General features: G+C 50.2%; 17 protein-coding genes and 2 non-coding genes across 19 annotated transcripts; 10 read left to right on the top strand and 9 right to left on the bottom strand.

Moving 5' to 3' along the window:
* Window positions 1–1,432: 1,432 nt before the first annotated feature.
* Window positions 1,433–2,420, top strand: N0V96_003025 (uncharacterized protein; the record flags this gene model as incomplete). The annotated part of the gene is made up of 2 exons (XM_053189821.2): window positions 1,433–1,825; window positions 1,881–2,420. 2 exons carry the CDS (start codon window positions 1,433–1,435, stop codon window positions 2,418–2,420), a joined length of 933 nt encoding a protein of 310 aa, XP_053052744.2.
* A 2,291-nt stretch (window positions 2,421–4,711) lies between these two features.
* Window positions 4,712–6,651, bottom strand: N0V96_003024 (uncharacterized protein; the record flags this gene model as incomplete). Its single annotated transcript, XM_053189822.2, has 2 exons — window positions 4,712–4,864; window positions 5,260–6,651. 2 exons carry the CDS (start codon window positions 6,649–6,651, stop codon window positions 4,712–4,714), a joined length of 1,545 nt encoding a protein of 514 aa, XP_053052745.2.
* A 2,454-nt stretch (window positions 6,652–9,105) lies between these two features.
* On the bottom strand, window positions 9,106–9,888 carry N0V96_003023 (uncharacterized protein; the record flags this gene model as incomplete). Its single annotated transcript, XM_053189823.1, has 2 exons — window positions 9,106–9,366; window positions 9,430–9,888. 2 exons carry the CDS (start codon window positions 9,886–9,888, stop codon window positions 9,106–9,108), a joined length of 720 nt encoding a protein of 239 aa, XP_053052746.1.
* Window positions 9,889–16,578: 6,690 nt separating this feature from the next.
* Window positions 16,579–17,430, bottom strand: N0V96_003022 (uncharacterized protein; the record flags this gene model as incomplete). The annotated part of the gene is made up of 1 exon (XM_053189825.1): window positions 16,579–17,430. One exon carries the CDS (start codon window positions 17,428–17,430, stop codon window positions 16,579–16,581), a length of 852 nt encoding a protein of 283 aa, XP_053052748.1.
* Window positions 17,431–19,731: 2,301 nt separating this feature from the next.
* On the top strand, window positions 19,732–20,619 carry N0V96_003021 (uncharacterized protein; the record flags this gene model as incomplete). The annotated part of the gene is made up of 2 exons (XM_065756711.1): window positions 19,732–20,029; window positions 20,174–20,619. The coding sequence occupies 2 exons, from the start codon at window positions 19,732–19,734 to the stop codon at window positions 20,617–20,619; spliced, it is 744 nt and encodes a 247-aa protein (XP_065614478.1).
* Window positions 20,620–20,971: 352 nt separating this feature from the next.
* N0V96_003020 lies at window positions 20,972–21,044 on the top strand. Its single transcript has one exon. It is a non-coding gene; the product is annotated as a tRNA-Lys (tRNA).
* Window positions 21,045–27,501: 6,457 nt separating this feature from the next.
* On the top strand, window positions 27,502–28,291 carry N0V96_003019 (uncharacterized protein; the record flags this gene model as incomplete). Its single annotated transcript, XM_065756710.1, has 3 exons — window positions 27,502–27,857; window positions 28,068–28,083; window positions 28,172–28,291. 3 exons carry the CDS (start codon window positions 27,502–27,504, stop codon window positions 28,289–28,291), a joined length of 492 nt encoding a protein of 163 aa, XP_065614477.1.
* A 1,130-nt stretch (window positions 28,292–29,421) lies between these two features.
* N0V96_003018 (uncharacterized protein) lies at window positions 29,422–34,513 on the bottom strand (the record flags this gene model as incomplete). The annotated part of the gene is made up of 3 exons (XM_065756709.1): window positions 29,422–31,686; window positions 33,091–33,269; window positions 33,439–34,513. 3 exons carry the CDS (start codon window positions 34,511–34,513, stop codon window positions 29,422–29,424), a joined length of 3,519 nt encoding a protein of 1,172 aa, XP_065614476.1.
* Window positions 34,514–36,165: 1,652 nt separating this feature from the next.
* Window positions 36,166–38,389, bottom strand: N0V96_003017 (uncharacterized protein; the record flags this gene model as incomplete). Its single annotated transcript, XM_053189830.1, has 3 exons — window positions 36,166–37,464; window positions 37,538–38,064; window positions 38,128–38,389. The coding sequence occupies 3 exons, from the start codon at window positions 38,387–38,389 to the stop codon at window positions 36,166–36,168; spliced, it is 2,088 nt and encodes a 695-aa protein (XP_053052753.1).
* A 2,138-nt stretch (window positions 38,390–40,527) lies between these two features.
* On the top strand, window positions 40,528–42,093 carry N0V96_003016 (uncharacterized protein; the record flags this gene model as incomplete). Its single annotated transcript, XM_053189831.1, has 1 exon — window positions 40,528–42,093. The coding sequence occupies one exon, from the start codon at window positions 40,528–40,530 to the stop codon at window positions 42,091–42,093; it is 1,566 nt and encodes a 521-aa protein (XP_053052754.1).
* A 4,372-nt stretch (window positions 42,094–46,465) lies between these two features.
* On the top strand, window positions 46,466–47,535 carry N0V96_003015 (uncharacterized protein; the record flags this gene model as incomplete). The annotated part of the gene is made up of 2 exons (XM_053189832.1): window positions 46,466–47,100; window positions 47,157–47,535. 2 exons carry the CDS (start codon window positions 46,466–46,468, stop codon window positions 47,533–47,535), a joined length of 1,014 nt encoding a protein of 337 aa, XP_053052755.1.
* A 15,560-nt stretch (window positions 47,536–63,095) lies between these two features.
* Window positions 63,096–72,917, top strand: N0V96_003014 (uncharacterized protein; the record flags this gene model as incomplete). The annotated part of the gene is made up of 4 exons (XM_065756708.1): window positions 63,096–63,542; window positions 63,607–69,392; window positions 69,452–72,448; window positions 72,485–72,917. 4 exons carry the CDS (start codon window positions 63,096–63,098, stop codon window positions 72,915–72,917), a joined length of 9,663 nt encoding a protein of 3,220 aa, XP_065614475.1.
* Window positions 72,918–74,057: 1,140 nt separating this feature from the next.
* Window positions 74,058–76,355, top strand: N0V96_003013 (uncharacterized protein; the record flags this gene model as incomplete). The annotated part of the gene is made up of 6 exons (XM_065756707.1): window positions 74,058–74,487; window positions 74,569–74,873; window positions 74,935–75,015; window positions 75,071–75,672; window positions 75,782–75,916; window positions 75,986–76,355. The coding sequence occupies 6 exons, from the start codon at window positions 74,058–74,060 to the stop codon at window positions 76,353–76,355; spliced, it is 1,923 nt and encodes a 640-aa protein (XP_065614474.1).
* A 5,743-nt stretch (window positions 76,356–82,098) lies between these two features.
* Window positions 82,099–85,536, top strand: N0V96_003012 (uncharacterized protein; the record flags this gene model as incomplete). Its single annotated transcript, XM_053189837.1, has 4 exons — window positions 82,099–82,213; window positions 82,301–82,419; window positions 82,505–84,610; window positions 84,664–85,536. The coding sequence occupies 4 exons, from the start codon at window positions 82,099–82,101 to the stop codon at window positions 85,534–85,536; spliced, it is 3,213 nt and encodes a 1,070-aa protein (XP_053052760.1).
* A 2,202-nt stretch (window positions 85,537–87,738) lies between these two features.
* N0V96_003011 (uncharacterized protein) lies at window positions 87,739–91,005 on the top strand (the record flags this gene model as incomplete). The annotated part of the gene is made up of 6 exons (XM_053189838.2): window positions 87,739–87,771; window positions 87,832–88,228; window positions 88,282–88,518; window positions 88,575–88,650; window positions 88,717–89,201; window positions 89,291–91,005. 6 exons carry the CDS (start codon window positions 87,739–87,741, stop codon window positions 91,003–91,005), a joined length of 2,943 nt encoding a protein of 980 aa, XP_053052761.2.
* Window positions 91,006–91,396: 391 nt separating this feature from the next.
* Window positions 91,397–93,464, bottom strand: N0V96_003010 (uncharacterized protein; the record flags this gene model as incomplete). Its single annotated transcript, XM_053189839.1, has 5 exons — window positions 91,397–91,831; window positions 91,887–92,871; window positions 92,936–93,017; window positions 93,082–93,160; window positions 93,213–93,464. 5 exons carry the CDS (start codon window positions 93,462–93,464, stop codon window positions 91,397–91,399), a joined length of 1,833 nt encoding a protein of 610 aa, XP_053052762.1.
* Window positions 93,465–95,868: 2,404 nt separating this feature from the next.
* N0V96_003009 lies at window positions 95,869–95,940 on the bottom strand. Its single transcript has one exon. It is a non-coding gene; the product is annotated as a tRNA-Met (tRNA).
* Window positions 95,941–97,240: 1,300 nt separating this feature from the next.
* On the bottom strand, window positions 97,241–98,249 carry N0V96_003008 (uncharacterized protein; the record flags this gene model as incomplete). Its single annotated transcript, XM_053189840.1, has 2 exons — window positions 97,241–97,297; window positions 97,356–98,249. 2 exons carry the CDS (start codon window positions 98,247–98,249, stop codon window positions 97,241–97,243), a joined length of 951 nt encoding a protein of 316 aa, XP_053052763.1.
* Window positions 98,250–100,456: 2,207 nt separating this feature from the next.
* On the bottom strand, window positions 100,457–102,849 carry N0V96_003007 (uncharacterized protein; the record flags this gene model as incomplete). The annotated part of the gene is made up of 5 exons (XM_065756706.1): window positions 100,457–100,611; window positions 100,727–100,933; window positions 101,087–101,777; window positions 101,853–102,445; window positions 102,600–102,849. 5 exons carry the CDS (start codon window positions 102,847–102,849, stop codon window positions 100,457–100,459), a joined length of 1,896 nt encoding a protein of 631 aa, XP_065614473.1.
* Between the last annotated feature and the right edge of the window lie 1,449 nt (window positions 102,850–104,298).

Genomic DNA, 104,298 nt, shown 5'->3' with positions numbered 1-104,298 from the left:
AGTCGAAAAACACACCATCTTTATGAGGACGCTCAAGGGAGAAAAAATTTACTTGAAAACTCAGATGATGGAATGCATGCTTTAGGCCCAACCATTCCAAAGCCTTCTAAAGGCAACCTGCTCGCTCATCTGGATAAGATTTGTCGTTTACTTGTATCATCAAATCTGTCGGAACTTGCATTGCTTCATTTCTTCCTTGGCCAGTCGCTACACAGGGGTAGATGTGGCTGAGTTTGTGGCTAAATACTCATAGTGGTCATCAGGTCCCAGGTCTCTCCAGGAATGGTCTATATTGATATATATGCAATTAGGAGACAAAGAGATGGACAATGCTGAGGCCTACCCGTTCCGAAGCAGTAAACATGGTTGAAAAGATGAATTAAGGCTTTCCTCACAGCCAAGTCTACTGCTTACCGAGCCCCTACTTACACCAAGAGACATAGAGGTCATCGGAAACTGTTCTGACACACTATGCTCTAGGCGCTTGGGCTGTATAAGAAAACCGATTCGCTGGAGAGGTCGTCCAAGTTCGCTCCAGTCCACATTGGCAAAATTTCTCAGGGGACAGGAGCTCCAAGAAGGCATACGGACAGACGGAGGCTCAGCGATGAGAGACATAATGAGAACGGAAGGTTGGATCAGATAGATACCCCTATACGAGTTGCAAATACTCGCCAGGAGACTCGACGAGCCAGTTGTAGATGCGTAGCAATCTGTTTAGTGGACTATCCCGCACGGCATGTAACTCTCTGTAATTTGAACAATTTCCAGAAACCGTCTACGTGTTGTGGCTGGCGCACCATGGTCGGAAGTATACAATACCGCAAGGAGATTTGGGAAGGTGTTTACATGGTTGCCTCTCTAGCTGACACTACGCAGATCCAAGCCCCTCAGCAAAATCCTACGCCCCTAATTGAACGAGAGTATGCGAATGTCAAAGACAAGCGGGCCTTGATACCTCCGCTATATGCCCGTGTCACGCGAGCTGACTTAGCACCATACTTTGTAGACAATCAAACCGAGGTGGTAGCTCGAACAGAAGATGAACTAGGCGTGAACTCCCCTCCATGGTTTCCACTCTCTGCTCCTTGGCGAACTCATGGCCGACGTCTTCGGAACTTTAAAAAGCTTCGGAGCTCAAAAGTTTCTTCCTTCTCGAGCTAAGTACTCAACCCTAAGTTTTAGCTTAACCTTTTCAATTGGATCTGAATTTCGAAATGAAGCTTTCCACAGTCATACCGGCTTTGTTCCATTTGTCCCTCTCAGCCACTTGCTATGCAGCCAAGTCATTCTCCGCCTCGAATCTCTATTATGCTGCTGGTCTAAATACCCAGCAACAGACCACCCTTTTCCAGGGCCTCCAGAGCGCTGGCGTCAAAGTCCTTCGAGTATGGCTTGACGGTAGGAAAGCTCCAGCCTAACCACAAAAGCTATGCCTACTGATTTGTTCTCTGTTGTAGGCCAATCGGGAAGCGAAAAGGGCACAACTCTGGACAACTTCAACAGCCTCCAGGGTGACGGTCCTGATGCGTGGGACGACACTGTGCTCAACCGCCTTGATAACTTCATGGTTCATGCCCACGATTACGGCATCAAATTACTTGTTTCCATCCATAGTTACAACGCTCTCGAAGCAAACTCTGACTTTTATGGGAAGTGGTATGGCACTGGCGACTTCTACACCAATAACGAGGCAATCGGACACTTCAAGACTCGCATCGCTCATGTTCTTGGACATGTGAACCCCAGAAATGGCAAGACCTGGGCCCAAAGCCCAGAGTACATCTTTGCCTTTGAGGCGCAAAACGAAGCTATGCATCCACAAGTGAGACACAATCCATCAAACACGGGCGACGTGATCAAACTGACGACGCATCCAGGGGAACCCGTCCGCCCTAGCGTCATGGCAGTGCACGATGGCACAGGCAATTAAGCAAGGCCTCAACGGGAGTACCGATATTCTGGTTACTACCGGAGGCGGTGCCTACGTCGACAACTCTCTGTTAGACCCCTACTTCAGCTGCAGCGCCCTGGACGTCCTTGCCATCCACGCATACGGAGTCGACGATTTCGCCACGTCCAAGCTTCAGCCCTACGTCACCAAGGCAAAGAATGCCGGGAAGAAGCTCATCATGCAAGAATGGGGCGCTTGCTATACGGATGCTCCGAACCACAACTGCAACGGCGGCAGTCCCATTGGTACAGGAACCAGAGACTCTAACATTCGCACTTGGGCTGCGAGTATCGACGCTGCCGGGATTCCGTGGTTCTACTGGCAGATCTTGCCCAACCCTGACCCTCACCACGGGTGGGATTATGAAGTGGGTATTAATGATGTGAACTGGAGTGCGCTCAAGGTAGCTGGTCTCGCCGCCGGCCAGGCCGAATCGGCATTTGACTTTGACCGTTACATACTTTGATGGCTATCCGTGAATGTTCACAAAAGGTTTAACCTGTGGAAGGTTTGACAACAATACAATGAATGGCCAGGCTTGTTGAACTATAAGAAGCCGGTTCTCGAAGGCTATTGTCAGATGAGCATCGATATGTTGCGGAAAATGGAGACAATCCGGTAGAAATGTAGTGGTTATAAATTGGCCTGTGTCCAGGCTAATCCATGCCAATTTGGCTAGGGTAGGCAGCAACATCTTAGCGTATGTTGTATCCTTCCTGACATCATGTACACATTCACGTATTTCGCAGATGGATGGTCGGCAATTTGATGTTTCCGCATGGAAGCCTGATTCCTTGTATCTTCCCAATATCTAAAATATAAAAGCTCGCACTGATGTCGTCATTACACATCAGCATTGAAACCGTCTCCTGACACCACCCAAAATGGATTTCACCCGCCAAAAAAGCCTCCTCCTGGAGAGACTCAGCCCAGGTGATCGCTCGTCAAGGAAGTTTCAGGAAACTGCTGGTCGACGTGTAGGGATCATTGGAGAATGGTTTTTACAAAACCCACAAGTACAACATTGGGCGAGGTCTCAGAGCCCGCAGTTTCTTTGGGTTCATGGTGCCGGTACGCAAGACTTAATTCCACATTGATGGGAATACGCAATCAGCACTATTGTTCAGTGGCTAATTGCACTCCAGCATCGACCGGAAAGAGTTGCATAAGGTATGTCGCTCAGACTCTTGCCTCTGGCGGACCTGACGATTCATTTCCCACAGTTCGCTCCTCGTCGAACACCTTTCGGCCACCCAGCTCGATTCCAGCATGAAGTTGGCCGTCGCTTGTGTACAATTCGAAAACAAAGGGCTCTATCACTCATTGGTAGACTTCGGGGCTGCGATCACTTCCATTGCCAGACAGATTGTATGCCAACTGCCCGAGTCGTCCGAGACCCTCAAACGGCTCATCTCTGCACCAGTAAATGTGTTCACGTGGTGGTTAGACAACTTCCAGGTAATCTGGGCCGAACTCGAAGCATATTTTGAAAAGATCTACATCGTCTTAGACGGTCTAGACGATCCAAATCCCGCAGCGTTTCACGACTTTGTGGCCAAGCTTCGTCTCTCGGACAAAGAGTCGCCCATCAAGATTGTTCTGTTGAGCCGCTCAAAGCCCTTTGAGGAGGTCCTTCAAAGGTTTCAAGGAGCAAGCCTAGAGGTACGTGCAAGTCAGGAGGATCTGATTCAATACCTCCATCAGTCTTTTCAGAGCAACCACGATGTACAGGCTGGAGCGCTATCCAAATCTGAGCTGGCACAGACGTTGACGCAATGGGCTGGGCTTTTCGACCACCGGTACGTCCGCGCACATATTCATGACCGCAACCTGTCTGGCATTTGCTGATGATTAACGCTATCAAGTTTCATGCCCATATCTAGTCAAGACTTACACCATTCAGCAACTCCAACGGGTCTCGGCGTTTTGAAGGCCGTTTCTCAGGAACTCTCTCAGGCGAATACTTTGCTGAGGGGCATCGCTTTTTGCGAGCTCGCCGTAACTAGCATCACTCAGTCTGCACACGGGGACCTAATCATGACGATTCTCTATCTCCTCATCGCGGCCGAGAAGACTAGACACCATTTGAATGGCGAGGCTATCTTGGATGCATTGCGTATGAGCGATCAGTCGCTTGCAGGTGCCTTGCCAGTAACGACGGAGGATCTTGCCCGCATGTGCTCAGACTTTGTCTTTGTCAGTGAGCAAACACAGGTATGGGGCATCAAGTCTCCTCTTCTAGCAGAGCATCTCGATGAAAGACGTGCGACACACTGCCCAACGGACACAATTGCCAGCATACTCCTGCGATATTTGTCGAAACAAGAGTTCACAGCCGGCGCGTGTGGATCATCTCCAGCACTTGAACGCCGCTTCAAAGAACATCCGCTGCTATCGTTCACCGCACGAAACTTGAGCCTATTGATGGCTGATGTTGACGTGGAAAGCATTTCTACGGCTTTCTTACAATTCTCTTCCAAGGCTGCTCCAATCGATTCCTATTTGCAAGCAGCCGAAGCCTGGGAGTTTAACGAGGAATCAAGCTACGACGAGCTTGAAGCTGTTGAGGAGCGCTGGAATGTCTACCCGAAAGGATATTCGGCGCTTCATCTCGCCGCCCATTTGGGAGCAGGGAAGACTGTTGTGGATGAACTTGTTCGGCTCGGTGCGGATGTGGAGGGGCTAGACAGGATGATGCAAACGCCCTTGCATGTTGCAGCCTACGGAGCACAGTTTGAAGAAACGATCCGAGCCCTTTTACAACACGGAAGTGACGTGTCTGCCTTGGAAAATGGGGGGCAGGGACCTTTGTCGATTGCTTTGGTTCACGGGAGCGTTGGTACGGTCCGAATACTCATTGACCACGGTGCCACATTTGATAGGAGCGATGAGGATCTTCTGGGAGAATGTCTAGAGGAACAACCGCAAGTCTATGCATATTTGATTGAACGAGGCCTGATCTCTACTCAGAGCTAGGTATATAGTAGAGCACTGCCCATCTTGCGACGGAGACAAGTCTTGCAATAAATTCTGTTCATCCTGGCTGGGAGTTCCACTTCTCGACTCCTATCTCTTGTACGATGAGAATCGTCGACATTTGCCATCTGATCTTCACAAGGCGGTCAATCTGAGGCGTCGTGAGGGCCGAGGCCTCTTCTGTACGACTGTTTCCCCCGCGACCATTTGCGGTTCCACTTGCGTAAAGACCATGATCGCCGTTTTTCAATGATCTTCTCGAGATTCCAAGCTTCGCCTGGATTGAAGTTACAGGTGGTGAGCGAGCTTCCATTGAGAAGTTCATGTACCGCCCGCGGAAAGTCTTCGAATAGAAAGCAACGACTAAGGGGGTTCGAGCCTGTGAATGCATCATCATCGTAAGACCCTCCCCAGGCTCCAGCCCTCCTCTCCGCCCAAGAGAGCGGTGGTAGAATACCTCGTTTGAAGCATTCGTCCCTTGCCTCCTGCCACGCGGCGTCTCGTAGGACGACCTTGCGGAAGATTTGCTCACACTCCCAGTCTCCCTCTGAACCTCCAACGAACATCAACTTGTACGCATCCTGAGGCATACCAGCTGCAGGTAAAGCCAAGGCCTCTACCATCCAGGTGGCTAGAGAATAAGATATCTCGTCTGTCTTCTTCTCCCTCCGGGGCAGCTCCTCCTCTCCAGGTTCCATACTCATGGGATCGCCCTGGAATATAGTATCCCATAAGGAGACGTGACGCTCGATGCGTAATAGCGGATTCTCTTGGCAGAACCGTATCAACCCCAAACCGTGGCATTCCGGGTAAGATAGTGACGGTCGATCTTCTATGAGGTTGATGCGGCGAATATCGGCGCGAGACGATGGGGGCATCGAATCTAGAAACTGAATGGCGCCGACAACTGCTGAGTAACAAAATCTGGTTAGATCCACGGGCGGCTCGGGCTTATCGTAAAGATCGTCGCAAAATACGGCGCAAGTCTCGAGCCCGTCAGAGAGGATAGTCATGTCATTGACATCTTTTTGGGTAGGAATTGTCCAGTTCTGAGGTCTGAGCCCAAAAAGTTGGCTCAGTGGAATATTTCCCCGCTCGAGATAACGTCCATCCTCAAGACACTGCCGACGCCGATCGATGATCTGTTCATATTTGCGGTTGTCAAATAGGCATCGGTGGGATTTGATCGTATTTAGAGTGAAGCGGACAAAGTTGCGAAAAGTCGACGGAGTCATGCCGTAAGGAGGATGAATATCCAAACTTTGCCACTCTTCTCCCTTCATCGCGTGTAAAAGGGGGGCGAAAGCTGGATACGCGTCTGAAACTTCGTTAACCACTTGACGGGGGAAGAAGCTGGGATCAAGACTGTAGTGGAAGAGTGCCCGTAGTTCGCATTCCATCATGCGCGTCATGTTGCTGAAGTGACCAGCATTGAAGCGACCTTGTTGCGACTGAGGGCAGAACGCGGAGAAGGTGATGATATTATCCTGAAAGGGTAACCCTCGCATCTCCAAGGCAGCGCGCTTGCAGGTGTAGATCAAGTCGAGAGAGATAGGTTTGTCGTTGCCGGTTCGAAGCTTATTGGTTTGCGGATTAAGCTTGTAGCCCTCGTCGAGCTGAAGATAGTGTTTGTAGATTAAGTTGCGCAACTCATTCGGAAATTTGAAGAAAACCAAACCGCCCTGCGTATCGCAAATGCGTGGATTGGCAAATAAAGCCATTGTGTGCGTGAGCGAATGTGTGCGAGTGAGTGTGTCAGTGGGGGTGACTGTGCAAAATAATGAGGTATGTAGAAGAACAGAAGTTGAAGGCAGTTTGGTCTTGATAGAAGTCTTTGATGTGCAGGCAGGCTAAGTAGATATAGAACTGAGTGAGCAGGTTGGTCAAGGTGTCCGCATCTGCAGCTTTCTCCGATACGTGATGTGGCTGAACTGTGACTAGATCGACGAGGTGGCACAGCACGGGTGGCTGAAAGTCAAGAACGGATGTACGGACTGAACGGAAAGGAAACGCAGACTCACCATTTCATGTGTCAGAGAGGCCTGGAAAAGCGGCATGATTGTATTACATCACGCATGAGAGACGGTCAGAACAAGTTTTTTAAGGACGGAGTATCGCCCAGTTTTATTTGTTTTGGTTATTCTGCCTTTACTCATCGCTCGGGCGGTTCTCGATATCCTTTACACAGTATTAATACACAGTATCAGTGGACACTCCCACTGTCTCAATAGACTATTTTTTTTTTTTTTTTTTTTTTTTTTTTTTGGATTTTCCACCTATTCAACTTTCCCTCCTGCAAAGTTCACAACCACGGCTGGATGTCGAGTGGGTTTTAGCATTTGATTCATGAAGGATTACCGGAGTTACACGTGAAAAATTCCATGTCAAATGAGATGGATATACAGGACACTTACGTCAATCGACGGCGATGTTGGGCGCGCGACGCCACCACCTTGTGAGCCTGCTTGTCATGTGTTAGCATCTTGGGCTACTGAGACTCCTCACATCCAGACGTTGACATACCCGCGCACCTGGCTGAGTTCGCTGCCCTCTATTAGAAGATGTCAGCTTTCTCTACAAAATATAGAACTTCTTAAGAACCACAGGCTGTGAGGATAAACGTACTCCAGGTGACGGCAGCTCACAATGGTGTGGCATCGGAGATGCCCTCGTCGCCGTCGTCAAGAATGATGCCGACCTCTGCAAGCCATGGCGGTGTTAGCTACGGGCCGTCAATGACGCTGTCGGGTCGTGATCTCGCTCTCACCACTGATGTCTGCCCTAATAACGGAGCCCGTCAACACAAGTAATGGTCAAAGACTGTTTGGATGGCTTCGACGACAAACTTACACACGTCAACTCACACACACACACCACACATTCGTTACCTCGTTTCTTTTGTTGAAGTCGAAAAACGCTGCTGGAATAAGTCAGTAACCAACTTGCCATGGCACGTGCTCATGTATGTGTGTAACACACCTTCCCTCGCCGTCTGTCGCTGTCGCTGTCGCTGTCGCTGTCGAATCGTCTACCTACTCTGAAGTGATCAGTTCGCGGCCAAAAGCTCAAATCAATCTATTCATTGCTTTCCAATACAGAATACTCGCTCGCATAGCACCCGATACATCGCCCCCTGATCAAGCTTGGAGCGGTTCATCAAGGCCATTGAACAAGAGCACAAACATAAGAAAACGGCATGTCAGGTGTGTTCCTACCTCAAGCACACTTTGTCGAAATGCCGAGACGCCAACAACTCGTCGGCCCTTGGGGCTTCCTCGATGGCTAAAGAGATACAGTCAGAGAATGCATGTGCGTCTTCCCCAGAACACGTACCCAGAAGTTCGATCCCACGAGCATCATACTAGACGACCCCGAGCTGTGGAGAGACCGCCTCAACAGATACCACATCCGCAATGTCGACTTGCGGAAGACGGACAGATACATCATGATAGCTGGTGATTTGGCATTAGTTAAAATCCTACAGCACCCTGAGCAGAAATTTACATACGCGTCGCACTCATTGGCGCCCTGCTGATGCAGCAGAGTGGTGTGAATAAGCCTAGACTTGATGGTATGATTGGGAGCTTAGAAAGAGCGCAGTTGAGCGTGTTAAATGGGAATATTAGGGAGAGGTTGTTGTTAGATAAGATAAAGGGAGAAAGTAAGGGGTGGTATTCGGCTGTTAGGAAGGCGATTAATGTGTTGCGGCGGGGTCATTCTGATAAACTTGTCAGCTCCCTGTCCTGTAACGTGTAACGAGAGTAAATTGTATGATTGCATACAGCATCTTGACAGCTGCTTGCCGCATTAGCATAACCATGTGGTATGTGGTTCCCGGCGGTGAATCTGACCTACTCGGTGACGGCTGCGGCCGGCTGTAGTCAGTTATGAAGTTTGTTACTCAGTAATACACGATATTCACCCTAGTAGACCAATTTGCCCGTGAAGGCGAAGATGGCCCCCGATGAGGCGGGCTGGACCCCAAAGGGTAGATGATAAAGTGTGTATTCATCACTATCTAGGCTAACAAGGATTTCTGTAGTGATGATGGATGGGCAAACTATGCATTGTAGTACCCGAGGACCAAGCAAACCATGACCTGCAGTTCCACTGAAGGCTGTCCTCCCCTGGTCTCCCCCGTCCCAGTCTCCGAGGCAGAGGCACTAGGCACTCCATCACGCTCCATCTCTGTTTTGGAAGATCTTGTCGGGTGTTTGCCTCCCAGTCCAGCCAAATTGTTCAATGGATAGGTAGCGGATGGCCCACGCGGCAGCGGCCTTGGAATCACACGTGAGCAACTTCTTCAAATTATGGTGATCGACTTGCAGATAGAGCCGTGTCCGCTCAGCTAACAAAGCAGGACAGTGGATGAAGACATGCTCAACGGTGTGCTTGCCCTGCTTGCACGGGCAGAGGTCGTCGACGATGTCGCGAACCTGGTGGAGACAGAAGGGTCAGCCAAGGGCGGAGACCGGCAAAGGCGAAGGGAATGAACGAACCTTGATGGAGAAAAGGTAAGACTTGAGTCCCACGACACCGGTTCTACAGTGGAACAGGATGGTGCTCTCAGCACGCGTGAGCTCGGCATAGTATTTCAAGCTGGCTGGGCCCCATTTTTCCGAGAGGGAAAGAGGACGGTGGTTGGCGATGCGAAAGTTTGGGTCGGTCTGATTCTTCCTTCGGTCTTCGCGATCGTCGAGGTAATTCTGCCAGTACCGCGTGCATGCCTCCTGAAGTTTGTCGTTGATGACTTTGCTCCGCACTTGCTGTCGGTCAAGGAAGTTCCGCCACCTTAACTTCGGTAGCGGAAAACCGCGCCGTTCTGTTTTCGTAGCTCGCTCCTCGTTGATTTCGATGAGTTGCTTCCGGGCCGCGAAATCAATAGAAGCGGCCGTGACTTTGTAGAGGATGCGGTATGGGTGTGCTATGTTGTTCGCTGCGCTTAGGGCCTTCGGCATGTTATCAGTTGCCCACACGGTAGTGAGACGAGCGTATTCCCGGGTGTCAAGATTGCGAGTGCGATGTTTTTGGCCGAGCTTCTCAAGGAACAGAGAAAGCGGCGGGACATCAAGCTCCTAGTGGACGACCGGGGTCGCTGTGGTCTGGTAAGCGCCGGCAACCTGTCGGAGACACGCCGCCTGTGCCTTGTCAAGCTTCATGACCAAATTGGCGCTGATCTGCCAGCGAACCCTGCGTTCATTGTCTCGATAAAGGAACCAGACGGGAGCGGCGTATGCGGCGATCGGGCGGACACTTGTGATGTACAGGCGTCTGATGCTGGCGAGAGAGGGCCCCCATGTCGAACCGGAAATACGATAGATGGTGCGCATCTTGGCTTCCATCTTCTCGGTAATCTGTCCCCCACGTTGTCAGCGGCGTACCCAGCTGCATTGAGCTTGTCAGCATGTACTCACTTTCTTTACATGCGTGGCCCATGTCAAAGATTGGCCCAAGTAAACCCCAAGAAGCTTGATCACCTCCTCCTTCTTTGCCTCTTCCACACCAACGTCTGGTAGATCTGCCAATGGTATGATTCTGGGTGGTTCAGGTTCATTGGCAGTTCTCGAGTTTGTCCCCTGAGTCTCCTTGTGCGGGTTCTGAAAATGCATGATATGTGTCTTGGAAGGGCCAAAGGAAATGCCATAAGGAGCGGTAGCGGCAATCAGGTCGGTAAAGGCCGTTGTCAAAATCTTGCAGTTTTCCTCGTAGGAGTGTGAGGTTACCACCATGCAAGTGTCGTCAACATACGACATGGCTTGGAAAAATGGACTCGACGGCCAGATCTTGTTGAGTTCGTCCAGTATAAGAGAGGAGAACAAGGCGAAGAGGACAGGCGAAAGAGGACTACCTTGGGGAATGCCAATGTTGACCCAGAACTCCTCTGATGTGTATCCTGGAATAGACAGGGCAACGCGTCGATCAGAGAGAAATGAAGAGATGTACAGAACCATCCAGTCAGGGACACCTTTCCGAACCAAGATCTTCAGGAGAACCTCGCGATCGACATGATCGAACGCGCCAGTCATGTCAATGGTCATGAGCGTTACAAACATGCGTGGGCTGGCGTTCCAGCATCGGTAGACGCGATTCAGAATCAACTCGAGCGCTTCTGTCGTAGACCGTCGTGCGAATCCGAACTGATTGTAAGGGACAAGGCTGTGCTCAAGGGAAAGTATCGTCAGGCGATTCGACATGGCCTTCTCTACAACCTTGCCCATGCAAGATAACAAGGCGAGAGGACGCCAGCTCTTCGGTGTGTCGTACGTCGGTTTGTCCGCTTTTTCGACTATGACGGTCCTAGATCGTTTGAACTGGGCTGGATGATGCGATAAGAGAAAACAGGCGTTGATGATATGTTCAAGAATCGGGGCGATGATGCTTTCCTTCTCGCTCTCGGTTTCTTTCTCATCTCTTGAAACATGCAGCATCTTGAGAGCCTCACCAGCAATCCCGTCCGGTCCTTCGGCCTTTCCGCTAGGGATACCGGAGATCAGCTCACAAATCTCTCCCATGTCGAGTTGCTGTGGAGAGGAATATTGTATTCGAGTGGGATCGAGTCGTGGACAGTTTTGTGCTGGTGCCGTTGGTCCGGTGCTGGTCTTGGGCCAGATCGAATTGGTGAGACAACGGACCTTGTCCTGGGGGGTGCTGCAGACTTCGTGGGTCACTGGGTCCTTGAGATCAGGCATGTGAACCCGTGGTTGTGCCAAGTCCCAACGGGCGCCTACCTGAGCCAAGCTGTAGGTTCCTGCCATAATCTTTGTGCTGGATTCAACGAAATCGCGGTAAGACATTTTCGAGATTTGCTTGACGAGTCTGTCCGTTTGTCGCCGAAGGAATTGCCACTTGTTATAGAGCTTGTCGTCGTTGTTTTGTAGGGTGCAGTTGCGCCGAGCTGCTTCTTCAAGTTTGAGACTGGCGTGGATACTCTCCTCGAACTTGCGGACAGGACCGGTGATACTTGGCGGCGTAAGGATCGGAACGAATTTCGCGATGCTCGCCTGCATCGCTTCCGTGACGGCGTCGATAAACTCCTCGAGGGCTGCGGGCGAGTGGAGAGGCGGCAAGCCGAGAGCGCCGAGCCTCTCTCTAGCATCTTGACGAAACTTTCTGGTTTGGACGTTTTTCCAGAGCTTGCGGGTGCCGTCTTCTGGGTGTAGCTGCGAGTTGATCACCGTTCGTAGCACGCGGTGGTCGGACTCGAAACCTCGGACCTCAACTACATCGCAGCTGATCACCCGAAGAATGAGCGCTCTCCCTGCGAAAACCAAGTCGATTGTGGAACTGGGTGTGTTGGGGACAGCGGCCGGGTCCCCCCGAGTGTACGTGATGGTTCCAGGCGTGAGCATGCACCTCATTCCCGCCGCCTCGGTGCCTTCGCACAACTGTCTTGCCTTTGTATTGGGACTTACACATCGAACACCGCTCCTGCGTGGGTGAGTGAGATTGAAATCGCCGCAGAGCAGGACTTCCTTGTTCAAAGTCACAAGCTTGAGCAAGTCGTCGATATTGAGGCCAGGGTCAGGAGGATTGGGATTGTAGGCGTTGACTATTCGCACATCACCGGTGGACATTGAAGGCCTTGAACTTCCATGGGACTGGTACAGGACGTCTATTAGGCCCCATTTAGTTCCATTGTGTGTTGGTTTTGCATGTACTACCCAAGAAGTGCACAGTGACGAAGGTACTGTACCCGGATAGCCCACCGCTATAAACATAGGTAACTTGAAAAACTGACCAGCACAGGCGCCTGTAGCGGAGATACGGGCAGACCTACCTGCCCACCCAGGCCATAGAGTCCAACTTTAACTGAAAGGTACCTGACCGATCACCCGGCTTACGGCTCCACAGGCAATACGGAGTACCTGTTCGTGAAAGACTTTAGCCACTAATCCAATCGGTGGCCCACTCTCCAGATTGCCTTGCCTTAGTTCCGGTCGGCACTGCGGGGCCGGAACCACTTTCCCCACACCCGCGCGGCCGGCCTTCAAACCGTCTTAGGAGTCAAGGGCCTGGGTAGGCGAGTGGGTGCCTTTCGATCGACGAAATCTAGAAGGGGGTTTCGAGAGCCACGAGTGCGGAAATCAAGTCAAGCAATGTGCTGGCGGTAGTGCCCACCTAGTAGTTGAACCGATATATGTTCATAGAGGTGTTCCATGAGGGAGAGTTGGCTGGCATGCTGATGTTCCTATCGAGGTTCGTAAAATGGATGGCTGGAACCGTGATGGCGAGATTGCAGCCACAACGGTGTTTTTGATTTAAGTGAGGCCAACGTGGCTTTGGTATAAAAATGTGACTCCTGCCCATCCCCCAAATTAATTCTTGATTTTGTCACTAAGTGGAACTCATTCAATACCTTAGACCACGAGCACGCCAGAGCTTTCACTGATAATACAGACGTTTCTAAACAACAATGAAGCTCCAGGTTCTCTCCCTAGTTCTCCTCAAGTAAGTCTCCAACCTCATCTACATAGCTCACAGATATCGATGCTCATTCTCTACAAGCACCTGGATCGCCTCCGTCAACGCAGACTTTTTCCACTGCATCTGCGAGTCATGGTCATTCCATACTATCCGATCCAAAGAGGCCTGTATTTGGATGAAGAACAAATCCCTTCCCAAAGACAAAGTCACCATAAGTCTGGTGGGTGAAAGCGGCCCGTGGGCGGGTGAGCTTACGGTATGAATCTCCTTGCACCCCCTTCAACTCCCTCGTGGGAAACCGGGATTGCTGCTGATCTGTGTCTATCCGCAGTGTCGTATGCTGGATCCCGCCAAGTTTTGGGGTGCTCCCATTTGTTGGGGACAGTATGGCTACGACTGGCATGAAATCTGCAAGCCCGAGTGTAAGAACGATGGAAAGGACGCCGAGGACTGTATAAGGACCTACCGGTCAATCGCCTGATAAGATGGTGTTTGACGCAACACGAATTCAAAAAAAGTGTACTTTAGTATTAGTGAACGTCAACATTATCGAGTTTTCAATACTGCTCAAAAGCACTTTCCCTTTGAATGCAGGGGGAGTGGGGGGGGGTGGATTCCGTGTAATGTCATCGCCTTGATGTGATCTTCGTCCTCAGTAATACATAGCGCCTCGTTCTCGTGAGGTGAGCTCGTCGAGCACTTATTGGTAAACACGTAGCATTCGTATCCAATGATGAGCCAATAGCCCAAAGGCGATTGAGCAAAGGGGCGCGCAGAGGGACAACCATATCAGTCCGTTATTGTGAAGTCTCCTCTAAACATGTGTATGTATCTGAGTCCTAAAGTCTAACGGCGATACCGAACCCTTCCCCCAACCACGACTGGGATACCTTAGCAGCACTATGCTATATATCAAGGCATTTCAACCCGTTCATTGATGGCCGGCATCTCGTGGATAGCCCTCGGCTGATCCGCCAACTCAGAAGGGGCTTGGCCGACGCCGTGGTAGTAATACGGCGAGCCTGGAGTTCTCGGCGTACTGAGCGGACTGGGAGAAATCATGCTCAGAGTCATGTCCGAGACTGGCCGGCCCTGTCCTGCGTCCGAGGCTGTGGACGGGGTGTGAGGATTTATAAGGTTGTGTTTCTCGTCGGGCAATTCTGCAGGACCAGTCTGTTCGTGGTCATAAGTCTCAGTCCCATGGGTGTTGAGCACCGGACCAAGTCGGGAGCGACGGCGTCGGAGTAGTATGAAGGCGACGAACAAGGCTAATCCTGTGATAAAGGCGGAGGAGACAGCAATGCCAGCAATAGCCCCGGTGCCTAGGGTTGAGCTGCTCGTCTCGGAGTCCACGGATGCAGTGGTGGCAGCTGTGGGTGATGTGGCGTCGATGGCGGGACTTGTGGTATCGGAAACAGATGGACGTATGGATGAGGAAGCCAAAGACGTCGTTGTATCGCTGCTTTGCAATGGCGGCATTGTTGGAGTCGGTTTGTTTGCTGGGGCCGTGTACACTGTTGGAACACCACCGGTCGAGCCAAGTGGATCGGGGGCATACATTGCCAAAACTCGCCTTCCTAGGTCTTTGCAGTCTTTATTGGGTGGTAAGGACTGGGGTTCCCACGGCCAAATAGACTGAGTCACTTGTGGTCGCTCTGGTTCAGTCGGACAGTTTTCGCCGCAGGTATCTGGATGGTTGCATGCCCAGTATTTCAGTAGGCCTTCATTCTTGGTGTCGCATAGAACGAGGCCTACCCACGGAGATCTGGCTGTAAGATTGTTTAGTTCAAAACCCTTCTATGGATTTTGAGCCTGGAGCATACCTCGATCTAAATCACCTTTGAGCGGGCAGCTCTCGTCTTTGTAGGTCGGGTCATTGCAGCCATACTGATAAGTCACGCCAGATGGTCGATCCCAACAAGCTTGATTGACACAGAAGTCGCCCGCTAGGCAGCACCAACTGAAGCCATTTTTTGTTTCATTCGCCGGTAAGCAAGGGAGAAGGTCGGGTGGACCGACGTAACCGGCATCGAAGTAGCACTGGTCGTAGTCGCCCTTTTCGCTTGCAATAGACGTAGCTAGAAGACCAAGGGCCAGATAGAGAAGAACGACGGATAGACTTCGATACGCCATAATTCCCCGTAGTCGCAAGTTGTAAGTGTATTGGGCGAACTTCGACACACTATCGAAGCGATGGTCGTCTCGAAGGTGCCCAGAGACACGGTAAAATCGCCGTCGAGTATGAAGAAGGTGCACAGCCTGCGGGTGAATTTGTAGCCAAATGGGAGGGCGAATCGGCTCGATGATTGAGTTTTAAAAGGGCAGAGGAGAGAAAAATGAGCGTAGAACAGTGGTGACAAAAGAAACAAGGAAACAGAAGACTAAGAGGTAAGTACCTTAAGGTAGTGGACGATGTCAGGTTAGGAAGGAAGGTGAAGTGTGTTAAAAAGAAGGAGCTCCTACCTGAGGTAGATATTTGACTAAGGTACTGACATGGCAGTAGCAGCTTCCCTCCTCCTTCTCTGTTGATTCAACCCAATCAAGACAATCCCACTTACGTTACGAATTCTACCTTACCTTACGGAACCTCGGACGTTTTCTGCCGTCTTCACCTCCTTCCATCTGTCACCTATGTATTACCGGCCAACATGTTCCGACTTTTCACTCTTTTGACCTTGCTCTCAACCGGGAGTCCCAATCTTGGCTTGATGCGAGATTCCTTGTCTTTCGCCGAAATTTAGTTCCATCTTCTTCACGCTTTACAATGTTACACAATGGCAAGGCGGTGGTAGTGTTTGTTTCTGGCAGGCGACCTGCCGGTGTGCTACGCCAATGCCGCCAATCAGTCCGCGGGAGCCACGTCTGAGGATCGACAGACCTGCCATGAGGTGGGACTGATACCAGGCAGGGTTTCTTTCTTTCACCCTCCGCCACGCGGATGCGCACATGAAGGCACCAGGATCATTGAAGCACGGCCAGACGCAGCGGTTGAAAAACGAAACGGTCTGGAAAAGGAGCTGAGCATACCCGTGGGAGTTTTAATCATGAAAAAATGCTGACACCGTGTGTGTACGACCTAACTCCAAGCAAGGTACAGAAGATTCAACCGCGGCGATACATGTATAACTCGTTTGGAACTGGCAGCCAGCAATCAAACGTCCAAACGCCAATCCAAAGGCTGCCTAACACCCCCCGTCGAATGCGCGACCCTCACAAGTGACTACTCACAAGTGCTCGAGATAGGCACCAGTACCCAGTTCAGAAACGACCATCTGTGATGGCTTGATAAGCTCCCATTCACCCTGGTTGAAGGTGCTGGGCTCGCTGGCTACCACAACGTGCTCTCCATGCTTCTTCTTTTCTAGCCGCCCGTCATCCTCGGCATCCCCGTCACCACCATCGGCCGAGTCACTCACGTCGCTCGGAAATCCCTTGTACTTGCGGTTGAGCGTTGCACCAGCTGTCGTCGAGTAATACAAACTCGGTGGTTCTAGTCCTTCCGGGCTGGCATATCGCACAGCGACCAGCGAGCTTCCAGACATGACAACAAGGTTGAGCGTGTTGGCCTCTCGGCTTGGCGGCCCAAACTCGGTCTGTAGTTTCTCGAGGATGATGATAGTCTCCCGCATCGCCGTCGCCATCTCTCCAGCATCATAAACAGACTCCCAGTCGCCATCCTTACCGCATAATATGAAAAAGTACACGGCCGCAATGTGCTCAGCATCTGTTGTCCCGACAATGGCCTGCTGGTATCTCAACGGAAGATATTGCAGAATCGCCGTACGGATACGAGGAAAAGACCCGAGAATGCCGTTGTGGGCGAACAAGTGACGACCAAACACAAAGGGATGGCAGTTGGTCTCTACGACTGGCGTCAGGCCCGGGGCTGCGCGGATGTGAGCGAGGACGGCATTGCTGCTGGTGCCTCGAACGATGCTCTTGAGGACCAAATCGTTGAGCGGAGGTCGAGTGTTTTTGTACACGACTGGACGAAGGGACTCAGGCCACTTTGGATCGATATACGGATTGAACTCGCACTCTGTCGACGTATACCAGCCGAGGCCGAAACCGTCCATGTTGGTTAATGGATTCGGCGAGCCTGCGTCGTTGGCCGCCAAAGGGGCGACCTGAAGCTCCCCAAGAAACGGTCCAACCGTTGAATGGCCAGCCGGTAGGAAGTGGTCGTCCACTACCGATATTATCATGAAAAGCCCCTCTGAGACGTCGTGGCAGATCACTCACCTTGCTTCACTATGGCATGGCGCGGCCGAATAACCAAATCTTCAAGAAGCTGGGCTTCATCGCCCAGGTAAGCAAACCAGCGACACATGACCAAGGGCGATTTCTTATTCGTGTCAATTGATCCCGGGGGACTTTCTCGATTCTTCGTTTTCTCGTGGAGATGAGCAACTGAGGTTGAGATGGCAAGAAGGTAGTTGGCAGCAAAACGGGATTATCCTCATTCCTCACGCTCGGTCATGACGGACGTCTGATCTGGAGCACAAGCCCCGACATTGACCAGAGGCCTAACTGACGTCACGGCCTTTAGAGTTCCATCGCACTTGAACAGACCTCGAATTGGCGCTTGTACGGATATAGCGTGCCGTGTCGTCAAGCGCTTGTTGAAAGCACGACAGCTTCTACCAGTGCACCCCAAGGCTCGCCTATTGCGTCGGGAAAGGATACATGGAATCGCCGACGAATCATATTGATAGTCCCTTCCGGCGATTGCCCTTCCGGCGATTCTCTCGGAAGAAGCAATACAAACCCGCAGGTAAAAGGGCGAGGGAGAAGGCGAAAGTAACTTAGAACATGCCTTATTACCGCCTAAGCGCCAGCCCGTGTCAAACCCCAATATTGAAGGACCCTTTAGCTAAAGACGTTCAGCGCGGCGTGTTTGGCGGGAGGAGCCGCTAGGTGCGCCACGTTCTGATGGGATCTTGGCTCGAAGCTTGTCTCCGAGCTTGATTCCGGCCTGGGCCTGGGGACTGCCAGCGTCACCGATTTGGCTACCACAAATTGTCAGGCATGGCAGACATCAAATGTTTTGTAACTTTTAGAGGTGGTGGTGGCATGTGTGACGAGCAGCATTCGAGGCAATCTCCGTGGGAGTAGTCTCCAACCGAATGGAAAATGGAAAAGCCAAGATGCCGGACAGACCCGCCCGGCCGGCTGTCACTCGGGGGCGACACCGGATTCCCCACCCATACTTTGACCGTCAGCACTTGGCCATATTAGGATGCGAAGCTCGCGAAGCTGCCAGCGTGAAGCATAGCCCAGTGTGCTGGATGGACTCGAGCTTCTTTCGCGGAAAAATTCCCAAGAGCGAAGCGCGGCTACACCTCACCCCAGCGTCATACTGCCATGGGCCATGGGGGCTGAAAGGGGACGATTTTCAAGCAAAACCCCAAGGAAAACGGAAGACGACAGAACTTTCTCAACGCTCCCAATTGCTGACAATCGCAATGCCGGGAAAACCAGGGGTGTCTCAATTCCGAATCCTGTGGTGACCGCTTAGAAATTGGGTGGCTTTCGGAGGGCGTCTTCATCTTTTGGGCTTACTTCCGAGTCCCCTTGCCTGCTCGAACAGCTGGCCGCTGTTTTGGCGCGCTGCCTTGGCACAAAGGTACTCTGAAAAAGGGTTCGATGACCCAAGTATGCATCAGAGTTGGTCGGAGGGTCGAATCCTTCGCGCGCCAAAGATCCCAAGTGTGAACCCGTTTGGCGCTGATCGCTGCCGCGCCTGTTCCCTCATTGGACAAAGCTGGGAATACCACCGTGACGGCCACCACCCTCCCTCAGCCTCTGGGCTGAGTCTCCTTGGGTAAAGTCAGGGGGCGATGCTCCCTTGAGACTCTTCTGCCTTGACTACCCACGTCTAGATCCAGGCTACAGGAGCAAGCTTATTGTACCGGCGGGCCAGTACCCCGTACAGACAGGTACTATTCTCGCGCCAGCCCTACCGCTGTGACGGCCGTGGGACGGATGGTGTCCTAAATTGTCTTGGACCAGCGAGCCAGCCGGTACAAGTGCTGATGACGCCCCGCCCCTTGTTGCGTGCGCGCGGTGTGGCACAAGGGCACAAGACGGTCAATCCTGCATGTCGCTCCCCGTCAACAACTGTATCTCGAGAGTCCTCGACCAGTCTTCGCCGCCCACCTTGTCTCGCATTTCATACGTTCGGTCAGATTACCCCTACCTGATGCTTGACAGCCTCATTTAAAGTCCTTCCCCTCCTCCTTCACTCCGTCGTCCCAAAGCGTGGCTTGTCTCGGTTTCCCCTCCGCGCGATGGCATCGCTACATCCGCACGACCACTTCTACTCCAACAGGCACAGTCACTATAGCAGTCACTCCCCGTCACCTGAAGCCGAAAAGATGCTCAAGCACCCAAACGGTGGGCCCGGCCCCGAAGGCGATGCCATCCCGGATGGGTTGGAGGTCAACACCGGAGCAAACTACAGCACGGCGCCGCAGTCGTATGAGCCGGCACAGGCGCAACCGTACTATGATCAGCAACAGCATCAGCACCAACACCAACCTCACACGCCACAGACGAATTACACCGAGACAACGTACGCTCAAAATCAGCACTCGCCGATGCCGGAAAAGCAGCTGGCGGAGGGGAAGGGAAGCAAGGACGACGGGACAATATGCGGACTACGCAAGGCAACATGTTGGTTGTTAATTCTCTCCAGTCTGATGTTCTGCGCCTTGGTCGGCGTGGCGGGCGGATTAGGTGCTTTGGTAGCAAGCAAAAACAATGAAATCGCAAAGTAGGTTCCTCGCCTGCAACACACGAGCAGCCGCATTCTCACAGCACAACTAACACATCTCCTCAGCCTCCAATCGCCATCCTCCTCTTCATCAACCGCCACACCCACCTCGGCATCATCGTCAGCCGCCTTCGACCTAAGCAAACCTGCCGCCACAGACACGCCCATCGCGCTCAACAAGTGTCCCGGGTCCAGCTCCGTGTTGACGTACCAGGTGCCCGGGACGAACCTGACGTTTAGCAAGGACTGTGGGACGGATTACCTCTACAACGACATCGCGCAGGTGCCGGCCAAGAATTTTGAAGAGTGCGTGCGGTACTGCGCGGCGTTTAACCTGCAGCAGCAATCGAGAAAAGGCCCATGCAAGGGTGTTGTGTACATTTACGAGGGCGAGCAGGGGGAGGATAGTAATTGGTGCTGGATGAAGTATACCAAGAATATGGTGCAGAACGGGGCAAAGGACTACACCGAGTCGGCTTGGATTTTATGAGTGTGTTTTGGAGGATTTTTGAATGGAGAAGCGCGTTTGGAAACTTGGTTTCGGAGTCCTTGGTGTGTGCTGTGGATGGATACCCAGTTGTCACCCCGTTAATGAGAGACGTGTTCCACAACGGCGTGAGGTTTCTTCCTTCTGACTCCTGCAGGAGTAGGTGCATGCATCGCCATCCATCGTTCCAGAGGAGGCCGGGGAGCAACAGGCAGCCTTCACAGCTCGCCGGGAGGCAGTGGGTCAGGTCTCTGCGAACCGAGGGAATGGAAACCGGCCGGCTCGCAAGGCCGTCCATGAAACTCAGGCGCAGACCTGGCCGAAAACTGTCACCAATCATATACGGCCCCCAGCCGCCTTGCTAGCTCAATCGGTAGAGCGTGAGACTCTTAATCTCAAGGTTGCGGGTTCGACCCCCGCGTGAGGCTCAAATCCTCGCAGCGATTGTGTGCAAATCTTTTTTAGCATTTTTTTGATGGTTCTCTGGACATTTCATCATCCCATGTGCCAATAGAGGTTGCGGTTTAAGCTTGTTGTTTTTTGTTAAAGCTTGTTTGCCCTGCGTTGGGGTCAGTCAGGCTTGAACTCAATTCGGTTGGGGTACTAGAGGAATAATGCGATGTCGTCCGGAGGCGTGCGCGCATTCCAACGCCGTCCCGAAAGGCTCGGCATTTTAGTTCAGGAAGCCAGGGCGGGTTGACCCTTTCTTCAACGGTCCGGAGAAGGGTCTCGGAACCAGACCTTGGCGGACGTTGCCGTTCAACGGCCGCTGATCTTTGTCTGGATTCTAGACATTGCATTGAGGTATTCTCAGCAGAAATTTTCAGTGTGTCTTTGATGATGTATCACAGCTGGGAAGGCCCTGAGTAATGCTGTCAGGCAGACGCGGAAACTCATCTCGCCGTCAGCAGAGCTTATTGTTGCAAACACAACAAAAGAGTCATTAGACCCATGTCCGGATCCTCGAAACTATTCCGTAAATGGCAACCAATCTCACGATTCAACAGTATTAGTCACACTCTCAATCAGTAACAATACTTCATATGCTCAACCAACGTTCAGCAAACATCTCACAACAAACTCAGTCCATTATCACCAGCCTACAATTTTTAGCCCTCAGACTTTAAAAAGAACACGAAAATGGCCTCCACACAAAGCCTCCCACCCGCAATCCTCACCCTCCCAAAAGCAACAATACGACCCTACCACAAAACAGACGCCGCCGCCCTCTCCACCGCAGCAAACTCTTCCTCCGTATCCCGCTACCTTCGCGACTCCTTTCCCCGCCCTTACACCCTCGCTGACGCAGAGTCCTGGATCGCATTGAACTCCAGCGACGGCGGCGCGCCGGTGTACAACTGGGTCATCGCCTGTCCGCAAACGGGAAGGCCTATGGGGAGTATCGGGCTCGTGCCGGGGAAGGATGTGTATGCGAGGGGTATGAGTTGGGGTATTGGCTTGGGGAGGGGATTGGGGGAAGGGGGTTATGGGGTGTGTTGTGCCTGCTTTTGTGAGGTGGGTATTCGAGGGGATGGGTGGTGGTGAGGAGGATGAGGATGGGAGGAGGAGGGTTGAGAGGGTTTGGGCTGGTGTTTTTGAGGCGAATAAGGGGAGTCAGAAGGTTCTTGAGAAGAGCGGGTTTGTGTTTGAGGGGAGAGCGAGGAGGGCTGTTGTTAGGGATGAGGTTGTTATGGACGAGCTTTTGTATTCTGTTATCAGGGACGACTTGAAAAAGTGGTCATGATCGGAAAGATTCTTGACCCAATGCCGGTAGGTCCCGGTTGGTGAAGAGCGCCTGTGTGGAACAGCTTGAACTATGTAGCTGGACAACAGAGTCGGGTTTGGGGATGTAGGCTCCGAACATGAGGAAATCGACGGCACTCCCCGCAGGCCTCAATTAACTATACGTGAGGTCAAGAAATCCCTCTCTCTGACAATAATTAGGTTCCTGTGGACGAGATCACAAATTGAGCGGATTTGTCGCGAGACTGTCGAGGAGAATATCGTGGCAGTCCTTCGAGACAACCTCCCCCAGGACCTTGACCTTCTTTACTTAGACTCCTTTGATTACATTTCCCACTCTGGGGAGGTAGCTCAAGGCATTGCCACAATAGTCCTGTCTTGTGTTCTACACATGATAGAACCGCGGAGACCACAGGCCCTTCTAACGGCCATAGCTGCTGGAAAAGCCTTGAACTTGGACTTGATACTGTCGTTGGTGATTTGCGCCAATATTGTCGTCCTAGACGCCAAGTGCGATGTACTACGTACGGTCTTCTTATCAGTCAGTTCGCGATTTCTTGAGTCGCCTCCGGGCTTTTCCACCTGCCACGGCCCATCACACTCTAGCATCTCTCTGTATTGGAGTCTGCTCGCGAGGACTAGATCCTGTGTCCATTGACGGAGTGCAGATTCCAAGTGACGACTTTGACATCTCCGCATCGATGTGCTGGCCGGTCCAATCCAAGTCGGCATTGAAGTTTGGCAAAGACACGCTTACTACGAAACGAGTCGAAATGGATATAGCGGCATTCATCTGTGACGAGGATTGGGATACCACACTTTCTTACAAGAGCTGGACGGTGAACGCCCAAAAGATCGCTCTACCCCTTCCGGGAGACCATGCTCTGAAAGGTGAAATGAGTGCGATTGACTCGTCAAACTCTGAGTTCCTATTTACGCTGAGCATATATGGACTCAACTGCATTCTGCACCATGCGTGGTGAACATCGACAACGTGAATGTTAACCTACAAAACCCTTTGGGCCGGACTTACATTCAGTTAGCCGTGGCATGTGACTTACCAACATTGACTCTACTAGCTTATCGCGGCGCCATCGTGAACTCTCAGTTTGGAAGGCATAGAAGTACTTTGCACGCATCATGCTTTTCTGGCCATTTGCTGCTTCAACATTGACCATAGCTGCAAGAGCACGAACCGAAATCATGATCAAAAAGGCGATGCAAGGCGGACAAAGCGGCGTCTTACATCAGTTTCTAAGCCAAACCCCCAGAAACCAAAGCCTTCTTCCTTTGGACGCGTCTGATTGCGTAGGCTTGATGTGACAAGTGACGCCTCGGAAGTGAGTCTATGCTAGAAATGTTAGACTAGGTCGGACCCGGCCTTAGGTAAATGTGTACCTATGATGATTAGACGCGCCTCTATACCCTATCAACACAATTTTATCCTACTGAGATTCCGCTTCGAATGCTCTCTCCCTTTCCCTGAAATCTTGAAATCTGCGGGATGTTGTCGAAATCTATTACTCATATATACTTAATTCCTAGATAATATCACTCTTACGTGATAGATCTCGCTCTGGGCAGCCCCGAGATTCTCATTTTCCCTGGCCCTCCCACATGTTCTGGGTAATGATATATTTGGCATATCTTCTACTAGACTTGTAACTAAATGAACCTTCACTTGATAGTAAGTAGTCTCTCATCACTCAATTCGTTACCGCAATCACAAAACAGACGCCCCCTCACTTGTGATTTGACCCTGTCAACACAGCCTTACCGAGACGGGATGCCGACATTCACCCGCACGCTGTGACCTAATAAGTAGCTAACTTATGATTCATGCAACATCACGTCAGAGTATCGGATAGTTTACAGGGCCTTTGTAGGGAGCCGAAGGCTGTATCAAACCCCCAATCAGTCGTGGTCGCCAAGACAGCTTGCGGGGAGGAGATGCCGTCAGTCCCTGGGCAGCACAGGACCGAGCCACTAAATATCACTACTCAGTAAAGCTAAACCAATTCCATTAGCATAATTCCCAGCCGATAATGGTGTAGGGAGACCCCGAGGCCTTTGGCAAGTTGCCACTTGGTAACTAGAGCATCGTCTGATCGTCGAGGTACCGGGTACATGGCCAACGGAACCAGATCAAAGTGCAAATTGGTATCTGCCGTGTTCTTTGGCCTCTTGGCATGGAAGAGAGCTTGATTCAAACGAGTGGTATGAGGATAACGTGATCATTTATCGTATTGTTTGTTGGGCTACCTAATGAAGGCTTGTTTAAATAGCCTTGAACGTCCCGATTATCGAAGAAAGAAGTGGCTAAAATCTGCTAATCTGTGAGAAACTGACCAGAGACTAAGAAGCAACACACGTAAAAGGAACGGGAGGGTCTGTAGAGGAAACCCCATCGGGTTTTCCATTTCAATTGGCCCCTGAATGCTTATAATTCAGAATCGGTTTCCCGGCAGCCCTCCCATGAGTAGCGACCATACAAATACACTAATCCTCTTTCTTGGAGTTTTCCTGCAGTAATAAAAGTCACTGTTGGCTATCATGGAAGAAACATGAGCGAGCAATCAAGTTCCTGTTTTATAGAGTCGAATAATTTGTCCACCCCTTGCGACATCTGCGGAGATGATGACAATATCTTGTCAATCGAACGAGTTGAAGTTTCATTAAACGATGTTCTTCCTGAGTCATGGTAAAGGCATCGCCACAAGGGTCTCGACTACCTAGACCATTTCGAGAAGCATCGACAACGTACCGCAGACATTCATCGAGACCGGGGCACGTTGCAAACATCCAAGAGAGGCAATTGATGATTGCAAGCTGATGCAGCCGTTCCCCAAAAACAGGTTGGAGATAATTCTGGCAAACTTGCCAGATGCAACTCGAAACTCTACCCGACTTAGACAAGTGACTTGAACAAGGTCCCCCAGTCCATCAGTGGGACTAATGACAGCTTTCAGGAGCCAGTCGCAATGCAAACCATCCGCATGATCCAATAACGGAGCAGCCGTTAAGTGCAACGTCCGGGCTTCCAGGCCCCCCGGAGACCGGATCTGCGAGGCCGTGGCCGAATATCGGACGAGAAATCGCAACTGCCGATGTCTACGGAAGCAAGCAGGCGGAACCGCCGTTCGCAAGAGTCATCACAAATTTGTCGTCAAACTGCGTACATGTTCGAGAACTGCTTATCAGGTCCGTCCCAACATTTTGTGGGGTTCCACGGATTCCGCGAACTTGAGGCCGGCCTGTAGTTCGCTCTCGCGTCAAAGAGACTCATTTTTCTTCTGGACGAATTTCCGCACAAATTTTGTCACTGAGCAATACTGGCATAGTATGCTCCCATATGAAAAAAGGGTAAAGATTACGACTAGCGTGTCGGCATTTCTTGGGCAACTGTCGAGCCCATGCAGGCCATTGCTGGTACTGTGGATCAACAGAGAGGAGGGGGAATGGCTCTCTGCCGATCATACTCATGGATACCAGGGGGACGATGTAGGCCGTGGGAATTGTACTACTGAATGGTCTAAGATCATACGTCGGTCTGGCTTAAAGGAGCCCTACTAACAAAGTATTCATTCAAATCTCGTGGGCTTTAATCCGGAGTACTACCCATGTATTGCTCATGAACTTCACGTATACCTCCTTGCTCTATTTGTTGCAGGAATGTTCTCTTGAAATCGTCGAAAAAGTGCAACGAAATCATATGAATATTGCACGCAATGGTCAGCGAGACAAAAATGCGAAACCGAGTTTCTGATCAATCTGGAATTCAGACCCCCGAGGTACTACCTCTAATCCGCAATATTATTGCTTGAACTCCTCCATATTTACTCATTTATAGATTCAAATGGAGGGAACCCTAGCTTGAGGGGTCTCAATCTAGCCAATGTACCCGCTGCCTACCTTACTTTATCTATGTTGGTTGACGTCGGGAGGGCATATCTATGCTGCATTGCTGGCTCCTGGTTTGCCTTCTCCTGAATTCCAATTGACTGCCAAGAATATCTTGAGATGGAGTAAACTGCACAAGAATAGACTGTCCGGAAGTAAAATGTCCTCGCTCGATCTTCATGGAATTGGTTTAGTGCAAAGACGGTTTATTTGCACCAGACACAATTAATTCCGGTATCTCGATGATTGGAAGTTAATTCGCCTGCTTGGTCGGAAGAGATGGATCAAACTCCGTTACTAATTTCGTTGGCAGAACTCAACAGCTTGTACTTTCTGTAAGTGAGCATGATGACGTAGCAATAGCACGTTAACCCAATCACTTCTAGTAGTAGACCAATGTTATTGGCACCAATGAGTTCCCAGCAAAATCGCCAGTATTACTGCATGTGATGCGACATGATTCAAAATTATCAGGACATAGATATCTCTAATTTCTTAAGCGACTTACGAGCTCGAGTGTGTCACTGTGATGCTACGGTGATACTGCCCTCGGACTCGAACCCATCCAGTCGGGGGAGTTGGATTCGAGCCCTATGTGAACACACTGACATTGACAGGGGATTTAGCCTACATAGTCCGTCAAGTCGTGGTACTGGGGAATCCAAGCGTCATTTCACGGGGGAGATCCCGGACCGGGGGAACCGGGCCAGCCCATTCATGGGCACACCACTTAGTAATAATACAATGAGACCAAAGGAATACTTGCCGAGTGGCTGTATCCACACTTTGCTGCCGATAACTTTGCCCAGGCGTCACCGGGGCCGAACATGTCGGCGGCCAAAAGCTGGGTGCCGAGAGTTGTGAGAGTTGGGTAGATCCAGTACGTACTGCTGAAACAGCAACCCCAAAATACTATACCGGCGCGATAATATTGACAAGGGCTCTACAATAGAGTTTATCACCACCAGATATATATCACGGCTGACGATTCCGCCGCTTTCGTCCGGTAGGCAAATCTTTTCAACTCGGAGCTATCAGCCTCTTTTCGACATTCATCCGTTGCGGCCATACTTGTGCGAATCATTCATCACCGTCAGTTTCGAGATTGTCCACTGGATGGCAACTTTTGCTGCAACAGACAACAAGACCCCAAGCACCATGGAGCAGCCATATCTGCAGTACGGTCATAGCCATATCAGCCATAATGAACTGAGCACCTACCCCGAAGCTGAGCCGCAAAGCATGGAGTGCTCATACACCATTGGGCCTTCTTCTACCTACACCGGAGAATGGTTTCAGCCCACGTTGCATCCAGATTCCGTCGCCTCCATCTATCAGCCTTTGCCGTATCTAGGCACGACCTCCGGCGCCATGTCACACTACGATCCCAACCATCTGGTCGAAGCCAGCAATACGCAGATTCTCGCGCACTCAACACCGCCGATGATGCAGCCAGCCGTGCCGTCACCCAACTGGGACATTCTGAGCTCCAGTGAGGGCTCTCAGAGCCCTGCTGAGGAACGCGAGGAGGAGGTCTGGGAGCCGGAAGACCTCCGCCGGATGGGTTATCTCGACGCCAGCGGCAACTGGCGTTGCAAGTTTGAGGGGTGTCGATCCTCACGCGTATTCTTGCGTGCGTGCGACCTAAGGAAACACTTTCGTGGACACGACAAGTACTTTTTCTGCACGGAGAAGCCTTGTGCGAATGCTGGTGTGGGATTTGCGACTCGAAAAGACTATCAACGGCATATGGGCTCCCACAGGCCGACGATCAAGTGTCCTCATCAAGATTGTGGGAGAATCTTTAGTCGGAAAGATAATATGGTACGTTACGCCCGCATTCGCTTTACGTTGCATATTCAGTTTACGAAAGTAAACCTTGTTTGGGAACTTGGGCTAACACTACTTCCAGAGAGAGCACTTTAAGAAGATTCACTTGCGGCTGCGAAATAATTTGTTTCCTCGACCTTGCCGCCGGCCTCGTCGTGGTGAACGCTCAAAGTCTCCAGTCCTGAAGGTCGAGACCGAGTAGCTTTGGAATTCGTTTAGGTGGCGTCAAGAATTATCATTGTATGAGACACATGAAACTTAATTACCAGCAGGCCGCATGGTGTTTGGAGAATAAGGGTATAGCTAGTTGCTTAGTCGGTTTCGTGGTCTATGTTGGGAACCGAGCACAGAGTTGCGGAAACAAATCATATGAATAGAAAGATCCAAAATAAAAGCGTTTGATTGACAGATTCATGCGACCATTGAGATTGTAGCGTACAGCCCTGCGTTGAAGGTCCTTGCGCCAAGGCGTCAGCCCTCGCCCCCCTTTCCGTCCCCTTCTATTCTGGTACTACCCAAGGTAAAGGAGGTCATCGCCTGATCTCGTAGACTCAACTTACAATCACGCCTCTTCAATGACCTCTCGTTGATTTCACGCCCGACAATTGCAAAGTACCAGAATCGTCAACGATGCGAGGCATAAGTTGCGTGCTCTGGGACTCGGACCCTCTGGGCCTGGAAGGCCTGGTCTGATGATTGGCGGCGAATTGTTTACCACGAAATGCCAGAATCGGAAATGTCGAAACATTAGGTAAGAGCTGATTAACTTTTCATCGATCGCAATTCCGTCCGAAGTCAATATCTGGTTCGTATCAAATGCCCACCCTTCTTTTGGTTCCGCTCGAAATCTCCGACTTGTTTGACATTGTCGGCGATAATTAAGCGAGCATTGTCAGAAGGGTGGCTGAGGAGGCAAAGGCTAGTAGTCCGCCGGATAACGTCTAATCCGAATAAAGCTGTTTCTTTTCTTCTAAAAGACCTTCTAGGCCCCTTCTCCGGCTTAAGTTTCCGGCGGCTGAGTTCGGCGGCGTGCCGATGAAGCTCTGTCGTATGTTGGAACTGTACTCGGGGTGCTTCTATGTAGGCAACTATGTCCGCCACTTCGACCTCGCCGCTACAATGATCTTACAATTTGGAACGTAATCATGAACGGTTCATATAATTCTTTATGGAATCAGTCTTCCTCTGAAAGTAAAGCACGTACATTGCCCAGAAAAGGCTCCAACTCTCGGCCCAAAATACTTCCACATTACACGGATCAAACCAAGGAGATGGCATTTCCATCCTACAAACCTCGTCGATCAGTCTTCTGAAACTATCGCCAAGTGACGGCTATGAACATTCCATTGCCGAGTCTCCTGAAGGGAGAGCAACGACATACTCCAAGCCAAGCTTCACAGCCTTGCCAGCATTGAGCTTCACTTGCCACTCCACTTGGCCTTGACGTCCCTTTAACGTCGCCGTCGACTGGCCCCAGTCGACATCCTGCTTACTTTCGCGAGCGGGCTGCCCGGTTGAGACCCCTGAACCGTCAACAATAAGCCCCTTGGGTGCCAAGATATCGACTTTGAGACGCTCGTCTTCCGACACGGGAACCTGGTCAAGCACAAGAAGCGAGACGGGTTTTCCCGCCGAAGCACGGGAGTTGGAAACGGTGATGCTGCGGCTGTACACAGAGCTGTTCTCCTTGGAGAAGAGCCCTGTCGTCGTTCGTCGGACATCAACCTTGGGGTAGTTGACCTTAATCGCCGGGTCGATGCCGAGACCCAGGGAAAAGACGTCGCCGGCGCTACAGCGCGGCAAGTGGGTGCGGCCCATGAAGGTACCGTCGAGAGTGAGACCTGCTTCGGCCCGGAGCAAAGTGAGGCGGCTGCTATTGCGGATTCGTGCTTTTAGGTACGCAACGGGTTTGTACTTTGCAATGATGGTATGACTGAAGGCAATATTGGAGAAGTTGAGGCGAGCGACACGCTGCTTGGATGCCGTAGGGCAAGGCGGCAGGGTTTTGGTGCCTGGAAGGTCGTAGGTCGTAGTGAATCCCGTCTCTTCGATAGTAGACTCTTGAAAATCGAGGTTCTCGTCTTCCTCGGACGCTTCGGATCCCATGGGCTCTTGAATTGACTCCTGGGGTCTCGATACATGAGCTGACCCACCAAGTTGTATTCGCTGCATCTGGGCCTGTTGCTGCATTTGTGGCATTTGCTGCATCTGCTGCATCTGTTGCACCTGCTGTTGTTGCACCTGCATCACATGCATCTGTTGTGCCTGCATTTGAGCCTGCAATTGCGCTTGTATCTGATCCTGGTGCTGTGCCTGTCCTTGCCCATGTGCTGGGTACATCATTCGTCGTTGCTTTGAATCTTGGTTAAGTACCATCAGGCCCTTCTGGTAGTCCGCCAGATTCGCGTTGCTGTTGCCGGCATTATTGTGGTCCACGCCGAACAAATCGTTGCGAGGTTTTTGGGGCTGTGCTTTGGTCTGTTGAGCACGCCACCATTCACTTCGTTGCTGGCGTTCCTCCCTGCTGGATAGGATGTCCGTCCCGTTCGTGTTGCCTTCTTTTGGTGCCAACTTGATGTTCCAAGGCTTCAGCGTGGGTATGGCGTTCTCTAGTCCGGCAAATGTGGCTTGAGAAGTCGAAAGGACAACTTTACAGTTGCTCCACGTCTCGGAAGTCTTGTTGGTGATGCGGGCATCGTAGCACAATATGCCCGTGTTGTTTGTGGTGAACAATTGCAAATCATAAGTCGGAGCCCAAGAGGCGGAAGAGGTCACATATGACAGTGATAAGTCGCACTTGATGTCTTTTCCCTCGTCGGTCTTCTCAGGAGCCGATGGCCAGGCCTGGGCTGTGTCACTCGACACCGATGTACGACGTGAGGATGACGGGGTGAAAGCCATCGCCTCGAGTGACACCCGAACAGAGTAACACAGCTTGGGCCAGAACCGCTCCCGCTCTGCCTGAACCCGAGCTTTCTCCTTCTGCAGCTTCGCTCTCTCCCTGGCATCCTTTTGTGCCTGCCTGTCCCGCTCTTTCCGGGCTTTCTTCATTGCACGAGTCGCGTCCGCTGCCTCTCTCTTTTGTCTCTTAACGAGCCGAGTCTCTTGCTTGAGAGCGATGCTGAGGCGCTTCATGTTGTCTTGTCCGCGGGTGACGCCGGCTACGTGGTCTTGGAAAATCCGTTCTCGCTCGGTCCGATAGGTTTCGATGCTGTCGGCGATGTTAATGCCTTCTTTGCTCTCAAGTGAAGCTCCGTGAGCATCAAGGATTTTGAGACGATTGGCTGCGCTTTCGACTACTTCTTTGGCGCTGCGCTCCTCGTCTCTCAGTTGCCTGATCCGGGCTCGCACTTTGTCGAGGGGCGAAGGTTCCTTCTCCTCGGATTCTTCTCCTTCTTCCTCGTCTTCTTCGTGAGGGACATCGGCATCCGAAATTTCGTCATCAGAGTCAGGGTAGACATCTTGGAAGCTCTCGCGGTTGGGAACAAGCTCAATGGCGATGTCGGTGATGATGGCTGAACCGGCCCCATCTACCTTGATTGTAGACTCATCAATCGTGGGTGTAAGGCCAAAGATGGTGATTTCGTTAGCGCCGGGCTAATTTCCAGTCAGTTGTGGGACGAGACACTGTAGGGGACTCAAGTGGTTATCACCTTCAGTTGTAGGTTGCGCAAGTCCCTCACGACTTGAGCACTGTTGGGATATAGTGTGACAGATCGAGTGGCCAAGTCTCGCACATGATACTCCTTGTTGTGAGCCATGTCTGACATTTCTGATGGTTCTCGTGGTCTCGCTGATATGAGTGTACTACAACTTGGTTACAGGGGGGGAATCAAAAAACCTGAAGTAGAAGAATTGGTGAGATCGAAAATTAAGGTGGAAAAAAACAGGAGAGGGGACTATATTAAGAAGCGATTGAGTTGAATCGATGCCAGTGAGCAAGACCAAATTTTGGAGGGCATTCGTGTGATACTTATAGTTTTGGTGGGAGGCGGAAACGAGGCAATGCAAACCAGCGACCAACAGAAGGGAGGGCGCATCCTGTTGCCTGATCAGCAAGACGAGTGCTGCGGAATTCCATCGTCTCCCCCGCTCAAACTTTCATCCGAGAACTAAGGAGCCGATAAGTGCCAGATATTTATTTTCTACGTTTGCATGGCCGTTTCGACCTGGATTGAAGTCTGCAAGTCTTGGACCCTTTGTTGCCTTTGATTGTGGTAGTCCCTCTCAGTTGACGGAATGTCCTCAGGGAAGAAATGAGTCGCTGCACAAGATGTTCACGGTGCATTAAATACGGTAGAAACAGGCTTCCACATTAGAAACTAGGATGGCGACTGGTCAGTATATCCTAGTGATACATTCATTTGGACCTTCTTTTTCATGATAAACATTCTTTGCCCAGTTTATGGGCGTTCTTTGGGCACTTGCTTCGGGTGTAGCATCTCTGGGTCAAGTATTAAGCTCGCCAATTAGCGCCTTCGTTTACTTGTGCGCACCAGCATAAAGTCTTCGTCGCTTCATCTCTGCAAATACGTCTAGGCTGAGTGAAACAACATGGAGATAAGACGGATTATTTATCAAAGTGCCGACGGTTTAAAAAATTCAACTGCCATCCAAATATGAGGATGACAGAAAACAGATTAGCACACAGATTGTGGCGAAATGCCGGGTGTTGCTTTGCGACACTATAATTGCTTTCGTGTTTAAATGATAGCCTAGTAGTAACAGCTTGCGCAGACATAAACCTTAGTTCATAAGCCTGCGACACAGCGCAGGATCCCTTTCTCATTATTGGCCTACTAATGTAAGTCGTGACGACTAGATAAGTCTAAGTCTTCTCTTTTTCTTTTCCAACCTGGACAAATCACAACCAGCGAGACCGTACTCAAGGCCATCAAGCAGATCCACCCAGGATATTTATCATTTGAACTCCATTCCACTCCAGAAAAGTTACGCGACGACGCTCTAGAGAAGCATCGCCATCCCAGCCACAAGACTAACAGCCACCGCCATGGCAGCAGCACACCCAGCCCCTACTCTACCAGCATCAGCCATGACGTTTCCGCTGGACGTCAAAAACGGCTTCTCTGCGACGACGCGAATATTATCGACGAGTCGATCTTTATCAGGCGTATACGTCGATTCCATAAAGTTGCACTCCTTCATGATGAAGTCCAGGTCTGTCCCCCGTTAGTCCGCGTTTCAAACCCAGCCAAACCCCTCTCTGAATGGTAAGGACCAGTAGAAGAATGTTGCACTCACTGTTTGCCCGGTTTCCAGTCTTCCGGATACAACTCTGGCACAACCCAGCCAGCAACTGCACGTCGAAGCTCTTATTTGAACAAGTACACTGCTTCTCAGCTTCTTCACGGTCGTTGGGCGATTTGTTATCCGGCTGCTTCTCCGGTCCCGGTCCCATGATGGGTATCGCGGCCGGATTGCTCATAGACGCCTGAGGAGGCTGAAGCTGTTGTGGCGGTGTCGGCTGGAGCATCGGGGGCGTGGTCTCCTGAGACGATGAAAGAGCGGGTTGCTGTTGTGGTGGTGGACGCTGAGGTTGCTGCTGTGGAGGCGGTTGCTGGGCTGGAGGTTGCTGAGGTGTGGGCCTTGATGTTGATGATGGTGGAAGTGGTGGTGGTGGTTGTTGAGGTCGAGGGGCTGTGATCACCGGGGCGGCTGGACCGGAGGCGGGGCTTGAATTGGGGCCGGAGCTTGTACCGGAGGTGGGGCCTGGACGGGTGGGGAGCCTGTACCGGGGAGGCGGCGGCGGCGCCACCGGAGTGGGCATCGGCGGCGCCGACACAGTCAGGAACACAGTCGATGTGATCAAGACAGGCACAGGCGGCGGTATCTGAGGCGGAGGATCTATCGATGGCGTCGCCTGTGGCGGAGGAGGAGGCGGCGCCGAGGGTGTAGGTGTGTTCTGGGCATCCGGCGTATTCGTGCTCAGCGGAATCTCTGGTGCGGGGGCAGAAAAGGGTAGCGTGGCAATGAAGCCTGGTGTAGCATCTACTGCCGGCTGCTGCGCGTCCTGGGCGGGTTGCTGCGCATCTTGAGGAGGCTGTTGTGCAACGTTCGTGGCTTGAGGCTCGTCTAAGCCGGGCGTCGATACCTCGACCGCATCATTCTGGTTCGGTCTGCGGTGGTGGTGGCGGCGAACGACTCCGTGTGCGCCTGCTGGGGATGGTCTTTTCGCGTGCCGTCTCTCTGGCGGCGGTCTGTGTTGCGGTGCGTCGACTTTCCTCCTCTTTAGTCTCTTGAGCTCGTCGAAAGTGTTATCGACGTCGCATTTGAAGGTAAGTTCGACGATAGGCCCGCATATTGTTGCACATTCGACGGGGACGTCGTCGACCTGGACTTCTCTGGCGCTCGCTAGCACCGCGAGTCCCGAAAAGAACAAAACTGATGCCTCTGTTCCCCTCATCCTGTCAGATCCTGGAAATTCTGGGCGAAGCACGAAATCAAAACCGTTGAGGTCGGTAATTAGGTATCGTAGGACGCGTAGGAGAATCAACTCCTTACGCTCGCTGGTCGCAAAATTATGGGAAAGTCACAATACAAGCACACGCAAATCAGTAGAAAGAAGATCATCCGCACATCATCCAAAGGAGAGAGAGGTACTCCAAGCCCCAACACCTATATCAGACAGTCACATCTCTCCCTCCACGCAGTCCCTCACACACCAAATTCTCAGACTCAGGACGCAGCCGCTTCCCGCACACAGCAGACATGGATGAAACGGCAGCTCAAGCTTCAGAAGGGAAAAGGGAAAAAGGTTGGACGGAAGGAAAACCAAACATCCCAGTGCTTACTACCCCGGACCTGACGACATTGGCCACCCGGCGCGCGCCGGTAAGCCTATCAAGCTTCAACACGGCGCAGAATACTCTAAAAGAAAGTTGTGGCCAGGGAGGGGGGGCAAGATGAGGCACAAGGGGCACAAGGGGTAGTGTGCGTGTGAAAATGTGAGCTGGTGAGGAACTCAAGACGGCTTCATACCGAAACTGGCAAAATCTGGGTTCGAACGACTCGTCTTACATGTCTCGGAAACAAAACCATCGCATGGGGGGAGGTTGGGAGGAGGGGAACAAGGGGAGGCACAAACCCTACTCAGATCCTTCCTCTCCCTCTCCATGGATCTTCACTACCCCAACTGCCCAAGTACTGGACTCCTGACTGAGACTCGAGACTCGTGCGCGCCCAGTGGAAAGAGTGCAACGTGAAACGCGAACAGACCGCGCCGACTCGCCAATCGCAATGCATCACGATGGCCGCGGACATGGTCCATCCCCCCAATGCCTCCCAGGAAATGGGGACACTGGCGATCAGAAACAGCCCACTGTGGTGGAATAAGGAGAGTCAGTCGATGCACGTAGCAGGTGGTATCTGAGGCTCTGCGTTGATGACGAGCTTATTGATGTTTATTTTACTAGCGCCCCGCGAGGTTTTGAAACAGTCCTCGTTAGCCAGCACTAATGGCTTTGACTATCATACATAGGAACGAATTCGAAGTGACTCCTGGCTGGCGAGATAAAAACAGCCAGTAGAGAAATGGAAACATGGAAGTAGTTAAAATGCCATGCAACGCAGCTCATGTTGGAATTCTGAGGTCTAGAACCTGCAATTCCCCTCCTGTACAATCCTCAGACGAACTCGCGAGCCGGATGTGAGGAGTTCCTTTTGGATGGTGAGAAAGAAATATCTCAAGTTTTCAACTTGAAACGGCGACTCAAGCATCGGACGAAAAGAAGAGCACACGCATCATATGTGCATTGAGGTAAGCAAAGGAAGCTTCTGGGACGCATCTGCTCGTGCTTGCGGGCTTGATTCCGTTCATGTCGGCACTGGTTCTGCCCTTTTCATTTTGACTCGGTTCCTAATTTGCCATAGCTAACTTAGATGATGGGTCCATGAATGGTGGTGGCTGGTTGTTGAGACTCTTGTAAATTGGGCTCATCGATTCTCACGATAACTTCTGTTGACGGTGGCTTTCTTTACACCACTCATTCATCTTGTAGCATATTAGGTAAGATATAGTCTATACTTCTTCTACCGTTTCTCTAAGATGAGGAAGGCTCAACTCCTCCCCCGTCTCCCAACACTCTCTACTCGAACCCCCAGCTTGGCCATCTCATCAGCATCAATCACCCCCCTCCCATCAAACACCCACCTCGGAGCCTGCATATCTCCCGCCACACTCTCCCAATCAACCCTCTCCTTGACCGTCTTCCCCGCTTCCACTCCCGGGCCGTTAGTAGCAAACCCCGAGACCTTGCAATCCTCCTCCTCCGCCCGACAATCCGGGCAATCTCCCGCACAAGCAGGCTCAGCAAAGTATCGCCCAAGCGGATCATCCAAAGTCGCCGCGCCCATCCCCCCCTTATCCAGCGCTAGTCTCACATCCGGCTGCCGAAGCTCTTGGCCCACCGCCTCCGCCGCCCGCGATGTCGTGCTTCCGTGGGGAGAAGCAGAAGAAGAAGCCGCAGAACCCGGCGTATCCCTGACGCCGAGCTCACCCGTGTTCCGAAACTCGTCAAACTCGGTTGTGATGAGGACCGCGTTACTACCACGACAAGCGTCGTACGCGTTCCCGTACACGACCAAGGGTCCAGCATCACCGCCGTCTTGCCCCGATGTCATCGTCTGCGACCCGCAGAGCTGCCGGATCTCCGCTTGAATGACCAGAGGATTACAGCACGGATCAAACACAGCAATCTCCCTAGGTCCCTCCTCCAACAATGCCCGAATAATCTCCAGCGCAGGTGACTCTCTCGTATCCGACGTATCCTTCTTGAAAGCGTACCCAAGCACCGTAATCTTCTTCCCAGCCAGGGTATTGTTCAAACACTTGACCACGCGCCTCGTGAACCTCTCGCGGGCGTACTCGTTCATCTTGACCACCTGGCGCCAATACTCCCCGACCTCGTCGAGATCAAGTGACTCGGCAAGGTACACCAGACTCAAGATATCCTTCTTGAAACAACTACCCCCGAATCCGATGCCCGCTTTCAGGAATCTATCCCCGATGCGCGGGTCCCGGCCGATGGAGGCAGCAACTTCATCCACGTCTGCGCCCGTCCGCTCGCAGATTGCGCTGATGGAGTTTATACTGCTTATCCGCTGCGCGAGCATCGCGTTGGCGACTAGCTTCGCGAGCTCAGAGGACCAGACGTTTGTCGTTAGGATGCGTGCGCGGGGGACCCAGGCGGCGTATACCCTCGCCAGCGCCTCGGCTGCGCGATGGCCCGAGGGCGTCGTGTTTGCGCCGATGAGGACGCGGTCTGGGTGCAGGAGGTCATTTACGGCTGTCCCGGCCGCGAGGAACTCTGGGTTGGAGAGGATTTCAAAGTGTACGCCTGGTCGGTGGGCGGCGAGCTGCGGGAGATGCCCAGTTAGCTAACCTTCTTGACGTACTTTGGGAGCTTATTTGTGGGTAGTCTGGACTCACTGTTTCTCGCACAAGCTCTGCGGTCCGGCATGGGACGGTAGACTTTTCTACAATGATAGCCCCCGGTCTCGCGTGCCTGGCCACCTCGGCGGTGACGGCCTCAAATGCCGCCATGTCCGTTGCGCTGCCGGCGCCGTGACCCCGCGTTTTTGTCGGAGTGTTGACTGCGATGAGGACCACGTCCGCTTCTGAGATGCATCTTGAGACATCTGTGGAGAAGATGAGGTTCGGCTGCCTGGGCGGGACTGAGATGTTGCTGCTCTCGCCACATTGACTTCCGCACTCAGAGGTGACTGATGATGATGGTGAGAAAGTCTCGCAGCGGTCCAATCTGGCGGGATCGCTGGGAATTGGTGCTGAACATCCCTTGGTGCCGTCCCTCGCAACTCGGACAATGTCTCGCAGGCCAGGCTCGTAGATGGGGGGATGCTTTGAGTTCCATCTCCTGATCCGGCGCTCATCTCTATCTACGATCGTGACGCGGATGTGAGGGTTCTTGAAGGCGATGACCGACGCCGTGGGCCCTCCTAATTCGAAAAGTCAGCTCTCCGCATCTCAGTAAACTTGTACCTCTCCAAAGTGCAACTTACCCACATAGCCAGCCCCTACACAGCAGATGTTGCGAACCGTATTTCTGTCACCGTTGCCAGTAAATCTCACCTCCTCGGCCTTCGTATCGAGCTGAGGAAAGACATCCTCGCCCGCGTCGTCAGCGTCAATCACCAGCCGACTCGCCGCTCTGACGACAGGGCTGAAAGTGCAGCTCCCCTCAGGCGTCGTAGGAACTGTAGACGCTCTCTCATATACATCCTCATCCCCAAGGACAACATTGATATCGTAAACATCCGCCATTGTCGCGCCCGTGATCAAGCACCTCAAGACCTTGGGTTCAGCTCTCTATCTCCCAGATTTTCCAGAATGCGACGTGTATATACCACTAAGCGCTTCAATCCAAAAAAGCGCAATACCCAAACCGGCCCTCGCTATCCACTAGCAAGCTGGTGATTTCGTCCGATGGTAAAAAAGGGCGTTCGTTTCACTATCGTCAATTAGGCAAGGTCCCCCAAACGGTGGCGGCCGTGCGGGAACGAACCGGTCTGGCTGTAGATCTGACGTGGCTTTTCAAGGCGTCGGCCGTTCGAATTTAGCAACCGCCCGTCTGATGATCAAGCTTCTTGCTGTACCAAGAAACGCGTGCCGGGCGACGAGCGATGAGCCTTCATCAGCTTCAAGAGCTTGACGCGCGTCAGTTCCGGACAATGGTGTATGAGGAGACGCGGCGCGGCGGTCAATCTGCCGTTTTCCGAGATTGGGTGCGATTGTGTAAGTTGGGGGGGAGATGGAGGTTATAGCTAGACGTGGGATGGATCGTATGTAGATTCGAGGTATAATATGGCATAAAGAGGTTCAGGGCAAAGAGTTCATGCGACGTCTGAACATGAGGAATGGCAGCGTCGATAAGACCCTTGTAGTGTCGGGTGGACAAAAATGCTGGCTCGTACTTTGATCCCGATAGCGGCCGAGCGTATAGCAAGTCACCAATGACTAAACGGCTACAAGTTGACACCGGCACGGCTTATCGTCGAGTATTGACGCAGGTGGCCATGAGATCTCCATCACGAACATCACGATGCCCCTCCCCGGCTGCGATGACCCCTCCAACTGATAGCACTTCGTCAAGGCATGGGTGATGGCAAACAGCGAATTGCATCCTCGCAAAGATCCAATCATGCTTGAGGCAGACCACGATTCGTCAGGCTTGGAGAGGGTAGCCGGTAAATCTACACCAGAATGTGTAAATCGTGGAAAAGAGGTCGTCGATAACCCTCACCCAACCGGAGGAGCCACGGGCATCTGGATACAGCCCGCGATTCGCTTTTTGGATGACATTTTGCCATGTGTATGAATCAGGAACTTGTCATGTGGTCAATCGTCGGCCGACAATTAGAAAATGTGACCTTTTGATCGTGTTTGTGACTTAGGAAAATTGGCACAGTTTCGCTGATTGGTTCTCATCCACCGAAGCGGAAATGTGCCGCGTTCAAGGCTTCTGATTGGCTGTTGACCTGATGTCTTGAGATTGTGATTTCTGTACCACCTCAGCTTTGTACGAAAACAGATATGCCAAAAGAAAAAAAGGACGAGAAGGTTGAATGCTTGGCGTGGGGATTCTCTGGAACCATGTAAGCTTGACGGGATGTGTAAGCTTGCTTGATCCCGTCGTTGACCGTCATCGAGGACTCTATATCAACGTTTGTTCCTCAACTATGCGGCTTCAGATGTCGATGTTAGCCTTGCGACATACAGCAAGGACCGGACTTTCATGGTCATTAAGAGAACAAAAAGATAAATTACCAAACATCTGATAGCTTTAGGGAAATGCTGGTTACTTCATAGTTCCCATGATACAGTCTCACCAGTCTCAGCCACAGAGCACCATCATCAAAGAAGAATCATTCGGGAACAATTCGACGCGCAGCCGGAGTCGGGTTCTGGACCCTGCAGCGATGCACCCGACAGTCTTTAATGAGTTGCCCCGCCCCCACCACGTTTGCGGTCGGCCAGAGAAGCTTGCCATGTGGTCCATCGCGACACACCGACAGGCTCTTTCATTCGAGTCTCTTCTGCCCCTCCCCCGCCACACATCATTTCAGGTACCTGCGTGATAGTGCGCTTAGCATAATGAGACATGTAGGCCGCTTGACCTGTACGCTTCTTCTCCAGTCCGAACATCGCAGCTATGCGTGAGGTAGATATCAGAAGGCCAAGTGCCGCCTATGGCGCAGTTCCCTCCCGCTCGGCGAACGCCATCATCTTCCTTACACTGCACCCAAGACCTGCGGTCCATCAACACCCCAACGATTAGTGACAGCCCACATTTACCGTCTCTGCAATACGTTTGAGTGATTCTTCGGTAAGACGCAGAAGCTCCGATGAGAGTGTAAACCCAGCCTACATGGCAACTGGCTAAGGCATCGCAGACACCGGCAATGGCAGAACCTCTTCTACCAAAGAGCTACGGCACCATGCCACGGTACCCAGCTCACGACAACTCCATATTCCCATCTTCATTACGAGGGAAGCGCATCCTGCTCTGCACAGAGTCCTTTGGACCCGTCAACGGCGTCAGCCGGACGACATTGATGCTCGTCGAACACCTGCGATCCCACGGCGCGCTCGTCGCCGTCGTGGCGCCTCACAACCACACTCAGCACAACACTTTTTCTCCCGCAACAGAGGATGACAGCCAGGTCGAAGTGCGCCTTCAGGGATACCCGTTGCCCTTCAACCCTGAGCTCTCTGTCGTCTACCCCGTGCGGGTATCGGCCCTCTTCGCGAGAACCTTTGGGTCGGACAGCCCGCCTGACCTGATCTACCTGGCCTCGCCAGCATCGCTGGGCTTCCAGGTGATGCTGCAGCTCCAACAACAGCCAAAAGAGAGACGAGTGCCGGTGATATGCAACTTTCAGACCGACCTGGCCGGATACTGCGCCATCCTCTTCCCTCACCCGTTCAGCACCATGGCGGTCTTCGCTTTCGCCATGGTCCAGAGCTTTCTGTTCCAACACGAATCGGTCAAGACCATTTTCTACCCCTCACGCTTCGTGCGCAAGTATCTCGAGGCCCAAGGGGTTCAGGGCTCCAAGCTCGAGGTACTCCGACGAGGTGTCAAGACGGAGCTGTTCCGGCCGGAGATGCGCAGCGAGGCGTTGAGGAAGCAGGTTGCGCCGAACGGAGAGGTCATTCTCATATGTGTATCCAGGGTAGCGGGTGAGAAGGGGTTCGATTTCCTCGCCAAGGCAGTAAAGGAACTCGATGCAAGAGGTCTTCATTTCAGGCTCTATGTCGTGGGAGGGAACCGTAATGCAGAAGTCGAAAGAGAGGTTCACGAGATGTTTGACCCTCTGAGGGAGCAAGGCAAAGTCATATTCGCCGGGTTCAAGACCGGAGACGACCTGGCGACGGCGTACGCATCGGGCGACATTTTCCTTCACTGCTCCGTTACGGAAACCTTTGGCTTGGTCGTCCTGGAGTCCATGGCAAGCGGTGTTCCGGTGGTCGCTCGCGATGAGGGCGGGCCAAGCGATATCATCGATGATGGCGGCTCGGGATACCTTGTACCGCCCAACGACCTGGACACATTTGTCGACAAGGTCATGTACCTCTCCAAAGACAGAGACTGTCGGGAGGCAATGGCCGCGCAGGCTCGAGCGATGGCGTGTGAGGCTACTTGGGAAAAGATCAACAACCAAGTCGCCTGGAGGATGATTGACACCATTGAAGAACGAGAGCGAGAAAAGGCCCAGATTACACATCAGCGTTCGTCCATCGCCATGCAAGCTAGCCAGCTTGTACCAGTGTACAGCTGGTTGCTCATGAACAACGCCATGCGTGACGTTGTGGTGGGCAGAATAGTAGATGCCAAGCTCGTTGGCGGATTCGGCGTCGTCATGACTTTCTGGTTCTTTACGGGGATGTATCTGGCGTTTACTGAGGCGGCCCTATGGGCCAAGGGCAAGTTGCCACGGTATTGGGGCCAGCGAGTGACGGAATGATGGCGCGAAGTGGTTGGTTTGACTTTCATTCAAGGGCGCCGATACGATACTCCCAGACGCGAGACAGGTTCATTGGTGTTTTGTGGCTTGGTATTGGCGTTTGGCGATGTCTTGGTAATTTGGTAGTATTTGCGATGGGGGCACTACCAGCGATTAACTCCTTAGTCGTCATTGACGATGTTTGAACTGTAAGCCTTATCGTGTCAATCCAGTAATGGACCGTTGATTTTGAGATGAACCGGTAATGCTTGCCGCGGTAGCCGAGTATTTCACCGCGGCCGCGTCATTAAAGGCCCGTGAGGCACCGGGTTGATGAGTCTATCGCCGGTGGTCCGTAGAGTAATCCCATCGATACCAAAGAGATGGCCCTTGTTCTCAATGCCGTTCTCACCTTATTACAACGACTATGGGCTATCGTCAAGGGGCCCGGAAGGTGGGCGGGCGCGATAAGCCGTGCCTGGGCTAGCTGGGTCCCGAAACCGGTCGCACCAGGAGCGACCAGGAGATGGAGGAGGCGTTTCGGGCTTCGGCCACGCTGTGGTTCTCGCGGTCGGATGGAACGTCGTTGCTTTTCCTCGGCAGCTCAGAACCGAATCTTGAAGTGACCCGGCCTGTACTCCGTGCTGTAATAGCCTGTAGGCATTCGTAGGTAATGGTGCGGGTATGCGTAGTGTGTGGTCGGGGCTTAATGTAGAGATGTTGACAGATCGCGGGGATGTTTCTGATAGAGGCGACGATCAATCTTATTCAACTATTGACATCTGTTGCCCTCCCACAGGCTGACCGCACCAGAACTCCATATCCTCAAATTGAGGGCAAGCCAGCCTCTCCCGGTAGATGGGCCATTGGGCAGGGCATTGTGCCAATAGGGTACGCCTCAGGGGCGATCAATTTGATTAGCAATGGTAGGCCAGGGTTCAGACGAGAGGGAAGAAGCCAAGCTTTTTGGTGACAGGAGGTTAAAAACCTGCAGGGGGGGCAGCGACAAGAGGATGAAACGTTGTTGTGAGGAGGATGAGGGTCGATGGAGGAAGACCAAACTTGCGAGATGTGGCTGGAGTCAGCCACTTCTCCTATTGTGGCTTGCGGCTGATGAATAATGTGGCATGTGCACCTTCGCTGGCTGTGGTACAGTAGGTACCTTTTTCGAGCCCCAAAGAGCTGCCCAGTTCGAGAATACCAAATTTCCTCCCCAATGTCATTACCATTCATTTCAACGAACTGGTGGTGAGAACAAGCTGGAACATGGGCGTCGAGCGTATGCCGCTTAGCCGTGCTGCCCATTCCCCATTTCCTTTCAGAGCGGTGTCCATCGAATTGGGCGAGGTGCGCAGCGGTGTCTGCAGGGATGCCATGGAAATGCTCAGCGCTCGACCTGGTCGTGCTGGGCCCACGCGTTTCACCTGAGACAAGGGCCGCTGCCTGCAGTCTGCACTCTGCAGACGCCGCGCGCGGTAATGCAGGCCTGCTTGCTCGGTGTGAGGACGGATATTGACTATTGAGGGCGCTGAAAGAGTTGAACTCTGTGGTGGTCTTTTCCAATGTCAGAGCCGGGCTTGGCCCTCTTGGTCTCTTGGTGTCCGATGAGAGCGTGATGATGCGGCCATTCCTAGATTGAATGGCTCGATGGCCGCGATATCAAGTCTCTTGATGGTCTCGACGTCCGTCCTCCTTTTGCTCATTGTCACGGCTCATCCTTGCGATGCGTACCACAGTCATCACATCCGAGCGAAGAGGCGCAAAGACCATTCGATCACGACACGTCCCATCCTTTGCTTCTCTAGCACCTTATTGTAGACGTTGGAATAGACGGATAGGTGCTCGTGGTACGTGCCGTGTCCAGTAATGTAAGGTATTCGAACATCGGATTGTGCAGCGTGCAGCTTCAAAGTCTAAAACCGGTGGTTGCTGTCGCCGATGGGATCCAAGCCCCTAATGTGTGGACTTTGTCTGCTGACTGTGCCTCTCAGAATCTTCACTAGCAATTTGGATGGGTGGTGGATTGGTCCAGTGGCTGATGGATCATGGAGCATCGTACTTTGTGCCCCTGACCAAACAATCTTCACAGAAGACCCCTGGCGCCTCCCGCCCTAGGCAAGGTCGCACCAATCAAAGGCGGGCTGTGGCCCAAAAACTGCTTCAGCCCCCGACCAGTCCTCGAACGACGCTTGTTCCATCTCCAGTCGATCCGACAATGCCATGGGCTGGGTGCTGGTGCGAGGTAGGGATATGCTCAGCAGATCCAGGCACAAGTGGCACATCTGAGCTTCCCCTTTGAGGGGATGGTCGAACCTTGCAGACACAAACTTGGAAGAATAAGACGGTTTGGGGATGTGGTTTACATACGGAATAGCGGTACCGTTTTGGCGACGGCGTTTACGGTTTGAGCCATGGCCACCACTCCGTCAGTGTGACAACTGGCTGGTCCATAATGCATCTTGCCGAGTCCCGTATTACTCGGGCTTAGCAAAGTGCAGACTTGGTGGCTGGCAAGGGGGAGAAGAAGAAGAAGAAGAAGAAGAAGAAAAGAAGCCGAGGCGGTAAAGCGAGAGAAATGTGTAGGTAGTGGAAATGGTGTATCCGTACGGATGCTCCGTAAGTTCGTTCGTATGGCGGGGAGTGGCAAAAAAGGGAGAGAGAAACGGCGGCTACCAATGGAATGCGACCGAGGGATACGTATCGAAACGGATACGGATACTCAGGTACCCAAGGTAGGTAGGTACCTTACTTGAGGTAGGTACGTACTCCAAGAGGGCCCCATCACTCGCGTCACGTGGACCAGTCTTTGCTTAATCTTTCCCTACAAACCGGTACGCTACACCCAAAGAGGACTAAAGGAAGGTCCCCTCGGCTAACCTTACCTCAACTTACCTCGCAGCCGCCTCCAGTCTTCCCGTCCCTCCACCGCCCCAGCAGCCAATCACAGCCCTCAGATCCAAACTTGGCACCATCCCGCTACAGCCTCGGACCCTCTCAGCCTCTGCAGTGCTGCACAGTTCGCCCACCTTCCCATCCCCTCCATCTTCTCTCTACATCCCTCCATTCCCTCCAGCCCACCTCCGTTATTCACTTCAACCTCCCCTTTCCACACCTTTTTCGTGTGCGTCCCGTTTCCACGTTTCCAGGCCTGCCAACATCCTACAACCCAGGTCCTTGCGCGCCTCTCGTTGCATTTGCCGTCTCACAAAGTCACAGACCACACACACAGTCTTATCCATCGTCCACATTCGCAACCACAACTCGCTCTTTCCAGTCCATACCTAGACTCTATACATAGTAGTTGTCGATTCTACTACACTCCAGTTGTACCACCGTATCCGTACTCTTCGTACAGTCGGCTGAAGCACGCCTCTGGCCTCAGATCCTCCTAGGACCATCATCATCCCTATCTGGACACCACCCCCCTCCCGATACTCGTCTCCGTCTCTTCCTCGATTCGCCAGAGTACACCTTGACACTCGCACCCGACAACCACATTCACGTTGTGGCTCCTGACTACCTCCGACCACCAGCACCAAACTCGCCGTTTCCACCTCCCAGAATCAGTGAACCAACCCTCGTCTTCGCGCCCGCCAGACTATCAATCCCATCTCCATCCTACCTTACCATATACCACTCCTTACGGACCGCACCCAAGAAAGGCTCAAACCACCCCTCAGCCCTGCTGTGGATCACAACGTGTCAGGCCATTGCTCGTCTTGCCAGGCACCACGATGGTCGCTGCATGACACAATTCCTCCCACACGTCTCCTGTTGTCAAAGGCCCAGCCCTGCTGTGCCCTGCCCGTTTGTCGACGTTTAATCTCCGTCCTTATTGATTCCTCGCCACCCCATCCTTCTCTCGCACTCTTCCTTCCTGGCTCTCTCTCGTTCGTTCTGCGCCATTCCGAGTCGAGTCGACAAGACATCTCGCGACCAACCCGACCCGAGTCCAGCCAAGCCAGCACTAACCAGTATCCTTCCCTCTGACGGGCAGGTCCCTTTTTTTTAACCCTTATACTTTCCCTCTTCACAGCGACTCTACTCTCTCCCTCTCTCTCATCCTCTGGATCCCATTCGAATCGATCTGTCTCGCTTCGATCCCGTCGTTAACGAATCTTCGACGACAAGTCAGTCAATCAACCACGCTATTCCGGGCACTCGACGAGGTGGACACGATTTACGCTCTTTCTTTGGCTTCGTCTTATTTCAATTCGCTTCGCTTCGCCGCCGGCCGGGACCCGACTTTTGTAATTAGACCTTGGCGACGCCAAACCATCATCAGCAATTCGCTCCACCTTTTCTCTCGGCCCCGAGCCCATTAATACGATAGCCGCCCGATCTCCCCGGCTACAACGCTACTCTCCGCTTTCTCTCAACTTTATCGACGACAATGTATTGGAAGGTGGTTGTCACCACGGCGGCGCTGGCCTCGCGCGCTTGCGCCGAGATTCGCCCGCTATCGATGGATTCCGCAATTGAAGTTCGCGCGGTCGACGTGTTGGAACGAAGCTACGAGGATGTTGCAAACCGATACATCGAGAAGCGACAAAGCTCCATGGTGGACGCAGAGTGGGTTTCGAGAGCGACCGAGGTTACTCTGAACAACGACGGCACCATCAACATGACAGCTTGGGAGCAAGAGACGTCGGCAAAATGCACCGACGCCCTTTCACACCTCGACCAGGCCTCGAACCCGTCCGGAACCTGCATCTGCTACAACTTGCCGAGTCTGAACGCCCAAACGGGTGTCTTTGAAGCCGACCTACGGTTGTTCAAGGTCTCTGAGCCAAACAATGCGTTTGCCGGCATCCCGCCACAGAACATCCAGGTCGGACTTTCGTTTAACGGAGCTTCCGTCTCGCCAGTTAGCGCCAGCAAAATCGGCAGCTCCACCGCTAAACGGGATCTCAGCTTTGAGGTTCCGTGGACCGGCCTGCAAAAACGAGTCGTCACGCCACAGGCCCTGCAAACATATTTGTTCGTCGGACAGATTGACCAGAGCAGAATGGTGGCACCAATGTCCATGTACGAATCCCATTTATACTAGCATAGTTGAAGTACTGAAGCTAATATTTTCTCAGGTCCCAATTTGAAGCACTCGTCATGCCGACCCTCACGCTGACCGGCGTCAACGCCGCCGGCCAGACCGTTAGCACGAACGTCTCCTCGAACGAGGCTGCCTTCCTCACGGGTGTCTTCTCCAAAGAAATCATTAAATCCGACCTCGCCGTTGCACAAGCTGCCGTTGACGAAGTTGTGGCTCAACTGAAGAACGGCACTGTCGCTTTCGTTCTCCCTGGCGTTCAGTTGATGATTTTCCCCGTCGGTCTGGTTGTTACCAGCACTTGGCTCCTCATCGGACTGGCCTTCTACGGATTCGGTACCTACGAGCGCATCGGTTACGCAGAGAGCTACAGGAGAAGACGGGCTATCGCAGGCGACACCGCCAAGCGTATATAAATCAACGACATCACGCGACCGGATACGAGACAATTTGTTCGGGGGCAATCTTTTTTTGAAAACCGAGGGGCTATCTCACGAGCCGAGAAGGTTCTAGGAGTGGACTACTTATTCTGCCCGTGGTGGCGGAATCATCAGCATCAAGCAGCAGCGTGACATCTATATCTTTTTTTTATTTTGGCCCACTTCTCTTCATCCTCCACGTCTCTGAGGAGTCCCCTATCTGTCGTAAATAGTTGGATGTCAGTTTTGCTCTCTCTTTCATAGAAAAGAATATCCACAACACTATAGTGAAGGCTGATTTTGCCTGTTCCCTTGTCCCTCTTTGGCCCGTCGATTTCGCGATAATTCGGTGACGAACCGCTCCTGGTTCGGGAATGGTACACCGTTACTTTTGCTGGAGGGATGTTGTTCGAACCTGCGGCTGTTGTGCGACATGTCACAGTTTGGGGTCCGTTTCAGCTTGGATGTGTCGAGGAAATGCGACGTCACGACGATCCGACGGTGTGGGTGGATGCGACGGGTTCTTGGGGATTACTTCAGCCACACGTGGCTTAACAGGGGCACTTGGTGGTCCGCCTATTATGCTTGGTATGATGGTGCAGCAGCTTGCATGCCATCAAAGACAGTAGATTGGAGATCAAAGATGGTGGTGTGTCATTTCATTGGAAGCCGTTGTGCTCGTTTTTAATTTACTCCTCGAGTCGCCTAAGATAAGATACCTGACGGCGCAGATAATGTAAGTACCTTAGACGGGCGGTAATCTCGATGCAGTTGATCGCCAAGGCCGGCGGGAGATGCGGGAAATTCGGCAACGGAAGCCCGTTTTGAGGTCTCGGCGGTTCAAGTATTTGGCTTCGACGGAGGGACTAGGTTAGCAGTACATTGAAGAATCATGGTACGAGGGTTGTATTTGTTACCTTGGGGAAACTTGACACTTGAATTGGCGTGAGGTTTACGGAGTACGGGTACGTACCTATCTTACGAAGCCCGGTTGGCATCTGTATATCAACACCCATTCTGAATGTAAGATGCGCGCAATGTGCTTGGCCAGCGAGAGTATGAAAAAGGCCATGAGTGTGGCGAAGAATCATCAGCAACGGGCGTGCTACTGGAGCTAAATGAACTATTACTTGATAGGTGTTGAAGCTTATGATGCATCTACCCACCCATCTACCTGGGTTGGGACGATAGACTTCCCACCTGCATCAAGGTTAGCTACTTTTGCTATTTCGAAATAAAGGTAAGCTTTCTGGAGCGTCTGGACAGTGAAGTGGGGAGAAGCTTCGCTAGTCAGGTGTTTATGAGAGTTCTTGAGTCCGATGAAGTTATATCAATCTGGACTTTTTTGGTTTTCATACACGTAATATTGTTGGCTTTGCAGTAAGGTACACTGGAATCGTCAGTACCTTTGTCTGTTTGTCGCGCTTCTGTGGTTGAAGCTTTGGGGTATTCGAGTTGATTTGATATGTATCCATAAGGGTTGACTGTTCGGGAAAGGAGGAGATGATATATTGCCATTTTTTTCAACTAGAACTTCCAGAGATGGCACCCACGTGGTACAGACGGTCCTTAATACATTTGAGACGCATTTATGAAGCCATTTATTGTCGTCGAGGTTATATAAGCCGATAAAGACAGACAGATGATGAGACAACGGCACTCATCCAGCTAATTTACGTACTCGAGAGTCACGGGGGTTTTTCACATCAGTCATGTATCTGGACACCCAAAAACGTGACCCGTCGAGTCTCCCTCCTTTTCAATCACTGTAGGAAGGAAGAATCATATCACCTCGGGAGGAAGTGAACGACCATTAGGGGGTTCCTGTCGGAGAAATCACGGGACAATTCTGGTTAGTCTTCCGGGGTCTAGTGGTGGGCTGTAGGCGACAGGCCGACAGCCTTACGGGATTGTATGGTGAAGGTCACTTGGAAGGTCATGTGACATGTACCCGACATCGACAATAAGTTCATGTGAAGTGCGTTGTTGTTTGAATGGCGGAGTACAGTTGTAGAGTGCTGCGCGTGTCAATAAGTTCAATCTTCGGGCCTCTCTATGGCTTATGGCAATTGAGTGCATGGCAGCTTCCCCTAATCTAGCCACAGACTTCTTGTTGTTGGTTTGGCTGCGTTTTCTTCTTACAGACTGTGTTTCATTCTTCTCGAATCAATGATGATATGTCAATGATGCTGATTTGCCTGCGGCCTAGAAATCTTGGAATTGCGTTCAGTCTTCTATTTGAATTGGCGCGTAGCTCCCTTCTGCAACATAGAGATGCTCTCATAGACTCGACCCATGGCCTCGATTGCATGTATTTCCACGTAAATCTACCTGATAGGTCTTTCCTAGTCCTCTTGGCAAAAGGATGGCTGGACCATTGTTATTAACTTATTGTGCCCATCCACACCCCTTGAGACAACATAAGGAATGTTGCCGGCCCTGGTCATAAGTTTCGTCTCTTCAGTACATGATTTTTCTTGTCAAGTACGGCTACACATGTTGCTCTGATCAATATTTAGATATCTTCTATTGTCTCGTTGTTTCTGGTTATCTCTGCGCAAAATTTTCCATGACTGAAGTTGTTGGTATCGGCCATTCCTCATGGACATCCTTTAAGGCGAATATATCAATAGGACTTTTAGTGTGGGTTGCCGGTGTCTCTCTTCGATCAAGTGGTAATAGTCATTTAGTTTGTTGCAAGCATTCGTCTCCTCTTTCTCTCAGCCTAGAAGATCTGTTGGTAAGACTACCAGTCAAGCTCACGTCGTCTTAAACGTCAGACCGACCCACGGCAACATAGGTCGACTTGGAAAGGCGGACAATTAAGCTGAGAAAGGAGTTAGATGGGTCTTCTGATTCTTCAGAGCCCATTGCCGCACCATGATTGCTTCTCGTGTCACTTGCGAGGTCCCAATCGTATTCTTTAGCGTTTGGTATCAACGATGGCCATTGCATGCGCGTACCTGGGGGGCTTTGGTACGCGCATTGCTTCGTGACACCTGAAGAGGACTCACCATGTTTGATGCTGCGCTTTTCTGTGTTTACACGCTGGATAGACTGATCACACATTCGCGAAAAAGCACGTCTGGTTCTAAACCATGATTTCGAGTTGTTTTCAGTCTCGTTATCTCGTAATACCTTGACTCGTTATGTGTCCTAGGTAATTACCTACCTTAGTTCAAGAAAAATCAGCGGATATCTTCAAACCTGTAATTTTGCAACAGCTGGTCATGTTGTCCACGACCCATGCTACCAAGTCTTGAACTCAAACCATGTCTTCAAGCATTGCTTGAGATCGGGTTCATCATTCGAGGCACTCGCGCTTGTGTTATAAAGCTTCATGGTCAACTTCGTGATCAGTCAACCCCATGAGTACTCTTTCAAAGCTCCGGATAGAATGGCTCTAGGTGTAAATGGCCTTGGGAAGTGGAGGTGACTCAACTCTAGCAGAGCTCGCACGGTGTATTCCACGTGCTACCTACTGAGCCTGCTTGAACCGGGTTTCGAGCATAGAAGGAGAACCAGTCTCTTACAGTCTAGATTTGGCGACCATGTCCAAGGCTGGAATATCTGCATTTGTGTGACTTGCCCATGGGACCTTTCGAGGTATCTCATTCTCGGTAGGGCTTGGCTTAGCCGGCTTTTGTCAAGTTACATGTGGGTCCAGTTAAGTGATTGAGGTCACGATGCTGGCAGTATGAGGGCTCAGTCAATCAAAAGCCATCGTCTACAGATGTCAATGCCTTAGATGTAAAAAAATGCCGATTATCGGATGTAGATACAGACGCACTATCTGCAAGAGCATTGAGGGTGGTGAATTAGAGGGAATAACATGTGCAATAGTCCTGACCCCATGCCGTACGACCATTGAAGACATCGAAGATTCATTGAGCCTTCAATTTCAATATAGCATCAATAAGGCGTCGACTTTGATCTTCATAGGCATCCAAGACATGTAAATAATATCTTAACGATGATTGTCCATTGAATTCATACCCGTTCTCAATTTTTGTAACCATTCCTAAAGTCATGATCCATGAATCCAGGACGAGAACAAAGTAAGTAGCCATGCTCGGTCGACAACAAGAGCAGACTGAGCATATTCAATCAATCCTCTGCCAGAGTCCCGAGCGAGCAATCAACAGACATGTGACTTTACCAACGAGGCCATCTTGCCCCTCCCCATGACTCTGGAATGCGATAGGCCCAATTAATCCCCGTATCTTCCACTCTATATCTGCCGGCAGCTACCCTGCAGGATTTTGGAGGCGCATCATACCATAAGTCAAAGCACCCACTTATGGCCCCCTTTTAGGCCCCCCAAAATCCCGCCTAGCTACCATATTAAAATCTTACCCTTAATATATAAACTACTATAATAATTATAAAAAATTATTTAAATGTATTTCTTTTTTTATATAATTATTAATTAATATATAATAATCTCGTATATTAAAAAATAAGCTCTAACGGGCTCTTAATATTATTAAAAACGGTCTTTTTATTAAAAGGGCCTTAATTAAATTTAAAGTTTTTAAAATAATACTTTAAAATTAAAAAAAAAGGTTATTAAATAAGAATAAGGGTATTTATAAAGTTTTAAAAGCTTTTTTTATAATAAAAAAAACTAGTTAATATTATAAGTTCGAATTTAATATTACCTAGGTATCGTACTAATTTATAAATAAGTTAAGGAATTTACTAAGTAAGTTCTAAGATCTTAAGGGGATAATAAACTACTTAATAAGAGATAAATCGACGCTTTTATTAAAAAAAATTTATTAATAAGGGTCTAAAAAAGTTATTTAATTAATTCGTAACGTATTAATAAAGCTACTATTAATATAATTAAATTATAATTTAAATTACTTAATATACTAAAAATTAGAAATATTTAATAAGTTAATAAGTATAATATAAATAAAACTAGTATTATAAAAAATAAGGGAGCTAATAATCTAATTTTAAGTATAATAAAGGTTATAATAATATAAAAAAAAGCTTAGTTTGTATACCTAAGTATTAATTATTAAATATATTTTTATTAATAATAAAGCTATTAAATTACTAATTATATATAAAAAAAAATTAGTTTAATAGTAATAATTTCTATTTAAATTTAATCTATATATTAATTAAGAGTTTATAATAATAAATAATAACTAAATAACTTATAATATTACTTTTTAATAATTAAAAATAGTATTCTTATTATAAACTAAGACCCCCTTATTAAGGGGCTTAATAAACTAAACTATTACGGCTAGTTAGTTATAATAAGTATATTAACAAAAGTTAAGGCTACGATAGCTAAATAAACAATATCGTAGTTATAAATAGCTTCTATAAAACTATATCTATAAGTCGTAAAATAAGTAAGGCTTTAGTAATTAATCGTAGTTTTATTAAGAGGAGTTCTTAGTAAAAAAATAACTAAAAAATAATTATAAGATTTAATACTAAGTTAATTATTAAAAAAGCTATAGAAGTTCTATCCTTAAGCCTAGCTCGAGGCTATATTATATATAAATCCCGTATACTATCTAAATAGTTCTTTTAAAATTAAAACCGATATCGTAATATTGGTCCTATAGGGGTAAACCGCTTTTATTTTATTAGTCCTATTTATAAACCGCTTATTATCCATTAATCTTTTTTATTATCATATAACTTTATCTATAGTTCTTCCGTTCTATAAGAATAACTCCTATATTAACATTTTTTATATATATATAACGTATTATAGCCGCCACGAGCCTATAGGGCAGGCCCTAGTCTTAATTATATATATTAAGTCATAATATTAGGTCTCCCTTCTAAAGGTCTAGTCCTATAGACCTATAAATAAATATCTATAACCCAGGTTAGGGCCTATTAAGTTTATTTATCCATTTATCTTTCACAATACTAACACTATATTAGGTCGCATAAAAAAATCAAATTCAAAAACAAAATCTAAAAAAATAAAAATAAAAAATCATAAGCGCCTCGCGCTTTTAGAGTTTATTAAGTCCCGTTCAGTAATTACCAATATACCTTATACTCATTATTTTCGTACAAAAGTTTCGTATTAATTTAGCAAAAGTTCTTCTCGCTATCAAACCTATATCGAAGCAAAAAAGCTTTATAATAGAATATTAATAGCTTCGACTCGTAAATTTATTTCTTTCCTTTTTATTTTTATATTTTTAACTAATACTTTTTAGTAGTTCAAAAACTTAATACCTAATAAAAAGAGTAAGATAAAAAGGAGGAGAAGGTAAGTAAGGAGCTTCTTAAGCTTTATAAAAAACTAGCCCGTCTCTAGTCGCTAATAACTACTACTACTAGTCGTTTATCCCGTATCTAGAAAACCCAGAAGCTAGTACATAACTACTAGGCCAAGACTTTTCGTTAGGGAATATAAAAAATAAACGAGTCCGACGCCCTAAAATCTACGCTAAATACCTATAAGCGTAGCATAATTAAAGAGTTATAGTTTATACAGGTTCCTAATAATATAAACTAGTCTACCTTTAGGATTGGCAATAAGTTCGCTTTTTTAAGTCCGTTAGTACCGTCCTCTAATAATCTTTAAAAAAATTACTAAGAGTTCTAGAGGTTCGTAATAAGTTCCTATATATTTTCTTTATATCCATAGTTTTTTCTATTTAATTAAGAATTCTCATATTTCGTTCCTAACTCTATAATCAATAATTCGTTTAACTTTATATTTTAATTTATTTAGTTCTATAATAATATAATCCTCTATATATAAACCTTTTAATACTAATTCGAGAAACAAAATATAAAAAAACCGGATAATATTTTATTATATCTAGGAGTCTTAGTTTATAATTAATATTTAAGATTTTTTTAAATAATTTCAAAAGGTCTAAGTTTTTTATAATCTAATTTATCACTTAGTCGTTTTATTTTAATATTGTAGTAAAGGAGATAAGTACTATCCCCTTTTTTAAAATTAGTCCTCTAATCCTTAATTTATCCGCGTTCTTTTTTATATATTAGTATACGAACTCGAGATCTAAAAATACTTCTTTTTAAATTTCTTAAAGTTTTATTATATTTATTATTATTTTAATAGCTTATAGTTTTTATTATAATTCTCTGTATATTATTAGCTAGTATCCGTAGTTTAAATAGAACAGGGATTTTTTTTATATTTTTACTAATTATATTATTATATACGAATTAGGCTATTAATAATAATATTACCTAGTTATTTTAATCGTAGTTTATATAATATTGGAGGTATATCTCGAGAATTTAATTAATTTTTTTTTATTTAACTATTAGTTTATAGATAGAAAGCGGTTAATAATTTATAATTTATATTAAGTTACGAGATTAAGGATCTCTAGAACTTTAAAATAAATAAAAAGCTTTTATTAGAAATAATTTCTTTTAGTATACCATAAGTAGTAATAATATTCTTAAAAAACGTATATACTAATTCCTTTATGTTATTAACTTTTTTATAAAGTATAAAGTAAGCGAACTTAGTAAGTCGATTGATTATAACTAGGATACTATTATATTATATATTCGTAAGTAATTTTTTAAACTTTAATAATTTAATAATAAAGTCTTATAAAATCGATTATTATACTTCCGTAAGTAATTATAATGGTTATAGCTTGCTATAGGGTTTATATAGGCTGTTTTTACTTTTTTTATAAATTACATAATCCTTAATTACGTTAGTAATTTTTAGTACGTATAGCGGATTTATTATAATACTAGTAAATCCGTTTTTACGTTTTAATAACTCCTTAGTAACCGTGTGTAAGTATATTATAAATTTCTATAATAAGCTTAGGGGTTATTTTTCTAATCGGGCTAGTATTAATCCTTCTAGCTATTATAAAAAAGCTTCGTAATTAGTATAAAGCTACTATCTTTTTCTTTTTTTAAAAATAACTTACGTTTCCTTAAGGACTATAACTTCGTAGTTAAGTCTTTTACTAAGAGCGTTTACTTTACTATTTTTTAAACTTTTTTAATAGATAATTTAGAAATTATATTTAAATAGAAATTCGCTCTATTTAACTTATCGTTTATTTAAATTCTTATTTATTATAAAGTTTATAAGGTTCTTATAGTTTATATAGACTATAACCTTATATTTAGTTCTAAATAGCTATAGTCTCTATTCTTAAAATACTTTAATAATAGCTATTAGTTCCTTATTATAAATTTACTAATTTAATTCTATTCTATAGAATATTTTAGAATAAAAAATAATATAAATAAAGTTTTTTTTACTTATCTCGTTATCCTAAAACCGCTCTTATAATAAAATCCGAGGCATTAGTCTCGACTTCGAAAGGTTTTTAGGGGTCTAGAATTATAATAACTAGTTTAGAAATAACTATATTTTTAACTTTAGTAAATACTTCTTCGTATTTAAAGTCCTAAATAAATAAGTTATCCTTTTATATTAAGTTATTAAGAGGTTTAATAATATTAGCATAGTCCTTAAGGAATCGTTAATAAAAATTAACGAATCCTAAAAATCCTATATATCCTTAACGTTCTATAATATAAGCTAGTCCCTAACTATTTCTACCTTAAATACTTATATATAAATTTATCCTAATATAATAGTATATCTAAAAAAAGTCTACTTTCTAAATATAAAATTCGTACTTAGAGGGTTCGGTATATAGTTTAGCATCTTAGAGTTTCTAAAATATTATATAAATATATTTTTCGTATATTTTAAGGTCAGGGGAGAAAATAAGAATATTATTAATATAAATAATAATAAAGATATTAACGAACTCCCGGAGTATATAATTAATTATTATTTAAAAAGTTACCGGAGTATTAGTAAGTCCGAAGGGTATAACGAGATATTCGAAAAGTCCTCTATAAGTTCGAAATACTATCTTCTATTCGTCTTTTTTCCTTAATTCGGATTTAATTAAATATTTCTTTAAGGTCTATTATAATAAATTAGTTAGCTTTATATAATAAATCTCTAAGTTCGGTAATAAGTAATAAAGGATAACAATTCTTTTTTATAATTTCGTTAAGTTTCTTATAGTTAATAATAAGTCTTAGTTTTTTTCTTTTTTTTTAGTATAAAAAATAGGAGTAATCTTATAGGAGATTTTAAGGGTTAAATATATCCTTTTTTGAGTTTTTTATTAATATATTTATTAAAATAATCTTATTCTTTTTTAGTTTATAAGGTATATAAAAAAGAACCTAAATTATATTCCTTTTTTAAGTTTAATCTCTATATCCTAACTACTATATTTTAGTAATCCTATCTTTTTAAGTTCTATAAATAATCTTATATATTTCTAATACTCCTTAAGTATAATCTAGAGTCGTTTTAATCCCTAATCGTTTATACCGGATATAAACTTCTTAGAGCTTTTTACTATTCTAGCGAAAGTTATATATCGTATTTTTTTTTCTTTTTTAAGAGTTATAATAAATTCGTTTAAACCCTTTTTTTTAGGTTATTTAGTAACTAAATTTGCCTATTAGACCTAGCTAGTAGTCTAATCTATCTATAAATTATGTTTTCGTAACTACAAGATTCTTAAAATAATATCAATATCTTTAATTTTTATAATATCGTACTATAATTAATCTTTATAATCGTTAATATATATTAAGAAGTATACGGTCTCTCGATTAATATATCTATTATCGTAATTAACTCTTTTTCTTTCTACCATTTATAATTAGTATAGGTTATCTTTCTATATCTATAATAAGTTAAGTTTATTTACTATTTTTTAATAATATAAAACTTCTTTATACGCCGCTATTAATTATAATATATAATAATCGTTCGTATATAACGAGTTTAATTAATAAGTATACGTTATATTATTATTTAGTTATATATAAGAACTTATTTTTAGTATTTACTTTTTATTATTCTTTTATAATTAGCTTTCTTAGTTTTTTTAATATTTTATTCTTTAGTCGCTCTTCTTATTTTATTTATTTTTTATTATTCTTTTTTAAGCTCGTGCCTTAAGAATATAGTAAATCTAATACTAATCGTACTTATAATTAGTCTATATTATATTATTATTATTCTAATATTATATAGGGAAGTCTAGAGCTTAGTCCGAATATCGCTTTATAAATCTTATTAAAATATATAATCGTCTAATTTAGTAACTAGTTATCGATATAAATATCCTTAATAAGTTAGTTATTATATCTTCATAAGTAAAAGTAGCTATCCTTCTTAAATAAGAAGTACTAAAAATATTTATTATCTAGGTACTCTACCTAAAATAATTCTTTATAAAATATATCCTTAATATTAAGTAAGGAACTATCTTTTTTTTACTTAGGGTATTATAAAAACTTTTTTAGGTTTTATTATTCTATAGAATTATAATATTTATTCATTATTAAATAAGTTAATACTTTCGTATTAGTTTTTATTAAAATCTTTTTTAGAGCTAGTATTATTAATATTAAAATAGGATCCGTAATTAATTTCTATCTAAGTACGTCGTCGGGTAACGTTACGAGGTTCGTTTAAATCGTATAGTAATTTTTTTACTAAAAAATAAGTTTATTAAGGCCCGCGTAAAGTTCTTTATTAAGTCGGAAGTTAATTCTTCCTTTAATTTCTTCAAAATTAAGGTCTAGTTTTTTTAATTGTTTTAATCCTATTTTCGTATAATAAGTCTCTAAGCTATTTTTTTAACTTTATAAATAAATTTTTTTATTACTATCTTTTTATCTTATTATATAAATAGACTTAGTTAGGATTTTTTTTTAAGTCAGGGTCCTCTAAGCTTAAGGGGTCGTTTCTATTTACTATTTTACTATATTATATAAATAAGGTTACCTATAATTTCTTCTTTAATTATAACAGCTAGTATTTTAATTAGTAAAGTAGTACCGTATCCTAGTCGTCCGTTATTCTTAGGTTTTTTTAAATACTATCCGGTTTATTCCTTACTATCTTAATAAGTAAAATAGCTATTATCGTAGTAAGCTATCCACGAGAGTTGTCTATAAGGGACTTCCTTACTCGTAATATTAACTCGTTTCTTTAGAATAAGTTAGTATTAAATATACTTAGGTTATCGGTAGTCTCTAGCTATATATCCTAGCTTATTATAATTATAATACTTAAAGTCTTTTTTTAAGCGGTTATCTTCTTTTTTTAGTAATACTAAAATCTATAAGACTATCATATTATCTATAAGTAATACTCTAGTAGTTACTATTCTAATTATTACGAGGTTTTTTAATTTATTTAGAAGCTGCGCTAGGGTTACTATTAATACTTACGTCCTATATTAAATCGTTCTTATATTTATAAAGTTAGTTATCGATTTTAATAATAAGCTCGCTATATTAAAAGAAGTTGTCTAGTTTATTAAGCTTAATTAGTTCGTCCTTAACTTCGTCCTTTAGTCCTTAATAAAATATAAATATCTTAGTATCGTTAGTAAGATCTAATTAAGTATTAAAATATTAAAAATTTAGTAAAGTATTCCTTTATTAATTTAGTTTATTATAACTACGCTAAGTCGCGCTTAGCTTATCGTTTTTATTAAAATCTTAGAATAGGGACTTAAAAGCTTTTTTAAATTTACTAAAACTATAATAAATATTACATACTTTAATAAAATACTTATTAAGAATCTCTTTATTAAGGTATTCTTTTTAAATAAGTTTAAACTATTTAAAAGCTTATTCCCTAAAAAAAGCTAGTAATATATATAACCTTTTTTAATTTTGCTAGTAAAATCTCCGTAATAGAAGTTCTAATAGTTCTTAACTTAAATTAGAAATCCTTTAAAAGTACTTAGGGTACTATTATAAGTAATAAGTATACTAAGCTTAAGCTTTTATTATCCTCCTTAGAGGGGGTATTAATAATATTAGTAATAGCTTAGAAAGTACTAACTTCTTTTTAAAAAGCCTAAACGTTATTACTTACTTCTTACTCTCTAAGTTAAATAACTTCGTTTTTTAAAAACTTAGATATATTAAGGTCTATTTCCGAACTACTAGAACATAATCTTAAGGTTCTAGAGCTTATTTATAATTTTGTTATATATAATCTATACCTTAGTAATATTTACGTCTCCTTTTTTTAACTTTTTTCTTAGAATCGTTTATAAGTTTCTTTTTTAAAAATAACCTCGTTATTAAAGTCGACGTTTATCGGGGCTATCTCTATTTCTTTAACTAAGCTTTAAATAGGTTACTTAAAAAAAAAGCAAAAGAGCCCGGAATAAGTAATTTAGCTAAGATATAAAAAAAATATCGTTCGTACTATTTAATTAGTTTTTTATAAAGTAAACTTACTAAATAAAAATAATTAAAATATTATAGCTAGCTAGTCATAATAAGTATATTAATAAAAGTTAAGGCTATAATAACTAAATAAATAATATCGTAATTATAAATAGCTTTTATAAAGCTATATTTATAAATTATAAAATAAGTAAAGCTTTAGTAATTAATCGTAGTCTTATTAAGAAAAGTTCTTAATAAAAAATAGCTAAAAGTAATTATAAGATCTAATACTAAGTTAATTATTAAAAAAAGCTATAGAAATTCTATCCTCGAGCCTAGCTCGAGGCTATATTATATATAAGTCCTATATACTATTTAAATAGTTCTTTTAAAATTAAGACTAACATCGTAATATTAGTCCTATAGGGGTAGACCGCCTTTATTTTATCGGTCCTATTTATAAACTACTTATCGTTTATCGGTCCTTCTTATTATTACGTAACTTTATCTATAGTTCTTCCGTTCTATAAAGGTAACTCCTATATTAGCGTCCTTTATATATATATAGTGTATTATAGCCGCTACGAGCCTGCGGGACAGGCCCTAGTCTTAGTTATGCATGTTAGGTCGTAACATAAACTAGCCTCGATTATTAATATTAAATAAGTATAAGAGTTATATAATAATAAAATTTATATAAAAGTACTATAAAAATAATATTTACTTACTATTTTTTATTACTATATACTTCTTATATCCTTTAATTATTAAATATAACTATTTTTAAACTTATTAAATCCTATTATAAAAAAGAGCTTAGTAAAGAAAATATAATAAATAATTTTATTATTATTAAAAAAGTGATTAAATTATAGCTATTTAATATATCTAAACTATTTATTAACTTAATAATCCTACCTACCTAAATTATACTATTTAAAAAAAAGTATAAATACTAAGTAAATAACTAAAAAAGCTAAAAAAGTACTTAACTAAGTATTAATAACGTTTATTATTAATTAATTAATTCTTAAAAAGGTTAATAAGCTTTATAATTACTTAAAGCTATTTATAAAGCTTAATTTAAATAATAATATTTAATAACTACTATTTAAAAAAAATAAAAAAGGTTTTTTAAAAAAATAAACTTATTACTTAACTATATTTCGGTATTAAATTTAAGTTTTAAAAAATAAAAATAGAGTATATAAAGCTTAAAAAAAAACTATTTTAATAAACCTAAATACTAAGTTTACTAATATTTAAAATATTTAAAAAAGCTTAAAAAGACTTTAGTAACTATATAATTAATTCTAATCAATTCGTAGGGGTCGAATTACTTAAAAATAATAATAACTATATTATTATAATAATAGAAAATAATTAATTAATTAAGTATAATTAGTAGCGATGTTTTGATACTATGTTTGTTAGGGGGGCCCAAAAGGGGGGGGCCATAAGTAGGTGCTTTGACTTAATACATAAGAGAGACCTACTGCGCCTGTGGTTGGTCAATGTGCGTGGTGGTGTGCAGGTGATGGACCATGAGAAGTTGTTATATTGATGAATTGGCTTTCGCATGCAATGGGATTGTTGCCATAAGTGTAGCTCTTATACACCCGGGAGGCCTCAATATCGTCACAATTTGATGGGAGCTGAAGTTAAATGATATTGCATCCCTCTCTATTTCGATGAGAGATACATTTAGCTGTGAAGCGTCGGCTTCCAGTACGCTCCAGGACTCAGGAGGGTCAGTGCGATGCCACGCCAGCTCCCCTCTCGATCAATGAATCAGAGGACAACGCAGAGATGGAGCTCAGTTACGTGCTAGCCAGCCTCGTGGTCTGGGTAGATGGGGGCACGTTGGGCAGAGAAAGTTTGCGATATATCAAATCAAGGAAAACAAAAACAACACGAGGATAAACATCCACAGACTCACTCACATGTTTTGACACATCCTAGCCATTAAGACATGACGTCATGCTATTTCGTTCTTTTGTGTCTATGTATTCTGATGCATGGCTGTTGAAGCCACAATGTGGCTCGAGTCCTTCTAACCCTCGTTGGATTTCACGCTTCAACCACGTAGGCCTACAATCCTCAAATGGACTCTTATGGCCGGCAGTATCCGACTTCATCCTTCAATTTGACAACTTGTCCTCCTGTTCCGAACCCGGTACGAGTCCTGAAACCGCCCAAATGCATCACAATACCGGCCATTTCCAGTGTATTCATGCGGCCAAGCGGTTTGCTAGACGCCGGGCTCCACGCCAGTGGTAATGATGGAGCGACGCTCAGAACTCTCAATGCCCCTTCGCTGCCGGGCGCATGAATGATGCTCGTTTCTAACAGGGAACGCCTGTCCACCAAAACCGACTCCGTCGCCAACGCACACCACGTCGATTTCTCTCAACGACCAAAGCACCAGAGCCCAATATGGGTCCTTATTTTTTTCCATGCCCCCAATGGCCAAGTTGTCGTGGTACAACATCAGACGCAAGAACACGGAGACCCTTGGATGAAGCCCCCCGAAAACTCTCGCCCGAGGCAAGGAGGATGCTGTCGATATTTGACAGCTGTCACCAGGTTGCCCAGCGACAAGTCGAAAGTTGCCCACAAGACGAGTTGTCTAGTTCTGGTTCCCAATTCACTCTTCGATTGCGGTGCGATTTCGCGATGATCGGTTGCTGGGCTGCGGCCCCGTTGAGAAGTCTTGACTCGGCCATGGCACCCTCGCATCACCCCTAGTTGACATCGCCATCTGTACCATAGTATATCGATGTCATGCGTTGTGAGGCGGACGGGGTCCACCTCAGCAAGTCCAGGGACATCGGATGGGAGTCCGCCGCGATGTCTCACCAATCACGGAACGGAGGGACGCGGATGCACAGAGCATTTCCTCTCAATATCGGGTCGGGGGTTCGGCCGACTAAGGGGGTACAAGGCCAGGCCCTGGACGAATGCACTTGCATGATCGCTGGTAGGAACATCACACAGGGCCGGGTTTTCCTGCCTTGTCGCTTGGCTGGAACCGTATCGTCTGCTTGTTGTTCTTTGGTGGTCAAGTTGAGGGGTGGGTGATATATATCGTAAACTGGCTGGCCACCCCGCAAGAGCCGAGGATGTTTCGAACGTTCAGTTCAACGTCAGAGTAAAGTCAAATTCACAAAACCTCACGATACTTGCTTTCCCACGCAAGATTCCCGGGACTATCCAAATCCCACGAAACATCAATTAATCACAGCACCCTTACTCATCATCTTGTCACAGAGGGAACCGACTCTCTTTCGAACCCCCCCAATTCGATGACAGCCAAGATGGACGTTGCCACGCTCGTGGCGCAGATGAACGAGGCCCTCGCGTCGATTCACTCGACGATTGAGGGTCTTTCGACATCTGCAGCCGAGAGCGATACTAAGCTCGACGAGCTCGAGCAGAAGCGTGATATGACGCTCGCAGAGCTCAAAGCGGCCTACGAAAAAGAGCGAGAAGAGCTCGCGGCCGTACACCAGAAGGAGCTGGAAGACATCGCCGAGCAAAGGCGAAAAGAAGACGAAGAGCGGGAAGCCCGTCGCCGGCGAGAAGACGAGGAACTTGCGGCCCGCAAGGCCAAGGAGGACGAAGAGAAGCAAGGCACTTTTGATACCACTACCCGTAATATCGAAGACGAAATGGACGATCTCATGGACAGCATTGAAGAAGAGACGGCCAAGACGATATCAGAGGGCGAAGCAAAGTTGGCAGAACTCGAGGCGAAGAGAACGGTAAGCGGGGCGGATAAACATTCCGGAAATCTGGCAGCATCGTCTAACATTATTCATTTTCCAGGAACTCAACCGCATGATCGAGGAGCAGATGAAGGCCGCGGTGCCTCCCGTCCCGACGCGAAAACGTGCGAGAACAGGGCGACGATCCGGCGCCGTCCCTTCCGCGGAACCGTCTCCGTTACCTCCGCCCGAAACCCCAGCCGAACCGGTTGCAGGGGACAAGAGCGTAGACGAGGAGAAGCCCGCCGAGAATGGTGTCGCGCCCGAAGAGAAGGCCGAGGATACCGCTCCCGCGCCACCGGCCGATGCGCCGGGCGAGGAAGACAAGACCCCCGAAGGTGATAACTCCCAGCCACAACCCGAAGAACCTGTGGCTGAAAAGAGCTTGGAGGAGGCCACTAGCACCGAGGAGGCACAGCCTGCCGGGGAGGAGGCGGCATCGGCTCCCGAAGCTGAGGCTGAGGCCGAGAAGGCTCCCGAGGATGAGCCTGTCGCAGAGGCGGCCGCACCAGAAGAGGCTCCCGAGCCCGCCCCTACGGAAGATGACAAGGAGGAGCCCGCTGAGAGCGCAGTTGTCCCCGAAGACAGCCAAGAGAGCGCCCCGGCTGATAGCGAGGAAGCCCCTATAGAGCCTCCTGCTGAAGCCGAAGATGCCGCTGGCGACGACGAGAAGCATGATGCGATTGAAGTCAGGGGTCTGGCTGTAGAGACCCCGGAAACAGCGCCTGTCGAGGGGGCTTCTGCTGCCGAGGAGCCCGCTCCCAAAGAGCCCGCTACTGAAGAACCGGCAGCAGAGGAGCCTGCGGCAGCTGCAGAGCCTACGACGGCAGATCAAAGTGATGATACACCTCCACCAGAAGATCCTTTGGACGAGCCCTCCACCAGAGAAGTTCCAGCTGCTGGTGAAGAAGCCCCCACTGCTGATGAAGCCCCCTCTGCCGAGGACACTCCGGCCGCTGAAGAGCCAGCAACAGAGGAGCCGGCTGTGAAGGAAGACACCGTTGCGGATCAGGCGCCTGCTGTTGAAGAGACACCTGCTGTGGAAGAAGCCCCCGCTGCCGTGGATGCTCCCGCAGAAGACACTCCTGCCACAACAGAAGAGCCTGCCGAAGAGCCATCTACCAAAGAGCCGACCAAAGAGGACCCCGCAGTGGAAGAGACCCCCGTCGAAGACGCTCCGGCGGAGGATAAGGAAGCTCTCGAAGAGGCGGCTGCGGAGGAAGGCACTGTCGTAGATGAGGCTCCCGTCGCCGAAGAGTCAGCAGTAGAAGCTGCTTCGACTAAGGAGGCTCCGATAGATGGAGCCCCGACAGAAGCAACTCCGGCAGAAGAAACCCAGGCAGAGGAAGCCCCAGTAGAAGACGCTCCGACAGAGGAAGTACCGGCAGAAGAAGCTCTAGGGGAAGAGGCTGCAGCCACGAAGGCTCTGGCAGCTGAGGAGCCTCCTGCGGATGATCTACCTCTAGATGATGCACCAGCTCCCGAGGAGGCTTCGACAGAGGGAACCCCAGCTGCTGAAGCAGCCTCAGAGGAACCAGCTGCCGACGAGGAGGCCCCAGCCGTAGAGGCTTCAGCCGAGGAATCTGCAAAGGAAGATGTCGCCGCTGACGAGGCATCCCCCGAAGAGTCTCCCATTGAGGAAGTCTCCGATGAAGCCCAAGCAGCGCCGAACGCCCCGGAAGATGATGGCTCCAAGGTGTTGCCTCTCGCCGAGGATGTACCTACTGAAGAGGCAACCGCTGAAGAAGCTGCGCCAGGTGCCGAACCTGAGGACTCCGCCACGGCGGAGAAAGCCAAGGCATCCGAAGACAGTATCTCTGCGGAGGAACCTGCGGCAACTAAGGCCGATGTTCCGAGCCAAGACGATGCGCCCACCGAGCCCGTTGAATCCACGGAGGAAGCGAACAAGAGCCCTGAGGAGGAGACAACACCTGCTGAAGCTGCTTCTCACGAGTCAGCACCTGACGCAAGTGAAGATGCGGCTGACCCAGAAGAGGTCGTGGCAAAGGATGCCCCAGCCGACGAAACTGCACCGGAGTCGAGCCCAGAAAGTGTGGAAGATGATACCCCAAAGCAAGCAGACGGAGAGGCTGAAGATACTGGTGCCGACGAGGGACCTGGGGATAGGTCACTGCCCGAGTTCTCGATGAAGGCTGTCGAGGATGACTCGGTCGTGGAGGAAGCTCCGGTTGTAGACAGCAGCAATCCCGTCGAAGAGGAGGCTGCACCAGAGGCGGATCAGGCGGAGGAAGATGCGTCTCCGGAGATCGATTCTAAGGCTGTTGATGCAGAGCCAAGTCAAGAAGAGCCCACATCTCAGGAGAAGGATGCGCCGCCTCAAACTGAGAAGGCGGCTTCTAACGAAGACTCTGCTGCCGAGGAGCCAGCTCAAGAGAAAGCCATCTCACCAGAGGATGCTGACCCTGTGGAGGCTGCGACCACATCAGCAGAAGATGTAGCGGCCGAAACCGCAGATCCGATTGAGGAACTACTCAAGGATACCTCTGTGACCGAGGACGCGAAGGATCCGGAAACCCCTCTTGACGCAGCACCTGCAGAAGAAGAGAAAGAAGCCCATGCTCAGGATGCTACCATTGCTGCCATAGGCGAGACTTCCACCACTGAGAAGTCTGCCCTTGAGGGAGAGGCACCAGCGGCAGACGACGCTCCTAGCCACGACGAGATGCCTGGCTCAGAGGAGATTGAGTCAGGGCAGACACCGCCTATCGAGGAGACTTCTGCCGATGGGGCTTCGACTGAACCAGCCCCCATCGTAGAAGCGGATTCAGCAGAAGACAAGCCCGAGCCAGAAGCTGATGCACCTGCGCCAGAGCAGGTTGCCGACGAGGTGACGTCCAATACAGCGACTGTACAACCGGCTGTTGACGAGCAAGTTGCCGAAGAGGACCCTGTTGAGGCAGCTGCGGTGGATGACTCGGAGATCGCAAAGGATGCAGCTCCCACCGAGGCAGCGGATGAGCCTACTGATTCAGATCACGCCGTGCCCGAAGCAGCTGCCGCTGAAGATCAACCAACCGCCGAGTCTGAACAGCCTGCAGCTCAAGATACAACAGCTGGTCACGATGAAGCTTCAGTTGAGGAAGATGGGGAAACCGCTCGCGCCTCTCTGGAAGACGAACCTACCAAGGAGAATATCACAGACGAAGAGGAGGCACCTGATGAAGAGCCAAGCAGCGAAGCACCGGCCACTGGGGAGGTCGAGATCCAGGACGCCAACGAGGATCAAGCCCAAGAAGTAACTGCCCCAGTCACGGATGCCGATACAGTGGTAGCCAAGGAGATTGACGAACCTGCGGCATCCCCCGAGGAAGACCTTGCTACAGCTCAGCCCGACCCTGAAGAGATACAAGCCGAAGTCAGTGAAGCACCCCCGACAACCCACGAGGAGGAAGAGCCTGAGCCAACCACTGCCAGCAAAGATCTTGACGATGGAGATTCCGAACACCGGGACGCTCCAAATACGCCAGAAGAACAACTCGCTGGTGGTGTCGTTGACGCAGCTGAGAACGATTCCACTGCTGGACCTTCTGACGCCACCGCCGACGCCCCTGCCGACTCTGAGTTGACGGAGGCCGTTGCTGTCGACGTAGTTGAGGCGCAAGCTCCTGAGTCTGAAGGCCATGTTGAGAGTGAGAAGGTTGAGGTTGACTCGACTCCAGCTGAGCATGGTGCAGAGGGAGAGGCCCCTGCAGCTCCTGTAGATGAGTCTGTCGCCATCGAAGCAGATGAGTCTGTCGGCGATGCCCTTGCCGATACCGAGGAAACTCAGCCCTCTGCTGCCGACGCTGACAAGGCATGGTCCGAACACGCCGAGGCTAGTCTTTTATCGGCGAAGGAGGCAGCTCCTCTAGCAGATAGCCCCGAACCTATTGAAGAAGAGGCAACGTCGACGGCAGGCGACGAAGCACCCACTGCAGACATATCGGGTCAGCATGACTCTGTGGAAGAGACCCCAGCCGTTTCGGGCGATGTCAAGCAAGATGAGCAAGACAAGGATCTTGAGGACTCGCAAATCGTCGTTAGCCAGACAACCGCCGCCCCAGAGACAATTGCCCACGGAGATGAAGGCGATGTAGACGTTCAAGAGCGTAGCGTTTCTCTCGAGGAACCTAGATCAGCGCCGGCCGAGGTCCATGATGTCAGTCAATCCCAAGATCACCATGGGCAAGACGACGACGACGACGAACACGACGCGGCAATGATGGCTTCACCTGGTCATGAAGTTGACGTGGAAAACGATGCCATTCAGCATGACTCCGATCACGGCGAATTCGAAGTTGTCGAGGCGCCTCATGATGAGGCCGGTTCTGATGAGGCTGACCAGTCTCGTGGGCCCGACCTTTCCATGATCACTGAGCACACTGAGCCTGCTGCGTCCGCAGCCGGTGATAGCTCTGGTCTAGCTACGAAGACAGATGATGGCTTCCATCCTGAGTCTCTCAGCAGGAATGTCTCTGAAGCCCCGGACGCAGCTATTGAGAGTTCTCACATGACTGAGCCCACGGGCATGGCTACGGACGATAGCCACGTGCAGGATCAACAACAGGAGAGTTCCGCACCCAGTACTCGCTTCTTTGACGGTCACTTTGGCACCAGGCAAGTTCACTTTAATGAAGATGAAGAAGATAACGACGACTCTTCTCCAGTTCTCAGCGTCAGAGACGAGGATAGCGACGCCGATGAGCCTGCAGAGACATCTTACAACCCGTTCACCAGGGCCAGAGCCGGTTCCACAGCTCACGCGCAGCCGACGTTCCATTCGCAAGACATACCGTACAATCCTTTTGCATTGCAGACAGTCGTCGAGGAGGAGCCTCCCCGGGAGACGACTAACCCGTTCGCGAGGAGTCCGAGCAGAGGGCCTCAAGAGGACTTGACCAACCCATTCGCGCGCAACACCCCCGCCAGTGGTGCAGATTTCCTCCGATCCGCCAGCGCTTTAAGCAACCATCAGCCTTCTTCTCCCGAAGAGACATTCGCTCGGTCTCCTAGTGCTCAAGGACTCCGCCGTGATAGCGTGAGCTCCAATAACCCATTCGCTCGAAGCACGACTCCAGTCGATCGAAGCTTTTCACCAGCTCTGAGCACTCCTGGGCGACAACGCGCACCAAGCAACCCGTTCGCTCGGAGCACAACACCGCAGCAGAGCTACGCACTGGCAGAAGACAGCGACTCCGAGGATGAGGAGGCCATGATGGCGGCAGAGTCCACGTACAAAAACCTCTTCCCTGTCAATCAATCACCCGAGGCTGCCAATGATGGCTTCGCCTCCGCGGCCCAGTCGATCGAGCGCCGCCAGCCCACGCCGCAGGTACCGGAGTCGATGTACACCAATCCCTTCGCCCGAAATACTACATCTGATCAGAGCTTCCTGCCTACCGCGAGCGCTTTGGGACAAGCTCAGCCTGATACCCCGTACAACCCGTTCGGGGCCAGGAGTAGCACTGTCGGTGGTGACGTTGATGAGTCCATGTTCGACCAAGGCTATCCTTCCGCAGCTGGAGGGCAGGACTTTGTGGGTGAAGGTGTCATGGACCCTTCCCAGCAGTTTGTCCAAGAGAACAGTCCGTTATCGGCCAGGCACCTTGCTCCAGTCACTCTGGACAGCATCCAAGAGCGATACAATAGTGAACTCGAGGATATGGATTCCGACTCGGAGGAGCCAGAGAGTCTGACCACCTCCCAGCAGCTGCCAGCTTCGCAACACCGAGCTCCTCCTCCTCTGCCGAGCATCGCAGAGCGTTCCCGTCAAGGGTTCGACGACTCTTCTGAAGAAGAGGAGGACTGGGATGCTCGTGCTCCTCAACCCAGTCAGATCAATACCTTGTTGACATCTTCCCCTTACAGAACGAGCCCCCTCCCCCTCCACCTCCGCGTATTTCTAGCTCCCAGGGCCACTATGCGCAAGAAGTTGAAGACTCATCTGAGGACGACGGCGACATCTTCCACGCGCAATCTCCAGCACGGCTAAATCCTCTCTCATCATCGCAGCATAGGGCAACCCCGCCACCTCCTCCACCGCCGCGCGCGCCAAGTTCACAGGGTCACTACGCCCAGCAACAATTAGAGGACTCATCGGAAGAGGAACAGGCCGACTGGGATGACGCCTTCGAGCCCGCGCAGCCCAGCACATTCCCGGCCTCGCAGTTTGGATCTACTCCCCCTCGTCCACCTCCGATTCCACCACCCGGTGCCCCCAGTTCCCTGTCACAGAGCCGCTACAACGTTGAAGACTCAGACGAAGAAGATCAAGGTGTCTTGCCCTCTGCCGCTACCCAGTCCAATCTTCTTCCCAGTGCGCTGTCACCGTCTGGTTATCGGGCGACTCCGCCGCCACCACCGCCGCCGCGTGCTCCCAGCTCTCAAGGCTTCTATCATCAAGAGCAAGCGGACTCAAGTGAGGACGAACACCCTTTCAGCCACGACATTGCTCGACCTGGTCAGTTCCCCATTTCATCATCATCTCAGTTCAGGGCTACACCGCCCCCACCCCCGCCTCCGCGGGTAGCAAGCTCGCAGGGTCAATACCGCCAGGAGATTGAGGAGGATTCCAGTGACGAACAGGACGAGGATGCCTGGGATTCGAATGCCGCTCGGCCCGGTCAGATACCAAATCTATCGACGTCGCAGTTCAAGGCGACCCCGCCGCCGCCTCCGCCTCCGCGCACGTCCAGCGCACTGGGTCGTTACCGTCAAGAACTCGAGGACTCCGACAGCGAGGAAAATGAGGAGGCATGGGAAGCTAATCGATATGGCCAGACAACGAGCATGATGGGAGCAAGCAACCTGATGGGGACCAACCAGATGGGAGTCGACTCGATGAGATCAGCAAGCCCGCTGGGAGCGAGTCCGATGAGAGCCGCCAGCCCACTGCAATCGACAAGCCCGTTGGCGACCAACCCGATGAGGGCGTCCAGTCCCCTGGCATCGACAAGTCCAATAAGGTCAGCCAGCCCGGTGGCACAGAGCAACCCGATGGAGTCAGCATTCAGGGACTCGGTACCGGCAACAAGCAGTCAGGGCCTACCAAGTCATCAAAGAGAAGAAGGCGGGGAAGAAAGCGATGATTCATGGGAGAATATTGGGAAGCGCGGCGGTGATGAGATTAGTCCAGTCGACGAGAGGTTCAGCACCGCCATGCCAACACCACAGCTGCGCATCGATAGTTACGAACAGCAGTGGCCGAACGCGAGCAACGATCAGATTTCCACGACGTCAACATACCTCCAGCCAGCAGGACCAGGTGACTTTACGGATTCTGATTCACAAGAGTACGCTACTCCGTTGGCATCGGCCGGGTTCAGCGCGTCTTCGCAGTATACGCAAGGAGCCATGGGCTCGCCCCGTCACCCGGATTCAACCGGCAATAAGGACATCTACGATCAGACATACAATCGAGGAGGAGCAATGTCTCCGTATGGTCAAACTCACGAGACTTCACTCGCCGACGAGCTCGCCCAAGAAGACGACTCGGACGATGACAGCGAGTATGAACACTCGGAAGCCCCGGCCTTCCTCACCCAGATCGGCACTGCACAACAACTGCAGCAGCAGCAGCAGCAAACGTCAAACGAACCTGTGTTGACGCAAGTCATCGACTCCTTCGACAGCGATGAAGATGATGGCCCAAGGACTGCAGTCATGCAGCCGGCTGAGCACCCCACACAATATGCCTCTTCCCGTTTCGGAGCTTCGACTTGGCGGGATGAGCTTCGTTCGCCTACCATGTTCGGTGCTACCAGGCACAGCCGCTCTGGGTCTTTGTTGAGGGAGGAGGTGCAGAAATCAGTCCACCAAGAAGCCACTGCTGGCTACTCATCTCCTCTGCGGTCCGCTTACGAGCCTGATACCCAGGTAGAAGGTTCTTATGGCGGGCAGCAAGCTCAGATGCATGGCCAGGACGTCTATGGACAACAGTCAGCCGAGTATCACGCGCAAGACGCCCTTGCCCAGCAGCAATATGGTCAAGCTCAGTTTGATCATGACCAATTCGAGACCCAGCCCTACGGACAAGCACAACTCCAGCCACAATACGGACAAGCGACTTCGTGGCAGCCCGGGGTCCAGGTCCCTGAGATACAGGCGGAAGAGGAGCATGAGCAGACAACTCCGCAGTTGGCACCACAGCAAAGTGAGCAAGCACCGGACATCAGCCCCTTAGCGTTGCGTCAGGAAGAGTCCCCGGCGACGCCCTCGTCGTCGCAGGGGACACCCTCTCGTGGACTCGCGTTCAGCAGGCACAATCCTGACCGGCCGCAGACTCCGCCTACAATGCAAGCCGAAGGGGATTTTGATCCCGAGCTCATGGTCCCGCGCGATGTGACCAACGTCCCCTGGCACGCGCGCAACGACTCGGTCCCTCACTCGATGCGAAGCCAGAGCACCCTCGACTCTGTTGCGTCGTCCCCGATTCATTCGGCGTTGCACGCTGACAAGCACGAGCCGGTGATTCGGGACTCGTGGCCTGCCTCCGTTCATCACTTGACCAGGCCGCGCAACGACTCTTCACTCACCGACCGTGAGGAATATGATCCATTCAGAGATAGCGAGGAGGCGGCAAAGGCAGCTCGCGGACCGTCGGGTTCCGTGGGCTCCAGTTCAGACAGCCCTCCGCGGAACGCGGCGACCACGAACAACAACTCACCTGGAAGCCTCATCAGCAGAATGCGAGGCATCTTTGAGAACAACCAAGCTAAGCAAGAGCCGGCCAGTCCGGTCCGATCGCGACCGGTGTCGGGTGTTTTTCACCCCGTCCGGCGCAGCAAGCCCGGCGGCGGCGATGACTTTGAGGACCGCGGATACGAGCGCAAAGCAGGGTTTCTCAACGAAGCCGAAGACGAGGTTGACGAGCAGAGCGCACTCCTACGAAGCTCTGCTGGCGGGTTGGAGGCAAATTGACCACGCTCGGGCGGAGCGAGGCTCAGAGTCGTGAGGGTGAAGCGGGACGCCGAGTACGATGAGTGGGGAGAGGACATGGACAGAGATGAGCCGGGGAACCGGCATCGTCCGAAGCGCCGCAAGTATCGCAGAGACCCGAGCGGCTTGCGAGTGCCGGTCCCCTGGAACTCGGAAGAGAAGGAAAGCGGCGGTGGCTCCGTGGAGCCCTCTGGCGAGAGCGTGTTTCGTCTGGCGTGGTTGTTTGTCGAGGGGTGGAGGCAGAAGCTCCGGAAGGCCGGGGATATGGTTGAGAAGACACGGTGGGAGTGGGAGCTTGACGGGACTGCTACTGTCTGTACGCATAGTCGCGCGTCGAGCTTGACGTTTGGTATGGTGATTGCGGACGCTCGTTTACGCGTGCCGGAGGAGTTGGGCAATGAGAAGAAGCAGAGAAAGTCGGTGCATTGGGCGTAGGACACACACACACACACACACACACACACACACACACACACACACACACACACACACACACATACACACGATGGGAACATGATGTTACGACTAATGGGTTACGGATATGGTTACGGATATGGTTATGGATATGGTTATGGATACGGTTATGGACATGGCTTACGGGTATAGAGGATAATGAAATAATGATTTGACGTTCTGGAACATTTCAATATCACTATGCACGACAATGGCGACTTCATGTTCTCTTTGTGACTGTGCAACTCAACTTGACTTCTCTAGAAAACGCGTTGGCACTAAGAGCGTGAGCGTGAGAACGCGTCAAGGATGAATGCTCTAACCGTTCCCGTCAAAATCTTTGCCAAGGTCGCAACCGGCAGTTCAAAGTTGTCCTCGGACAATCTTAAATCCCCGCATTCTGCATGGCCAAATCGACAACGAGGGAGCGCATGAACACTGTGTGTATTGTGAGACTGAACGAACACAAAGTGGACAGCTCCGTCAACCCCGATTCTTCTCACATGCTACCTGCAATATTACCTAAGCCACATCCTCGGTCGACCGACTAGCACAAGCATATTTGTTCACTTACAGATGTTGAGCTGCTGTTGACCTCCCACCCATCAACAAGCTCGCATTCGTCCCCCCACAGATGCTTACTACCTTGCACAGTAGACAAGTGACTGGTCCCATTGGAAATAGGGACAAACCTAACCTTTATGAATTAGCATGCGTGAAGGCCAAAGGGCAAAGGACTTTCTCACCTGATGATAACGATAACCATTCTCACTTTAACTCCACCGAAGGCCGCAAGCAAGGTACACAACATGTCTCTACAGCACAATGACTCTTCTGTCGTGGCCGCCACTACGGGTTCCTCCCCTCCTTCTGTAGCAGCAGTGCGAACCTTCAAGCGTGCCGCCGTAGCGTGCAAGGCTTGTAACCTGCGCAAGGTGAGATGCACAGTCACCTTATCTGGCCCTCCCTGCGCCAATTGCTCAGTGGATGGAGTTACATGCGAGGTCCTGAGTCGTAAACGACGTCGGTGAGTTTTCTTTGTCGCCGCCCTCTATGGTTTGCGGTTCTATAGGTTATGCTAGTGAGCTATCCTGACGAAGCAGCAACTCGGATCAACTCCCCATGAACCCATCCCCCGGAGGAGGTGGGGAGAACACGTTGATCATCATCCCGCAAAGGGCACAACCCAGAAGACGGCTCGTGGAACCCCAGACCCCGGGGCCATCTTCGGGTACTCTAGAGAATGAGGAGGCCGTCGAGTCGAGGGACGACCGGGTCACATCCGCGCCGCCCGAAGATCACCGGCGCACCACACCCCAGGTCAACGGCGGCCCGAGGTCGTCAACGTCCCCACGCGCAGCCGAGACACGATCGGTCGGTGGCAGGCCATCCGCGCCAACCACTCGGCCTTACGACGCCGTGCGGGCTCTGCTTCCTACCAAGGGTCATCGGCCTCCGGATCCATCCGATGCCACTGAGGACAGCTCCGCGTATGCAGAGACGTTGGAGGGTGGTAAGAGTCGCGAGGATGGATGTGTCCCGTTCTACCCAGGTAAGATTTCCTCTGTTTCGGAACCATGATGCATAAAGCATTGCTTCGAGATGAGTTTCTCTTGACACTCATTCTATCTAGGAGATCAACGTGGCCCTGCCTTCTTGATCGACATCTGTGAACCTAATAGGTCATCCAAAGACAACCATTTCCTAGTGCCGATGCCATCCATTAAGGCCCTTTCGCCCGAAGATGTCAATTATCTCAGGATGAAAGGCGCTTTCACGCTTCCTCCGCCCCATGTTCGCGAGGCGATGATCCGATGCTACTTTCACTATGTACACCCATTTGCACCAATCCTGGATGCCAGCGAGTTCATCACCGAGTATGAGAAGGGAAGGAAAAGTCTATTGCTGCTCTGGAGCATGTTCATCGCGGCCGCGAGCGTAGGTCAACGACACAAATAATCTATCATTCGTTGCTAGACGTCGCTGACATTTACCACAGTTTGTTGACGACAGTCTCTTGACGGAAGATTTCTTCCCTTCGCGAAGGTCTCTGAAACGAGCCATGTATCAGAGAGCTAAAGTCGGCTCCCCTTCCAGTGTTTTGTCACCACAAACAAGAGCTAATCGTGTTGCAGGCTCTATACGATGCAGATTATGAAAAGGACAAGGTGACACTCATCCAGTCAGTCTTCCTGATGGGTCACTGGTACACCAGCACAGACGACAGAGCCGGGCCCTGGCACTGGAACGGCATCGCCATCAGCCTCTCCCACACGATTGGTCTTCACCGCCTGCACATGCCCGCGAACCAACAGGCATCGCAAGGGACTAAACCGTTCTGGAGACGTCTCTGGTGGTCTCTATACTCGCGAGAGGTGTGGCTTTCTCTGGGACTCGGCAGGCCGATGCGGATAGCCCTCGATGACTTTGATACGTCTATGCCGGCCGCCGGCGATGCTGACGTCCTGGCACCCGAGGTCAAGGGTCAACTTGGTCGGAAGTATCTTCCTGAAGAGATGCAGTTCCTCTTTGAAACCTGGCTGGCGTTTATCGGGTTGAGTGTCGCCCTTAGTAATGTTCTTGCAACGAATTATCGCGCCAAAGGGGTCAAGCCGTCGAGGATGGAGATTGAGCAAAGCGAAAACCAGATTAGAAGTTTCCAGTACAGAGTGCCTGAAGCCGGAAATCACAGTCGAGTTGTCGCATCTCATATCTACCAGTTCAAGCTATACTTTGAGTAAGTGCACACTGAACTGAGCCTCGAGATCAAACGAGGGTAAAGATCTAACACAAGTCAGAACCTCAATAATTGTTCTCTATCGGCCCTTCATACTTGATACTCCAAGAGAGATCCCGGCAGCAGACCAGGGAAGCTGGAGGACTTTTGCCTGCCAAAAGACGAGGACGGCCGCGTCCAACGCAAGCGCAGCGATGAACTCCATGATGGCAGAAGACCTCATCAGACTCTGCCACACCATCACGTACGAACCCCAACCTTTGCAATGATGTAAGCCAAATCCGACTCTCGGGTTCACTAACCAGCTGCTCAGAGTCATCGCCCTCGTCCCACCAATGCAAATTCACCTCTTCGAATCAACTTCATCAAAACAAATGGCACGCCAGATGGGCAGACACAATCTTGCCCTCTGCATGGTCGCCATGGACGAGATGCGCAAGTCCTACATCTCGGCGGATGCGTCGTATAAGCTCTTCGAGACGGCGATGAACAAGGTAGATAACGCGCCGCCCCACCAGCAGCATCAGCCGTCTCCAGCTGCTGCTGCCTTGACGCCAGATACGAGCGCGTTCGCGAGCTGGCCTGATGGGTATGGGCTGGGCACCGCGGGCATCATATCGGATATGTGGAGTCCACTGCCGAATGCATACGCTGACAATGCTTCGATATCGGGAACCCAGTGAGTCTTTTGGTTTTTGTTCTTGCTTGAAAACTCTACATGGTCTGATACTTTCGCAGTACCGATTCTTGGCTGGATATCCAGACTATGGATAGATTATGGACGCTTGACGACTTCAGTCTGCCATGATTCAGTTCCGTCCCTCATTACAAGAGAGATTCTTACAATGTCATCCGTGAACATGAGCCGAAGTTGCATCATATCCACGACGAATGGCACATTGCAGCATCAACTCAGCCTCTCGGGCCAAGAGCTTCTCGAACAGACCGAAACTTAGAATCAGCTTCGTACGCCCTGGCTTGGCCCTCTCATCCCGCCGGGCCAACGTCACCCAAGGCACTCGAAACGCACGACCGGCTTTCGGTCAGATTCCACGGATTCTTTTATCGAAGGACCGATAAGCTCCCGGGCTGTGGGGCGAGAATTGTTGAGGTGTCCGTAGGAAATCCGTGTCCCCGGGTAACGCGTCCGCCCCCCGAGCGGCGAGTCGCGATGAAATGTGCCCCACATCTTGCCGAGCCGAGGTACCTCGGTACTTGGGCCGCTTTGGTAGAAGCACATGCAAGACGGCTCTCAACAATCTTGCGTGCCTTAACTACGGAGATGAGAGATAGCACATATTGCGTGCTGGTATTAGTTCTCAACGCTCACAGTTACCTGCCGAAAGAGTTGGCTAGAATACAGCGATAGTAAAATGAGACCAAGTATTGTATAACAATCATTAATGAAGTCCGACCTTGACTCAAGGGGTTCATGTAGGATTTAATGGCTGTGCCCTGATCGCATTGCGCGTTGCCATGTTATCATGGCTGCTATGAAGACGCCTGAACGAATCATACCTATAGATAGATAGCGTATCATATCATAGGTCTTCAAAGTCTCTTAGACCGCGGGGCAAGCTGCAAACTGCCAAATCGGGATTTCCGAATGAAATTGCGAGCGTATCCCATTACATGCTAAACTACATAGAAGCTACAACCTTCTAATCTGTGCTTGTAGAAAGTTGAACTAGGTCAGCATGCTATGTGTCAAATCTTTGACTTCAACATCTTCGATTCCCACCAAGGATAGAACGGGAAAGCGCTCCTATCAAATCCCCCAGAAAACTCTGCTTTTCTCTTCTCCATGAAACTTGTCAGCCCTTCCACGTTGTCCTTGGACCCGAATGATGTGATAAAGACCTTGGAGTCCAAATCATGAGTTTCCTCCGGCGTCTCAGGGCAATACAGCATCATGTCCCTCATCAATTTGGTACTCATGATGGAGGTATTCTCCGCAATATCGGTAGCAAGCTCGATAGCATACCTCACAGTTTCCTCAGGGGTAGGGAGCAGTTTGGAAAATAGCCCGCTGACGAGGGGGTCGGAGGCCGTATAAGTGCTTCCCGTTGTGACTATGTGGTTTGCCTTGGAGAGACCGATAAGTTTGGAGAGGTAAAAGGCGCTGACGGACTCCATCGTCAATCCACGTCGTGCAAAAGGCATGTTTATCTTGGCGCCCTTCCAGGCAACTCGGATCGCGGCGGATAAGATGGACGTGGCTCCGAACCCTGCCGCGCCTCCATTTACGGCGACGATGGTTGGCTTTGTGCATCTGGAAATGGCCAGAGCTACACGTCCACCACTATCATGAGATTGTTAATTGACATCTTGAGTCGAAGGTTGCGGGAGACTCACGGGTCTTTCCACTTCATCGCATCTGGACTCTGTTTGATCTTCATTAACCCCGCGGGGCCCTCTGAAAGGTCCATTCATGAACAGAAGGATTTGCCGGCGCCGGTCAGGACGACCGCTCTGACGCGTTCATCCCCGTCAATCATGTTGAACACAGAGACTAACTCCTCGAGGATGTTTCCGTTGACGGCATTGTGTCTCTCCGGGCGGTTTAGAGTCACGACTATGACTTTGGTGACGGACGGAGCATCGTGGGGTACGTGGCTGATGATGATGTCTTTGTAGTTCAGGGACGAGTATAAGTCCGGAACCTGAGGAAGAGTTGTTTTAGACATTCTGAGATGAAACGTCGTTGCTATTTCAGTGATTCGAAAGGCTCAAAATTGAATTTTGCTATACGAAGGATCTTTTCCGATATCGACAATAACTTCGTGCCTTAATACTCCAGCAACACGGAAGCATGGCCACTAATATAACAAATACACAAGCTTTGTGTAGCCGGCACGATCTATATCCAAAATCAGGACGTGGCACTGGAATGCCTCGGTACATGCAGGTAACGAGAATGTTGTTAAGAAAGATTCAGATTCAGTTCCTCCTGTGCTCCATCTGGGCCAGTCTGCAGGCATGTGGCTGTTTTAAAACTGTATTCATTCGTAATGCGCCTTCATTTGACGCAATAAATGCTGAAAGATCAATGTCACTCTACTGACAATCTAGCTGAGCCAAGTTGAACTTACCAGTCGGGCCACTCCGTCTGATGCAAGTCAATCCGGGGCTCAAAGGCCCACATTCAGCCGAGGGCCGTTTGTCTCTTACCTCGAACGAGGCATCTCTCCGTCACAATAACATTCTGAAAAAGCTAAAAATCTTCAATCTGCAATGCGTAATTGACATCTATCTTGAGGCCGTGACTCGCTCTTGCTGTGCCTCGAGCCTCTCAGGCGGGGAGCTCGGTTACGCCGCTGTTCTGGTTATGGGTGGACGAAGCCCCCAACAACTAGCTTGAGGATATCCCAATAAACGTGGGCCATTGAAAAATCTCTGATAATAGTGAAGAGATGGAGATGCCCAAGATGGAGATGTCCAAGACGGATTCTCACATCGAGATTATTCAACTAACTTCTTCCAACGATGCGAGGGCGGACGATTGGACTTTGCTGCTAATCGAAATGAACAATACTTGAAACCCACTCGAACAAAGAAATATATCGAAGAAAATATCTCCTCAAGTACCTGCAACTCAGTCAGGTCTAGTTGTAGGCTATGGCGGCTCTTTGGGACCATTTGTTCTCTTACGGACAAATGGCCTTCTCGGTTCTCAGTGTCAAATCAGTTTTGGTAGGATTCGCCCTCGCTAACATCAAAAACTGGCACTTTATGTAGACCGAAAGTGCAAACTTTAGCTATTTCTAACCGGGATTTTACCATAGTTCTTGCAACTAAAACCCACCTCGCAGATCCGATTCCTACGCGCCTTCATCCGACGTCTTATAGACACCGCGCCTCCAAAGCACCTAAGTCCACGATGCCTCTTCCTCCCAGCCATCTCCGCGACGCGATCGCCGCTGCTGGAGTGTGACTACAACATGCACAAGTCTAAGTCGACCTACTTCACGGACCTCGACATGTCACGCGGCAACATTAGCCTAGTGCTCTTTCGGGAACCCATCAACCCGTTCTCGGGACCCAAACAATTCATCATGATCCTCGGCGGCGCGCAGTGCGTCTGGCGCAAGGAGATTGCGCGCTACGAAAAGTACGAACTGTGGACGAGGGTGTTGTCATGGGATGAGAAGTGGATATATCTCGTGACGCACTTTGTCAAAGCAGATGTATTTGTGCCGGGGGAGTACGCGATGCAACCGACCCGAGGGCAAAGAAGAACAAGAGACGTGGGATTGAAAATAAAGACCCTCAGAAGGCTGTCTTTGCTTCGTCAATTGCTAGATACGTTTTCAAGAATGGCAGGAGGACAGTGCCTCCGGAGCAGGTCTTGTCTACGTGTGGCTTGCTGCCGGACGACAAAGCCGGTTCGGCCGAAGTGGAACGGCTTAGAATGAAATGACTGCCCGTAGCCCAGCCCAAATCCGGCTGGGATTTGGTGCATGGTCTCTTCGAGCCTGGCGAGCTCGCTCTCGGCAGATACACCGACCTCTGGTGGCGATGAGGCAGATTTTCTGAGCTTCGCAGTCAGATTAATAGTTTTAAACTTCATGGAAGCCTTAATTTCATTTGGGCGGGAAAATGATTGCCTGCGAAAGCTCACTCTAGAGTTGCAATTGCGAACTCTCACGGATACATCCATAGTTTGGGTTGTGGCTAATTGTCGATCGAGGAGTTTAATTCATGCAAAGTTTGCCCTATGAACGAACGTCTTAATAGCTCATGCATAACCCCTCAAAAGTGCGGAGAAAGCTTCAACTTTCAATTTACAGGATACAAATCACATTTTCAGCCGTATTGTCGCACTTGAAATACAAGAAGTTGGATTGGTCCAACCGTGATCTAACCAATTCGCCTGGTAATAAGATACTCAACGTCCAAAACTCCCTCTCTCAGTCCCGCAGGAGTTGGGAGCTTGGGTCCAAAGGCCGGCGGTGAATTTCTGCTTACATCCCACTTCCTGGCTGCATGGAACTAGCTTCGCGTACGTGTCAGCGCACCGGATCCTTTCCTGATCTGCGCCGCTGCAGTCCTAAACTCTCGTGCTCCAAGTTCGTACACTGACACGCCAAGAAGGCGTCTCCCTGCGTCATGGTGTCTCTGTTCCCCGCAAACAGGCAAGCGAGAACGAACGTACGAGAGGGATTTCAAGGTTGCGCGGGGTTACGTTGGCAGTTGTGGAATTGACGATGAGTCGCTAACGGACGAGCACTTCTCTAGTGTTCCGTACAACGGGCGGCCGCTTTCAACGGAGACCTCACTGGACTCCGAGAGGACTCCATCATCAACGGCAGGCGCACGGCATCATGGTCGCCGGACGAGTCCGTTGTATATCTTGATCCGGAGCGGGAGGGCAAAGAAACATCGGTTTGGCCGACGGAGCGGGATGGGGCAACTCGACGGCCGGCAGCTGAGCCATGAAAATTGGCCGCAATGACGGCGGCAGCTGTCCATCGCTGCGCCGTAGATGCACGCAGGCGACGGATCTCGGGACTAACCCCCCCCTGGCGGCCTTAGTTTTGGGATCCAACGGGTTGGGAGGCCTGGGTGGCGCCGTGGTAGCACACGGGTGGGTGCCGGTGGGCGGGCATGTTGGTTTCTGATCAGATTCGCACTGGGAATGGTCTCATGAGTCGGCCTCTTCGGCACTGATTCTATGAGATTCATCTAATCATCAAACGAAGTGCCTTCGCGTTATTAGACAGCAGAGTATTATGGACCAAGATCGCGGGATGAGGATGCCAAATCCGACTCATTGCATGGGGGAAACGGGAGTGAGAAGAACCCCTGGCTTCACCGCCCACCAACCAATGCAACACTCCAAGAGTCCATAGAGCCCCCCCGACTCGTTGGCCAAGTGTCACTGCTTACTTTGCTGGCATTCCATAGGGCAGAGAACGCTTAAAGCAAGTCGGCGCGGAATTGGACTGGCGCCGAATGCCATGTTTCACTAGAGACGGGGACGGACGGGATGGCCGAGCTGGGCTACGAAGCTGGCTCGAATCCGCACGATTGCGTTCATCTCGACCATTGAGATGACCGGGATTGGCCCACCTGTCGCTCAACTCGTCGTGAGGGAAAAAAGTGGGAAAATGGGAAATCTTTTTTCGGCCATGATATCAGCGTTTATCCTCGTGCTCCACGCATGATGATGGGACCGAGGCATAACGCTTGACAAGCTCGAGAGATTAGCCACATACATGAATTGGAGGGGCTCAGGCGATTCTCGAATTTGAATATTATCAGGCCGATATCCCCTCCTGTTGCTGGATTTTGTCTCACCACATAGAAGCATTCAAATCTCTCAGTTAGCTGACTGACCAACAACGCTCGAGGACCAAGATCATACCCTCGACACATACAATACACGCATACGAATAGACAAACACACACACACACACACTCAACATGTCGGAAACAGTACCGATCCCAGAGCCCGGCGGACTGCCGTTTCTCGGCAACCTCAACGAGATCGATTCTGAATTCCCCTTGGGATCCATGATGTCTCTTGCGGACCAGTATGGTGAGAGATGACCCCCCTGACTCATGCGAGCCAGACCCTCTTATCTTATCCATGACAAGCAGCTGACAGTGACATGCGCCCCTGAAGGTGAGATTTACCGATTGAGATTCCCAGGTCGTTCAATTGTCCTGGTCTCGACACAGCAGCTCGTGAATGAAACTTGCGATGAGAAGCGGTTCAAGAAGTCCGTAAACTCAGCATTAAATGTGAGTTTATCAAGCTGAAATGCGCTCATTTAATTAGCCTATACATTCATGCGTGTACATGGAAGCCATACTCATACCTGAATAGCAAGTCAGAGCAGGCGTCCACGATGGACTCTTCACAGCGAAAATGGGCGAGGAGAACTGGGGCATCGCTCACCGCGTTCTCATGCCCGCCTTCGGTCCCCTTTCGATCCGCGGCATGTACGATGAGATGCACGACATCGCTACCCAGCTGGCATTGAAATGGGCGCGATACGGCCCCGAATCGGCGATCATGGTGACGGACGATTTCACGCGACTGACGCTCGACACATTGGCCCTGTGCTCAATGGGATACCGATTCAACAGCTACTACTCACCCGTTCTTCATCCCTTTATTGAGGCCATGGGCGACTTTTTGACCGAGGCTGGTAACAAATCGCGTCGTCTCCCGCTCCCTGCCATGTTCTACAGCGCAAAGGACCAGAAGTTCCAGCAGGACATTGACACCCTCAGAACCACAGCCAGAGAAGTTCTCGAGTCAAGAAAGGAAGGGAAGAGCGATCGCCGAGATTTGCTCACGGCCATGCTCGAGGGAGTCGACCCGAAGACCGGGAAGAAGATGACGGACGAGAGTATCATGGATAACTTGATCACATTCCTCATCGCCGGTCACGAAACGACGTCAGGACTCTTGTCATTCGCTTTCTACCAGCTGCTGAAGCACCCCGAGGCCTACCGCAAGGCCCAGCAGGAGGTCGACGATGTTGTTGGAAAGGGACAGATCAAGGTCGACCACATGTCCAAGCTGCCCTACATCAACGGTGTTCTCCGCGAGACCCTGCGTGTCAACGCCACGATCCCCGTCTTCTCAGTTGAGGCCTTTGAAGATACCGTGCTTGGTGGCAAGTACCCCGTGGCCGCAGGCGAGACCATCGTCAACCTCCTTGCCAAATCCCAGCTCGATCCCCTAGTCTTTGGCGAGGACGCCAACGAATTCAAGCCCGAGCGCATGATGGACGAGAACTTTAACCGCATCACTAAGGAGTTCCCCAACTGCTGGAAGCCGTTCGGCAACGGCATGAGAGGATGCATCGGTCGCCCTTTTGCCTGGCAAGAGGCCCTTTTGGTCATGGTCATGCTTCTTCAAAACTTCAACTTTGTGCTGGACCCCAACTACCACTTTGGCGTCAAGCAGACCCTCACCATCAAGCCCAAGGACATGCACATGCGCGCCATCCTTCGCGACAATCTCACCCCGACGACTCTGGAGCGCCGTCTGGCCGGTCTGGCCGAGCCCGAGAAGCCCGCCGAGCAGGCCAAGGCCAACGGAGCTGCCGCCGGAGGCGAGACTGGAATGCCTCTGACGATCCTTTACGGATCCAACAGCGGAACCTGCGAGGCTTTGGCGCAGCGTGTTGCCTCCGATGCCGCATCCCACGGTTTCCGCGCCACCAAGATCGACTGCCTGGACAGCGCCAATGGTAGCCTTCCTACTGATCAGCCCGTCGTCATCATCACGGCGTCGTACGAGGGCCAGCCTCCCGACAATGCTGGCCACTTCGTGGCCTGGATCGAGGGACAGGACAAGGCCAAGTCCCCCCTCAAGGACGTCTCCTACGCCGTCTTTGGTTGCGGCCACAAGGATTGGGTCCAGACTTTCCACCGTGTTCCCAAGCTGGTCGACACCACCCTCGAGCAGCTCGGTGCAACTCGCCTGGCCGAAGTTGGTCTGACGGATGTATCTAGCGGCGAGGTCTTCACCAACTTCGAGTCATGGGAGGATGACACGCTCTGGCCCTCATTGACCAACAAGTACAAGACAACCTCCTCTGCCGAGGACAATAAGACCAAGGGTCTGGGTGTTGTCATCAGCAACCCCAGAACCTCGACTCTGCGCCAGGACGTCAAGGAGGCTACCGTCACCAAGACCGCGACGCTCACCAAGGGCAGCGACCCCAAGAGCATCAAGAAGCACGTCGAGATCAAGCTCCCCGAGGACATGACCTACACTGCTGGCGACTACCTTGCCGTTCTGCCCATCAACCCCAAGGAGACTGTCTACCGCGCAATGCGTCGTTTCCATATCGCCCGTGATGCTCATCTTAGCATCAAAACCGACGGACCTACGTCGCTTCCGGTCGATACCTCCGTGCCCGCCAACGACCTCTTGAGCTCTTACATTGAGCTTTCGCAGCCTGCTACGAGAAGAGTAAGAAGCAATTTTTCTACTTACCTTGACCATCGATACTAATATTCTTACAGAACATCCTTGCTCTCGCAGAGCACGCAAGTGACGAGAAGACCAAGGCTGAGCTGAACCGCCTCTCAGGCGATGCCTATGCAGATGAGATCAGCGGCAAGCGCGCATCCGTCCTCGACCTCCTCGAACGCCACCCCTCGATCGACCTGCCCATCGGCGTCTTCCTATCCATGATGCCCCCGATGCGCGTCAGACAGTACTCCATCTCTTCCTCCCCGATGGCGTACCCCAACAACGTCACCCTGACTTTCTCCGTCCTCAATGAGCCATCCCTCTCAGGCCAGGGCCCCTACATCGGCGTCGCCTCCTCCTACCTCGACTCCCTCGCTGAGGGCGATAGCCTCCACGTCGCCATCCGCCCCTCTCACGCCGCCTTCAGCCTCCCCACCGATGCCGAGAACACGCCCATGGTCTGCGTCGCCGCCGGCACCGGTCTCGCTCCCTTCCGCGGCTTCATCCAGGAGCGCGCCACCATGCTCGCAGCGGGCCGCACCCTCGCGCCCGCGCTGCTCTTCTTCGGATGCCGTTCCCCCGAGCAGGACGATCTGTACCGCGACGAGTTTGACAAGTGGGAAGAGATGGGTGCCGTCTCTGTGCGACGCGCTTACAGTCGCGATTGCGATAAGAGCGAGGGCTGCAAGCACGTGCAGGACCGCATGTGGCAGGATCGTGAGGAGCTCGTCGACTTGTGGAAGAAGGGCGCCAAGGCGTACGTTTGTGGCTCGCGCGGTGTGGCTGAGTCTGCCAAGGAGACTATGCTCAAGATCAAGGTTGAGATGGAGAAGGCCAGGGGTGAGGAGACGGATGAGGAGAGCGTCAAGGAATGGTTCGAGGCGCTGAGGAACATCCGCTACGTGACGGATGTGTTTGATTAGACGGTGGAAAAGTCAAAGGCTTATCGGATTTCATTACATCGTCATACTATAGAAGGGGATAGGAGTTGGAGGGCATTGGTTACAAGCATGTAATACCAGGTGGAACAAGCAAATTGATTACCTTGAATTCGTGGTTCAGCATTCCCTTGACCAACGTGAGTCTCCACTGCACCAACAAGATCCGAAACCGAGATATCTACGTAAGCTTTCAATGATCTACCGCTTGCTGAAGGTAGTAGATGAACGCACAAGTACGTTCGGCTCATTCATTAAAAGCGAAAGCTAACATTCTCATCAAGTAATTGGGTACCGGCGCCTCCCCGTTCACGGCGAGACGGAGCTCGCGCTCCACTGCCTCCGACGGACAGTCCAATGGGAAGGAATTGACTTCGGCCACTGAAACTCAAAACAGATGCCGGAAGTCCGGGCGCGGGAGGAAGACAAGCATTGCCGATGCGATTCGGCGCGACTGAAGAACGTTAACATGTGGACCGTGGGGGGCCTTAACAAGTGCCGATGCCGTCCCGCAGGTTTCCCCGGGTTCCTGGACTAGGAGGTCCCTTTTCCTACGTATCATAAACGGCGTCTTGGCGTCAGATTTGCTGCTCTACTCGGGATCCTGGGCCGAGTTTGGTATCTGGTTCCGGCACTACATTTGACGTCACTCGAGTTCGTACCAAATGAGTGAGATCTTTGCATGTTGCACTGCAGATCTAGTGCTTTGGAAGCTTCGCAAGCTTCTATGAAGGTTTGTTTTCTCGTTTATCTACTTTGCGAGCTGCTGGACATACTTAGCCGGCAATATTCTCTGACCAACCTCTATAGGTACTTACCCAAATGAATCGAAACCTTCCCTCTGCATTGTCTGGCATGAAGCTATGGCCAATATCTAGAGCTTCCCCGCACGAGAAAGACTTGATTACCGAGGTATCGGGGAGATCTCGAACGAGTCAGTAGCTCAGACGAAACGTTGTTGTCTCTCATATTGCAAGGTAGAGGTACATCGTTATTTCCCCTCGAAGCTCTTAAGGTGAGCCTCGAATTAATCGTATCAGAGCGCTTTGGTGTCTTCCTCGAGCTATAGAAGCTGCCATTCTGTGTCAAATGGTTGTTGAAATGGCGAGCAGTTCTCAAGGTCAGCATCAAGCTGGCCTTTGTATGGAATCATCTCACCGTCGGCTATGGTAGCCAGGATCGGCCAGAAGTTGGCCCGGGGAAAAGCCTAGGCAGGGAGGCCATAAGGAAGATGGTCCCCATCGTACTCATTCGAAGTATAGATACCGCTCAGTCATATGATTTATCGGGAATAATGTCCATCTTGTTGTTCATCGTCTCATATCCGGACAGCCACGCACTTGAGAAGAGCCGTGGGCTGTCATCTCCTCGTTGTCTCGTCCAACATCTGAAGACGTCACATCTCGGCGCCGAATGATTGAAGCTTTATGCGAAGACGGTCCCGAAAATATCATTCCTATCGGCTGCTTGACCCTGCCATTGACGCCCTCCACGCAGGTAAGCGGCCGAAACGGAAAGTTTGACCTAACCTCCGACCGAGGCTGCCGCTGGTGGAACTCTGTAACAACCAGAAATACCTGGTGTCCAGAACCCTGGAGAGGTCATCCCAACAGATAGACTCTTGCGGGTTTAAAGTCTCTTTGTTATCTCCCCCTCATAATGCTTAGAAATACCACGATTCGTCACGTGTCGTCTTAACTTCCAGACTGCAACCGAGGGATTGGAAACAGTATATGAACGCGCTTTGGTCTCGTCGATTTCTAGAATTTCGGGAGTTGGCATGGTGCGTCTATGAAGCCATGCTATACCCTTACCTATCATCATCGACAAAAATAACAATGGCCACAACTACCGTTCAAGTCACGGAGCCGAGGACTCTCTCCGTCTGTGGACAGCGGACTTTCCCGTCAATTATTGACGAGAGGGCTGCTTACGAGCCTAACTTGACGTGTTTCTCAACGCCATACACGTCGGAGCCCCGGGATGGGTGGAGAGTTGTCACCTACAGAGATTTTGCGAATGCTATCAACTACATTGCGCACTTCCTTCTAGATAATTGCGGAGTTCCTGCGCCAAACACGTTTCCGACCATTGCCTACATTGGCCCAAACGATGCTAGATACTGTGTGCGTCTACGATGAAGAACGTGATTCTGACGTGAAGCTCTCGCTGACGCGATGATAGATCATGACTGTTGCCTGCATCAAGGCTGGATACAAGGTAAGCTTCTCATTTCACTGTTTTCATCTGCATACAATCCCACTCACATCCATATAACAGGCCCTATTCGTGTCTCCCAGAAACCCTCTCGAAGCACAGCTCAACCTTTTCAAGCTGTCTGGCTGTCGGCTGGTCGTGCGTCCGCCATCACACCAGTCTGTTGTCGACTTCTGGGTAAAACACTGGGACATGAAGCAAATAGAGATCGAGCCCCTGCACGACATTCTCTCCAAGCCTCAAGTATCCAACGTACCATACACAAAAACTGCCGCAGAGGCAGAGTGGGATCCTTTCCTTGTCCTCCACACCAGTGGTAGCACCGGTCTTCCTAAGCCGATCGTCACCAAGCATGGCTCTATCGCCTTAACGGATGCGCAGCACCAGTTTCCTGAATGGAATGGCACAATCCCCATCGCACGGGCAATGGAGTCACTGGCGGACGTACACTTTAGTCCCAGTGAGTGCCATGAGTTCATCATCAATTCTTATGACAGAAGCTTACATGCATAGTGCCGTTGTTTCATGCCGGAGGCGTCTATGGGTTCATTGGGACTGCGATTCTTAGCAACAAGCCCATCATCTTCCCGTTCCCTGACCGCCCGCTTACTCCTGATCTTACTATTGAGATTCTTCAAGCCACGGGTGCGAAGAGCGCGGCATTACCTCCATCTCTACTCGAGGAGATGGTCCACCGTCCCGATCAAATTGAGGTATTGAAGAAGCTGAACTTTGTTGGCTTCGGTGGTGGTGGGTTTTCCTCCAAGAAAAAAATCGCTGGAGGATGGGAACTCACAAGTCTCTAGGTCCCCTCAATAAGGAGGCCGGTGACACTCTCTACAGGAACGGAGTCAAGCTGCTCAACATCATTGGTGCCACTGAGTAGGTCTTTTCAAAAATTTGGACTTGAGATTTGAAGCTAAGAAAACTGCATGCTAATAATCCCAGGACTCTGCCGTTTTGCATCTATTATCAGAAGAACTCGGCGCTGTGGCAATACTTTATCTACAACGAGGAGCTTTCCGGTGTCGAATTCCGAAAGGCCACGTCCGACGAGGACGTTTACGAGATGGTGATCACCAGAAAGTCGAAGCAGATTCCGATACAAGGCATCTTCTACACGTTCCCCGATAGAGAGGAGTACGCCACGAGCGACTTATACAAGCCTCACCCGACACTGCCACATCATTGGAAGTTTCATGGCCGAGCCGACAACATCATCAATCTTTCCAACGGAGAGAAGCTCAACCCCGTGAGAATGGAAGACATCATTGCCGGAAACCCCGTGGTAAAGGCTGCCCTTATTGTGGGAGCACAGAAATTCCAGCCAGCTCTGATCATAGAGCCCTTTGTGCAGCCAAAGACAGACGAGGAGATTGATGACCTGATTGACCGTATCATGCCGCAAGTTGCCGAGGCTAACGAGACCATTGGTAAGTCTCTCCACTGCACCCAGACTAACGTCACTTACATCCATCCTATCCTTGGAGAGAAAGTGTAGCGCTGACACGGGAATAAAAAGCTACGCACGGTCGGATTGTTCGGCACTTAATCACAGTGTCCAATCCGGAGAAGCCATTCCTGATGGCGGACAAGGGCACCCTCAAGAGATCGGCGACAATCAAGCTTTATGCCGATGAGATCGAGGAGCTCTACGCTAATCCGAGAGAGGTGCCCCTCTCCAAGGTGCCGCGCCTCGACCTGAGCTCCCAGGCCGCGCTTAGCAGGTCCATCGAGAAGCTCCTCCGCGAGCACCTCGGCGTCCCTCACTTGGAGTCCGACACTGATTTCTTCGCGGCGGGCATGGACTCGTTGCAAATCATTGCTGCTGCACGTTTCATCACTGCTAGTCTGCGCGCTACGAATAAGCACTACAGTGACACGACTATCGAGGCTCGCGATATGTATACTCACGTTAGCCCTCACCAGCTTGCTGGTCACATCTTGCAATCCGGCCAGGGCAAGGCCAATGGCGGTGCTGCCAGCGAGAGTGAGAACCACCAAGCGATGGACAGGCTGTATCAGAAGATTCGACAGAACCTGATCCACGCCAAACCCGGACGCCCGGAGCCAGCGAAAGAGGAGCAAACTGTCATTCTCACCGGATCCACCGGAAACATGGGCTGCTACCTGCTCGACGAGCTTATCCGCAACCCGCACGTCAAGAGAGTCATTTGCTTCAACAGGTCAACCGATGGTGGTGCTGGAAAGCAGGCCAACGCCATGAAAGAGCGCGGCCTAGTCGGCCCAGAAGAGAGCGGCAAGGTCGAATTCCTCCACACAAACTTGTCGCAACCCAACATGGGCTTGTCGCAAGAGGTCTACTCTCGCCTCCTCAAAGAGGCGGACCGCATCGTTCACAACGCCTGGGCCGTCAACTTCAACATGCCTCTCGATGCGTTTGAGCCGCACATCAAGGGATGTCGTCACTTGGCTGACTTTGCTGCCACGGCGGAGAAGCGTGTCGTGCTGGTATTCGTTTCAACCATCGGAACCACTAGCAAGTGGGATGCAAGCCGTGGGCCGGTGCCGGAGAAGTCCCTGCGGGAATATGGTATCTCGGGTCTTGGATATGGTCAGAGTAAGCTGATCTCCAGCATGGTCCTCGAGGACGCCGCCCAAGTCGGAAACTTCCCCCTGGCTATTGTTCGTGTGGGTCAGATTGCTGGGCCTCTTGCTGATGGCGGCGCTTGGAGCCGCCAAGAGTGGCTGCCCTCCATCATTGCCAGCAGTCTTGTTCTCAAGGCGTTGCCGAGGCACCTATCCGGTATGAACACAACCGCCTGGGTCCCGGTCGAGACAATGTCGAGAATGATTCTGGACATCGGCGGCCTGACTGAGGAATCGAAAGACTACCACGAGGGCTACTTCCACGGCAGCAACCCCTCCATCACAACATTTGACAAGCTGGTCCCTGCTATCCAGCAATACTATGGAAGGAATCAACTTCCTGACCTCATCCCCTTCAAGGAATGGGTTGAGAGATTGGAAGCAAGTCGTACGGCACCCGGAGCGCTTGGCGCCGACCGAAACCCGGGCTTGAAGTTGGTTGACTTTTATCGAGGCGCTGCTTCTGCGGGAGAAAATATACCGAACACGAGGACACACGATACCACGAGAACTGTGGCTTGCAGTCCTGCACTTCGTTCGGTTGGACCTGTGACGCCGGAGTTAATGGCCCATTGGTGCAGACAGTGGAAGTTTGAGAGCCCTGCGGCTCGCGTTGGTCGTTTGTAGAGGTCTAGATCTTGGGTTAGATATGTACTTTACAAATTGAATACTTATTTTGAAGCTACGCAATTAGCGTTCTGCGAGACTTCGTTAAAGTTCATCGAGCACCACGAGACTTATTGATGCGATAGCCTACCGAATGCTCCGCCGCCCAGGGATGACTTCTTCTCAAGTTGCAACGGTCTTTAGTATCAGTGGATCTTGAAAGCAAAAAGTAACCATGATTAGCATGATGTTATTTCTATCTATGATGCTCCGTCTTTCCCACAGTCATGACCATGCTCCGACCGCTACGCCACTCGATTTCCCACAAATGATCCACCAAGCAAACAATTGAGCAAACAGTCCATTACAATCTTTTGCAAAATTCTCATGAATGAGAAACGTTCAGGGCCTCTTATATCTTGAGCTTACGCAGACCAGAGTCGGTCTGGGGGTAAGGGGCCTTCTTCGAGTACGTCTGCCACTGGTTACACATGTCATCCATATCCTGAGCCCGGACAGTATCCATAATCTTGTCAGTCTGCTCCAGGAACTGCACTGATAGACCCTGGCTGACGTGCCACGCAATGTGGCAATGGAACAGCCACGCGCCGGGGTTATCCGTCTTGAAGGCGACAACGAGCCAGCCTCGGCCGGGCAGGGTAGTCACATCGCGCCTAGTCGGGTTCTTGAAGTTGAGCTTGGAGACATCAGTCTGCGCGTTAAAGCGCACGCCGTCACCGCGGCCGCTGGAGGCCGGCTCGGAGTGACCTAGGATGTAGAAGTCGTGGCCGTGAAGATGCATTGGATGAGGGGCGGGGAACAAGTTCTCGACGACCCAGAATGCCCACTGCGATATGAGTTAGCTGATGCTTTTCGGTGTCAAGTGGTACGGGGGAACTTACAGCATTGTCGGCGGGAACCTCAAAGACGTTGTAGTTGTCGGGGTAGTCGGTGCTGTTCTTGGCGAGGTAAGACAGCGTCGGCTGATCCCAGTTGATGTCCATGTTCTGGCCATTGACCTTCCAGAAGACCTGCTGAGTGCCAGTTGTTCTGCTCGTATCAACAGTAATGTCAAGAGTATCGTCCTGGGTCTTGGCGAATGATGTAGAGTTCACGTCGACACTGAAGATGGGCTCAAAGTCCGTCTTGTCCTGACACTGGGCATCGGTGGGCGCTTTGCCGGCATCCTTGGGCATGAGGCCGTTTGCCGCACCCTCGTACTGGAAGATGGCAGCGGGCTTGTTCATGTTGGAGGTGCCGCAGAGTCTGTTGGAAGGGAACGAGACGTTGAACCAATATGCTTTGCTGGCGTCCTGGTCGGCGTCGATGATGACATCGTAGCGCTGGCCGACAGTCAGGTAAAGCGAGTCCGTCTCGAAGGGCTTGACGGGGACAAAGTCGGTTCCCGTCACCGTCATCTTGTGGCCGACGAGGTTCACCGTGAAGGTGTTGTCGACGGACATGTTGACGAGGCGGATTTTGTGAGACTTGCCCTTCTTGAGCGTCACGCGGGAGTAATTGCCACCACCATTCTTGTTGATGTTGGTGCCGTTGAACAGAATGTTGTCACTGGCGGGAACGGCAGCGGGGGCAGTGAAGGTGGAGCGGATCTCGTCGGCAGACTTGTAGTACCAATCCGTGATGGAGTAGGTGCCGAGGTCCTCGTCGTAGTTCTTGGAGGTAGGTCCGTCAATCTGAATAGTGCCTGCGATACCGTTCGCGTATTGGTCGGAGAAATGCGAGTGGTACCATGATGAGCCGTACTGCTCAGCACGCCACTCATAGGTCTTGCTGGCTCCTGGCGGAATGGGGCATTCCGTGATACCGTTGACACCATCGTTCTGGTTGTTGTTCAACATTCGCAGGCCGTGCCAATGCATTGAGGTTCTTTGGTGGTGTTAGGGAATCAACAATTTGAAGGATGGGTGCGCGCGTAGCTGTTGATACTCACCCGTTCGTCCTCAAGTTATTCACGACTCTGACCTTGATCTTATCACCCCAATTTGCCTTGATGTTCGGGCCCGGGAAACCACCTGCAGCGTGTTCTGTCAGCACATGATCACGTCACAGTGGTAGAGAGCAGAAATCCTGGCCTACCATTGATCAACATCGCCGTGTTCTTCGTCATGCCATCTTGACCTTGGAAAGAGGTGTGCTCGGTGAGGACCAAGTCATACTGTCCAAATTGTTAGTATGGCGTAACCCTCAGAGTACACACGTCAACCAACCTCTCTTGTCACACCAGTATCTGGGATCGACTCCTCGTAAGCAGTCTTGATATCAAATCCTTCAACCCAACACTGTCTGTTGTCGGCAGTGTTGCAGGACTTAGGCCCTTGGTTGGAGTCCGCAGGGGTTGACGAGCCAGGCTGTGCGTTGTCCTGCCTCCTCGAAACACCAGTGTTGGACGACGGCGAGGGGGCGGCTGCTGCTAGGCCATAGAGGAAGAAGAGCGCGCTCTTAGAGAGTGTCGACCTCATCTTGACTTTCTTTGGCTAATGCGTATGCCGAGGGCTATGGAAGTGTCTACTTGAAATGCCCTGTATGGGAGTTAGTATACGAGGTCCCATCATATGCAGTGGCACTCCAAGTGGAAGTGACTTACCTAGTCCACCCAGTATTAATGTCTCTATCACAACCTTGTTCGTTCGACGTGGCAGGAGAAGAGAAGAGCTTCCAGAAATTCCAACTCTTCAACGGTCGACCCAACCTTTAGATAAGGTGGAAAACCTGCGCTGGGATATTGGCCACCGCGCGATTAACCTCAAGAAAGGGAGCACGGTGCTGGCGTTCGGGGATGAGCCGTGATCTAGCCTTTTCGGTCGAGCTTTGCGAAACGTAGGGAACTGTTGGATTTTGCGCCGCGGGAGGGAAGAAGCTCGTTTCTAGATAACCCACGTACCAACCAGAGAGCTTTATACCAAGGCGGGCGGCACCAAGACGGCGGGTTAGTTTCAATATCTTCGGGCTGAGGAGGGAAGGCAAAAGTGAGATGGGATGATGTTTGGAACAGTCTGAGTGGGAGTGAGCGTGTGTGTAGTTTGACTGCGGTTGGATTTGTGTGTAGGTAGTTCCTGACAGTCGGTCCCGGATACCAAGCGGTCTTTGGGTCCATGGTCACCTTGGTGGGCGGTTATCACAAGTGTCAGACAAGCCCGAGGTGGGTAACTCTGTATGTACGTTCGCTTCTACCCGGCCGCCGGAACCAAGGTCCGCTCTCCTGGTGTTTAGTACAGGCATGCGAGGGGAACCAGTTCAGACTGAGGTAGGCTGCAAGGCGAGAGGCAATCTGAGGAGAGGTATGGGGGTTCCAGGATGGACGGCCGCCACCATGCAGCCCTCGGGCGGCTTTCGGGTTCGTATGACTTCCCGTTGTAACCCAGGGTATATCGGCACCAGAGGAAGAGACAGGCGCGTCTGGTGAGACGGAGGAGTCTCGTTCGGCGGTTGCATGATGATTCATCAGGATACTGGGCAGCCGCATTCCCTTCGTCAGCTGCGCGTCTCTAAGCGCCGTTGAATGTTTCGCGATATCTCTTCAATCGTCAAGGGCTTGCAGCTCAAAGCTGAGAATCCTGTATGGTATTCCTTAGCCGGTCGATCCTATGGATCCTACCCCAGGATTTACCAAGAATGAGAAAGTCGCCACGGCCTAGACCCCCGTCTTCCCGTGTGTGGCAATCCTGTCTTTGATCAAGGCTCTTCATGTGCTTCCTCCAGGCCATAGTCTCGATTCGTCGACGCAGGCTACGCAGCGGTCGTCTTCGGCCGTGTCTTGGCCCTGCGCAAGCAAAGCGTATCTTGCGTTTGGCAGCAAAAAGGTCTGAGCAGTGTGGCTATACCATGTATCAAAAACCCCATCACCTTTCAAAATGTCCAACGCTCGGCCACCGGCAAGCGGCAACGTGCATCTGTCGTCCCGCTATGTCCTCTCTCTGCTCTGCTTTGCTTCGCTTCCCCCACGAACATGTCACCTCTGAACTACGAAAAAAGGCTGAAGCTCGAAGCTAGGCACAGTGCCCTTCCACCCTCGGCCGGCGCATGTGGCGCGGTTGACGGCCTTGAAAAAATGGCCGTGCGATTGTATGAGAAGTATTGGTGAGGGTTAGAGGATCGAAAACTTTGAAGGATTTCATCTTCTGCCCGAGGATCGAACCAAAACGTCTAAAACGACTTTGTTCGATGGACGGGTAAGCGAATTCTTTCTTCCCTCGCCACATTGCTTTCTTACCCGAGAACTCAGCCAAGGAGACGTGCGGGTGTCAAATCTGACGTGAACCGTGGTGCTGGCACACGGCAGACGAGCGTTGCAAAGCATTTCGAGAATTCACGTCGCCGTCTTTGGTGTAGCATTCATTTGTGGCGGGTGGCAGTCCATATTTGAGATCTTTAGATCTAGTCCAAGCTGTAGCCAAGATGCGCGCGCCTACGGGGTGGCTAGTCGCCAAGTCGGCGAAGATGAGGCTCAAGTTTGGCCCAACGACCTTGTATCTACCAGATAGACAACCCACGCTTGCACCTTTATGAGTTCGGCGAACGGCTGTCTCTTTGAGTCCGACGAACCTGGTCAAGTGGGTTGGAAAACATGAGATGAACCAATCCGTAAGGGCTGGAGAATGGTCAGTGGTGGCGCAGACACCAACAGGCAAAGCTTTTCGAGGAAACATGGTTCACTCGTGCTTTGAGGCTCTATGGTCGGCAGTTTTACACATCGTCGAATTTGTCCAAGCATGGTCAGTGATGGCCTCATGCTTTGATTTTTTGAGGAATAGAGAGAATAGCTGGTCTGTTCCATGGAAATGGACGGCCGGCGCTCGATATAAAGAGAGCGCAAGTGCACCTTGGGTCCTAAGAAGTAGAAGACCAAAAAGTCAAAAGGAATCATAGCACAACCTGGTTTCGATCCAGGGACCTCTGGGTTATGAGCCCAGCGCTCTACCCCTGAGCTATTGTGCTTGATGATGGGTATTGTTCGATGGTGAGATTGACGGCACAAGGTGCTCATTAGGGCTTTGGATTTGTGGATCGTTCTTCGTTGAGTCACGATGTCTACAGTTTTGTGTGCTTGTGGATGCGTTTGTGGGTCGTTGGTAAGTGCACGATTTGGCCTCAGGGCTGGAGGGAAATTGTGTGAACCTACCTTTGGAGTAGGAGCCATGTGCAACATGTGCGGGGAGGAACATCTGTCAGTCCTCAGTTGAGTAGCCTTAAGTATGCTTGGGTTGCACAGTTTGGAATAGCCACTAATACTCTCGAGATGGGAAAAAGTCGTACAGTTTGTCTATTGATCCGGGGCAAGGGCAAAGACAAAAGCCCCGACCGGCTCCGTAAGCGGACCCTGCTCTCGGTGATGTGGACCTCTCCGATCCGGACAATCATCGGGCCTCCGGTCGCTGACAGGCTGCGAAAATGCGACCATGCCATTGGATGACCGCTTCAAGTCGGGTGTCGAATGAGATGTCTCTCGTTATCTCGATGTGGCGATTCATAAGCAGTCATTCGATTGGTGCGCTAATGTGCGTCGTAAGATACCATGGTCCTGGGTGTTCGGCGACGGATCCAGGTCATGGTCCAGGGTAACAAACAGGCTGCGGCTTGATAAATAGAATAGTTATGGCCGTGATGTTTCAAGTGACTGCCAGTCCGTGAGATGAACGCACTCTCCCGGCAACGACTGACAATCGAATTCGAGTGAAAAAGAGGGTGACGATGATCAGTTGAATGTTCAAGTAACTTTCCCTCATTTACGTTGATGGATCCTGAAATGAAGTTTTTGGGTTTAAAGACACCATGAGTTTCGTTTGCCATCTGCGCCGCCAAAACTAGGCCCGGTGAAATGAGTGAAGCAGCTGACTGATACTGGATGTGGCTGTGATGAAACGCGTGCAAGCTGTGAGTTACTGCATCACGAGAAGAGATTAAGTGCTGACAATACTAGGCGAGGCTAAGCGAGTCAACAGATTTCGGCATCACTTGGTCTAGATCTTTTTGCGCTGCAACAATTTCTTCAGAGCGCTAGTCTATCAATGAAATTCTAGACTTCCTGAACTTGAGTACTTTCAGTTGACTCGTCAAGGCTTCTTCTGGCCATGTTTTTATCTCATTCGCACACAAAGACCGCTCAGATGTATTCATCAAATATCCCAATTGAAACGCCGTGCCTCTGGCGACATACACACATGTCCCAGGGCGTGTATGCCAAAAGTTCCCATCTCATTTCGTACCCGTCGTAACATGACAATCTGAAAGGATGCATCTACCACTTGATGACCTTGCTGGGGAAGTACTCATCAATGAGCTCCATGTAGTAGGGCTGTCGAAATGTTAGTCTCATAATGAGGTTAAGGTCCGAGTCAGAATAAGAAACATACCTTGAGCTCCTCGACAGTGGGGGCATCATCGGACTTGCTGTACAAGTCGTAGGGGTTGAAGGCGAGGACGGCCTTGAGGAGGTCCTCATCACCCTCCTTCATGAACTCGCGGTAGGCGCCCTCACGGTGCCAGGGGTAGAAGGAGTGGTAACGGATCATGGCGAGAGCCTCACGGGGAAGCTTGGACTGCTCCTTGCAGACGGTGTACATGTACTCGTCATGGCCCCAGGAGATCATCAGGTTCTCGATACCGCACCCGGGCTCGTAAATGCCGTTCTTGGTGCTGTAGACGGGGTGGGTGTTGTCGGGGTTACCCTCAAAGGTGGTGGGGAGGACGATACGGTTGTCGAAAGCGCATCCGACGGGGAAGGTGTCACCGACGACATCCCACTGGCCCTCGGCTCCGTAGAAGAAGAGAAGCTTGCCGAGATCGTGGATCAGGCCGGTAAGTTGCATCCAGCGGGGCTTGCCGTCACGGCGCATGGCCTCGGCGGTCTGAAGCAAGTGCTGGATCTGAGAGAGCTCGGTGTCGGGGTCCGAGTTGTCGATGAGGGTGTTGAGCTTCTCCATGGCCTCCCAGATGGTCATCTCATCGCGGCAGGGGATCTTGCCAGTGAGGTCGATGGCGAACTTCTTGCGGGCAGCGAGGTTGTACTCGACAGTCTGCTTCTCGTGCTGCTCCTTGTAGAAGGTCTTGACGCGGTCGCAGGCATCCTCGTACTGGCGGAAAGCGGTCTTGTCCTTCTCTTGGTCGAACTTGGAATCGCCCTCGTAGTCATTCTGGGCCTTGTTGTACTGGTCCTTGAGGATGTTGACCTCCTCGACAAAGTCGGTGGTCTCCTCGAGGGCGTGTCCGTCGGTGCGGACGTAAGGGGTGGCGACAGCAGCAGCCATTGTGACGATACTTCAATAGGTCGAGAAAAGGAAGTAGGCACCAAAAGTCTAAGAAAGATTACAGCTCGATATGAAGAAAGAGTCACTATATGATGATCTTTCAAGGGAGGTATCACTCGGAATGCTGAAGACTGGTTTGATGATGAGCAAGAGGAGGAAGAGGGAGGTATCTGGAGATAGTCTTTAAATATGTTGTTGAAGACAAGATCACAGGAGATGAAAATTATCAAGGACAAGAAGAGCAACGGAGGAGTAGGACGGGGAAAAAATCGGACATGGCGAGGTACCTGGTATAGCCCGCCAGACGCAGTATTCGGGCCAAGTACCTCGTCATGGCAGCACCGGGTATCCGTACTTGGTGTGGGCAAAAGGCTAACTTGGACAAGCAGCCCGAGTTGACGTTTTTGCCGTGAAGGGTCGTCATCTGCATGGCCCTTGTCTTGCCTGTGCAGACTACCTATGCCCCGCGGAGAGTGATTATGATCCAGATGGAGCAGAAAAGACGGGGCGAGATTTCAGATCTGTGGAGAGGCCCTGGAGAGTTGCGACGTTGCGACGAAGAAAGGCGAGCCCGGCGAGGGGATTCCAAGTTTTGCGCAGTTGAAAGAGGAGAAAATCGCCGAGTTCTTGCTGGAAGAGGACCCCACCCAATTGACAAGATGGATCCACTCTTCACTCGCCGGAGCCAAAAGAGCCATAAACCCCGATCACATGACCTCCCATGACTCTGGAAGTCTGGTGCTAGTCTCAATTTGGACAGTATGGAGACTCGTGCAAGTCGCTGGAATTTCCAAAACTTTTGACCTCTCGTCAACTCTCGACAACAATGGCAAAGAATCCCGAGATCCACGACAGCCATCCTTGTTAGTTCAAACGCTTGAACGCTTCTTCCACACCTTCAATCCCGCTTCGCCTATTCTCCAGACCTCCACGACTTCACACCAACCGCATTCCAGGATGGTTAGAAACGATGCAATGTGACGGCGCCCTTGCGTCTCTGCCAATCTTGGATTCTTTTCTGCGGCAAAGCTTAATCGCTTTCCCCCCGGTCACCCTCCACAACCCTACGAGACCTTCTGGCCCCGCCGCCATCATCATGGGATTTGCAGACTATTTTTGATTATTCCCTCTTTTGGCACTTGGCTGCCACGCAGACCTCGACGCCCCCTGCCAACGCCAACCAACGCCATTCCCGCTCAATGCAGGACATCTCCATCCCCGCGGATTCCTCTCCTCTTTTCAGTAATGGCTTCCTACTGATTGGATATAGAACACTTGCCGGATGGGACATCCTAGTGGTCCCTTGCCCAGACCTTGCCAGACCTCTCCCCTCACCGTCACCCTGTGTTCGTCCCGGCCTTCTCCCGAGATTCTTGGCTTCGGAGCCTTCGATTCGCCCAAAACGAACATGTCTGACATCAATCTTCGTCACAGCTTCGGGGCCGCCTTCCCAATGTCGTCCCTGACGGTAATCCGGGGCGAGCTTGGTCAAGAGCTGCTGGTCTCCCCACGCTTCCCAAACAACCCCGCGGGATCTGGATGGGCCCCCTACGTGTTCCAGCGTGCCACGGCAGCTGTCAGTTTCAAGCTCAGACCAGCCGGCATACACGACGACGCTCATCTATTCGTATATGGGCGCCATCTGGATGGAACGTCGTGTGCGCCGTGTGCGGCGAGTCCGTGACCACCACCATCTTTGAAAATTAGACAATCTCGAAATGAGGTTGGCCAGCGATAACCCGCGGACAATGAGGAACCAAGCAGATGGAATTGCGAAATATGTCCGATTGCTTTCAGCTTGTATTGCTTGCTACCTATACTACTACTGTACCAGCCAAGCCAAGCCAGCCAGATCCTGCCGCTACAAACACGGCATCACCACGCTTCCACACTATCGAGTCGGGTATCCACAGATTGTAAACCAAGCGAAATCCAAGTCCGGGGGACATATCCAGTCCAGTCCCGGTTCAGTTCAGTCCAGTCCAGCCCCATGCACCAAGTCTATCGTGATCCATATCCAATCCTAGTGAGAGGCGATCTCTCTCGTGTCTCGCCAGCAGTCATTATCGTGATCCAATGAAAGAGGCTTTCATCAAACATCTTCTCGGCAACTGGCTTGCCAGTCCAGTTCGCCTACGCATGTCTCTGAACCCCGCCTCCCCCAGCTTCTGCGGTTTGAGGTAGGCGAGGCGGTCACTCAGTGCCCCTCAATCCTCGCTCATTGCTTCCCCGTCCATCCAACCCCATGCGTGCATCAGCTGATCCCGCACCGCTGTCGTGGGTCTTGCGTGGGCCTTTTCGGTGATGCTGAGCATCTTCAGCAAAGCTTCTTGGTCATGTTTGGTGTCGAATCGATCACCAGCTGGAGGAAGTTCAAATCAGTCTACTGTTCGGGATGTTCAAGGTTGGAAGGTCTACAGAAACAGGCAAAAAGCAACGAAAGAAGAAGCAAGTGGACACAAAAAAGCAAAACTTACCGATAGCTATACCCATACACGCCGTGAACATGGCCGGCGGTGACCATTGGTTACACATGCCGATTCCGCAAAGACTCCGCAGGAGATCCTGAATCTGCTGCGTCAACCTCTTCTCAGCGGCTTTACGACCGCCGCCGACTCGTGGTATGCTCGGATTGAACAGCACGAGGTACATTTCGGCGAGAATGTGGTGTTGGACAGCGATGACTACCAAAGAGTTGTTAGTAAGCGGCTATCCAAGATGAGAGTAGCCATGAGCCAGCCTTTCGGATCGTCGGATATCTGAGATATTCTCCGTGTCCGGAAGCAGTTCCGAGATCAGGCCAGAGCAGACCGGGACCAGACCAGGGCCATACTCACTATGACACGCCTTCTGGTACCATACTTCGGGAAAAGCCTCCTCATCTGTCCTCTCTCGGAAGAAGATGGGAGTGTACGACGGCGGTAGCGCGTTCTTCCATTCTCTGTTTGCCATTTCGAGCTGGCCCCATTGCAGCACCGACCCCGCCTCGGACCCGAAGCAGAAGTTAAGGACATCGGCGCAGTGGACAATGGCACGATTTGCCCAGACAAAGTCGTCGGCCGGGGTGGTCGATCGGTCGACAATGGCATGACCGAGGTTCATTCGGACCACCTGCTGGTTGATGACGGCGCTGTAGATCTCCTGCCTCAGTCCTGCCCAAAAGCATGCCGCCGTTAAAGTTCCCGGCATTAGGAATCGGTCTCCGGCGTTGACAAAGGCGTGAATTCCAAGCAGGTGGCCGTGCGTGTCCTGGCCCAGGGTGTTTACGTCGATTTCTTCCAGCACGCGAAGTATGATCGTTGCAGCAAACAAGTTCTCGTCCGACACCGTTCCTGCGTGGTCCAGCAGTGGGATCAAGTAGTTGAGGCACTGCTCGTGGTACCGGTTCGATGCCAGCGAATCGTATGCGCTCGTCAGGCTGAGATGCCTCGAGGCAAGGGCGAAGATGGCGTTGAGCAAGATGGGACACGAGCCAGCACGCTGCGGCACTTCGACCTCGAAATGTCTGGATGGATCACACGCGTCAAGCTGATTATCCGGTCAGTTTGGATTCTTCGCCGCTTCAAAAAAGCAAGCCATCCCCGCCAGTGGTTTTCAACATACCCAGAATCCAAGTTTATCCACGTAATGACGGAACAGCGTGGCTTCTTTTCGCCCATGCATGGGCCATATCGGTCGATCGGTGTATATGCCCTCCAACGGCGGCAACATGGATTGCACAGGTGGCAGACTCACGACGGACCCGGAATGTTCGCGATGACTACCGTGCTGGCTGTGGTTGTCGGCGCCGGGCGTACTCAACGATATTCGATGCGGAGGTTGGACAGGCTCATCCACCACGTCGCCGCCATCAACGACGCTTTTGGCGCTGGGCCGGGTCTCGTCGCCTGGCAAAGGCCAGCTCGCCGCCTTTGCTGCGTATATTGACGGCCGACGCTGATCATCAGAGACTGTCGAATCTACGGCTGTGGCCGTTCCCGGTGAAGTGGAGGCAACTTCTGTTGCGGCTTCTGTTCCTGCTTCGTCAACGTCCGGCGCCGAGTCGTGGACGGACTCGTTGCTGTCGAGATCCTCGCCGAGCTCGACACCTCGAGTCTCATCGATGAACTTGAGCTTCTTTGGCGGCGCAGGCCACTTGTGGCTCTCTCTGAATACGGCGTGCTTGGGTGCGCGAAACTTGTAACCCTTCTTGCACTCTCGCCCCGTCATCAAGCACCGCCCGCAGATGGGCAGCACTCGATCACATCGCAAGTGCTGCTCGCGACACTGCTCACTGCACGGATCAAACCCAAGTCAGCAAGCTTGTTCTTGATCTCAAAGTCTCTGGCAAAGTTTGCGGCTCTCTCCCACCGGCTCTCTTCACAATCTGCCTCTTTTCTCGCACACCAAGTTCAGAGGCATCGCAACCGACTTCCTCACTCTTCGTCGGTTGGAACAGCAACCAGCAACGGCGACAATGACGACCTTGAGCTTCCTTCACCTTGCCGTCACCGGCGAGAGCTTCATTGCCTTCATCTCTCGCCGAATCCTGCTCGGCACCCCGTGTCTCGAGGTGAGCGGCGCCGTCGTCCGTGTCGCCGTCAGTGCGAATGGCCTCCATATCGACGCCTCCAAAACAGGTGTTTTTCCCCGAGAGGCCCGCCCCTCCTCGGGTGGATCAGCAGAGTCTCACTCACCAGGTCGTGGCACTTAGCGAATCAGGCGCTTCGGGAGACGGCATGGCACTTGTGCCACTTGCAATTCTTTCCGAGCCCCCAGTTGAGGCTGCAATGAAATGATTGAAACCCGGGGAAGATGGAGAAGATCTGGGGGAGCCCCTCGATTTTTGAGCAGATCTGAAATTGAATTGAAGCTTGAGTCCGGGGCGACGACCAGTGACGTGTGTGGGGATACGAGTTGGTCAGCAGCACATCCGACGACACCTCTCCACTCACGACACACACACACAGCACACACACACACTCAGTTTTGGAGGGAGTCAGGGTCCCCTTTTTTTTTTTTTACCAGTTCAGACTCTGTGTCAGTTTCTGGGCACTTCAGGCCAGTCTCAAAAGGCCAGCCAGACGCCGATGGCCGAGCCACCCCGACGGTTCCCCAGCGCTCTCTCTTTTTCGCTATCGGTACCCGACTGCCAACAAACTGTGTCAACCAAGCCAAGTTTGCGCAGATACTTGAAGCCTCTTGTTGGCTCTTCTGGGCTCTTGGATTCAATTGTTCCCGGTCCTCTGGTTCTTCAGCAAAGTCGAACGAGTTTCTCAATAGTTTTCTTTTCATTCGTCCGCTCTCCCCTCCCACATTACCGGCGCCAACTCTATCTTTGTTTCTCACCCTCACTACACTACTCCGTACTCTACTCTGTACTTCGGACTCACTCACCTGAAGGCTGAACATGGACTTTTATTCCCCGCCCTCCCTTGCTGCAGCAGCCATGGACTTCTTCCCGATGGCTTGGGTCTGCACGCAACCAACGATTCAACGGCCGCTCAGCTGACCATTTCGACACCACCAACATGGCGACGCTCAAACTTCCCCCGCACGCTAGAGTTGGCCCAGACAAACTCAATGGTAGCAAAGGGTTCCCATCTCCGTCCCAACGTGACGGCCTGGCAGATGTCGAACGCACCCTGTCATGACACAGGAAACACGCCAACCCCCCTTGGGCGGCACCCGACGATAGAAATGTCACGTCGCTTTACCTTATCTCGCCCAAGTCCCAAATTACCCCAGCATCTGCCATCAAAAGATGAACGGGTACCCCTCGCCGACGAGAACCAATCTGCCCAATGGCTAGCTCCCTTCTCTGCTCTTCCTTGACTCTCGAGTCCAAAGGCCCCTTGCGAATTGCGACGGCTTCGGTAACTTTGACCAGTCCCCTGGTCTTCTCGGCACAGGATTCTCCTCATCCTTCCATTAGCTGACGACTGGTCTATCGGAAGATTGCCCTTGTTTATTTGACCACAAAAAAAGAGGACGCGCGATACCGAACGGAACAAATCAAATCAAACAACCAGACATGTTCAATGTCCCGGCCCCAGTCTTTCGCACTTCG

The sequence above is a fragment of the Colletotrichum fioriniae genome (genome assembly GCF_027942845.1).
Source record: "Colletotrichum fioriniae strain IMI 355084 chromosome Unknown scaffold_3, whole genome shotgun sequence".
In the NCBI taxonomy this organism is placed as follows: Eukaryota; Fungi; Ascomycota; class Sordariomycetes; order Glomerellales; family Glomerellaceae; genus Colletotrichum; species Colletotrichum fioriniae.
This window is presented reverse-complemented; position numbering and strand designations above follow the sequence as displayed.